General features: G+C 33.2%; 6 protein-coding genes across 7 annotated transcripts; 5 read left to right on the plus strand and 1 right to left on the minus strand.

Annotated features, from left to right (window-relative positions):
- Positions 1-4,632: 4,632 nt before the first annotated feature.
- On the plus strand, positions 4,633-10,944 carry LOC145311665 (uncharacterized). Its single transcript, XM_080150625.1, has 6 exons — positions 4,633-4,804; positions 7,248-7,355; positions 7,873-7,933; positions 8,987-9,034; positions 9,909-10,028; positions 10,450-10,944. Exons 1-6 carry the CDS (start codon positions 4,737-4,739, stop codon positions 10,528-10,530), a joined length of 486 nt encoding a protein of 161 aa, XP_080006751.1. The 5' UTR covers positions 4,633-4,736; the 3' UTR covers positions 10,531-10,944.
- Positions 10,945-11,467: 523 nt separating this feature from the next.
- On the plus strand, positions 11,468-18,220 carry LOC145312519 (uncharacterized). The gene is made up of 4 exons (XM_080151773.1): positions 11,468-11,613; positions 16,626-16,692; positions 17,600-17,702; positions 18,042-18,220. The coding sequence occupies exons 1-4, from the start codon at positions 11,549-11,551 to the stop codon at positions 18,218-18,220; spliced, it is 414 nt and encodes a 137-aa protein (XP_080007899.1). The 5' UTR covers positions 11,468-11,548.
- A 331-nt stretch (positions 18,221-18,551) lies between these two features.
- LOC145312453 (dopamine receptor 4-like) lies at positions 18,552-38,195 on the plus strand. Its single transcript, XM_080151710.1, has 14 exons — positions 18,552-18,656; positions 20,998-21,075; positions 30,333-30,440; positions 31,954-32,008; positions 32,731-32,828; positions 33,419-33,498; positions 33,655-33,731; positions 33,936-34,046; positions 34,288-34,673; positions 35,193-35,261; positions 35,774-35,814; positions 36,713-36,821; positions 37,235-37,339; positions 37,701-38,195. Exons 2-14 carry the CDS (start codon positions 21,013-21,015, stop codon positions 37,764-37,766), a joined length of 1,368 nt encoding a protein of 455 aa, XP_080007836.1. The 5' UTR covers positions 18,552-18,656; positions 20,998-21,012; the 3' UTR covers positions 37,767-38,195.
- Positions 38,196-40,430: 2,235 nt separating this feature from the next.
- On the minus strand, positions 40,431-63,205 carry LOC145312454 (uncharacterized). Its single transcript, XM_080151711.1, has 11 exons — positions 62,701-63,205; positions 50,464-50,556; positions 50,121-50,213; positions 49,715-49,825; positions 48,902-49,419; positions 48,081-48,174; positions 43,534-43,635; positions 43,248-43,312; positions 42,701-42,786; positions 42,308-42,357; positions 40,431-40,620 (listed from the first exon to the last, which is right to left on the minus strand). Exons 1-11 carry the CDS (start codon positions 62,902-62,904, stop codon positions 40,531-40,533), a joined length of 1,506 nt encoding a protein of 501 aa, XP_080007837.1. The 5' UTR covers positions 62,905-63,205; the 3' UTR covers positions 40,431-40,530.
- Positions 63,206-67,076: 3,871 nt separating this feature from the next.
- On the plus strand, positions 67,077-93,083 carry LOC145312457 (uncharacterized). Of its 2 annotated transcripts, none has more exons than XM_080151715.1 (22): positions 67,077-67,267; positions 67,965-68,086; positions 68,254-68,340; positions 68,886-69,050; positions 69,295-69,363; positions 69,636-69,878; positions 70,035-70,316; positions 70,709-70,810; positions 71,028-71,137; positions 71,689-71,771; positions 79,324-79,404; positions 79,622-79,726; positions 79,960-80,132; positions 80,354-80,435; positions 80,927-81,037; positions 81,503-81,637; positions 82,167-82,280; positions 82,594-82,707; positions 91,258-91,434; positions 91,743-91,832; positions 92,229-92,272; positions 92,389-93,083. In XM_080151715.1, the coding sequence occupies exons 1-22, from the start codon at positions 67,208-67,210 to the stop codon at positions 92,603-92,605; spliced, it is 2,766 nt and encodes a 921-aa protein (XP_080007841.1). In that variant the 5' UTR covers positions 67,077-67,207; the 3' UTR covers positions 92,606-93,083. The 2 variants fall into 2 exon arrangements, with proteins under 2 accessions (XP_080007841.1, XP_080007840.1); XM_080151714.1 differs by having other exon boundaries at positions 67,082-67,267; positions 81,500-81,637.
- Positions 93,084-98,849: 5,766 nt separating this feature from the next.
- LOC145312456 (uncharacterized) lies at positions 98,850-113,056 on the plus strand. Its single transcript, XM_080151713.1, has 17 exons — positions 98,850-99,371; positions 99,627-99,681; positions 100,537-100,590; positions 101,359-101,460; positions 102,065-102,148; positions 102,586-102,668; positions 102,914-103,026; positions 105,727-105,784; positions 105,986-106,892; positions 107,357-108,373; positions 109,154-109,321; positions 109,896-110,066; positions 110,428-110,514; positions 111,157-111,239; positions 111,502-111,614; positions 112,329-112,435; positions 112,846-113,056. Exons 1-17 carry the CDS (start codon positions 99,247-99,249, stop codon positions 112,903-112,905), a joined length of 3,387 nt encoding a protein of 1,128 aa, XP_080007839.1. The 5' UTR covers positions 98,850-99,246; the 3' UTR covers positions 112,906-113,056.
- The last annotated feature ends 4,114 nt before the right edge of the window (positions 113,057-117,170 follow it).

Here is a 117,170-nt window from a genome sequence, read left to right on the forward strand (position 1 = left end):
TCCTGTGCTACAAATAATCTAGGAGCTAGGTGGTAAAATGTCCCAAATTTTACTCGAAAGTCAAGTTTTAAGTCAGTTGGGACATTTTAACACGTAGCTCCCCAACAATAAGTAGCAGAGGAATCGTTCATATATTTCCAAAAAAATAGACTTCATAGCGGTTCTAACGTTATGCGTAACATTTTTTAATACAAGCCGCGCAATTTGAATTTAAACAATAAACAGGGATGACAACATCCATAAGTAGCGAAGCACAAAATCTATAATAAAATAGACAAACAGACAAAGTAATTTATAGAGCTGATTAACTGTTATCATAACAAAGAAAAGAAAGAGATAAATATGCAAATAAATATGCAAAAACTCAAAATCATGAAACTTTTAAAAATTAAGGTTTATATCTGAAAGTTTTAAAAAGAAAAGCAGCTTAAAAGCAATCAGACTACCAAAGATAGGAGCCGAGAAAATTTGTTGCAAAAAGTAAAAGCGGTTAAAGAGCTGTTTAGAAGCAGTCTGGCCGCTATTGATGATGAATACTTAATTATGCTTCATATTGTTGGGAATGTTGACAAGAAGTTTCAGCCTTCTATCTTTTACAGGAGCCGAGAAAATCAGTTTTAAAAAATAAAAGCGGCCAAAAAGCTGCTTAAAAGCAGTCCGACCGCTATTGATGTTTCATTCTTAGTTATGCTTCATATCAATAAAATTGTTGACAAGAAGTTTCAGCCTTTCCTCTTTTACAGGTGCCGACCAAATCAGTTTTGAAAAATAAAAGCGGCCAAAAAGCTGCTTAAAAGCAGTCCAACCGCTATTGATGTTTTATACATAATTATGCTCCATATTGATGGAAATGTTGTCAAGAAGTTTCAGCCTTCTCTCATTTACAGGAGCCGAGAAAATCAGTTTTAAAAAATAAAAGCGACCAAAAAGCTGCTTAAAAGCAGTCCGACCGCTATTGATGTTTCATTCTTAATTATGCTTCATATCAATAAAATTGTTGACAAGAAGTTTCAGCCTTTCCTCTTTTACAGGTGCCGACCAAATCAGTTTTGAAAAAATAAAAGCGGCCAAAAAGCTGCTTAAAAGCAGTCCAACCGCTATTGATGTTTTATACTCAATTATGCTCCTTATTGATGGGAATGTTGACAAAAAATTTCAGCCTTTTATCTTTTGTAGGAGCTGAGAAAATCACGTTTCCCCCAAAACGTTTCAGACAGACATACATACATACATTCATACATACATACATACAGACGGACATTTCAAATTATAGAGTAGCTTCGCTACTAAAAATGTACGCACTTTTTTGCTCACCCTTTAATAGCATTACTCTAAAAAAAGCTGAATTACCCCAAAGAACCCCACCTATTTGTTTTATCCTGATTTTACCAATTACTTCTAGAATAGGATATATTTTTATAATTCCAAAATAATTATTGTTTACTGTAGCGAAGCTACTCTAAAAGTAAATTTGTTGGTCCGTCTTTACTCTGTAAAAAGCGGAACAGGAGATATGTATGTTGATTTTGTAGGGAGTTGAAAACAAATCTTGCTGTCGATATTAACTTTCCTACACCTGTGTTAAAATCCTGTGCACGCCACAGTTGGTTCATAATTAATAATCATGTTTCGAATTTGTGTAAAGATTTACATAAAAATTAGCATTTACTGTTTAACTAAGATTTAATCCTTCTAGATATGATTATTTGAGATTTTTGCTACTGATGTATGTTGTCATCCTTGTTTGTCTGTTGATGACTTTTAAATAATTGATTTTTGATAAATTACAAGATTCACTGTAATTACAGCATTTTCGGAATTTTTTTTAGATTTCTTTTTTAAAATAACGCATTTTTAAGGTGAAGCTGCTTTTCTATAATTATGGTTTAATAATGATAAAATTAAGCATTTTTGAAATTGAAGTAAGGACTTTCTGGTAACGAATTTAAAGTTGCTACCTTTTCTTAATCTTGCCTAACTGTTACAGGATTCATCATGCAAAGTTTGAGATTCATAGGACATTTCCAACAAGCGTAAATTAATCAGGGCTTGACAGCCGCTTGTAAGACTAAATTGATATTGATATCGTACTAACTTATTTTTTTAAATTTAACTTTTCCTAAACAGACAATCCATCTTTTCAGAGTTTTTTTCTCACACAAGCGGTTTAAATTTGAGGCTTATGTGCGGTTGCCAGGCGCTAAAGTTATAGATAAGCGCTATTTGTTTGTTACAGACGTACGGACGGAAAGAAGAAAGTTCGACCCTAATTATAGAAAATCTTCTCTTTTTTTGCAAATTTCTACATTACTTTGATCCCATCTTGGCATTTTTCACGAATTTATTAGTTTACAATGAACTTATTGCCTCCAAAATTCTAATAAAATTTTAATAAGATTTATATATGTCACTTGATCCATGTTTTGTATATAGTATTGAAATCACAAACCAATGATGAAATTCATTTAAGTCTGGTTGAATCTAGTTTTTTTCTTTAATCGCAGGAATCCAGTCACATACACAAATACACATAAATTTGTACATATATAGTAAGATATATAAGTTTTCCGGAATTTTAAAGTTAGGGGGAGTTTTTGAATCTGCGTCAAATTTTAAGGATTTTTTACAAAATTCGTTTTTTCTATAATTCTTTATCTAAGAGCGGAAATGCATTTTAAGTTAATTAATTTTGACCAATAGGATATGTGGATTTTAAACTACCTGCGCTCTAATTGGTTGAATGATGTACGACATCCAATCAGAGCGCAGATTTTTTAAATCCACCAATCACAGATGCCAAAATTAATTAACTTAAAATGCATTTCCGCTTTTAGATAAAGAATTATAGAAAAAACGAATTTTATAAAAAAAATCCTTAAAATTTGATGCAGATTTCAAATCTCCCCCTAACTTTAAAATTCCGGAAAACTTATATATCTTAATATATAGTGCAGAAGAAAAAAACAAAAAAATCAGTGTGTGTTAGTCGGTGGTTGCCTATTCCTAGCTGTATTGCTTACTAGGTTCTAATCTTAAAACTAATGCCGTAATAAATGATCCAGGTTGCATTTCTAGGTTTTTTTAACATGAGCACGCAGTCCCTTGAGGTTGCTGGGGTGCAACTTACAGTAAGTAAGTTGCACAGGAAACCACTAATATGACAGATTCATGATTCATACTCACACTTTCTATGTAACTCTGATATTTAAATCAGATAAAGATATCAGATTAACCCATAATAGAGAGACTACATTTCTAAGAAAGGTTGGTTTTCCATTTCAAGTGCGTTCATAGATCAAATTCCTAAGTATGTAATATTCCAGAGATGAAAACAATGACAATAAATGGATGTACACTCATTACGTTGTACGTTTAACAAAGTTACTTCTTCAATGATTGAAATGTTTTGCCACTAAAGTTTGATCAACCCAATCAAGATATAATTTAAGTCCTCGAAGTTTCTAAGTCAACGAATAAGAGATCGGGTTTATGAAATCTAATGACCTCTTTCTCCATGGAAATATTCCCCAATAATCTTAAAATAATAACTTTTATATCAATAAAGTTTAGATGAAAATAAAAAAAATATATGCCTATTTAGAGCTGACCTATTTTATTTTGATCTTAAGAGTTTCACTTATTGCTGTTTTGTAAGAATGGTAATTTAATTAAGGAAAAATGCCCCAGCCAACGAAAAGACTCAATTTATATGGAATGTACACAGCTAACAAAAACAGTAATTACTATTTGTTTTGAATAATATTGCCTGAATATGCAAGGTTAGATACCTTTATAATCATAGTCTTTTGGCAATAATAAATACAAAGCAGTTTTAAACAATAATCTATTCTGGTACATTTGGCACATAATTGACTCATGAAAACAGATCTGATTACAGACACCAGGTAGACTGAGAAAGTACGAAGGTTTAAAAGTACAAAAGGTTACAAAGCAACTAAACAATACCTTTTAAAAGTTGGTTTTAAGAACATCTTTGTTCTGTGCATTTAATAAGTAAGTTATTTAGAAAAGAAATTTAAGACTCAAGAAAAACCCAATTATCCATTTATGTACTGTATAAAACCAAATTTTACATTTTGTCGTCATAATTCCTAAATGTTTAGGCAATTGTAAAAAGTAATAGCAGACTGCAGATTTTTTTATTTTCCCAAACCAAAATTGGAAAGCATTATTTTTAATTGTAGAATGAACAAAATATTGCACACAATAAAATATAAATAAGCATGAAGCAAATGGAACGAGCATCAAGCTGGTGTCTAAGATTATTAAAATCAAAATGTTACAATAAAATAATAGATCAGAATACTGGTTAGTTTCTGTGATTATACTGTAGACATGCGTTTTTAGGATTACCATTTTTGTTCATGGAAGTACTTTGTGGATCATACAAAACCATTAAAAATTTTAAATAACAATAAATGGACTGCAACAAAATATATAAAAAAATTATTCTGTTTGCTGTTTTTTTAATTGTTTTCCAATAAAGAATTATAAAAAGATTTTAGGAATGTTGAAGATTATTATTACTGCATTAGTCGCTAAATATTAATTGGTATATTTTGATTCCTTTTGTAAGAACACCTCGCCTCCTGATTACAATCTCCGAGGTAAAATTTGTGACAGACCAACCATGTCATACATAGCTCTCAGTTCAATTTAATCTTTCCAACTGTGAACACGCACACACAAATTCAAGTTGAAAACAAAGCATCACAATGAACAAGTTTCTGGTTTTATTGATGGTTGGTGCCACTAGTTTTTCTGTTGCCAATGCTGGATTTAGGTACCTTCTTATTTCTAAATTACGATCCATAATATTCTATATTATTCTAATTGTAGAATGTCAGTATTGTTTTGTAAGGTTTTTTTTAACAAATTATGTACTCAGAATTAGATTTAAGGAATTAATCAGAGATCCCTTGAAAAAATTGTGGACCACTAGACACAAGCTACTTAACTACTTATGGATGTTAACATTAGGGTTGGGCCGGATATTTTTTTGGCCGGATACCGGATATCCGGCTAATTTCAAATGCCGGATATCCGGTATCCGGCCGGATATCCGGCCAACGCCGGATATCCGGCAAATATCCGGTTATCCGGCCAAATTACTACATATTAATGTATCAAAGAAGGATATAGTCCCTTTCGTGGCAACGCACCTTAAGGGGCGATTCGTTTTATTTTTTAAATTGCTTTTAATAGGTTATTTTAGGTTAGGTTAGGTTATATTTGGTAAGGTGATTTCCCCGCATGGTAAGGCAATTGGCCCCGCAAGGTTAGAGTCCCCCGCGAGGGGCTAGAAATAGGAGATACGCTACTGTGAAAATACGAATAATTGCTCCTTAAGGGGCGTTGCCACGAAAGGGACTATTCCCGCAAAAAAATTTCTTTATAAACTGGTGTTTTATATTATACTAGCGTCTGCGTCCCTAGTATCTAGGGATATATATTAGAAGGGACATGAAAGTGTAGAAAAATACCTAACTTAAAACCTTACAACGAATTTTTTATGAAAATTAAACAGTCTAAAACCACCCTGGGACTTATAAGAAGCTTCACTCTAAAGGAGAACCATATCAGTTCAGCAGTTAGCAAGATCCTTTGCTACAGACAAAAAAAGCTTAGTAAATAAATCTAATTAACTCTTACTACTTTCAATCTGTAATATCAATCTCTAACGGTTATAGGATTGGCGGGGAGGTGGCGTTGAATGCCTCCCCCCCCCCCCTCTGATTTTTTTCTATCCCATTTTCTTTGTATAAAAGGAAGAGGGCTATAACTGAGTGACTTTCGAAATATGGGTATGACACATAACTGAGAGTTGAAATCTTTCCAATACCTCCTTCCTGGCGGGCAAAGGATACCAGCAAATCTGGTAAGGTCATTTAGGTAAAAAGTAAAAATATTTTTTTACTTGAACAAAGCAATTCATGTTATCTAATACTAAAATATCCTATAGTCATAGAGAAAAAAATAAAAGAGAGGAATCGAAGCAACTAGAATACGAAAATAGGCAGTGGGCCTAGAGGCCTACTCAGCGCTGTTGCCGCGCTAAAATTAATTGCTATTCCACTACTTTTCAAATGGGAGGATTAAAAATTATTTAAAAAAAATATTTTTTTTACTTTTTACTATTTCCATATTTAGGGCAAGAATATTAGATTAGATATTTTCGTTTTAATGTTTTAATTAAAAATTACATAGAATTTTATTTTTATTTAAAAAAATTTGTTCATGAAAGATGAATCCTTCTATTTCTAAAAAGGAGGAATTTTTTTTCATAATGAACATTCAGCTGATTCTGACCGCCCACGGCTGTTTGCTAAATATCGCTTTTCTTTTTATTCACATTTTTATTTATGATTGACTTACAAAAAGCCCTGGGCGGTTTTTGATTTTCGTCTGCTTCTAAATTTAGGGATGGGGAAGTAGTATTTTACCATGAAAAAGGGGTGAGTATTCATCCTCTTATCCTTTTTCCTTATGCCTATAGTCGTACATCCTCATATGTAATATAGGTGTTCAAGTCGATTTCAGGTTCCAGGTATAATCCTGCAAGTCCTGAACCTCCAGGTCTCCAGATATCTTTAAACGGTTCCTGTGACCGCAAATTTTTACTTGAAGATTTCAAATTTTAAACTTAGGCTTTTTTATATATCTTCATGACATATTACAATTTCATAAAATCTGTTGCCGTTTACCTGCCAACCGTCGGTATGCGGCTGGCAGCTGCCAAGTACTGCTGCCACCGCCAAAATTTATGTTTTGAGATTTCTAATATAAAATCTTTCTAATTTTCAGAAAAAATTCTAGCTTCAATAATAAGAAAATTAAAGCCATTGAAGATTAAAAAAAAAACAGAGATTTTTGTTGTAAAATATAAAAGATTATATTGCCGGATATCCGGCCGGATAGTTTCAATATCCGGTATCCGGCCGGATATTGAAAATGGCCGGATATCCGGCCGGATAGTTTCAATATCCGGTATCCGGCCGGATATTGAAAATGGCCGGATATCCGGCCGGATATCCGGCCACACCGGATATCCGGCCCAATCCTAGTTAACATACCTGTCTAAATAGAATTTTCAGATTTAAGAAATTATTTGAATGATTTGTCGACAAGTTTTTAATTTGGATCTTGAAAAAAAAGTTTAAATTATAAAAGAGTACTTAATATTTTTTAACTAATTTTAGCTTGAAATTCTGATTTAAACATTGTAGGTGTACCTTTGGTAACCCCGTTTGTACAGCTGGGTGTGTTCTTCTTGGTCAGACCTCGGGAGTCTGTGATGAAGAGGGAACTTGCCATTGCAGTGAAAAATCTATCAGGTACATTTATCAACACTTGTTAGCCTTAGTAGAAATTAGTAATGCCTTCTTGAGTTTACTATAATTTAGTTTATTATTATCATTAAGGATGACAATATCCATAAAAGCGAAACTCTGAAAGGAAACTTAAACACTTGAAGAGTTTCAGATCATATCAGATTATATCATATTATATTAAAAAGTTTTTTCAAAAAAGTTAAATATTAACATGTTATGAATGGACTTACAGTCATTCTGGTTTCGATCATAGAGTTGCTACGTATTCTAAATCTTACTAACTACTACAGTAATCGCTTTGCCAAGTTTAAAATTGTTAGGACAATTCTAACATGCCTAAATTAACGATAAGAGCTATCCGCTACCGGCGTACGGACCAACCCGAGTAATAAAATGTCTTTGCTTTTAAAAATATAGGGTCTGGTACTTATTTAGATGGCAGAAGCAACATAAATGGAAAATAAATATTTTGAATAGTTTACTTAAAATTTTGATATTACTATCTGCGTTTAATTTTCAGTTTGAGTAATTTGAAGGCTCTCCTTCCTTCAAGATGCGATCTTGGAGATTCATTCTGTGAGGTATTTTTATAGTATTAATATAAAAGTAGGTTAGTTATCTGTTAAGTTAGGCTGCACGTAGTTCTATTACTAGAAAGATTGTTCAATCCTTCAAAGAGAAAGAATAATTCTATTCTTCAACTCTAAAAAAATAGTATTTTTTAATTTTTTAAACGTGTATGGGGACAATATAGACAATATTGAAGAAAGATATGATATTATACTAGCTCGTTGATGACGTAAATTTGGATTGTAGATAAGTGAAATAATAGGATGTCTGTCAAGAAATCCTTCAAAAACATAAATAGACAAAATTTGTCTTTAACTGTTTTCTATACCTAGTGGAAAATTTGATATTAGAATAGACTTTTTAATTACTGTAACTTCGTCTCATATTACCTGCTTACCTCATAGTCAATCTAGTGAAAGGTTTATTTATCAACAAATTGCATTATTTATTCTATTTAGTTTCTAAAAATTGCAATCAAACAGCAAAATTAAAATGTACCCAGTTCTAAATAATTTCGTGACTCATGGAAAAAATTAAATATAAAAAAACGAGGAAATTAATGTACATAAGTAGTGCAGCAATAAGTACAAATTAGATAGTTATAGAATTTGAAATTAAGCATTAATAAAAAATTACAGATCAATTATAAAAAAATTAATCTTTAATTTGTTGCAGGTATTGTAAATAAATCATAGAATATAATACATGCTCAAGTTTATTAAATCTTATGAAATCTATTTTGAACTTTGATATTTTTACAATACAGACAGCCATACTAACTGACCCTAGTTAATGAGTAGCGCTGTGCGTTTAAAAAAATTCTTACACTTCAATAAATAAGCTGAATCATTTCTTTTTTTGGTATAAAATTAGGAGAATACATTGAATAAGTTCCAAAATTAAACAAAATAGGAAGGATTTATACAATCGGAAGAAAAACTGACAAAAACAGTATTGTGCAATAAATTTAGAGATGAAATATTTTATTGGAATCAAAAAGGTCAAAAGAAACAAATTTTTGCCACTTTTTCTATCCTTCATATATTTATATATTTATTGTTTAGGGAACTTGCAATGCTATTGGTAGAAAGACTGGAATCTGTACTACAAAGGTAAATTTTAGAGTAGCTATGCTAGATCCATATTTTGGATGCCAATATTCTATTATTGTCAACAAAACCTATTAAGTAGGTATACCTAATTTTTTGTTTGATTCAGCAATATGCAACCTCTAATTTTTGTATAAATTCTACATTTACATACATTTTAACATATTTCTTCACAGTGCGTATGAAGGTGCTGTGACTTTAGTGTCAGAACCTAAATTGGGACATAGTGCTTTTAATTACCCTAGGTTAGGTAACTTCATTTCACTTTTCAATAAAATCTAAAATGCAGCCGTTTTTGAGAAAATTAGATTTGAAAATTTCAAGTTCAATTTTCACCCACTAGGAGTTATCGCATAACCATGACAAGAATAGAAAAGCAAAGATTTTTTATTTAAAATTTAAACAAGTTTGCTTTTATAAAGTTCTTCATAAAACCACTCCTGAAGTGAGTTGATTCATGGCCATTTTTATCAGTTGCTTGGCTAAGGTCATGGATATTCAGCCTTAAATAAATCATATATAGAGAGGTTTTATGACAGACTTTATAAAAGCAAAGTTGTTCAAAATTTTAAATAAATAATCTTTGCTTTTCTTGTCATGATTATGCGGTAATTCCTAGTGGATGAAAATTGAACTTAAAATTTTCAAATCTAGTTTTCTCAAAAACAGTTGCATTTTAGATTTTATTGAAAAGTGAAATGAAGTTACCTAACCTAGTGTAATGAAATGCACTATGTCCCAATTTAGGTTCTGACACTAAAGTCAAAGCACCTTAATGCGCACTGTGTCTTTTTTGTGTTCTATTAAACTAATCTGTCCTTATCAACCACTGTAAAGGGAAAAATTTTCTTTTAATTGATATCTTGTAATCTTTTAGGATGGTTTGAAAGATTGCGAGTGCGACACAAAATTTTTGTCAGCCACAGAGTTTGCTCTGTGCGCTGCTGAATCAACTTGCAGGCTTGACTGCCAGGCAAATGGCAAGGCCACTGGAAAGGTATTATCAATATTATTTTTTTTTATCAGCAAATCTTTCTTCTTGTTGAAGGCATTTAAAAATAAGATAATTCTGTGTGTCATTAGAAAAAATGTAAAATATTTTTTTAAACGTGAAGGAAAAACTGTCATACAAATTGTTCTGTTTCAATTATATTTTTGTTTTTATATATATCAGCACAACAACAAAAACCGTCATGCACAACAAAAAAGCAGTAAAGCAATATTGTTACATCGGCCAATGCCGCACACTTGAGTAAAGAGAAATTTATCTGAAGGCTGCAGAAGATTTTTAAAGAAATTACAGGCCAATAAGTCAACAAGCCGCTTCCAACATATTTTTCAAAAATCAATAGCTGCAACAGAGTTTCTCTTTAAATATTCGGTTGCCGATATCTGCTCATGATAATTGTTTATTTTAGTGTATTGGATGGAGCTGCAAGTGTATCAGCAATGAAAACGAAGATGTTGACCCCACATCTCCCGTTGAATTCCCGAACTAATTATTACCAACTTCTCTTGTGGAGTTCACCAAAAGATTTTATTTATATAAAAGAATAGCAATTGTAATCAGTAATTTACTTTACCAATAATTGAAAACTACTCTAAACCGATATAAATGTTACATAAATTTTTTACGGTACCAATTCAACGTATTTTTGATTTATAAAAAAAATCCATTAATAATCTCTAGTAAACTTATATGTTATAAAATTAAAAAACTTTAAGGCAGCTAAAAGTATCATAATATAAGCAAAAAATGTTTCAAATGTATTTTTCTTTTAACTCTATTATTAAATACTCGATTTTTCATAAAAATTTATTACTGTAATATTTTTTCCTCGTGATATATTTATTTGATGTGATTTTGACGTTTGTAAAGTGTTTGAATAATTAAATAAAGATTAATAAAGGAATATATTGTTTTTTGAAAATATTTATAAAAATGGGCGCCACAAATGATTATTTAGCTATTAAGTTCTTGCTGGGGGCTCGATCTTTTAGATTTATTAAACATATGAATTATTATGAGAGAGAAATTGTTAGATTTGGGGGGAATTATGTGATACAGAGAAGAGAGGGAGAGTAACTTATACGGTATGTTTAAATGCAGAGAGAAGAATGAAATATTTTCGGTGTGCTACCAGTACCGTTTGAGTTTCATCTGAGCAAATTGATACCTCCACTAAAAAAATAAGAAAAACTGGACCAAAATAGTAGATTGATGTCTCAATTCTTCGCTATTTAGAGTTTGGCGCTAATAACAGTCTTTAACATGTTAATGTCTGATTATGCTAAATTTATCGTTTTTTCTAAACTAACTTTTGTGTGTCATTGAGAGTACACTACTGTTCTCATATTATTAACCTTTTTTTCTCTTTCCGCCGATCCATTTAATTCACTTGTTGATGTAGTTACCCTTTTGTACTACGGCGGCAACTTTATACTTTATAAGCTTAAAAGCAAAACTTTAAAATGGTATTTATATATTAGAATTTTTAAAACTATCTCAGTGATAAAATGGGTGATTTAAAAGGCTTGGATGCGCTCGGACAGTTGGAAATACTTGAAAAAAAATTAAACAGGTAAAGAAGGGACATGCAGTTTGTACCAACAACGAAACATATTCAAGAAAAAAAATCACGAAGAAAAAAATTAGCTTAAATTGTTAATTTTTCATCGGATTTTATTTTTTTGAGATAAAAGAATTTCTATGCAGTAAATGGATGTCTATATGAAAAAAAATATTTGGATTTTTGTGTGTCTTTCAAAAAAAAATTTTGCGTATCTTTACATTTTTTCGATTTTCAGAAAATAATTACTATACGTTTTATTGGGTTTGTATGTCTGGCGACAGATAAAATATTCCGTCATAATCATTTGAAATTTTGTCTAGCGAAAAGTTGGCTTAAATTTTTGGGGCTTTCTTTCATATGTTTTTGTTGTTAAGGTGTTATTAAAGAAAAATGTAGGATAAACAAGGACGAGAACATCCATCAAAGCGATGAAATGGAATGACAGACGTACATTAACACTTGTAAAGTGTCAGAACTGAATATCAATGCATAAGTTCATTGTCTATATATACAAAATTGTAAGTAAATTTGTTGCAAAACTGATTAAATACATGTCACTGTTTAAGGACACACTGACGTTTTAGGACTTGATTATAGAGATGCTCCGTTTATAACACTACATACCTTGTTGTAATAGGAATCAGTATTCAAAAAATCAGATGAATAGGATAATTTTAACATTCAAAATTTGTTGTCAAAAAGTAAAACAATAAGCTTGTTTTATTAGACGTACGGACATTCTGGTAACGGTTATAGAGTTGCTTCGCTTTCTAAGTCTGACCTAACTGTTATGGGAATCAGCATGCAACGTATGAAATCGATAAGATAATTATAACCTGTTTAAATTAATGAAAAGAGCTAACTGCAACGGACGGACGTACGGACGGACCGACCCAAATTATAGAAAAACTTCGCTTTTAATAATTATAGAAAGACTTTTCTTTTAAACAAGGATGACAACATCCATAAGTAGCGAAGCACAAAAAATCATTGATAGGAATACGTAAAGTAGATTTAAATTGTATTTATCAAAATTAAGAATAGATTTATTGGAAAAAATAAACACAATTTTGTTTCAATATTGACGGTCAAAGTAAATTACATAAAAGATGCTCATAGAGTCATAACAATGGGAAAAATTATTTTGATACTGATATCCCAAGTTTCAAAATTGGACCAAATACACCAAAGATATGGGAAAATATGTAAAACATATAAAAAAAGCCAAAAACCTGCTAAAAGGAAGTCTGACCGCCATGGTTCTTTTCTTAAAACGACAGAAAGTTTAATTTTTATATCCCTAATTTAAAAATTTGGAAAATCGGACTATATACATTAGATATATGGAAAAATAAGGGGAAAAATTTAAAATAGTCAAAAACCTGCAAAAAGGCAGTCTGACCGTCATGGTTGTTTTCTTTGAATGGCAAGAAATTTTTTTTATATCTAAAACTGAAAATAATTTGGAAATCGGACAATAAAAACCAAAGATATGGAGAAAAATGTGAAATATACAAAATAGAATAAAACCTGCTTAAAGGCAGTCTGACCGTCATAGTTGTTTCCTTTAAACGGCAGGAAATTTAATTTTGATATTTATAACTGAAAAAATTTTGGAAATCGGACCATAAACACCAAAAATATGGAGAAAAGTGTTAAAAATACAAAAATAGCATAAAACCTGCTAAAAAGTGGTCCGACCGCTATTGATGTTTCATATTGTGCTCCTTAATAATGGGAATGTTGTCAAAAAATTTCAGCCTTTTATCCCTAATAGGAGCCGAGAAAATCACTTTTCCCCAAACTAAGACAGACGGACATACAGACGGACATTTCAAATAAAAGAGTAGCTTTGCTACTAAAAAGGACTAAGGAAGGGATAAGAAGGGGAATTGAAGAGGAGAGGAAGGCATAGGGAAATTATGAGAAGTAAAATTATGTGGAGTTGAAGAAAAATGCACTTCTAATAATAGTCGGGACAGACTTTCATTTATAGAGTAGATTCGCAGCAAAAAAATCTGTGCAAACTGATTTATTTGGATATTTTGCTCTTCGTTTGATTATTGAGATAAGTATATAAAAGTTTTGTATTTTATCTTCTTGTATAAGTGAAGATGTGACAAACACACACACGTCACACATGCAAAAAAGGTACAAAACCACGACAGGGATAATCTTTGTTAAACTTTGGCATTGTTAGTAGCGAAGCTACTCTATAATTCACTTTGTCCGTCAGTCAGTCAGTCCGTAACGCTATGGGGGAAATGGGATTTACTCAGCTCCTATAAAAGATAGAATGCTGAAATTTTTTGACAACATTCCTATTAATAAGGAGCACAATCAATGGCGGTCGGACCGCTTTTTTAGCAGGTTTTAGGCTATTTTTGTATTTTTCACATTTTTCTCCATATCTTTGGTGTTTATGGTCCGATTTCCAAAACTTTTTCAGTTATAGAAATCAAAATTAAGTTTCCTGTCTTTTAAAGAAAACAACTATGACGGTCAGACTACCTTTAAACAGGTTTTAGGCTTTTTTTGTATTTTCACATTTTCCTCCATATCTTTGGTGTTTATGGTCCGATTTCCAAAAAATTTTCAGTTATAGATATCAAAATTAAATTTCCTATCATTTAAAGAAAACAACCATGACAGTCAGACTGCCTTTTCGCAGGTTTTTGACTATTTTTAATTTTTTCCTTATTTTTCCATTTCTCTTATGTATATAGTCCGATTTTCCAATTTTTTTAAGTTAAGGATATAAAAATTAAAGTTTCTGTCGTTTTAAGAAAACAACCGTATTCCCATCCATGAATTTTTGGGCTTCGCTACTTATGGATGTTGTCATCCTTGTTATAATATAAAGCACAAGATAATTTGTAAGTTTGCAAACTAGTGCTATCTTGTCAATATTGTTTTCTATTACATATGCCCTTGATTTTAACGTAAATATTTGGTTAATTAGTTGTTGCAACATTTTTTAAAACATTAATAGATAAAACAAAGATGACAACATCCATAAGTAGCGAAGCCCAAAAATTCATGGATGGGAATACGGTTGTTTTCTTAAAACGACAGGAAATTCAATTTTTATACTCTTTATCCTTTATAATCGGACTATATACATAAGAGAAATGGAAAAATAAGGAAAAAATTAAAAATAGCCAAAACCCTGCAAAAAGGCAGTTTGACTGTCATGTTTGTTTTCTTTAAACGACAGGAAATTTAATTTTGATATCTATAACTGAAAAAAATTTGGAAATCGGACAATAAACACCAAAGATATGGAGAAAAATGTGAAAAATACAAAAATAGCCTAAAACCTGTTTAAAGGTAGTCTGACCGTCATAGTTGTTTTCTTTAAACGATAGGAAATTTAATTTTGATTTCTATAACTGAAAAAAAATTGGAAATCGGACCATAAACACCAAAGATATGCAGAAAAATGTGAAAAATACAAAAATAGCCTAAAACCTGCTAAAAAGCGCTCCGACCGCCATTAATGTTTTATAGTTAATTATGCTCCTTATTAATAGAAATGTTGTCAAAAAATTTCAACATTCTATCTTTTATAGGAGCTGAGTAAATCACATTTCCCCCATAGCGTTACGGACTTACTGACGGACTGACTGACGGACTGACGGACAGACAAAGTGAATTATAGAGTAGCTTCGCTACTAAAAAGAAAAATTGTAAACAGTGGCATGCACTGGCATCCTTCGGGGGGAGGGTAGAAAAGGGAAGGTAGATCATCCCAATTTCAATCATAATGGGGATTTGACACTATCTTACACCCTCCTTCTGCAAAATTATGTTTGTAATTCTGTCTCAAGATGTGTTGGCTTCATTAATTTTTATTGATTATAAAATTAGCTACTTGATGACATTCCTGTATTACAAGAATCTACTCTATATCTAACATTGTCCAGTATGCTAAGTAGAAATTTGATTTTTAGAGGGCAAATAAAATTTATTTGACGAGTCTGTGTTAAAGGATTCTCACCAAAGACCCTTTATATAAAAACTTGTCCTTTTTGATTCCTTAGTAATTCTATTTTCATTTCTGTTCCTCACAAATAATAGATTTTGAACTTTTGTTTCGCCAATAATGGATTTTGTACTTTTTGTTGAAAAAGGGGTTAGATTATTAGAAATTAGAATTATAAATAAACAAGTTTACTTAAATTGATACATATGATACAAGAAGAATGATAGCTTCCAAAAGCAGTGACGAATAGAAGCAAAAGAGAGGAGAAAATCACCAAATAAACTAAGATCAAAATATATCAACTGAGGAAAAAACTTTCTTTCAGACAGACAGACAAATATTTAGAATTATATATGACCTCGCTGTTGATAAAATAGTTTTAATTTTAAATTCACGGAATGGAATTAGGAGATTTAAGTTTTCTTAAAAAGTTTGTATTCAATTAAAATTAACTAACTTCAATAAAAAACAACATGGACATAATATTTCTGTCCCTTTTCTAACTTTCATAGAAACATTTCCATGTCTTGAAGATACAAATATTTAAGACTTGTAGTGTATTACTCTTACCAATTATCTTATATCTTATGGGTTTAAGCAGTTTGTAGCCGCTTTTTAATTTTACTGCTAGCTTCAATATATCTTTGATGTTTTAGTCCAATTTTCAAAAAAAAAGATGTGATTTAAAATTAAATTTCATGTCCCTCTAAGGAATTTTTGTATCTACAGAAGTAAGAACAAGTAGATTTATTCATCATTTTATCATCTATCTTTGGTATTTTCACAAAAATTTTGGGGGTAATAGCATTAAATTAATCTTCCAGTTATTTTAAGGTTTTTTGTGTCTATAGACAAAAGGACAAGCAGCTTTATTCTTTAATGCATCTTTGGTATATTTCATCTGATTTTTCCATTTTTAAAATAAAAATTAAATCAGATTAGAACGCATCTACTCTTTATACGTCTTTCAAAATATCTTATTATAAATATTTTTATGCTTTGCTACTTATGGATGATGTCATCCTTGTTGTTATAGGTCTATTGACGAGTATGGTCATGGAAAAGAAATTGAAGCTGTTGATAAACTCTTGAAAAATGTTAAGGTAATCAATAATGCAAAGCTGAACGATGACTGTCAGAGGAATCTTAAGATTTCAATAACCGCTGGACTAAATGGGCTATGCCTTTGAGGGAATACGAAGGTTTTGAGCTAATTTCTTGGTTTTTGTAACAAATATTAAGTGTTCACGTTCTTTATGCAATGCACCTAAAACCTAAAAAATGCTTTAAGTATTTATATAAAACAAATAATGCCGATGATATTTTTGAAAGTGGAACTTTTCAAAGAAATTGGCTTAAGATAGGTCAAGACTTTTGCTATTTGCCCTAAGGAATATTCGCTTCGATTGCCGTATTGGCGTTAGGGAGAAAAATGTTTTTTAAATTTTAAAGCTGGCAGCCGCGTGAAAATCAAAACAGACATTTTAACTGTTTAAATATTTACTTGTATGGCTCGAAACCGATTAATATCCGAAGGATTAGAACCGGTTCCAAGCTAAACTGAAAAATCAAGTATCGTATTAAAGACAAATTTCTACGAATTGCACAAAAGTCATACCTAGTATTAATACAAGGTTTACTATCCATGAAAAGCTGTCTATAATACTATGCGATGAATAACTATTTCTTCACGGATAGGTTCATGATTTTAAAATTCATTAACGCCCTCCTGCATTCACTAGTGGCTTGCGCATGATGTATATTGTATATAAGATCAAGCATATAACATAATAATGCCAGCGGATACACCCCTAGAAGCCTCTGGGAGCACGTAAGGGAAATGGGTATTTTTCCATGGCCGATTATCTTTGGAGGTTGGAGTTACCATCCCCCTAAAACCTTTCCCTCTGACAAGCTTTAATGAAAAGGAGAACCATATCGGTCGATCGGTTAGCGAGATCCTAATACATGATGTTACTATATACATAGGATGATTGTAGTTTTTATTAGACAGCAGAAGATCTTGACAGCTTGTATAAATTTCTGTTCAACCTCTCTAACACAAGCAAGATACCTGACAGTTATAATCAACAAGGAGATACTATAATCAAAGGTACAATTTATAAGCTACCCTAATCAATTCTACAACTAATTTAACTAGCATAAACAGCTTGTTTTGTTTTAACTTCCTCTATAAAAGAGGGGGGAGTCAAACCCGTACTTTCAACTGTAGTTTTTTTTTAAATGGACGGGATGCATTTTATTTTAGAGGGACTTCTCTTGGGATGATGGTAAACTCCCCCAAAATAGTTATAAACCTAGGACAAATGATAACCTAAATTGTAAAGGAGAACCAAATCGGTTCAGCAGTTAGCAAGATCTTTGATTAAATGATTAAAAAATAAAAGGTAAACATAGTTCAATAAAGATTAATTTTCGTTTGCTATTTAAGGATTGATTTTTGGAATAATAATTCTTGTATCTTTGGTTGGAAATTTGCTGGTAGTTCATGCTATTTACTCAAGGAATTTATCAATTTCATCTAGAACATCTAAGTGTAGCCGTCATTACTTCTGGGCGGCTTCACTAAGTCTCTATACCTACAGCAAAAAAAAGCGTTTAAGTGTCTAACTAAGTCAAGCTAACGAACATACCCCGATTATAGAGAAGCTGTACTAATAACTAATAAGGAATTGTAAGATTTATTACAATAATTAAAAGATACTATTATTTTACCGGGTCCGGTAGAAAAGTATATTACAGAATAAAATTATAAATACTATCGGTTTTTTTAAATCGTCTATATTTATCCTATTATAATTCAGCACCAAATAATAAAAACAAAAACTGGTAAATTCCAGTTAACATACATGAATTTATTAATCCGATAAAATGTCATGGTTTATGACTTCTATATGAAGAAATACTCAATAATTTTTGTATGTTCTATCAAATGTTAACATTTACCTCCCTGTTTAGTTCCAATGATTAATAAATTGATTAAAGACGAGAATTGAGACAACCAAGTAACTTTTTCCTCGCTTCTTTGGCCACTGCTGATCTTGGGGTAACTTTTTATTAACACCTTAATTATGTTTTTCATATTGTATATTGTTTTTTTATATTGCTTTTCTATAATTAGAATCGGTTCGTACGTCCGTCTGTACGTAACGGATAGCTCTTATTATTTATCTGAGCATGTAAGAATTGTGTTATCGATTTTAAACTTTGCATAGTGATTGTAACAACTCGATCAACGTTTTTCAAATAAAATCTAATTCTATACAATTTTGTTTATACTTAAAATATAAATCAGTTTTTATTATGTAAAGATAGTGATCGTTTGTCTTAAATTCTGATTTTAGACCTTCGCTTTTGTGGAAGTAGTCGTCTTTGTTTGACATATGTATAAATATTTCGTTGGTATAATCGTAAGCAATATTTCTCCTTCTGTGTAAGGAAATTATTGCTGTGCTGCTGATAATGTACTTGTAAAATTTCACAAACAAAAAAAATTAACAATTACAATTGATTCGAAGAGCAAGTTTATTGTTTTATTTTAAAACTTTTTTTGTAAGATGAATCTAAAAACTTGAAGAATGTCAAATAAATTTCCAATTAATCATCACATAATAATATAAGAGATATTTTTTGCAAATCAAAATAAGATATGATTCAGCGGCTGTAATCAACAATGGGATATTTGTTAAGGGTTTCGTGATTTTGGGGGGCAACGCTTCGTAGTAATGACGACCATTTCATCTGCCCCCCCAAATTTTATTTTATATCTATTCCGTTTGTTGGCTATACCTTATTCCTGTGGTCAATGTAGGCTCATAGAATAAAAGAATAAAACTAACAGAAGCTAGTTTAAAGAGTTAAGAAGTACAGACAATTTTAATTTGAAATAAGCTGTACAATAAAAATCTAATTGCAATTAAAATATATATAAATATCGGCTATACATATGGTCCTCTAAGGGCACTTGAAGGGGGGGTACGCTCCACCAAAATAGTTAAAAATCTTCCCAGGGCCTATGAGAAGCTAAATTGTGAAGGAGAACCTCTACAGCGATTGATACAGACACACACAGACAGACATAGATCATGTTACTTTTATATAAGTATAAACATTGGAGGATGAAAAAAATATTCTAATATTTAATGATATTTATTAGATATAACTCAGATCAAATGCACTGTAAAGTTAAAACTGATTATATGAACGTATATCATTATTTCATTTTAATGTTTAATTTTAAATTTAAATGCAGCTAAAGTTCTGTATTTATTTATTAATCTATCCTGAAGACCGTGTACTAAGTTATAGAAGTCTTTATTGTCCAAATATGAAGAAGTATAAAGAGTTGTAATCAGTTGGTCACATTGCAGTAAACGTAATGAACTAGCATTGATGCCTCCTGTAAACTCTCGGACAGATAAAATTCTGATGATAGAGTAGCTGCGCATATAAAAATAAAAATAGATGATGTGTAGAAAGAGGTTGTGTTTATAGAATCTACAATTAAGTAACTTATTTCCAAACCAATTAGATTCTAATTAAGAAAAACAAAAGAATCTAATAGAAAAAAGAATATTACTGCTATGCTCTTATTAGTAGCACAGATACTATATATTCATAATTCATCAATTTTTGGTCGTCTAATTGTTGGAACTTCGGCGGGTTTAAAGTAAGTTTGGATGACAAAAGAATATCTGCAATTAAAAGTGGTTTGTCCGTCATTTTCAGTAGCAGTGGTTCACGTTGAAATTGAATATTATTTTCTAGGCTTTTAACTCTAGATGTTTATATTTTCTTGTTTAATGATAAGGCGCATATAGTTTATAACTCTTTTTTCTATTTTGCTGTTTATGTTATTTAAGTAAATTATCATATTTTTATGACCTTTTGTATGTAGTTATCCTTGTTTAATAACTCTTACAAAAGATGTGAGGAGTGTTTTAACAACATACTCACAGTTTTGGGATTCTTTTTTGTAAAAATTATTAACCATATGTTCTAGTGATGTAAACACAACTATTCAAATATAATTATTATAAAAATAGTATGATGTTTGTTGTAACAGTCAGGCACAATTTATAAAGCAAAGCAACTCTATAATTGTTACCAAAAATTCCATTTTTGACAACAATTTTGAACATCATGTAATTATCCTATTTTGGAACAATGATACCTAGGAAAACAAGGTATACAATGTTAAAAGCGAACCATGCCAGGTCATAAAAATGTCAGTATGATCTGTATTTAAGGAATTTGCTATTGTACATCATTTTCTGTTTAAACTTATAGTTCTGTCAGTTTACTAGTGTTAATATTCGTTTGTTCTAACGTCTAATTTTAGAGCTTTGCTTTTATAGAAGTTGTCAACTTTGTAAATATATGTTTAGGTGAGTGTTCTAGTGATGATACCTAGCGCTGTCGCTGCAACACTTCACAACTGGCCATTTGGACCATTTATGTGTCAGGTTGGATATTTTTATAGGTTTCTCAGTGCTATCGGCTTCACTTTTAGCTACTTCTAGAGGCAACATATAAAAGAAGGAGATGTGTTTTTAAAAAAGTAAATTTGTCTCAACCATGACACTTTGGTTGAGTGTGACTTCCGAATTAGCGGGAAGTTCTAGAGATCTTGTTTGACGTACACACAAACCCCCAATACCAGGAACCATCAAGTTTCAACAGCAGGTTTGATTATAGATTTATTGAGGCAAACTATTTCAAAGTCCTGAAATTACAAGATCAATTAATAAACAGAATAAAATATTATACGTTAACTTAAAACTTTGAGCACTAAAAAAATCTTTTTTTTCTTTTGGTTAAAGAATCTTTGGGTACTTTGGCTTCAAAGGAAAATTATTTGGTTTAATAAATCATTGTTAAATGCAAAAATAAAGGCACATAAAATATTACTAAAACGTTATAATTGAATCACAATAAAGTTTCATGTTTAGCTGGCTAAAGCCTTTTAAACTTAATATAATCGTCCTATACGCCATTCAATTTAAATAAAATAAACAAATTCTACCTGAAGTTCTTATGGTTTAAAGCCCCTGGTATACTAGGGTCGTTCACGCACTATGAGACCAATGATAGGCCCAACTTTGTTCTCCGAAATCTTCACACACTCACATATCATTCAAAAGTAACGAACATGGACGCATCAAAACATAAACAATCCATGCCGCGTCTCTTAGAAAGGGAAAGTCAAACAAAGACGACATTTGCGCTTAATTTGGGATAATGAATAAGGAATTAATTTCAATCTTGATAAACACAAAGCTTCCTCGAAAAGAGGTTAAGACACACCCCCCGTTTGAAAGTCAAATTAACTTCCTTAACGAGATTCAAGGTTTTTTGCGCTGAGCACTAGCAACATTTCTCACTAAACTCAACTCACCATAATCACATGAGAATGGCCACATCCCGAAAAACATGACAATTTTTGCTCCTAACTAAATGAAACCCCGTGAAATGCATACACAATATTATACTCCTCACTAGGACTCATAATACCTCACATTTTAGGATAGAAGGATGGGGATTGGTTTGTACCATACAATATTCCAGGCATATGACACTCACAAGATCACATACACAAATCCTAAAATGGATAATCCTATTAATCATGATGTTGTAAATATAACAACTTATACTAATTAATAATCATTTCATAATCAATAGGTAATAAATCATTATTAATAAATCAATAAGTACCTACGAAATCTGGTTGAAATGTAAACAATAATGGTAAAATATAAAACGAAATAAATCTTAGACAAGAAAATTAAGGTTTATAGGTACTTAAAACTAAATTTGTTAAGCATCAAAAAGAGTAGTAAGAAAAAATATTTCAAAATCCTTGGGCAGAAAGTTTTTCAAACTTAAAGGACGCCTGCAAGAAATAACACGCTTTAACTGCTAAAAGACTGCCACAAGAAGACCCAATACCCCAAATTATAAGACTTCAGCTTCAATAACAAAAAAGTTCTAGGCATTTCAAAATAGCATTTTATGTACAATGGAATTTTTGAAAGATTTCCAATGCTCATAAAAGAAAAAACAATATTAAATTACGTTGCCTAGACATAAAATTATAACCTTATCTTTGTCAGAAACTTAGATTGCCTGTAACTGATTACATTTTTACAATAAAAACACCACATTTCATAGTCAAAATCTATGAAAAAAATTCGATTTAAATTGCATTTTTAAACGAAAATCATAGCGGAAACAAAGGGGTAAACTAATACAAGCTTAGCTGTGATTGGTTGTTAATCTGATTCAGCCTTCTGATTGGCTACAGTACATTCGGTACAACGCAAGTAAAACTTAATTTTTTTTAATGATTTTGACTATAAAAATGGGTATTTTTATTGTAAAAATATAATTAGTTACTGGAAACCTAAATTTATGACAAAAATAAGCTTACAATTTTGTTTCTAGGCCACGTAGTTTAATTTTAAAGTTTTCAACATGAGCATTGCAATTCTTTCAAAATTTCCATTGTACATAAAATGTCATTTTAAAATGCCTAGAACTTTTTTGTTATAGAAGCTGAAGGCTTCAAATTTGGGGTATTTTGTCTACTTGTGGCAGTCTTTCAGCAGTTAAAGCGTGGTATTTCTTGCAGGCTTCCTTTAATGAATAAGAACTGTAACTATCTTAATCAACAATAAAACTTTTCAATACTTAGATAATAGCAAAATAATAATAATATCTTTGTTAGAATTTTCATCGAAATTATGAAAAAAATACCAATTTTTCTTTGTAAAAAAAAATGAGAATTTAAATATGAATTTTCAATCATTCCTTGATCTGAATAAAAATGTTTTACTTGATTGAAATTCATATGTAATTTTAAAAAAAATCTGCTAAAAAAATACTTGATTTTTTCTTAGAATAAATATCGAATCACGCAACCTCGACACATTTATTCTTTTTTGGTAAACTTTTTAGGTAAGTTTTATAATGAATTGTACTTTTGAAAAGAAATTAAACTCAATAAAATTAAATTTGAGCATAAGAAATAGAATAAAAATTAATCGCATTTCGCCTGATTCTTATTTTAGGCATAAAAATAGGCATATGAAAATGTGGCTTTTTTACTAAAAAAAATCTCAATTTCCATAAAATAAGAATCAATTATTAATCATAATTTTTAATAACTGCCTGACTGATACAGCATGTTCTTCCAGGGGAGATTTATCTGTCAGCCTGAACAAGACTCTTGCAGTCTTTCTCCCATCCTCAATCCTCGTCACACGGCCCATCCGCAGACACCTCATCAGCGGATTTGTACTCGTAACCAGCACTATATCTCCGTCAGCTAGCGGCTCCGCCATTTCATCTTTCCACTTGGACATCCTTAATATCTTCGGCAAAATCTCCTGGCGGTAGGAAGTCCAAAACTGGGCAGACAAATCTTCTAACAACTTCAACCTGGAGGAAATTTGGTCCTCTGGTTTCATCGCCACATTGCACAACGGCTGGCTGTCTACATTTCCCAGCAGCTGGCCAGGGGTAATCAGCCGCCAATTCTCCACGTCATTCGCAGCTTCTATCGTCAATGGTCTGCTATTCATTAACTTGCTCACCTCCGCCAACAGCACCAGGAGCTCATTAAAATTAACAGAACTATTCACCAACTTCTTGGACAGCAATCTCTTGATTAATCCCACCATTTTCTCAGCTTGCCCAATAAAATGGTGGGCTCGGGCCGGAATCTGGGACCAAGAGAACTCTACCTGGCTGCCCAACTTCTGCTCTAAAACCTTGCGAGCAGCAGATAATTGTGTGCCCATGTCGCTTACTATAACCTTCGGCAGACAATGAACAGCCTCCAACTTGCGCAGGGACAACAGGATACTGCTGGTATCATACTTCTCCAAGGCATCCAGCCACAACGCCCCCGAGAACCTGCAGACTACCACGAACACCCACACCTTCTTCGTTGCTGTCTGACTCCTCATTTTAGCGGTAGCTCTCCTTGTAACCAGCGGACCCATAAGGTCAACTTGCACAGCTTCAAATGGCCTGCTCGGAACCAACTTGTCAGGTAAAACATCCTTCATGGTAGTACGACATTCCTTGGCCCTCTCAACACTGCAGGGCCAACACTTCTTCACCTCCATGATGGACAACCTCCTTGCCTTCACAATCCAGCACCAACGGCGGCTCTCAGCTAAAAATCCACGGACACCAGAATGAAGCTCAACATGCGCCTCTCTCATAATGATAGAAGCTAACCAATTACCAGGCTCCAAAATTACTAAACCTGGCATGTCTTCAAATAACATTTTACGGCCACCAGTAATGGCGTCAATGACGGGCTCGCCACGACCAACCATTTTCAGAATACGCATCTCCCTGGTCACATATTTACCTCCGGGACCAACGACAGGCCAGGTCAAGGATACTTCATGCACCAATGGATTCAATGACGAATAATTGCCTTTAGCGTCATTTGTCCACTCATCCTGTTGGCTACATGACACAATGAAAGATTCCGCCGCCGCCATAAAATTGTACAAAGACGGCTTGTACACAGAATCTGCGGCTGCTACATGACTACCAGCAGCTGTAGTCTTGCCTTCTTGTCTGCTCTTTAGCTTCTTCAACCAGGTGTTCGACACTTGCAGGACAGCTGCCATAATACGTTTGGCCTGTCCGAATGATCTCCTGTGCTTAAACCTAAAGACATCTTCAGCGGCTTCTCCGGTAACTTTCATTGAACACAACTTAACCATCTTGGTATTTAACTCCTCCGGTGGTAAATCCTGCTTGACTTGCTCGGCAGTTTTCACCGGCCACGCACTTTCATCCTGGCGCAACCATTCTGGGCCCAATCTGTACCTGGAACCTGGACCCAAATCTGATACCTTGCAGGTGCTTCTGGTGCCCAAATCTGCAACATTGTGTGTCCCAGGGACCCACCTCCAGTCATCCTTGTTGGTTGCAGATTGGATTTCTCCAATGCGATGAGAATTAAATGTGTTCAACATGGCACTGTTGGAAACAATTTGCGATAGAACGCACGATGAATCTGTAAAGTACATCACTCTGATAACATCAAAGGGCAGGGCATCTCTGATGGACTTTGACAACCTGGTGGACATCTGGCAACCCATCAACTCAAGGCGTGGAATTGATTCAGTCTTGACCGGCGCAACTCTTGACTTTGTGGCTAGCAGGAACGTTTCATACCCTTGCCTCGTAGGCCACCTCAAATATGCCATACATGCATAGGCCTCTGATGACCCATCCGAAAACATCATCAAGGATGGAAGGCCAGTTGGTTCCTCCGGGACCACACAACGGTCAAACTCCAATTTAGCGACCTCAGCTCTGTCCTCCAGCGACTTAACAAGTTCATCCCGTAGACTTTTTGGAATGAAATCTTGCCAGCCCAAATTCAGCAAACATGTTTGCCGCAGGACAAGTTTAATTCTCAACAGGATAGGGCTGCAAAGCCCGAGCGGGTCAAAGGTCTGGGCGGCGAACCTGTGGACCATCTTCTTTTTATCAGATTCTCGTCCAAGGCGTCCTGGAGGTTGTACAAATCAGCATCCTCTTTCACCTTGTTTCCCTTGACTTTACCATCTTGGTTGACTCTCGTGGCGATGGATAACACATCAGTGGCTGGCTTCCATATCAGCCCAAGAACCTTGGTTGGCTGGCAATCATCACCAGAATAAATGACTTGTTTGAAGGAAAAACTACCTTTGCTGATAATTCTGTCGGCTTCTTTCATCATCTCCTTGGCTTCTGGCACAGATCCTGCTCCCGAAATAACATCATCTATGAAGCTGTGCTTCTCAAGCTTGACTGCAACTGGAATCTGAGGTAACTTGAAATTTTCCTCGGGGTAGGTAGGTATTTCTGGCTCCTTCCATAATTCAGGTTTTGCAACAATATCACTACCATTTATCCGTCCTTCTCCATACATCTCCTTGACCTCTGCTTCACTCTTTCCGCCGAACAGGCGGGACGTCAACTTCAGGGCTGTAACTGCCAGATTCCCAGCGGCCAACTCGCCAAAATTCACCACTTTAGTCAGGTAAATTTCAAGTGGACCGTCTGGCGTCGGGGAAAATAAGACTCTCTTCATCTGGCTGTCGAACTCTGTGGCCAGGATGGAGTTATAAAACTTGGAAATGTCCGCGGTTAAACCAACCTTATAACCGCGGAAAAGCAACAAATGATAAAAAATCTTCTGCATTGGCGGCGGACCTCCCAGCATTATGTGATTAAAACTGGTACCCTTGAACGTCAGAGAACTATTTGCACACAATCTCATGGGTGTGGAACTTGAATCCTCCTTGAAAGCAACCACTATTGATGACTTAGGCCCTTCATACTTCAATTCTTCAGGCGTTGCTTTTTGAAAAACGCCTCTGGCGATGGCGTCATTGAATACCTGCACATACATATCATAGGTACCTTCCTTGACCATCCTGGCACGATCCTTTTCAGCAATTTTGCGGGCTAAACTCTCATTGTAGGGCAAAGTGTGAGGATCTTCAATGTAAGCATATTGACCTGTCCACTTGTTGGATTGCAAGTCTAGTGTTAAACCTGCCTCAATTATTCTCTGCCTCTCACGCTGGTCCCAGGTAGTGCCGTCGGCCATAGCCTTGCACTCTTGACAGGCAGTACATCCTGGACAAAGTGCCTGCGGCTGTACGCCAAACGATTCAGACGTCAAAAAGTCTGGCAAGGTGCCTCCACTAACACTGACAGCTTTATATGCCAACTTTTGGTCTCCAGCTCCACCGTCAGCACTTGTACAGATAAAACCACTACCAAAAATGGTTCGCCACAACATAGACTGGCCCACTTTCTGGTAGGTTGACGGAAACACGTCAGGATGTGTATTTCCAATGATGATATCCTAGCCTCCACTAACATATGTAAATCTTTCTGGCGGCATCTTAAATATTTCGGCGGCGGTTTCAGGGTGGACCGAGCGCATCTCGTTGGCCCCGCCGAGGGTAGGCATGACAGCTGCCTCAAACTCCCTCAAATTACCGTCCCTATCCTTCAGATAAAACACAACATTGCGGCAGGAAGTCTCACTGCCGTCAGCCACGGAAATAGTTGTATATCTTCCGGTAGATTTCAGCTTCAACTTGTTGGATAACTTCTCAGACACAAGTGGCAAATTTGCACCGGAGTCAAACATGACGGTGGCGTGGCAGGCGCCGCGGCCAGGTGCTACAACAGGAACTAACTGAAGTAAGAAGGTACAGGGGCTGGGTGCAGAACTTGACTTGTAGACTGTATTCACACCAGCACTAGCCTCATGGATCAACCGGCTATGATATCTGTCGCAATTATTGGTGCCACAAACACCAAGCTTATCCGATTTATTACACTTGTCAGCAGCATGGCCATCACACAGGCAGAGTTCACACAACTTCTTCTGCTGGACAACTTTTTTTCGGTCAACCACATCCATCTTCTTAAACGTGAGGCAACGGAAAATCAGATGTTTCTCCTTGCAGCTTTCAACAGGACATGTACTGTTCCACTTGAAAGTCTTGTCTTTTCCAGCCTTTCCATTTTTATTGTCGCTGCGGCCAGATACTTGCGCGGCGGCAGCTCTGTCACGATTTCTCTTGCCGGCGCTAGTGTCATAGGACATATCACCAGCCAACATTGCTCCCCTTGTCCTCTCCAGCAGTTCTACAATCTTCTTGATGTCTGGTAGGTTCATGCTACCTAGCTCCATCATAATTTTCTCTCTCAGGGCATCTGGACATTTGTCTTTGAAAATATGAATAAGAGTTAGGTGGTGGTAATCCTTAGCTTCAGAACCAACGATGGCTTCTACTTCCTGCATGGTGCTTTTGAAGGTAGCAATTGCTCTAACCACGTCCACAGGTTTATCCACAGGTTTCATCTTGTTCAGCTTAGTTAAAATCTTCATGAACCGGCGGGTGTTTAAAAACATCTGATCCAAAAACAACCATTGTTCATTATGATCTCTAATCGCTGACACTTGCTTGCGTAGTTCAGGATTGGTTATCACCTTTTCCATACACAACATCAGACTTAACCTCTGGTCAGAAAATCCGTAACCAGCGCACAGATCTTTAAAGACCTGTTTAAAGTTGGAGTAATCCGTGTCAGTACCGTCAAAGGACGGCAACAAACTGTTGTCCCAGCGCCCATACTGCGGGTTGGAACTCCGAATATCCACGGCAGACATACTTCTGGAGAGTATGGCAGGTGTCCCACTCTCATCCAAGTTAGATGAACGACGTTCCATCTCTCTAAGCCTTCGGTACATATCACGTACTTCTTGGCGCAACTCCATGGAAATCTTGAGCCATATCCATCCTCACCTTCTCAATGACGTCGAGGTTCCTGGCGACAGTGCTCGACCTCGCGTCGTCTGAATCATTGTCAAGCCAGTGCAGAATTTTCGTACACTGCTCCAACGACGCATAAACTTTATCTGCAACAGTTTTCTGTTCACTAGCTTCATCCAAATCACGCTTGAACTCGCGCAACTCACTAGTCTCCACGGCAGGTTTTAGACTTTTTATTAGGTCAGATTGGTCCTTGACCTCACTAAAAATGTCACGAATTGATTTTAAATTCACATTTTCACATGAACTAAAACTTTGGCAGGCTTTTAGATTGTCATAAAACACTTTTAACTGTTCATCAAACACTTCTAGCCTTTCACTGCCAATAGCGATAGCTCGCTCAATTTTCTGCTTTTTGGTTAGTGGCATATTGATTCACTAGGTACTTATTTCACAGAAAAATTGTCACAGTTTTTTGCATCAATAATCACTGGATGCTATTGATCTCTTGAAGAATGCTAACGCCTATTCTTCAGATACTTTGAAATTGTCTCAACCATGACACTTTGGTTGAGTGTGACTTCCGAATTAGCGGGAAGTTCTAGAGATCTTGTTTGACGTACACACAAACCCCCAATACCAGGAACCATCAAGTTTCAACAGCAGGTTTGATTATAGATTTATTGAGGCAAACTATTTCAAAGTCCTGAAATTACAAGATCAATTAATAAACAGAATAAAATATTATACGTTAACTTAAAACTTTGAGCACTAAAAAAAATCTTTTTTTTCTTTTGGTTAAAGAATCTTTGGGTACTTTGGCTTCAAAGGAAAATTATTTGGTTTAATAAATCATTGTTAAATGCAAAAATAAAGGCACATAAAATATTACTAAAACGTTATAATTGAATCACAATAAAGTTTCATGTTTAGCTGGCTAAAGCCTTTTAAACTTAATATAATCGTCCTATACGCCATTCAATTTAAATAAAATAAACAAATTCTACCTGAAGTTCTTATGGTTTAAAGCCCCTGGTATACTAGGGTCGTTCACGCACTATGAGACCAATGATAGGCCCAACTTTGTTCTCCGAAATCTTCACACACTCACATATCATTCAAAAGTAACCAACGTGGACGCATCAAAACATAAACAATCCATGCCGCGTCTCTTAGAAAGGGAAAGTCAAACAAAGACGACATTTGCGCTTAATTTGGGATAATGAATAAGGAATTAATTTCGATCTTGATAAACACAAAGCTTCCTCGAAAAGAGGTTAAGACAAAATTATTTTTGTGGGTTGGTGTAAATTATTCTCTTCTATGAAGATTTCTCTTTACAGGAGGAATAATATTAACATTATATAATAATTTTTTCACTTAATAATATTTTTTATATTTGTGTCTAGGTATACAATGCTATGGATGTAACATGGTGTACAGTTTCTATTCTACACTTGTGTTCTATAAGCATAGATAGATACTATGCAATTGTGAAAGAACCTCTCACTTATCAGGTGCTTAAAAATCAAACTTTCTTTAAATATGAGTAAAACAAGGATGACAACATCCATAAAAGCGAAGTACTGAAACGGTAGGACAAACGGGCATTAACACTTGTATAGTGTCTGAACTGAATAATCAGAATATAAAAGTATAAGAATCGACGCAAAATTGTAAGTAAATTTGTTGAAAAAGTGCTTGATACAGGATAATGTTTATGGACATACTTACATTTTTAAGACTTGATTATAGAGTTGCTTCTCTTATAATATTGTTCTTTGTTGTCCCAGGAATCAATATACAAAAAATCAGATCAAACGGATAATTAGATCACATAAAAATTTGTTGTTAAAAAAGTAGAAAATCAACATGTTTAAAATGGACGTACGGAAATTCTGGTAATGATTATAGAGTTGCTACGCTTTCTAAATCGTACCTAACTACTACAGGAATCATCATGCAAAGTTTGAAATCGATAGGACAATTCTAACATGCCTAGATTAACGAATAAAAGCTATCTATCTCGGATGGACGTACGGACCGACCCTAATTATAGAAAAGCTTCGCTTTTAATAAAAATATTTTTCCTCGGTAAAAGTTTTCTCTCCTTTATTCATATTTTTGTAGCGAAGAAAAATATAATTATGAAAATTTGTTAAATCTCCGTCATTCACAACTGCTCGCTTTTTTCTCACTAGTTGCGGCTAATCCCATAGAGGCCATTAACCCTTAATAGTCGGACCCTTAGTCAAAGTTTGGTTCCTTCACCCTTTTATTTAACAACCTATGTTTTTAGGAATTTTAAAATAAAAAATTTCAAACGGCTGTTAAGGGGGGGGGGGTCTACTCACACTTACCCTCCCCCAAAATATATATAAGCCTTCTCAGGACCTAGAGAAGCTGCTCTGTCCTTATGGGTTTAGCATTTTATTTTATTCAAGAATTATCTCTAAAACTTTCTAATAATGAACTTTCCTTCTATAAAAACTTTGTTCAAATATCTACATATTTGGTTTTATTTTAAAACATAAATGTTTTCATAAAAAATGTATTAAAAACAGTTGTATTTAGTTCTGGCCTCGCTACTCAAGAAAAAAGTTCGTTAAAATAGTGTGCTTATCTAGTATTACAAAGCGGTAAAAGTGTAATACGAACTAAAAGAGGTTATTAGATTTATTCATTTATTATTGAAAGCATAGTATCACATCTCCATGGTTGTCCTATCCCCCTCACTCTGAATTATGACTGACTTACATAGTGTCATCTAAAATGTCAGGGGTTAGTTAATATCCTCAGCCCCCCCCCCCCCCAATAAAAAAAATAAACATCCGGGTAGGGATTTACAAACCTCTCCTCAACCTCTGAATGCCAGAAAACATGCATATGTCAGTTTGCGGTTTTGTCTTTTCGTCAAACTTGAAAGTTTTCCTTCATATATATTTTTTTATGATTTTAATCCAATTTAATAGTAAAAAAGTTTTTAAGGTTACTTTTGTTCATTGAGCATGAATTTATATTTTTTTTCAGAACAGGATAACAGTTTGGAGAACTCTTGTGTTAATCACAATATGTTGGATTTTAGGTGATATTATCTAATTGAAATAATTCGTATAAAAAATAAGGATGACAAGATCATAAGTAGCAAGCAAAAAAAGAATCATTGATGTGGAAATGCCAAAATGGATAAAGTTAAATATCGAAAAAATGTTCAGTTAGAATAAAAAAGGTAATCACGAAACCTTTATGAAAATATTAGTAAAATATATTTTGTTTCATGACAGATAGACCGAAAAGGTCAAGAAAAATATATTCTGCATCCTCATTGTTTCAGAGAATCTTCACTTTCAAATTTCAAATAAAAAACTGAGAATATCTTATACAGACTGACATAAATTTATGCGGCTGTTTTACTTCTTCATGTATTTTTATTTTTTTTTGTTTTAACACTTAATATCATTCTTAAGAATCCATTTATTACAAAAGAAAATTTTTTATATATACATAAAATACTGGTACGTCAATAATTCGGTAAAATCAAATATTTCGTCAGTTTACCACATTTCTGCGTTTATTATTGAAGAAATCAAAAATTATTTTGAACAAAAATGGATATTATTTTGTCGTGAAATCAGTCAAGTATATAGTTTCTACATTCAAAAATTGTACCTGATTGCCACAGAAATCTTTATGCAAGGTTTGAAATCAATAAACTATTCTAGCATGTCTCAATATGTTTTTAAATCATATCACTGAGATGTGATATAAGCGTTGGTACTAGAGAAAAATGGTTATGTTTTTGTTCAGGATTTTTGATTGGTTTAGTGTCAGTATTTTCTGGAATTTATACAACTTCATCACATCTCAAACAAGCATATGAAAATCCACATCAGTGCAAATTTAGGGTAAGCATTTAGGGTTAAAATTTGAATTTGCAGGTTTTTTAAACTTAAAATTCTAAAAAAAAAAATATTTTTAGGTTATTTGCTTATATTTTTTAATTTTAGTTGAAGATCATTTTCAAACATGGTCATGTCCGTACATCACACTCTTTATCAAAATTTGCATATTAAACCCACATTTATAAGTTTAAATTCTAGGAAATTTGAATATTGTTAAAATTTACAGTTAAAATAAAAATAACTTGATTATCAATAAAAAATTTTTATCATTAAAAGTCACGATCTTCTCATATAAGAAGTTTGAACCAGTACTTCACATCTGAGAGGGTTATGTAAAACTTTATTTAGAAAAGGAGATCTGGCATTTTCCCTCAAAGTGCTTGATGAGCACACAGAATCCCCCCTTATCTTTTTAATAAATCAATAATAAGTGGGGGATGGGGAACACTTAATTCGTCTATTTGTTATGCCTTTTTTGTTCGGACTATAATTAGTGAATTTATAAGGAAATATCTTTTTATGAAAATAATAATTTAAAGATAAAAAAAATATTTTTTATATCAATATTACTCAAAAAATATAATCTATTTTAGGTAAATAAGACGTACTCAGTTCTGGCAGCTATAGTTTCATTTTGGATTCCAGCCACTATTATGGTTTTTGTCTATACAAGGTAAATTTCTAAAAATTTCTTGAAACAAGGAAAACACATTAGGTTAATTATATGGCACATGAAACAAACCATTTTATTTTAAATATTTTTAAAATATATTGTTTACTGCACCTTATTATTAAACTGCAATTAGGAAATAATATTTTTTGTCTATAGAGTGTATATGGAAGCTGTGAGATTGGATGTCTGTCATAGGTATCAACAGTATCCTGGCTCTCTCAATACCCATCAAGGTGAGCAATTTAAAAGTTGTTAAATTATTACTCTGCGTCGATTACTAGCGACAGATGGAGAATTTACTGCAGCATAACCAAAAATAATGATATTCATTTTCTGCAGTGACACCAATTTGTCGTTAAATAGTGCGTTTCGCCTGTCTGGAGATACAAATGAGGGATACACCTTTATTAAATTTTTAAAAAACATTTGTTATTTAGGTGGAGGAGTCGAGCCTGTAACCCACAGGAACCATATTTCTCTAAGTTTCAAATCAGCCAAGTTACCAGATTCTCTGACATATCAACATTCTAAAAATTTAGATTCTGTAGGTGTGTCAACATTTTTAGAATTATTTTAGAAGAAAAAATCTAAATAGTGCTTGGGACATAATTAATTGGAAAAGTGGGCCTTCTGAAGACCATGAAAAAGCTGTTCTGAAAACCACAACTTAATCATACCTTAGTGTAGGAGACTTTTGCTTATGACAAATAAAACCTTCCTCCTACATAATTATGAAGATAATAATATATTTATTGAATATTTTTATAACATAAATTAAAATAATCTTAGGTTATGAAAGATCCCGGACCCCAGAATCCTTGGTGTACCAATCTGCCAAAACTCCTGACTCCATGAACTCACAGTTTGTGCGGACGTCCGATTCCTCAGTTTCCCTGGCCGCAAGAACACCCTATGCCAATATCTCCCCGCAGCGGGTATTGTCCGGTGCTGACAACACATCAAATCGGTCATCCGCTGATTATGACCGGGATCACCAGTTTCTACACCTGCAACCGTCGCGGACACCGGATATTCTAGCGTCCGACAATGGCAGACATAGGTCTAATAATTTGGTGGCTGAAGGATCTTTGCGTCCTGATATCCTTGTTGTACAAAGATCGCGAACACCAGAGTCAATTATTGAACAAGAGCCTAGCAGAGATCAAATTCAACAGGTTGATTTCGAGTAGTTTTATTACGGCGAAAGACAATTTAATCAAAAGGTAGCGCAGCAAAGGCGAGCTTATATGTATTTATTGTAAAATGTAGATGGTGGCATCTTAGGGCATCCATAAAGCAAAGTGCATTATAGTTCTAGTTAGAAAAAAAGATAAGGATTAAAGTGTATGCGACTAAGTTATCATGACAATTATATATGATCTGACAGATATTAGGGTCCGAAAGCAGCGTCTTTAGCCGCGCAACTGCGGATGGGGGTGGCTAATTCTTCCTCCAAGTCGCCTAGCATTATTGAATCCGCTCGCTTATTTGCTGCAACTTCTGTTTTAATGAGTATAAGAGTGGCTACAGTAGCTAGATGCCTCTTGGTGGCTGAGGGTTAAAGTGGCTGACGATGGCGATGGCTGAGGGTAAATTAGGCTTAGTGTGGCTAATTTGAATTTTTATTTTTAAAGTACGCCATGCCGAGCGCAGCCTTACCTGATACACTGTAAAATACATTTATATTTTTTTAGAGGACATATTCACTTAATACAAGAAACAATATACGTCAGTTCTTTATGGTTGGAAGTAATACCACTCAGGTTAGGGCTATATATATTTACTAGCAGATACGCTACTGGATGCATATACAGGTGCATTAAGGGAGAGGAGGGGACCCTCAAATTTTAATTTTAAATTGTTATTATTTTATATATTGCTTAGTGATTTTTTTTTAAATTCCTCCCTATTTAAAAAAAATATTGCAGAGGGGGGCGGTATTTCGTTAGGCTTAGTTTGAGTTTAGTAGACAGCTGAGCCGAGGGGTTTGGGCACTGCATGGATAAGCTCCGCAGCGGTAGGTCATGTATGGATAGGCTTCGCAGAGATAGGCCCCGCAGTTGTTAAAAGGACGCATTAGTAAAGCCCTTCACGTTCCTTTTCGTTAATTTTCCTTTCCCTTTATTCTTAGTTACAAAAGTGTGAAGTGTTAATATTTGATCAAATTCCTAGAATTATATATTCCATTCCAGAATTATTGTAAAGTCATGGGGGTAACTATTTTATAACCACATTTTTCAGATTGGTCAAAGAATTTCAAAATATTTTTTTCTAGGATGGATCTGACTTATGTGAAGTAGAACAAAGAATATCTAGGTATTTATTTCTATCCATTTAAAATCTTATACGCGATAGGATGCAAAATGTATTTAAATTAATAGCTTTTTTATTTCATTTTAAATTTAAATTTCCCATTAGATTTTTTATTACAATTGCTAATAAAAGAGATGAATTTTATTTATGAAGATTATTTCTTTACACATACAATTATGATGTTCATTGTCTAACTTTTGTGTATAATACTATACTTGTTTTAAATTTAAATATACTTTATGCTTATACTAAAGTAACATGATGTTTGACTGTGTGTCTGTGTATCTGTGTGTCTGTGTGTTTGTACCGAAGGAAATTTTTTTTTAAAATTCTTTTAACTAAAATTAAAAATGATAGGGGGAGCACCCCCTCCCAAAAATAAATTTTTTACACGCCCCAAAAATATTTTTATAAAATTTTTCTTTTAAAATATAAAAAAAGAAATTGGGTTATTAAATTCGACTCCCCCATCCTCAAGTGCCCCTAGAGGCCTCTAGGGGCGTAGCCGCTAGTTACTTATACACCAATTAACATCAAATATATTTTATGTCCTAAAATAGACTGATCTATGTATATAAATTTAAAACTCAATATACCACCTATAGGTAAAATATTCAGATTTAATAATTGATTTCATAACTCTCCTTATTTTTCCTTATATTTGAAACTTTGACATTTACATTTATTATTTTTTACTGAAAGTATTTAAAAATATGTTGAGTAAAAAAATTTTTCTCTTGCGTTATTGATCTTTCAATACAGAACAAATAAAGTTTTTTGGTAGGTGTAAACTTTTTTTCAAAAATATCCTTCGATAACCCCCTGCCCTCTCACCTCAACAAGATTATTTAAATCTGCAGAAAAAGAAAATAATGTAGTAATAATTTGTTTGTATATTTAGAACTCCCTTGGTAGACATAAAACCTGCGTTAAAGTTGAGTTTTATAATGGCGACGTTCTTACTTTGTTGGCTTCCTTTCTTCATATGGATGCCTTTGGTTCATCTTCTGGTAAGATTCATGTTATATACACATATTTTGATCATATTGACAATAGGTAGGATAATGAAAATTGAAAGTAATGTTAGATTCACATGCAGGTAACAAAAAAGTTGCATAATATGGTAAAGTTGGGTGATTTTATGAAAATCTGCTGTGACGTAGTCCATTCAATGTTTCAGTTTCAATAGGAATACATAACATACTACATAGGCCAGTTGGGGTTGCAAAGCTACTCTGTAAGTCTTAAGAAAGTTTAAATGTTCTATAAAAGTTGCTTTATAGATAAATGTTCCAACAGTGATATTTTTTACTTCAATGGGAATTGTATGAAATTCAGGCTTACCTTTTTTAATGATATAGGTCTTCAGACCTGTACTTAGTAATATTATATACTGATTATCATAATATCATCTATAATTTAGGATTTGGATACTCCCTCAGACCTGTACCTAGTAATATTATGGACTGGATACGCCAATTCTGCAGTTAATCCAATCCTCTACAGCTTTTTACACCAAGAATTAAAGGTATTGAATGTTATCAAGATAGAATTGTTGCAAAATGCAGTTACTCTCTACTAGTAAAATGCGCAAAAAAGTTTGCCATACATTTTGTTATCCTAGATTTTTAAGAGTGTTATGTACCATAATTGTGGGTGTCATTTTAGAGCAAGTACTTTTTTGGGATATTGTAACCTTCATTCAGAAAACATTCACTTCAGATATCAATTTAAGAACATAAAATATTAATTGCAAAATTATTAATATCCGTTTTAGTACATTTTTATTTGCACAGCAACTCTTTTACTACAGGATGTGACTATCTACCACAAAGCCTTCTCTGTGTTTGTAGATTTGAAGTGGTAACTTTTTCTGTTTTTTTTTTCAGATTGTGTTTGAGAGTTATGCTCGACGGATTTCATGTAAGCATAGAGATGAAGAAAGAATTTTGTGAAATTAGACTTTATAAGAGTTGTAATTAGATGCAAAGCATCTCTATAGTAATCCTCCCTTTCCTTCTGGTATTACATTTTTTTCTGGATCAGAGAAATAGCACAATATACATAATTACTATCTAAATCTTCTCATAAACTATCATTAGAAAGACAAAGTTTAATTTTTTTTATTTACTGTCAATATTTCAGCATTCTTTGCTAAGAAATAATTGTATTATTTAATTCTTGTCCTAAAAGAAGAATAAAAGTCATAAAATACATAAACAAAAACTAAATAAATCTAGCGGAGAAATAAAAAATAGAAAACTCTTGGAAAATAACATCGTTATTTTTTTGTGGAAAATCTGATATATTTTTTAAGAGATTCAAAATAAAAACAATCATAGCATTGATTTTCATTTCGTTGAAAATACCTAGCCCATAAAATGAATAAATTCTAAGTTATATAATCCGAATATAAATAATTTGGGTATGTTCGTTTGTCTGTGTACAAAAAACTGAACTTCTTAATGTTGAAATTTACACTATTTTTGAAATACAAGCTGTCGAAATATTTTGTTTAAATAAATTGGGAAAAAAATTCAATTTATTGATTTGTAAGAAACTTTTCATAATGAAAATGATAAGAAAGGAAAATTTAAAATAATTTGTAAATATTAACATAAAAAGCTCTGTATCAAAGCAAAATATTGGATATTTTATGAATTACAAAATCAGAAGTTAATAAAATATCTACATCTCATGGGTATTCTCTAAAAGAATATTCATAAATAAACAAATATTCCGAAGGGTGGAGAATTAACCAAAAGCTAGATAACAATATTTTAGATTTCAAAAAATGATAAAATATTATCATTCAGAAGGATCAGAAGAGGGTTGTATCCACCCACCTGACAAAATTCAGGAGGCAGACAAGCTCTCCCCTGAAACAACTAAAGGAAGTGTCAAGTTTAAAATTTTACACCTTACTTCTGTTTGAGAGAAGTGTGGAAAAGGCCCTTCAGTTTTATAGCCCCCCCCCGCAGGAGGTAAGTTTAGGGGGAAAAAAGTCCCGCCCCATTAAATGAAGTTTTTAAAAATAAGGAAAGGGGGGCGGGATTATTAGAGCTCAAGCGATATTTGTGGGAAAGCACCACTAATATGATACATGCTGATTAGCTCTATTTACTAAAACTACCGGTTCGCCCAAGGACCAAGCAAAAAAATGGGGGGGGGGTTATTTTTGGGTGGGTTGGGGGTGTCCCCCCCCCCCAAGAAAATAGCCTAAAACAACCACAGGAACAGTAGGTATATTCCCTGATAAGTAGAATCTGATCGGTTCAGTGGTTACCGAGATCTTAAGGGACGGACAGACAGACAAACAGAGACATCAAGCTACTTTGTATTATAGATATGTTTATTGGCGAAAATACTGAGTTCATGTTCAGATTTTCAAAATTTACCATCGTTCTACCTTGTCTTTCTTCTTCTAACTGAACAGTTGATTGATAATTAACTTTTCAATTGATTATCGTGTCAATCCATGTTTTTTTGTGCTTCGCTACTCATGGATGTTATAATCCTTGTTATTTAATTTAAATTATCATGTAATTTAAAAATACTATTCATGTAGTCTTCATTCCTGTATACTAGTTGTGATAAAATTATATCTATAATACAAAGTACCTTGATGTCTGTCTGTCCGTCCGTCCCTTAAGACCTCGATAACCACTGAACCGATCGGATTCTACTCTTCAGGGTGTATACCTATTGGTCCTGTGGTGGTTTTAAGCTATTTTCTAAGTGGATGGGACAGTGACACCCCCAACCCCCCAATTTTTTTAATTACCTCTTGTGGCAAAGCCTTTAGAGGCGAAGCCGCTAGTATATTATAATTGATTAACTGTTCAATAGTTTTTATTGTAAAAATAATTAATATTGTAATCCAGGTCAATTTATACATCATTTAGCATAATAAAATTAATAGATTATTGAGAATTAATAACGGTTTTGCTATTTAGCACCATTAGGAAATAAAACAAGGATGACAAAATTCGTTAAAAAATGTCAGAAATTTATCATTGATAACAGTTAAGAAAAATGTACTTTAAAACATCACTGATAGGCTGACAAACGAATTATCATTAAAAAAAAAGACGTGACTTGGACAGCAAAATCATTTCTCCTGTAAAAATTTTAATGTTCTCTAGAGCAAAAATCAGTTGCTATCTAAAGTAGCAGCCAGTACATGATTTTTTTAATATGAACAAAATGACCGTCTGAGCATTTCCAACTGACTGACGGACCAATTATAGGGTAGATGCTCATCAGTTTGGAAAGGCTATCTAGAGTAGTAAATAAAGCCCTTCCAATATTATTAAAAGACATTATCAGAGCATTATCGACAGTCTAAAAAAACAAATATGATACAGAGCAGATGTGTATCGATCAGAAAAAAATCTTCACGATAAAAAATTATCCAACTCTCGAGAATACAAGACGATGAAATAATTTTTTTTCAATATAATTTAAATGTACGTCAGAGTATTACCAATAGACTGACGGACCACTTGAATTATACAATGAATGCTCAGCCGTCTATCTTGAATAGTTTTTTGATCGGACATGCATACATACTAAGTTGTAGAGAAAGTGCTCTACTAAGAATAAGATACAAAAGAAAACTGACTTTAATATATAATATTCTATAAATTCATTTTCATAACAAAATATATTTATGTATAAACTATAACCACTTGATATTTTGATTATTATTTGATATAGTTAAGATCCTCTATAGGTAGAATAAGCATAAGGACTGAGGAGAAGGGGAACATGATAGTGGGAGGTAGGGTCGCTGATCTGGAACACAATCTAAAATATATAGATAATTACTATTTGAAAGCAATGTTCATGGATATATATACGTTTGAGATAGTTTAATTACACAGTGGAATGTGAGAAAGTAGGATAACTTATTTTCGCTTGCCCTGGTGGACAAAACGCCCGGGTTAATGAAATAGTGGTCAAGGTTTTTGTTTTTATGTTTAAAGGGAGTGTGAACGTAAAAATTTCTCATCTGATTATCAAATCTTAACATTTACTAAGCACATTTCACTACACTGATCAACCAAAAATGTCCTATTCACAAAAATATCCAGAAATAATGCCTTGATTTTATGGTATTTTGAGAGGGAAAAAGGAAAAAACAGGGAAAATCTGAACGTTTTGGTTTCTTATAATGTTTGTAGGGATATTTAACTTGTCATATATAGTTGAAACAATTTACTTACTGTTAAGGATTTATTTTATGCTATAAAATTGCCAATTCGTTTTTTTATAACGTAGTAATTAGGTAATAAAGACATATTTTAAATTCGTATTATTGACAAAAAAAATACCTCACTGTCTACAAAGGGTTGAATCTCATAGGTTATATAAAATAATAATATCCTTTTTTATTGTGTTGAACAATAAATAACCCACTTTGGAGAATTAGTTTACACTTTTATCAGACTGTTTATAAAGAAATATTGCGTCTTTATTATTTACAAATTTGTAATTAAAGGTGGGCGAGAGATGGGCCATTTAAAGTTAATTGGATACTAATAAAAAACCTGTTTCTGGCTTTGTTATTGTATTTGGTTTTCAATAAAAAAATATTGCTTATTTTATCAATTTCTAAGTAACTATACATTGGATTAAAGCAAGGATTATGTTAAAAGCCAGCTTAACTGTTAGGAAAAATCTAGAACTATGTGAAAAAGTTTAATTTTAGCTATAATGGGAGAAAAAAGCAATATAATGCACATTTTATATAATACGGAAAATTTCTTCCTTTCCCCGTACCTTATAAAAATCGTCGGAAAAAGCCGTTTTTTAAGCAAACAAAAGCGCGTTTTGCTCTATCTGTGAGATATTATGAATGAGATAATGTTAAGATTTGATATTAAGATGAGAAAAATTTACGTTCACAGTCCCTTTAAGTCAATAAAAGTTATTTCTCGCATCGTATTATTAACAGCTTTCCGCGGATATAAAATGTACAATTATAAGATTTTTATATTTATAGAAAGCTGGATATAATACGATGCTAGACATAGTTTTTTCGTATAGATGATAACCGGTTCCTATCCACCGGATTCGAATGAATACGAGAATAGTTATTTCTCGCATCGTATTATAAACGGCTTTCCGCGGATATAGAAAGTACAATTATGAGATTAAAACTAGTTTTTTTAGCCCCGAGGTGCCGAAGGCGCCGGCTAAAAAAACTGGTTTTAATCTTATGATTGTACATTTCTATATTCGTAGAAAGCTGGATAAAATACGATGCTAGACATAGTTTTTTCGTATGGATGAGAACCGGTTCCTATCCACCGGATTAGAATGAATACGAGAAAAGATTTTAATTCCGCTGAAATTTAATCATATTAAAATTATCTGTATTATTTCATGTAAGTTCTATAAAGAAACAGACATACTAATAGAACATAAAATTTAAAAAATCAAATCAAGTTTTAAAAAATTATTATATTATAATATTTTAAAATTCTTTTACCTCTGCATAAGGATAGAAGGTGGAAGTGTTGGTTTTTGCAAAGTATTCTCCTAGAACATTGATTGCATATAAAAAGGAATTTTTAAAACTTCTGGCATGGCTCCCAATCTAAGGCATTTCCGCTGGATTAAAACTGATTTTGAGCAATGAAAAAAATCTAAGAAGTAGTCCTTTATTTTTCATTTTTACATCTGCGGTCAGCTGTACATTTAAGAAAGATTTATATCACAAAATAGACACAAAAGGGAAAGTGTAAAAGTCGTCATATTGTTATATTCCATGAAAAATATAGAAGTTTATATTATTAATAAGCCACTAAAAATCTGCCTAATAACAGCCGAAAGTTGCAATGTCGCACTCGCAATGCAAAAAATGCCGAAACCTTGAACATACCTGTACTGAAATGAAGTTTATAAGTTCCCGGATAAAAAGATTCCCAGGTAAGGAAACCAGAAGCTCGACCATCTTCGTTTGTTCTTCTAAGAAAAATATTAAAAATTTAAATTAAGGCAATTTAAAGATTAGTTGCTTAGCAATAACTAGCTATTAAAGCTAAATAATAACATTAAAATGTCGTAAAAATCTAATATGAAAATATTACTTTTAAATCAATAATGGTTTTATAAGAGAGAGAAAAAAAGTTGTATTCTTATTATATAATAACAGATCTATAGTATAGATGTGTGTATATAATTATACAGATAACTACCCACCCCTCCTTTCCAAGGACATTTTCGTCTGCTAGCAAATTGTTTTCTGCTACTTGGCTGTATTAATATTCCAGACACTATTTGTTGATTTTCAAAGACCCAATTGAGAGTCGACACAAGGTCCTTGGGATGGGGACATACAGTTATTTAACCCCTTCCCCCTCTAGTATTTTACTCTAACATTAGAATAAAATTTCATTTTAACTTCAATAATCTAGGACAAAACTTACTTTGAATTAACTTTCATCCAGTTTGGGTTGTCATTTGAACCACCACCCATTCGATAGATATGGACCTAAAAAGAAAAGTAAAAATGTTACTGATCTTTTTTCCAGTTGTGGCATATTTCATATTTTACATACAATAGGTATTGTGGATAGAAAAATAATATGTAAGGGTAATAGGATAAATAGAAGATAGGAAGAATTATAGATAAAAATACGCATTGATTGCAAATTTGCTGATGCCAGTATCTGCGATATTGGAATACAGATAGAAAACAGACTGCAAGTATACCTGTACATCTGCTGCTGGCTTGCCAGTCCCAGTATCCAGGATGTGGGTGGATAATGGATCAGGATGACTACGTGCCATTGTACTCTTCTGATCTGTTACAGTCTAACAAATATTTATTTAATACCATGTGATTCCATATAAAAATTGTTTTTTTTTGCAAATGAAACATTTTAACATAAGTTTTTGTTATCAACATTTAGGCTAATTCTAAATATATAACTGACATATATAACTGACATGAATATTAATATACTAGTGAATCGGTGGTGCAGGCACCACCTAAAAAATTATATTCTACGTTATCTCACTTCTGAATATTAACCCTATTCTTCCATTGACCTATCCCCGACTATTAACCTTTTATATTTCATTGACCTATCCCCGACTATTAACCTTTTTTTCTTCCATTGAGCTATCCCCGACTATTATCCTTTTTTTCTTCCATTGAGCTATCCCTGAATATTAACCTTTTTTTCTTCCATTGACCTATCCCCAACTATTAAAGTTTTTTCTTCCATTGACCTATCCCCGACTATTAATTTTCTTTTCTTCCATTGACATATCCCCGACTATTAATCATTTTTCTTCCATTGACCTATCCCTGACTAATAACTTTTTTTCTTCCATTGACCTATCCCCGAATATTAACTTTTTTCTTCCATTGACCTATCCCCGACTATTAACTTTTTTCTTTCCATTGACCTATCCCCGACTATTAACTTTCTTTTCTTCCATTGACCTATCCCCGACTATTAACTTTTTTTCTTCCATTGACCTATCCCCGACTTTTAATTTTTTTTCTTCCATTGACCTATCCCCGACTGTTAATCTTATTTCTTCCATTGACCTACCCCGACTATTAATCATTTTTCTTCCATTGACCTATCCCCAACTATTAATCTTATTTCTTCCATTGACCTTTCCCCGACTATTCATCTTATTTCTTCCATTGACCTATCCCCGACTATTAATCTTATTTCTTCCATTGACCTATCCCCAACTATTAATCTTTTTTCTTCCATTGACCTATTCCCAACTATTAATCTTTTTTCTTCCATTGACCTAACCCCGACTATTAATCATTTTTCTTTCATTGACCTATCCCCGACTATTAATCTTATTTCTTCCATTGACCTATCCCCGACTATTAATCTTATTTCTTCCATTGACCTATCCCCAACTATTAATCTTATTTCTTCCATTGACCTATCCCTCAATCTCTCTCTCTCCGAACCGTACTACAAATCAAGTTACTCATAAAGATTACTACGACTTTTATAGTTTCGTTTATTCATCATTTTTTAAAGATTTATGTCCCTCTCTCTCACTTCCCTTTTCTTCCGTCTTTATTTTAATTTCATTATTTTTATTTAAAACCGTATTTATAATTTTGTCTCTCTTTCTTTAAAATATTTTAGGATCCCAATGTTTTTTGTTTAAAATAATCGTCCTGAAAGGGTTAAACTATTTAGCTAAATGTTAAATTTTAGTTTAATATCTGAACACATTCGGGCGCGTCGCTAGTATCATATTACATTAAAACTTAGTATTCCTTGATTTACTATATTATAAACTTAAATTTTCTATTTTATGAATAGAAATTTAATACTTCAATATAATTTAAATAGCAACATGAAATAAAAAATTTAATTTATTCTTCATAGAGTAAAATAATGGGTCCTATCATTGTGGTCATTGAGATTTTATTATTGATTTTTGAACCAGTATGAGTTTTTAACATCTGACCTTTGGAAAACTTGAGCTCGTTTATAGACATTTATTTCCTATATAGATCTGTCATGGATCTTGATGCAATACAGCAGGCCGTTTTATAAATGTTAAAAATTGGAAGATTTCATTAAATAAAAGTAATCGTAAATATAAGTATTAAATAATAGTACTTAACAACGCAATAGAATACATTAAAAATATGTAATAAGACAAAACAAAATTTACTTCATCCTGATAAGAATTTTGAACAATATTGAAAAGCAGAAGCACAACCAATGTTTTCATTGTGATGGTTTTATTAATACTAAATTGATTTAAAGCTTTAACACCCAAATAACAATAGTTGTGTAATCATTAGAAAGTTTTATTTATTATTTTAATCTTGATATGGCTTGGGTGTTGCTGTCTATATAAGTATTGTTCCTCCCCTAATTGTTATTCATATAGTGTAACTTTTATTTTTTATGTTATTGTACAATAATAAAATAATTTTGATTGAAAAAGTTAAAATATTTAATATTTAGGTTAACATAAATGATAAAGTCAATCCAATACACCGCATATATTAATATTGTTTTAAAGGAGAAAAAATCTTCCATATATGGTTGAACATAAAATGATTTCTATCTTCTTAACTAAGGTCAGATTTAAGAAAAACAAAAATACATTTCTCGTTTTCATTCCAATCCGTTGGATAGAACCGGTTCTCATCCATACGAAAAAGCTATGTCTAGCATCGTATTATATCCAGCTTTCTACGAATATAAAAATGTACAATCATAAGATTAAAACTAGTTTTTTTTAGCCTGCGCCTCCGGCACCTCGGGGCTAAAAAAACTGGTTTAAATCTTATAATTGTACATTCCATATCCGCGGAAAGCTGTTTATAAAACGGTGCGAGAAATAACTATTATGTTATTACAAATTGGAAATTTTTACAAAGCTAAACCCACAACATAAAAATTAAGAGTGCACACAAAATAAGTAAGGAACTATGTTGATGTTGAATCAAGGACACTTTACTCATAACTGGGGCCTGTGCCCAATTGTACGTATAAAAACTACCCGCAAACTTTTTCATATCAGAATTTTAAAAAGGATCATCAATAATGAAAGCTTGCAATAATGAACCTAATATCAAAACATGAGGCATAAAGATTAATTATTATGGATGTAATATTTTCGTATCCACTGCAGTTCACGGTAAAATATTCCTGGTAACGAATATTTCCAAAAATCTATGAATTTTAAAGGCTGCTAGCTGCCAAACGGCTGAACGTACAGATCATACCCGCACACCGTTTTAAGCGGCATAAAAGGCCTAAAAATAATCTGGAATAGCCATAAATCAATAATGCACAATTATCTCGCAGTGCAGAGAAATGCGCGAAAAAGGCATATTTTACGCGTTTTTCTTAAGTGAATCTTTCCCTGTGCATCATTGGATATAGGCTATTCCAGATTATTTGTAGGGCTTCTTGTGCCGCTTAAAACGGTGTGCGGGCATGATCTGTACGTTCAGCCGTTTAGCAGCTAGCAGCCTTTAAAATTTATAGATTTTTGGAAATATTCGTTACCAGGAAAATTTTACCGTCAACTGCAGTTGATCCATATTTTCTGTTTCATCAAGCTTTCAAATACATAACAACCTTTATATTTTATGGTCCGTTTTAAAAAGGAAAAATGATCTAATCCCTGCGTACTCCAATATAAATACTTATATACTGGTTTACACAGTGGTATTACAAAATTATTTGGTAATTGTATAATTTCAAATATGTTATAGTTCAGATCAAATTTGAAAAGATCAGATCAAATTTAAGTAAATAATTAGAGAACATATTTCATATTATTAAACAAAAAACCTTCTCAGTAACTTAAATACTTTTTATCTTGATTGAAACATTATGTTACTAAGTTGTGCTGTGTTCTCTCAGTTGTTATTTTATAGGACCAACCCTAAAACTGGAAATCTTAAATCTACATTTAAGTCATATGTGAATTGAGTTTGCTTGGTATTACATTGTAAATACAATGTTGCAGCATAAAACCTTGGTTTGGTATAGATTAGGAAAAATTGTGAATTTAGTAGCCCTAAGAAGCAAAAATCCCACAAAAAGGATTTATTGGGTATAGTCCCTTTCATGGCAACGCACATTAAGGGGCGATTCTTCGTATTTTTACAGTAGCTTTTTTCTATTTCTAGCCCCTGCGGGGGGCTCTAACCCTGCGGGGCCAATTGCCTAACCCTGTGGGGCATATATAATCAACCTAACCTAAAATAACCTATAAAAAGCCATTTAAAAATATGACGAATCGCTCCTCAAGGGGCGTTGCCACGAAAGGGACTATTCCCGATTTATTTTGTGGTCATTATTTTTTGTGGGCAACTATCTATAGTATATGTATAGGATATACATATGTTTAGTTTACAGTATTGTTAATATTTTAATCAAGTGAAAATTAATCTGGATTCTGAGCCATAGTTTGAATATAACAGATGAGAGTTTCTTATCAGATCATAAAACTAGATTTCACTTCCAAATCCTTATACAACATAAATACCCTGCACTGAGATAAAATCATTCACATAAATTGTCATCTAAAAATATAAAACTTAGGATACTATTTACTGATTTAAAGTTTAATAGTACCAGACGCTTGACAATTAGCAATAAAAAGACAAAAGGAAATGTCACAAACAGACACAACGTATACCAAAAATTTTAATAACGTAATTAAATAAATATGATTAAATACTATGCACTCGCTCAGCTAAAATTTGATCTCCCTGGCCTGGAATGAAAAGTACTAACCTTACTATGATGATTATCCCTAGAAAGATTAATAGGTTCCTCAGTACCAGACAAAACAGTATTATCAACTCCAGCCTCAACTTTTATTTCAACTCTAAAGTAAAACAAATCTCTGAAAGCGTTCAACAAATCTCTGAAAGCGTTCAACTTCAAAAGGATTTTGTTGTTGTTGATGTTGAAAAGGATTTTCAAAACATGTAATAAAATGAGGAAAGCTACTGTGAAAATACGACGAAACCCGCTACTTTGTTTTCTTTCCATGATCCCGTATTTTGTTACCTTCATGTTTCATTTGATTGATTGATTGATTAGCCATAGTTTCTTAGGGTTTGGACCTAAGTAGTCATGGAGTAGGCTGAGACACTTTTGTATGGCCACTAGGGCTATCAAGCTCCACGTTCAAGCACATTATGACTTGACCCGCTATCTCATGAGAGCTACTCATTATTACCTCACCCTCGCCGAGTATGGCAGGTGTCCCAAATTAAGTCACCGTAATGAATGACGCTCACCGCAGAGGAGCTTGGGATAAGGGTAGTACTGATATTATGTACGTGATTATTGAGTATCCAAACTTACTCAATAATCCCCTTCTTACACAACCAGGGGAAGTTGTGTGAATGTATTCAACTGAGAAATTCGAGTTGCCACATGGGGACTAGAACTCGAACTCTCATCACCGTAACTCAGTGCGTTACCACTGAGCTACGACGCCCCTTTACATGTTTCATTTTGATAGTGTGTAATGATAGTTATCAATAAAGAACGTGTAGTATGTTATTAGAAGAGAACTAATGTTTTAAAATTTGTGGCGTTTTTACCTTTGATATAATTCTGAAGTGGGCGAGGAAAATGTTCTTGGCAAAATTCTCATTTCAGCTGCCGACGTTTTGATATCACTCACGGACCTCGCAATAGTTGTGGGAGACATCATTCTTGTCGATGCTACTGTACAAGCAGTCAAAGTGGCAGGTCGGGATGGTGGCAGTTCTGCCATTATATGCTTTCCTTCCTGGCTTTTACGTTTGTACGGATTTTCAGGAGTTTTAAGGGTTATTGTGGCAGGTGAAATAGGATTTTGTGATTGAGAATTTGAAAAATAATGGCCGTTAATTCTTGAAGAATTTTTTGTATCATAGGAAGTTACTTGGTTGGTTGGATGGAAGTTTTCAGGGTTTATTTTAATAAGCTCGGAATTAGTAAATTTATGTGGTGAGGGGAGCGGAGTGATTGTAACAGGAGGGGAGGTTTGACATGGTTTATTTTGTCCAGATACAAACTTGCCATTTTCACAAAGATTTTTCTCACAGCTATCCCTTTGCTCTCGCAACTGGGATTCCTAAAATATAATATTTGCATTATTGAAGTATTTTTAGGCAGAATATGCAAATATGTAAAAGAAGTAAGACGTATAATTATGTCATATATAGTACCTAATGTTATTTTGACAAATTGATTCCGTCAATTGGATTTATTATTTATTACCCTAAGTATAGTAGACTTGATTTTTCTAATACTGTAAAATATTTTTCTGATATAAAACTTTCTAGGCTAATGAAGAAAATGACATAACTTTTGTTTTTATGAATAATCCTGTTGAAGTAAAGAATGGTAAATTAAAAATGTGGTCGTACCTGGGCCAACCATTTTTGTATTTGTCTCCTATTGACTCCATATTTGATAGCAGTCTTCCTTTGGTTTCCTCGTGTCTCTGGATCTGTATAATAACCCTCCAATACAGATACCTACATAATACACAACATGTAGTTTAGAAAAATTTAGCAATGTATTTCGCAAAACTTTAACAATAACTCTAAATATAAATGTTTTTGTCTGTCGTTCTGTTCGTTTATAGGTTAAAATAGGACTTTATATTATTATGACACCATTGATTTAAATTTTAAAAAAATTACTTAATATAATCTAACAATGACCATCAGCTCGATGAATGTTTGGTTAAACTCGATATGACGAGCAAAATATAAAATATACTAGACAAGAGGGTAAATTTTTCGCATTATTTCTGCTAAAAATGTATACCTTAAACTCAACACTATATTTCCTTCTATTTCTTCTTGCAGGAGTTGATGAATTTGCATCAGTACTTGCCACTATATCATGTTCCTCTCCATCCTAGTACAGGTTTCTTTTAATGTTAAAAATATCAACAACAATACCCTAAACTGTAGAATAACACACATATAATGCATTCTTTTTTAACTTACAAATGTTATATCATCATCTAAAAATCCCTCTTATGACATTTAAACATTAATTTGCTTACTCTACACTCTATTATCAGATATTGTCTTCTTCTTAAATTGTTGCAATGAGGGAAAGAAACATTTCCCACAAAAAAAAACTATATAGGTACAAAACTTACCGATTTAAAAGAATCTTGTGAAAAATGTATATTATTTGATTCTTGCTTTTGTTGAGGTAAAGTAGAATTACACACATATGACTGGACTGGCACCTGGAAAAAAGGAGGATGTGCATAAGGACCATTTGGGCAGGGGGGGGGGGTTTACTCGAGAACTCTTAGAGCTAGAGGGAGCTAATTTTGGATTTAAGCTTCTATGGGGCCAAAGTTACTTTTAAAATTATCGTCGACCCCCCAACCCCCCCCCCAAAAAAAAAAAAATTTTTTTTTTTTTGGGGGGGGGGGGAGGGAAAAAATTTTTTTTATTGCATTTCTCGCCGAATTAGGCAATTTGGAATCATTTGAGACCATGTTATTTTTTTCAAAAATTTTTCGCCTTACAAGCAATTTTTTTCAAATTCTCGTTTATGAAGGTATATCTTAAATACAGTATGCTACTCTCTTAGTTTTAAAGATAATTGGATGAAATCTTTTTGATTGTGTCACTAATTACCCCAAGTTTTGGTATCTTTAAAAAAAAACGGCAGCGGGACCGCCGCTCCCGCCGTCCGCCGCCACCAAAAAAGAAATTTTTTATTGCATTTCTCGCCGAATTGGGCAATTTGGAATCATTTGAGACCATGTTATTTTTTTCAAAACGGAAAACGGCGGCGGACGGCGGAAGCGGCGGTCCCGCCGCCGTTTTTTTTAAAGATACCAAAACTTGGGGTAATTTGAGACCATGTTATTTTTTCAAAAATTTTTCCCCTAACAAGCAACCCTGCGGGGGAGACTTAGTCATTTTTTTCAAATTCTCGTTTATGAAGGTATATCTTAAATACAGTATGCTACTCTCTTAGTTTTAGAGATAATTGGATGAAATCTTTTTGATTGTGTCACTAATTACTTCAAGTTTTGGTATATTTAAAAAAAAACGGCGGCGGGACCGCCGCTCCCGCCGTCCGCCACCAAAAAAATTTTTTTTATTGCATTTCTTGCCGAATTGGGCAATTTGGAATCATTTGAGACCATGTTATTTTTTTCAAAACGGAAAACGGCGGCGGACGGCGGAAGCGGCGGTCCCGCCGCCGTTTTTTTTAAAGATACCAAAACTTGGGGTAATTTGTGACACAATCAAAAAGATTTCATCCAATTATCTTTAAAACTAAGAGAGTAGCATACTATATTTAAGATATACCTTCATAAACGAGAATTTGAAAAAAAATGACTAAGTCCCCGCAGGGTTGCTTGTAAGGCGAAAAATTTTTGAAAAAAATAACATGGTCTTAAATGATTCCAAATTGCCTAATTCGGCGAGAAATGCAATAAAAAAATTTTTACCCCCCCCCCCAAAAAAAAAAAAATTGGGGGGGGGGGTGGGGGGTCGACGATAATTTTAAAAGTAACTTTGGCCCCATAGAAGCTTAAATCCAAAATTAGCTCCCTCTAGCTCTAAGGGTTCTCGAGTAACCCCCCACCCCCTGCCCAAATGGTCCTTATGCACATCCTCCTTAATTTAATAATTTTGAATACTTAAATATAATAATCATTCTAAAGTAGCTTGAGTATGTGTTTCAGTCTGATTTAAATAGACCACAATTTTCCTAAAAATGCTGTATTTAAAATGTATTTAAAAATGCTGCAAGAGTGCAGACCATCAAAGCCAAAAAATATAAATTTAACTATATCTACATTCCCAAGATTTCGTGATTATTTTAGAACACTAAATATTTTTTTATTATTGAAAGCAAATTATCTGGAATTCAAATTTTGAATTATAATATTTGTAAACAAATAATAAGACTTTGTACCAAATGAAACATGTGTGTACTGAATTTAACAACTTGCATTAAAAAATTATTCATTATCAAGGATGACAACATCAATAAAAGCGAAGCTTAGAAACGGTAGGACAAACTACTATTTACACTTGTAGAGTGTTTGAACTGAAAAAGCAGAATATTAATGTATAAATATACAAATCTTAAGTAAAGGGGGAGGCGGATGTGCCAATTTTTGAAACCAAAACACTATTTACAAGAAACAGAAAAATAAAAAAAATATTAGTTATTTTAATAGTCAATACAAATTAGAAAATATTTATTAAGAAAATATTATCTTGTGATGTTGTGCCTACATTAAAAATATTTTGAATAAAAAATTGCTTTAACACTTGAACACCTTAAATAATCCAGGGGTAGCTATTGTAACAATTAATTCTACAAAAAAAATCACGAAACCTTTTATAGTATGTGGAAGTATATTTTGTTTTCTCATGTAATTGAAGAGGGGTGAGTAGGAAGGGGAGGAAAAGGGAAATGTGGTTGTGGGGAAATTTTCCTTTAGAATTGTTTGTCAGAATATTATTCCTTTGTCCCTGAAAGTATGGTATAATAAAAAAGGATGACAGCACCAATAAGTAACAAAGAACAAAATATTTTTGATGGAGCAAAACGGATAAAGTAAAATATAGAGCAGATATTTAGCATCATAGACAGAAATATATTGAGATGGACGAACATTTTCAGTTATAAAGTAGCTTCGCAACTAAAAACATAAAAGTTGGTGCTAGCTGCTAAAAGTAGCATAATTCATTATATTAAGTCTTTCTATATAACATCAATTATCAATAGAAGTTTTGTTTTATGAAATAAGTTTAGCTTTAAAGATTGAGAGGGGACCACATCTAAGAAAGTGTGCTAATAATTCAATGCATAAATTGTGGAAAAGTGGGTAATACCCGACCCACATGTAATTTTTTTTGGGGGGTGGGGGATTTTAAGGGTATGAATTTGAAAATCTATAGTTACAAAGCATATTTTAAAATTTCTAGCCGCCAGAAGGTGAACAATCTGCAGGATAGCGACAAAATTGGTGCATTTGTGAGCACTGTATTATAATTTAAGTAAAAATAACCCTCAATTTAATCAAATCAAATGTATTACGTAACTGTCTTTTTCAACATTAAAATTGTGTGCGATTGTGTTTGTTTATTTATGTATGCTTACATAAACAAAACATCTGAATAAAATTAAAAGGCAATTTTCCTCCTTGCCAGTTTTCTTTAACATTTTCCATCCTATTATCAAAGTAGTAAAGTTTTTTATATGAAGCTTAGAATATAATAACTACTTAACCGATTTAGATCTCTATATTAGGGAAGGTTAACATAGGTCATGGGATGGTTTAAGGTTATTTTATTAAATAGATTTAAGTTGAGTTGGCTTTTTATTTATTATTCTATTTTCTTTCCATCGCTTTCCCTTGAAATACAGATCCCATAGGGGAAATTCTTTAGTGTATAATAAAGCTACAAACCCAGTGTCAATTGACTTTGGCCAAGAGGGGATGGGGCTTATACAATCACCTACAGTTCTGTTTTCAAATAAATTTTGGTATATTTCTCAGCAAAAACCCGTAAAAATTGTTGATCCAGTTACAAGATTCTATAGGCGAACCAAAGAGTTTAAGATAAATATTTAGGTAAGAATATTTTAGTTTTAGTTTTTTTCTGTAAAAAATACAATTGTCGCCTAATGAAATAAAATAACCTTATGTGAATGAGGAAAAAAATATTTAGACTTTTAAACTATACTTTGTCTTTGATAAAACGTGACATATACAACTAAACAATGTCTTTGAAATAAAAAATGCTTTGTAGACATCTGAAACACATTAGCATTTTTAAAATTTTCAATAATAGTTCAAATACTTTGCGTTGTCTTTTATTGGCAAATAATCCTTTAAGTTTTGCTTGTAGTGCAAAAAGAGAAAAAATTTTAACATGTATTACAATTGCAGCTTAACAAATCAGAGAATAAGGGAAATTACAAATGATTTCTTGGGCTAGCCTTAAATCTATTAATGTCAAGCTTAAGTATAGATTTTGAAATGCATACTTTAGCCTTACATAAACCTATCATATTAATATAAGGCAAGCCTCAACTTATCTTTGTCAAGAAGCATACATATAAAGCCTACAGTTACACCAAATCAATTTATTATTTCATCAACCTAATATAAAAAAGTAAATCTTTTTTAGCTAAACCCAGCGGACAAATTTGCGATTTCGCCAGGCAAAATCGCGAACTTTAGCAAGGGATTAAAGCCGAATTAGCAGTTTTTAGCAAAATTTTTGTATTTTTTGCGAAAAATTTCGAATTCGCGAAAATTTTGCGAAATGTAAAGGCTAAAAATTGCGAATTAGCAAGCTAAAAGTTGCTAAAAATTGTGAATTAGCAAGCTAAAAGTTGCTAATAATTGCGACTGTGTTAATTAGATTTTTGAGAGAACGAAAATATGCAAATTCGCTAATTTTTAGCGAAAAAAAATAGAGAAAATTCGCGAATTAGCATTTTTCGCAAAATATTTGCGATTCTTTGTCATCACCTTTAATAAATTCGCCTTTTATAAATCGCAAAAAATTCGCAGATAAAACTAGCGAATTCGCGGCTTTTTTTCAAGAAATCCTTGCAAATTCGGGGATATTCTCTATATTTTTCCTCAAAATTCTTGCAAATTCGCGACTTTTATCTTTTTATTTTTGCGGCTATTCTCTTTTTTCCTCAAAATCATTGCGAATTTGCGGCTTTTCTCTATTTTATTCCCTCCAAATTCTTGCTAATTCGCGAATTTTGTCTATTTATTTTCGTGGCTATTATTATAGCTCTAGCTTACTTATCATGGCAAATTAGCAGTCATTCTCCTAATCTACCCAGCGGATCCGTATGTTTATTTGCAGATTTTTCACAAAATTTTATGTCATATTTCAACTAAACATTGTAAGCTCTGGCTCAAGAAGTATTGCAAATTCGCCAATGTTTTTCTAATCTTCCTTGCAAATATTGGCGGATTCATATTACTTTACTTGAGATATGCTTAACTTTAACCTCTGGTTCTAAAGTTAAGTATTGAGAAACTCGTATACTTATTCTTAGGTGATAAAGGCTATAATCCTTTCCATCGTATGCTGAAAATTTTCAAATTTTGTATTCTGTTGTCTGTTGTTCAGATTTTGTTATTCTTTCTTACAAAAAATTTCAAAATACCGGAAAAAAATGAAAAAGAAAATTATTATAAATATGATATACTTATTTAATTTTTAAACAACCATACTTATATCAAAAATACCAAAAAAAATTATGATTTTCTAAAATGTTAGAGACATCTAGCGGCAAAAATTAAAACTATATGAAGTATAAATTTGTTGAAATCCAATGTAAATGGCAAATTGAAAAAATATAAAAACAACTCGCCACAATTTTATACACAGGGAGGGAGCGGACATTGTTTTTTACACTAGTCCCCAAAGTCTTAGTATTTTTCGTTGGATTTACAACTTTGGTGACTTTTATTGAACTTTTATTGGTTGCCTTAATAAGTTAAGTGTTCAGACATTTCAATCACTAATTCTAATCTACAGAAGGGGTAATTTTGTGTGTCATCATTGAGGATGTACATGAATTCATTTGCCATTGTCCTATCCCTTTAGATCCCTGTTTTCTACACCTTATATTAAGTGAATTTCAAATTCAATGTCAATTTTAATTATCCGTAAATTTCCATATACAAGAACAGACAAATATTTAACCGGTATGGTATTGAATCTGATAAATTTATGCTGGATTAGAACCGGTTCTTGGGTCATGTATCACAATAAACACTTTTCCGCATATGGTAAAATAAAATCAATAACACTGGAGTTAATCTTACAAGTTTTCATTTTACTATCCGCGGACAACCATCTAACGATGAAATAATCTATTCCTTTTAGGATTTGATGAAAATAAAGATTTCAACCTATTTTCTTTTTTTTTGGGAGGAGGGAAGTGAAGACACCCTCTCCAAAAATAGTTTAAAACCTTACCAGGACCTATAAGAAGCTTCACTGTAAAGGGGAACAATATCAGTTTAGCGGTTAGCGAGATCCTTCGGGACAGACAAAAAACGCTTACTACTTTATATAGGACTAGCGGCTTCGCCCCTAACCTCTAGGGGCTGTGCCCCAAGAGGTTTGATCAACCTAATTTTTCGTATTTTAGATTTAAAAAGAAAAAGTAAAAAAAAATTTTTTTTGGGGGGGGTGTTTTTCATTTTTGGGGGGGGTTAGGGGTGTCCCACCCCCCAAGAAAATAGCTTAAAACCATCACAGGACCAGTAGGTATATTCCCTGAAGAGTAGAGCCCAATCGGTTCAGTGGTTACTGAGATCTTAAGCTTCAGACGGACAGACAGACGGACAGACAGACAGACAGACAGACATCATTCTACTTTGTATTATAGATATATAAAGCCTCTAGGGGCTTTGCACCAAGATGTTTGATTAACCTGATTTTTCATTCGGTGGGGGTGTCCCACCCCCCAAGAAAATAGCTTAAAACCATCTCAGGACCAGTTGGTATATTCTCTGAAGAGTAGAGCCCAAACGGTTCAGTGGTTACTGAGATCTTAAGCTTCAGACGGACAGACAGACATCGTTCTACTTTGTATTATAGATTTAAGTAGTTAGAATTGTCATATTTTTCGTCAATTTAGGCAGGTTAGAATTGTCCCATCGATTTAAAACTTTGCAAGGTCATTCCTGTAGTTCGTAGGTACAACTTAGAAAATTTTTAACTATATAAGTTACTTTTATTGAATTTTCATTGAATGGTTCACTAACTTGAATATCATTTATTTGTTAGTTTGTTCTTCCAGTAGGAGGGGAGGGGTTGGGTAAAGTGGGTGGATAAGAGCGTTTGTTCTTTTAGCCAGCTAATAGTTTCAATTTATTAAAGAACATGATAATCTTGTGTAAAATCCATGTAATAATAATCCATTATATAATACTAGCGGTTACGCCCCTAGCTTCTAGTGGCTCTGTATTCAAAGGGGAGAGTTAAAAAGCCTAAAACCTTCCCAAGACTTAAAATAGAATAGCCTAAAACCAATCCACGACTTAAAATAAAATAGCCTAAAACTATCACAAGACAAATATTAAGCTTACCTAAAATAGAAAGCCCAATCGGTTCAGTAGTTATTGAGATCTTGAGCTTCAGAACATAGAACCGGTTCTAATCAAGGGGATAATAGTCAGTTTTTAAGCCAAACTGGAAAAATTTTAATGAACAATTGAATAAATGCAACTATTCTATGATTAAGTGTATGTTATACAGGGATAGGAAAATGGCCGATAAATTGATATACAAAATTACCCCTTCTGTAGATTAAAAATTTGTGGTTTAAAAGTTTGAACACTCAACTTAATAAACCAACTTATCAAAATTCACTAAAGTCCCCAAAGTTTTTAAGTCAACCAATAAGAAAACGTTATTGTAAAACTTTGGGGACCAGTGTAATATAACCATTGTCCCCTTTCTCTCTCTCTGATATTTATTGTTTTTTTTTATCAGTAGCGAAGCTACTCTATAATTTGAAATGTCCGTCTGTCTTAGTTTGGGGGAAACGTGATTTTCTCGGCTCTTATAAAAGATAAAAGATTGATTTTTTTTGACAATTACCCCTTATGAACAATTAGATTATTTGTTGGAAAAGTTTGAAGAGAAAGAGGGGACAATGGGCTGTTTAATGTACTAGTCCCCAAAGTTTTATAATATTTATAGTAATATTTTTTTTCTTTGGAGAATTTTGATTGGTTGGTTAATTAAGTTAAGTGTTCAAACGTTTCAGCCACTAATTTTGATAATATAAGGGGTAATTTTGTCATTCAATGTCTTATCACTTTAGATCCCTGAGTTTGCATTAAATTTTCAATTGCTCTTTAACAAGGATGACAACATCCATAAAAGCGAAGCACTGAAACGGTAGGACAAACGGACATTAACACTTGTATAGTGTCTGAACTGAATAATCAGAATATAAAAGAATCGAAACAGTCGAAGCAAAATTGTAAGTAAATTTGTTCAAAAACTGCTTGATACGGGATAATGTTTCTGGACATACTTACATTTTTAGGACTTGATTATAGAGTTGCTTCGCTTATACTATTGTTCTTTGTTGTCCCATGAATCAATATACAAAAAATCAGATCAAACGGATAACTAGATCACATAAAAATTTGTTGTTAAAAAAGTAGAAAAATCAACATGTATAAAATGGACGTACGGACATTCTGGTAATGATTATAGAGTTGCTACGCTTTCTAAATCGTACCTAACTACTACAGGAATCAGCATGCAAAATTTGAAATCGATAGGACAATTCTAACCTGCCTAAATTAACGAATAAAAGCTATCTATCTCGGACGGACGTACGGACGGACGTACGGACGGACGGACGGACCTACCCTAATTATAGAAAAGCTTCGCTTTTAAAAATATATAAATATACATACACAACTATCTCTCTCTATACACAACTTATGTTACATACGTAAAATCATTCTTATATGATGAATTTCCCGAGTTTTAAGATTTTTTGGATAGTCCTCCAGTTTCCGGAGCTCCAGGCCTCCAGGTGGTCTCTGTACAGGTAAAAGTTAAAAATCAACTTTTTTTGATGAGTTAGAGGTCAACTTATAAAACAAAATATGCATCTTTTTGAATATTATTCACATATTGGAAGAAAAAACATAAAGATTTTATTTCATAAGCTAACATCGTATTATAAACAGCTTTTCGCGGATATTATAATGTACAATTATAAGATAAATTAATTAGCCCTGAGAGGCCGAGGATCATAAATTGATATACATACATTCCCAATGTTGATAAACAAGATAAGATGATAAACTAAAATTGCTTAAAAACGGACCTATGGAAGCTTCCCTAAAATGAATTACTTAATCAGTTTAATGATTACCGAGATCTTAACGAACAAACACAAAGTTATCAGCGAAGCACCACTGTTTTTTTAATTTTCAAATGTTAGGCATCCTGTATTTGATTTAGTTTGAGATAAATATTTATATAAATTTTAGAAAAGTATCCAACTTTTAAAAGCCAACCAAAATGAGCAAACGTTTTATAAAATTTGGGTAGCAGCATATTTTAAATTCCAATCCCCAATCCCTCCCTGTTTATTACGTTTCCAGTTTGACCGTTCATATGCTCTCACATGCACCTCATGTAACTGCTATTGGTCTAGTGCGCATATTTGACCGACAATGCTCGTGCGTTTTCATCTTTGAACTAAATAATGGGTATATAAGAAAGACAATTCACATCATCCCTATTAATACCCAAAAAACATCAATTGTCTATCTAACGGGAAATGTTCTCAATAAAATCTAAATGGATTTGCATATCCTCAATGGTGACACACAAAATTACCTCTTCTGTAGATTAGTTTTCGTGATTGAAATGTTTAAATACTCAACTTAATAACACAACCAATGAAAATTCAATAAAGTCCCTAAAGTTGTTAAGCCAAGGAACAATACTAAGACTTTGGGGACTAGTGTAAAAAACAGCCCAATGTCCCCTCCCTCCATTTGTATAAAATTGTGGAGAGCTGTCTTTTCCATTGCACATTTAAAATAGAGTTAAACAAATTTTTACTTTATATAGTTCAAATATTTGCCGCTAGGTGTCTCTTACTTTTTAGAAAAACTTTTTTTTTAGGCGTTTTTAATATATGTATATGTATGCTAATTAGCTAGATTGAAAATTTTAAAAAATTGGCGAAAATATGCAAAATTGCACTAAATCTTATATGCTAAACTTGCTAATTAGGGAAATTGGGAACTTAAAAAAATTTGGCTAAAATATGCAAAATTGCACTAAATCTCATATGCTAAACTTGCTAATTAGCAAAATTGGGAATTTAAAAAAATTGGTGTAAATATGCAAAATCGCACTAAATCTCATATGCTAATCTTGCTAATTAGCAAGATTGAAATTTTTGAAAAATTGATGAAAATATGCAAAATTGCACTAAATCTCATTTGCTAAACTTGCTAATTAGCAAGATTGAAAATTTTAAAAAATTGGCGAAAATATGCAAAATTGCACTAAATCTCATATGCTAAACTTGCTAATTAACAAGATTGAAAATTTTAAAAAAATTTTAAAAATTGGCGAAAATATGCAAAATTGCACTAAATCTCATATGCTAAACTTGCTAATTAGCAAGATTGAAAATTTTAAAAAAATTTTAAAAATTGGCGAAAATATGCAAAATTGCACTAAATCTCATTTGCTAAACTTGCTAATTAGCAAGATTAAAAATTTTAAAAAATTGGCGAAAATATGCAAAATTGCACAAAATCTCATATGCTAAACTTGCTAATTAGCAAGATTAAAAATTTTAAAAAATTGGCGAAAATATGCAAAATCGCACAAAATCTCATATGCTAAACTTGCTAATTAGCTTAAGATTGAAAATTTTCAAAAATTGGCAAAAATATGCAAAATCGCACAAAATCTCATATGCTAAACTTGCTAATTAGCAAGATTGAAAATTTAAAAAATTGGCAAAAATATGCAAAATCGCACTAAATCTCATATGCTTAACTTGCTAATTAGCTATTTTAAAAATTTTCAAAAATTTGCAAAAATATGCAAAATCGCACTTAATCTCATATGCTAAACTTGCTAATTAGCTTAAGATTGAAAATTTTCAAAAATTGGCGAAAATATGCAAAATCGCACTTAATCTCATATGCTAAACTTGCTAATTAAGATTGGGAATTTTGAAAAATTTGGCAAAAATATACAAAATCGCACTAAATCTCAAAATGTGATAAACTAGCTAATTAGCAAGATTATAAATTATAAAAATTAGGGAGAAAATAAGCGAAAAAGTTTTTTTTTTGGCAAATTTTTAGGGTTGATAAAGTATGCAAAATCGCAAATATAAAGCTAAGATAAAAGTTGCAAAATCGCACTATATCTCAAAATTTTCTAAAACTTGCTAATTAGCAAGATTGGGAATAAATCTAATTAGTGCTAAATTGCAATCATTAGCAATTATTAGCAAGATAGGTAATTTGGAAGTTTTCATTTTAAGTGAATTAGCAAGTTTTAGCACATTTTAAGATTTATTGCGAATTTGCAACTTTTATCTAATTTTTTTTTTTGCGATTTTGTATATTTTAGCAACCCAAAAAAATTCGCCAAAAAAAAGCATTTTCGCACATTTTCGCAAATTTTTTTTTGCATGTTTTGTCGTGATTTCGCAAGGTTTCGCAAAATATGCGATTTTGCAAACTTTCGCTAATTTTCGCAACATATAATCGCAAATATTTCGCGAATTCGCCATTTTTTCGCAATTTATTTGCGAAAGTTGGCGAAAATTTCGCAAATTTGTCGGCTGGGAATGAATTAACTATGATAACTAAATTCTTTAATAATCCAGGTAAGCTGTTTTGAAGCATACGGCGTTTCTCGTGACGTGAATTTCTGAGCAAAAGAAGAAAAAACTCAAGGAATTTTTGTTTAACGGATATAAAACCTTCTGACCATATACAAAAAAACACACCTTGATTATTAAAATTTGTTTAGATAGAAGTAGGTCTAATATGCATTTACTTTTTATTTAAATAAAAAGCATGCAATATATTTCTTAAATCTTGTACAGTTTTGTAAAATTGAGAACCATAAAGCAACTGGCAAACTGGCTGGCAACATTATAGCGATCACAGAGTAAAATTATATTATTTTATACAGCTAGTGGCGCAAACACAAAGTGACAAGTCAGTCCAATATACATCTAAATAAATGGAATAGTTTGGCTCAAAAAACTATTTAATTTTTTAACGAATCAAATATTATTATTAGGAGTTAAATGTTTCTTATGTTAAGTAGAAATTACGGTATTATCCTCTTAGAATTTTTTTTTCAATTTTGAAAATTTAAGTACCCCCCCCTCCCCCCGTCCCTCCGACAGCGAACTGTGAACTCTGGCCGCAGCGCTCGGCTCCCTAGCCTGCCTAGCCGCAGCGCTCGGCCCCCTTGCCTGCCTAGCCGCAGCACTCGGCTCCCTAGCCTAAAACCTAACCTAAAATAGTTGTTCGTCGTTGTCGGAGGGAAGGGGGGGGGGGGGGTGGTACTCAAATTTTCAAAATTGAAAAAAAAAATTTCTAAGAGGATAACGCCTGTTTAAAACTCAAGAAGCGATTTCTTATACATCCTTTGACATGGAATAATAAAACAAAGCTTTGCTTACAACGTTAAAAGGTGTTTTTGGATATGAATACACAATTGTAAATTTCTCTTTGTTAATTTTCTCTGATCAAACACAATACGCGCACAAACACCCACAGACACAAGAACGCGCACGCACACACACAGAATGTTGTAACTTTAAGAAGATGGCTCACCTTAGAAGTGCCAATATTGTTGCTTGATATAATAGTAGATGTAGTAATATTATTATCAGTCATAGTCCACCTTGCGCCGCCTCTAACGGTTGCTGCTGATTCCAGGCCAACACCGGCATAAGCACCGCCATTCCTCACAACGGCGTTTGAAGAAGAATAAACGTCTTCGTCGCCCAGGAATTTGCGCTTTTTCGGTGGCTCCATGGAAATATTTTTGTTTCACTTTGATAGCATTTATAACTACAGAGGTGTGAGTAGCTAGCTAGCGTGGCGCAGGCGTCTACAAAACTAAACAATTGATAATTTTCTTTGGGAAAGGGAGTGCGGGGAGAAGTAAATAATAGGAAAGTAGAAGGGAGAGGGAAGTAAAAGCACTATGATCCAAAAAATTACGCAAATAAAACATCAAAATTTTAAAATTTTATTTTCATTTTCATGAACATAAAATGATGAAATAATAGAGAAAAAAAATGTATAAAAATATATATATACGCCAAAAATAAAATTGACCGGTTTTATGCCATGAAATCACTTCATGAAAACAGCAAACTCTGCAGTAGAGAAACTTAAATTCTATACAAAACAACCAATTTTTTTGATTTAAGAAAAAATAGAATTATTTGTCTTTATTGACACTAGTTTAAAACTAATCCAATAAAACTATAATTTAAAAAAAGAGTTATGCATTTTGTTATCAGATCTCTTCATTTCAACTCCTTCGTTTTTATACATATAAGAAGGTCCCACAGGGCTTTAGCCTAACAAAGCAAAAGCCCATGAGGATAAGATTTTTACGTTCAGTATAAAATTCTTATTAACTATAATAGTTGGCGTGTGTGGTTAGCTGTAAATTTTTAGACACCAGCTTAATTTTCGTAAAAATGTTTTTTTCCTTGTTTTATCCAAAAACCTTTAAACTTTTATTTCATGGGGCCTGAGAGGGGTGTACGCAGGTAGAAGGGTAATCTCTGAAGGGGGAGGGTTGGGGGTAAAACGTTGCAGCAATGTGAAAGCAGCAGTACTATGAAAAGTGGGGGAGAGGGGGGGGGGGGGGAATTGGAAGTAAAGTTGGGGCGCCAATACAAGCGCCACTAGATACAACTGGTCCTAAAGGGCTATAAGAAGGGCCATTCTATAATTTATTTTTTTACCAATTGACGACACAAAGATATTTCCTTTTTAGAAAAATAAATTCCTATAAATTTTGTTCTCATTTCTTTCAACTTAAAAATGTACCTGCATGCTGCAAAATGAGCTCCGCTATATTGAAAATCAGAAGTCCCCAGCTTCCCGATTCATTAAAAATTAATTACATATAGGTATATTGAATGTAATTTATGTCTAAAAATAAAATTCTCAACATAATTAAGAGTATAACATATATATTTTTAAAAAATGTTGTTTTTAAAAGTACAAAAGTTAAGGATAATTGTTAATAAACAATCCTGTATTTATGTATGATATATGTATGTATGGCAACAGAGAAAAGAGTACATATATAAAATGCTAGACAGCGAGGCGACTCTCTGGCTGCCTAGGCCTATAGGCAGGCCACAGCTAGCCCAGTTGGATACACCAATGGATTCCTCTTGTAGGGAACTCTAATTTAATAAAATATGTATTATTCTTTTTAAAAATTTAAAATGGCGTTTTTTTTCTCTAAGGTGTTTGACCGAAATACTGCATTGGCCTCAGAGCAATCTTGCTAGATAATTATAACTGATCTGTTCAACCATTTACGATATCTTACTTGACATACAGCTACTCATTGAATTATATTATCAAAACTCATAAAATGTAAGCAAAGGTTAGAAATGGGGAAGGGAAAATTTCCTTATGTTCACAATTTTTTCCAAGATTCTTTTTACAATTACTAAAAAACTGTGATCCATTCGTGCACTTGACTGTATACAGAGCCAGCCTGGATCCATTTATATGTATATAATGTATATTGTATAATTTTTAAAAGATGTATTATGAATAAAAGATTTTTTTCTCTTTCCATGAAAAGCCATCTTTGTACAAAATAAGTTTTAAGATTTCCATTCTTTTTATCATATCATATCAGTAAGATCAAATTATTTATCATACATAATTTAAAACAAATTCCCTGTTACTCTATTGGCGAAGACCATAGAGGCTAGAGGTGAAACCACTTCATATGATTTAATTTGTAAGTAGTGTCAGTGTATGTCTGCTAAGATCTCGTAAATTGCTGGAACGACCTTTGTGATTCAGGTGAGTTTAGTTTGACTGTGAGCCCATAGCAGGCTCTGACTACTTTGTATGTATATTGTATACAAATGTCTATATATATGAATGAAGTACTTAAAACTTAACTGATCTTCTTACTAATGCACCTGAATATATTTGTCCAATTTGATGAAACGATATGATTCTCATTTACAGTGTAGCTTCTCAGTCCTGAGAAGGTTTATAACTATTGTGGAAAAGAGTACCACCACCTTACCACGAGAAATTGCCCGTAGAAAAAAATTAACGCCATAAAATTTTCTCTTTTCTTTTTGAAACTATAATTGGAAGTGGTAGGCTTTTGACTCCCCCCCCCCCCCCCGCCGAGGCCTCTATGGGGCCTAGCCTATTGTTATACTTACTTATATTGACAGGCTCTTATTTTTGAATATGTTGTCTCATCTAAAATTTAAATTATGACTTTGTTTTGATTGAAAAAATGTATCTTGCACTCTGTTACTGACTGCCGAGCAGTTCCTGTTAAAGAAAGCATTAACTCAGCTAATCAAAAACAAGGATGAAAATATCTATAAAATAATATCTTAGGATATCTATTCAAAAACGCTGTCCGTCCGTATAGTTAATGATTTTTTGTTTCTTTTAAATAGAGAAGCTACTATACATCTTATAGCTTATTTTTCCGCAATGTTAAGAAAAAAAAGTGATTTACTCAGCTTTTAAAAAAAAATTAAATGCTAATCATTTTACAAATAAGTATCAAGTATATTACTCAATAGCTGTTATCAGTAATGCTTTGAAATGCATTGCAGTCATCATGTGGCTGTTTTTAAAGAGCATGACTCACATGCCCCAACTATAGATAAGAACTTCATGCTGAAAAAGCACACACGCACAAAGCCCTGTTTTTTTTTATCTAGTCGATGTGATGATGTAATTAGAGCAGAACTTGAGCATTTACAATTTTTTAGCAACATTTGTAACCCTTATTCACCTGGTGGGGGTTTTATTAGAAAAAAATTGCAAATAATATTAGCAGCTGCGCCACTAACATATATGGGCTCTGAACATAAGGGTAGAAAAAGGGGAGATCCTTCGCTACAGACAAAAAAGTTAACTTCTTTATGTAATAGAATAAGATTTATGGAGTCCATTTGTCATGAGTAATTTATACGTCTAAACGTACTTCCTCATGGGTAAAAATTTTTTATCATTGTTCAATTTTATTAATTGAACATAAAATAAGTTAAAAAGGGTTAAATTAATAATTTTCATGTTAAAATATTCCCGTTCAATTTGATTCATTGTAACACAGTTTACTGTTCTTTTTAGAAATGAAGAATCTCTACATTTTAATTCACATATCTCCGGGGAAGAGAAAATGAGAATTACTCGTCCTGTAATATATCTGTGAAGATTTCGCAGGCCATATTTTGTAACGCAAATACGAAGTCCAAGTGGTTATTGTCAAATTCTATTAGAAAAATCAATATATTTTTACTTGGATGCTGTACCAGATTTTCATACTTTGATAAAGTAATGCTCGCAGCTGGCTAAAATAACGATACCCCCACACCCCTTCCTTTACTCCGTACCCTTCCCTCGAATGAACTAACCAATAAAAGAGGTTCGTTTCAGCAAGATAAATTGACTACAAATTTTCCCCCTATTTATCTATCAACGTATATCCTATATCCATTATCAGAAAACATATTTTTGCAAAATTTATTTTAGATTACTTACATATTTACTGTTGTACTTTTATTTACACAGCTACATAATAAAATCTATTCCCATAAATTATTTTACACTCAACGACGGAAAATCTAATTTTGAAATTTTTACCCACAATATTTTTGTAAATCGGAGCAAAAATGCCTGAGATTTGTGGAAATCAGTAAAAAAATTAAAAAGCTGCTTTAAAAAAATCGGACTCCTATCATAAGGTAGTCCTAGACTTTTTTGTCTGAAGCTAAAGATTTCTAAATTACCATATATGGAAGCCTGGGGGAGGGGGGGGGGATGTTCTAATTTAGCTCTCAGAGATCCCCTTCCCCCTTCCAACGTTCAATGAAAACACATTATAAATGTAATATAATATTGCTAATAATGAAAACTTGAAATAAAAACTTGTATACTCTGTAAGCGCATAATGCCGCGCATAAAATAATCCAATCAATAAACAAATGGAAAGGGCTGGGTTCGGGTTAAGCAAATTTTACACAATAATAAGAAAATGTTAAACTTTATACTGATTAAATGACAAAAGTAAAAAAGTTCTACAACTATATAGAAAATGCCCTCTATAAAGAAGCGGGTAACTGGCTTCATTCGCCAAATTTCTGGTCCATCTCAGGTTTATTTTTTATATCAAAAGTTTCTCATTAATTGTTATATTATATTAATTAAGTGTAACTTTATATTTTTTGCATGATTAATCCGGCCGTCTTGATGAAAAAATCTAAATTATTTTGATTTTCAGCTAGCTATTTCTTATGAAACGAGATTAAAATACACAAAGAGTATTAAATTAGCAGTGGCTAAGTAATGGATTAATATTATATATAGATAGTATTTAGGAATCATTTATTGTTAGTGTTATCTAACATATCTTAATTGTATATTCTGAAAATGCGGACTTTTTATTATCCTCTTATAAAAGTAATTAACAAATTGTCGGTATACGTCCAGTCCATAGCAAAGAATTAATACCTTTAACTGAACCAACTTAATGTTCATGCGCGCGCATCTAGCTTCTTAAAGACGATGGTTTTAAAAAAATTTATTTTGTTGATGATACCTCTCCACCTTCATAAGAAGAGTCATATCGTGTGCGTATCCGTATTTGTAGATATTGATCGACTTATAGTTCCAATATAGATAAATCTTCTCTTGTTTTATTTTTATGAGGTATGTATATCAAGCTTTTGTCTTCATATGTATACAGGGATGTTTATTCTTCTCTATTTCTCCTCGCAATAAAAAATACGTTATGTTTTATTTGAATTTCTTTCGCTAAAATATACATACCTAATTTTTTGCTTTTTGTTTAGTCTAGTAGGCCAGCTCCCGTATCCCCACCCCCTCAATATGAGAAATGTTTCATTCAACGATATCTCAGCGGAGAAACAAGGCCAAAACAAGTAGAAATCAATCATGCTAAGACTGGTCATGGGTAAGTTGCATTTGTTTCTATACCTATTTAATACCTAAGCAATTAGAAAATTATATCAGTATTTGTTTCCATTAGGTATATCTGTACTCTTTTAATATGTAAGTAGACAATAAGTCCTAAAAATTAAATGTGAGATATACCATATTTTTTTTTATATAAATATTTAGACTGCCTATACATGAGCTTGGGGAGCTTCAGCCAGAAGTGTTTGCTGCATACACAGGGCCCGACGGTGGCATTACTTGTATTACAAGGTACTTGCTTTAGTTGCGGTGCGTCATATCACAAGGAAAAGAGTAGAGTCCAGATATTATATTAATTTTATATGTTAAGAGTTAAGACTCTAGGGGGCTAGGTATCGCTTCGGGTACTATATAGACCTCTCTCCACGCACCTTGAAACATACTCCGCTTATGATTGGTGTGTAAGGCGTCCATTCGCCTTCAGACAACCAACTCTCCGAGATGCACGACCTTTGTCTGAGAAGTCCCAGCTGTGCATGGTAACGAGTTGCGCCTGTTTTGGGCCAAGGCATTCTCCCACTCTAACTATTTACGTCGCACATCTGACATAGTAGCAGTGGGAAATATTTTTAATGTCTTTAGTTATGACGCGGTGTCGGACCGAGATTCGAACCTATAACCTTCCCGACGACGAGCGGATGCGCTACGTGTTAAGCCACAGTCGTTGGTTATTAAGTTTATATGACCTATGAATATTAATTTGTCAAAATATGTTTTCTTATAAATATTACATATATCTGGTAAAATAGTTCCTTTTTTAGTTAGTTTGCTTTTAGGGACACTCCTGTGGATGATAATAGAGATAGTGCCGGAGAGGTTGATTACATAGATGTCGATGGAATTCGAAGTCGTCCTGTTTCAAGGAGGGCAAGCGTTGCCGTTGACGCTTTTGAGAAAGAATCTGCTCGCCCAAATTATAGATCTGATCCAAACAAGATTAGGTATTTAAAGATTTGAAATAACTTTTTCAATAACATTAATCTTGAAAAAATTCCGTTAAAAAACTGTTACATACATGGCTAGAATGATGTTATGTGTTTATCTAGATCAAAATGGCATTACTAAAACACGAAACTAACAATCAAATTAAATGCACCAACAAATTAAACTTGTTATGATTTTGATGATTTTTCTAAAAGCATTTTATATTTTGACAGGATATTATCTAATTATGTTATTTTTAAGGGTACCAAAATCTCCCGTGTATATTGATAATTCTGTAATGACTATCAGAGTTATGGATCGTGTTTATAGGTAAATGTTGTCTTTTTTTAATCAAGGGAAGCACTTTTGTTTTTATGAACAAATTACCTACCTATAATATTTTAAGTCTGTAGTAGACTATAAACGTTATATAAAGTATTTAAGTAATACTTAAGAAAAAACAGACTATTTCTGTTTTTATGCACATATGATATAAGATCCTCTGTTTGGAAATATAAAGATAAAATAATTTATGATTTAATTTGCAACTGCATGTCTTATTTTATATATTTTACTCAATTTTTTTCTTGTATGTGCTGTAGGGTTGATGATTCTATACCTCGCTGTGCTACCCGAAGCTCTGTCTCTAGTCAAGATAGCGGAGCATCCTCGTCACGAGGCTCCTGGAGATCCTCTCCAGCTCATTCACCCTCCCACATTCACCCACACTCCTTACCTAACAACACTGCAGGGTATTTGCATCAGCCAAACTCACTTCCAGCTAATATTAACAATAATAACAATAGACAGCAAACCGTTTCGCCAATGAAAAGTCACAAACAGAGGTGAATATATAAAATAATTAAGATATTTTGAAAATAAAATCTTTTTATCAATTTTAGATTTGTAATTTTCGTGACTAGCTAAGTACATATATTTTTCCTTTCCTGCTTTTATTAAAATGATAATTTAAGTTGTAATAAGCATAACTTGACTTTAAGGTCCCCTGGATACAATGCTTGGTCTGGAAACTTTGCAACCAAAAACACAATAACTCCACCTACACTTAGCCCACAGCTAAGTCTTGGTAGCAGCCAGCAGCTAAATGCTCCATCACAAACGTTATCAGTTATAGGAAAACCAGTCGTAGATCCCTTAGAAACAGCGCTCAGCTATAAAACTAGTGATATCATTGATATTGATGATCATTTGGATCTCGTAGAAACTGAGGATGGATACTTGCCAATGAGTTGTGTATCTGCCTCAGAGTTGTCTTCTGGCAGGTATGATTAAAGGTTTCTGGATTGCTTAATCGAACGCCTAGCAAGTCAAAAATAAAAAACATAGCCTCCTACAAATTAAATATGAATTAGAATAACGTATAGGTAACAGTAAACTCCAATCATTGTTTTTTATTTAAATGCATTCGTGAAACTACCATTAAGCTGTTTTAATTTAATATTGCAGTTTTCTATTTTTAATATTAGATAAGCGTTACATATGTATATTACTAGCGACTCCTCCCCTTGATTATTCTAGGAACACTTGAGGGAAGGTGTGGGAGGGTATCTCGATTCTGCACCGGAAATTCATACCCATTCCATCGGTTAGCAAGATCTGAAGCTACAGAATACAGACATCCTGTCACTCTTATATAAAGATTATTTTTGTTCAGGAAAGTGATTTCATTATCGTCTCCAGCTAAACCTGTAACCCGCCCCTCATTCCTAGATATCAATAATCAATCTCAATCATACTCAAGCCTACCAAATCACAAGTAACATTTCTTTGTTTATATCATATTCTGCAATTTTATTTTCTGAACTGTTGGAATAGATAAATTCTGGCTATAAGATTAACTTTAAATTTTTTAAAAATACTCCTAAATTTTGGTGATGTTACTGCTTTTTTTATTGGTGATGCATAATATTAAACTTAAAATTACTGTATTAATATGATTTCTTAAATATGATAAATATAAGTAACCATTTTAGGTTAACTTCCGACGCAGTTGCTTCTAATCTAAAGAAGCCATTTGATAAAAGCTGTAGAATAAGCTTTGCTGCTGATAGTACTCCTAATGGTGTAGAAAACAACACCAAAGGTATGATTGTAATTTAAGTAAGCTTAGGGTTCAAGTTTAGATAGATTAGGGACTTTTTTTCAGTTTTTGAATGCTGCATACGACCTGACTACTGTTTGCACATGATAAGATTCAGCTAGCTAAGGCCTACAAATAATCTGGAATAACTAAGACACAATATTAGGCGCACTCTATCGTGTTAAAAAGACTAATTTTATTAGAGTTTATGAAGTAGTAGGATTTGTATCTGTCATTTAAATGTACCTATATTTAAGCTTGTCTTGTCTGCTTGAAATTAACCCAATTTCAAATGAGATTTAATTTTTTTAGGGGGGTGGGGGAATTAAAGCAATACAAAATAATTTCTAATCAATTCTTTTTAATGGAATTGAAAATAGGGATAAGGGAGGGGGTAGGGTTTTGCTTTTTTGAAGAAAAAAAATCCTCTTGTTTCTTATTCCGCTAATGAAAAAAAATTTCAATTCTTTCTCGTCATTTGTAAATTTTTTAGGTAGAATTAATAAAATAATTAAGTCGATAAACCTTAATAAGTTAATACCTATATCATTCAGATATATCAAACAAAGAGAACATAAAAGAAACTAAGAATGGGAACTCTGCAAATTCAAGTTATCCAGAATTAAAGGGGAAACAGGTATGAATTATATAAAAATATTTATCTTTTTAAATTATGGGGTGGGGAAGATCTTGTGTTAAATTTTGTCGAAATCAAATTATTTTTTTCCTTCAAGGCACTTAGTATTTAATTGATACAATGTCTTCTATGATAATATTGTGCTACACACATTAAAAAGTATTTTAGCCGTTTAAAACGTTGCCTTCTTTATAAATTTTTGGAATTCTGAAAACAGAGATGTAATTACTGTTTATTTGTATGGGTAGTAAGGGGGGGGGGGGGAAGTTTGTACACTTATAGGAAATGAAATTCAGTACCAAAGTTTGGGAGGGTCGTATGGGCTTGTTTTTAAAGTTATCAACCTAATTCTTTTTGTAGGCTCTCTTATATGACTTGATATACACGTATTTCTTTGAAAGTTGAATTTCGGTACTTTCCTTCTAGGGGCTTGTGGAGCAAAAGACCCCCCAAAACACTAAAAATATAAGTTCTGACCTTATTTTTAAAGATATCGACCTGATTTTTTCTTTATAATACTTTTTTAACATACCCGAATCAACGAACCATTACAGATTTCATTTTGGGACTTTCCTTCTAGGGGCTTGTGGAGCAAGAGACCCCCAAAACACAAAAATATGAGTACTGGGCTTATTTTTGAAGATATCGACCTGATTTTTTTTTATAATACTTTTTTAACCTAACCGAATTAACGAACCATTACAGATTTCATTTTGGGACTTTCCTCTTAGGGGCTTTTGAAGCAAGAGACCCCCAAAACACAAAAATATGAGTACTGGGCTTATTTTTGAAGATATCAACCTGCTTTTTTTTATATAAAAATAATATTTAAACATAACCGAATCTACGAACCATTACAGATTTCATTTTAAGACTTTCCTTCTAGGGGCTTGTGGAGCAAGAGACCCCCAAAAATCATAAAAATATGAGTTGTGGGCTTCTTTTTTAAGATATCAACCTGATTTTTTATATAAAAATACTATTTTAACATAACCGAATCTACGAACCATTACAGATTTCATTTTGGGACTTTCCTTCTACGGGCTTGTAGAGCAAAAGACTCCAAAAACACTAAAAATATGAGTTCTGAGCTTATTTTTTAAGATATCAACCTGATTTTTAAAAAATAATACCTTTTTAACATAACCAAATTAAGAAAACATTACAGATTTCACTTTGGGACTTTCCTTCTAGGGGCTAGTGGAGCAAAGATTCCAAAACCACAAAAAATATGAGTTCTGAGCTTATTTTTTAAGATATCAACCTGATCTTTTTAAAATAATACTTTTTAACATAACCGAACTAAGAAACCATTAAGGATTTTATTTTGGGACTTTCCTTCTAGGGGCTTGTGGAGCAAAAGACCCCCAAAACACTAAAAATATGAGTTCTGAGCTTATTTTTAAAGATAACCTGAGAACTCAATTTATTTTATTTTGGAGGTGTTTTACCCTACTTTCCCCTAAAATGAAAGTGCCAAAATAAAATTATTAGTGGTTACCTAGTTCAAACATGTGAAAAAAGTTTTCATGAAAAAAATCAGCTCAATATCTCTAAAAATATTTTTTGGAGGTCTTTTGCCCCACTAGCTTCTAGAAGGAAAGTCCCAAAATGAAATCTGTAATGGTTTTTTAGTTCGGTTATGTTAAAAAAAGTGTTCCTAAAAAAATCAGGTTGATATATTTTAAAATAAGGTCAGAACTCATATTTTTAGTGTTTTTGGGGTCTTTTGCTCCACAAGCCCCTAGAAGGAAAGTCCCAAAATGAAATCTATAATGGTTTGTAGATTCGGTTATGTTAAAATAGTAATTTTATATAAAAAATCAGGTTGATATCTTTAAAAATAAGCTCAGAACTCATATTTTTAGTGTTTTTGGGGTCTTTTGCTCCACAAGCCCGTAGAAGGAAAGTCCCAAAATGAAATCTGTAATGGTTCGTAGATTCGGTTATGTTAAAATAGTATTTTTTTATTATATAAAAAATAAGGTTGATATCTTAAAAGAGAAGCCCACAACTCATATTTTTATGATTTTTGGGGGTCTCTTGCTCCACAAGCCCCTAGAAGGAAAGTCCCAAAATGAAATCTGTAATGGTTCGTAGATTCGGTTATGTTTAAATATTATTTTTATATAAAAAAAAGCAGGTTAATATCTTCAAAAATAAGCCCAGTACTCATATTTTTGTGTTTTGGGGGTCTCTTGCTCCAAAAGCCCCTAAGAGGAAAGTCCCAAAATGAAATCTGTAATGGTTCGTTAATTCGGTTAGGTTAAAAAAGTATTATAAAAAAAATCAGGTCGATATCTTCAAAAATAAGCCCAGTACTCATATTTTTGTGTTTTGGGGGTCTCTTGCTCCACAAGCCCCTAGAAGGAAAGTCCCAAAATGAAATCTGTAATGGTTCGTTGACTCGGGTATGTTAAAAAAGTATTATAAAGAAAAAATCAGGTCGATATCTTTAAAAATAAGGTCAGAACTCATATTTTTAGTGTTTTGGGGGGTCTTTTGCTCCACAAGCCCCTAGAAGGAAAGTACCGAAATTCAACTTTCAAAGAAATACGTGTATATCAAGTCATATAAGAGAGCCTACAAAAAGAATTAGGTTGATAACTTTAAAAACAAGCCCATACGACCCTCCCAAACATTGGTACTGAATTTCATTTCCTATAAGTGTACAAACTTCCCCCCCCCCCCCCTTGTTTAAAACTTTTATAGCTATTGTCAAAATATACGTTTCTTTTATATTCAGCAAGTAACACAAACTAAATATATTTTTCAATTTTTGTACACCAGAATAGACAGATATTATAATACTAGAGGCGGCGTTCTAAAATTATCTCGGTATTGGCTAGATTGAATATTAATCTTTTTCTTCCATTGGCCTATCCCTGAATATTAATCTTTTTCTTCCATTGTCCTATCCCTGAATATTAATCTTTTTCTTCCATTACACAGCGGTCTAAGGCCGGACATTTCGCCAAAAATCAACATTGGAATTCCTCAAAATTAATAATTTATTTTGAAAATATATACCCTATCTCATATGAAACCGAAGAGTTTTTGTCTTTTCAACTACTGGTTGATGAATTATGAACTTTGAAACATGAAGGTTCAGGATTATTTTTACGTCATGAATTTTGCCTTTTGAATTTTCACCATCTTTGGAAAAAATATTTTTTTTCAGTGTTACATTGATACAATGAAGTTTCTTAACCTATTTATATTAATAATATTACATGATATATTAGGAAACTGGGGTTTTAGATTTTTAAAAAACTTTTTTTATCCATTTTATAGTTGTTTTAAAAAAAAATTATGTCATTTCCTAAATATTTTTGCAAAAAATGTTGGCAATAATTTTCAGTTTTTTAAGTTTTTCACCAAAAACCGGGCCCCGCAACATACCAAACCATATATTATTCTTAATATACAGGTATAATGCCATAGTTTCATGTTTAGTTTAGGTTGTTGCAGGGCCCGGTTTCTTTCAAAATTTTAACTTTAATTTTAGGGGCCAGACTCTAAAATTCCAATAAAAGAAAAACATTTTTTTACAATTTTTTTATTTCCTCTGTTAATTTTAATTTCTGATGAATTTTTTGGGGGTCTCTTGCTCCACAAGCCCCTAGAAGGAAAGTCCCAAAATGAAATCTGTAATGGTTCGTAGATTCGGTTATGTTTAAATATTATTTTTATATAAAAAAAAGCAGGTTAATATCTTCAAAAATAAGCCCAGTACTCATATTTTTGTGTTTTGGGGGTCTCTTGCTCCAAAAGCCCCTAAGAGGAAAGTCCCAAAATGAAATCTGTAATGGTTCGTTAATTCGGTTAGGTTAAAAAAGTATTATAAAAAAAATCAGGTCGATATCTTCAAAAATAAGCCCAGTACTCATATTTTTGTGTTTTGGGGGTCTCTTGCTCCACAAGCCCCTAGAAGGAAAGTCCCAAAATGAAATCTGTAATGGTTCGTTGACTCGGGTATGTTAAAAAAGTATTATAAAGAAAAAATCAGGTCGATATCTTTAAAAATAAGGTCAGAACTCATATTTTTAGTGTTTTGGGGGGTCTTTTGCTCCACAAGCCCCTAGAAGGAAAGTACCGAAATTCAACTTTCAAAGAAATACGTGTATATCAAGTCATATAAGAGAGCCTACAAAAAGAATTAGGTTGATAACTTTAAAAACAAGCCCATACGACCCTCCCAAACATTGGTACTGAATTTCATTTCCTATAAGTGTACAAACTTCCCCCCCCCCCCCTTGTTTAAAACTTTTATAGCTATTGTCAAAATATACGTTTCTTTTATATTCAGCAAGTAACACAAACTAAATATATTTTTCAATTTTTGTACACCAGAATAGACAGATATTATAATACTAGAGGCGGCGTTCTAAAATTATCTCGGTATTGGCTAGATTGAATATTAATCTTTTTCTTCCATTGGCCTATCCCTGAATATTAATCTTTTTCTTCCATTGTCCTATCCCTGAATATTAATCTTTTTCTTCCATTACACAGCGGTCTAAGGCCGGACATTTCGCCAAAAATCAACATTGGAATTCCTCAAAATTAATAATTTATTTTGAAAATATATACCCTATCTCATATGAAACCGAAGAGTTTTTGTCTTTTCAACTACTGGTTGATGAATTATGAACTTTGAAACATGAAGGTTCAGGATTATTTTTACGTCATGAATTTTGCCTTTTGAATTTTCACCATCTTTGGAAAAAATATTTTTTTTCAGTGTTACATTGATACAATGAAGTTTCTTAACCTATTTATATTAATAATATTACATGATATATTAGGAAACTGGGGTTTTAGATTTTTAAAAAACTTTTTTTATCCATTTTATAGTTGTTTTTAAAAAAAATTATGTCATTTCCTAAATATTTTTGCAAAAAATGTTGGCAATAATTTTCAGTTTTTTAAGTTTTTCACCAAAAACCGGGCCCCGCAACATACCAAACCATATATTATTCTTAATATACAGGTATAATGCCATAGTTTCATGTTTAGTTTAGGTTGTTGCAGGGCCCGGTTTCTTTCAAAATTTTAACTTTAATTTTAGGGGCCAGACTCTAAAATTCCAATAAAAGAAAAACATTTTTTTACAATTTTTTTATTTCCTCTGTTAATTTTAATTTCTGATGAATTTAAACTGCCCACAAAGAGCCTATTCTAGATTAAGAGACTTTTAGAGATTTAAAATGAATGTTTCAATTTTTTTTAAGGGGGGGGGGGGAGGTTTAATGCAACCTTTTCGTAATCCATGCGCAAATGGCACTTAAAATCGGAATTTCGTTATTAAACTTGGCATGAGTATTCCTTGGTAGGCTTATTTTCCATAAATCAAATAAAAAGGTGAAAAAGTAATGGCTAACGGCTGGTGGCTCAGCCGTATCGCCTTTTTTTGGCCAATTTCAGGGCAAATCCATTAGTTATTACGTAGGAAACAACTTCTTGAAACATAATTTTGTTTTTATTCATGTTAAATGTTACCAATAACCATTTTAAAAATTTCTTGTACCAGCTGCTTAACGGCTAGAGAACCAGTTGAAAACGGCTGAGAGTGGCCAAGAGTATGATGTGTAGATAGGGCTTGTGTCGTGTCTAGGGGTAGGTTTTCGTGGGTGCTGAGCGTAAAAATACTCTCAAAAATAGTGGGGGCTAATTCATATGGCAGCTGGGTAACGGCTGCTGCTCAGCTGTTAGCCATTTTTACATGACTATTTAATGATATTTTAACATCAAATGTTTAGGTATAGTCCCTATCCTAACCTAAAATAACTTAACAAAAGCCATCTTAAAAATACGACGAATAGCCCCTTAAGGTGCGTTGCCACGAAATGGACTATTCCCAAATATTTCAGTAAAATTAAACTTCTTCAATTAATTTTCGTATTCTAATTAATTTTAATGGATATATTAATAACAAAATTTAACAATTTCTAGATATAGCTATTAAACAGCTGAAAACATTAGGTACTAGATTAAGTATTATTACTTATCTAAGAGAAAATAACTTCGTAAAAAAGGTGATGAAACTTCAATTAGTTGTATCAAATGTATGTTGCACAAAGTTGGGTGATTGGGCATTTACCTTTATATAATCATTTCTACAGTAATGTTTATTAATGCTGCAAGGTTTTTAAACGTTTTATTACTTAGAAACATCGAATTTAGGCTCTCTGCCACTTAAGAAAATAGTATGAAAATATGAAATTTTAGCTAAGTTTCAAAGTATTTTCTAGACCAGTTGGCTTTTGTTTTTCTTTTCTAAATGAATATACAAGTTGTATTTAGTAATAATAAGGCGTATGCTTTTTATTTTAACCGATTCTATCAACTACAAGCTGAGAAAATTGACTTTGAGTAGAGGTAGGTGAAATGTCCACCGAAATGTCAAAATAGACCACTGTGCATTATCCAATCCCTGAATATAAACCCAACTACAAAAAAAGTTACTACACATAAAGATTACTACAACTTTAGTTTCGTTTTTTCATCATTTTTTAAAGATTGAATGTCCCTCTCTCTCACTTCTCTTTCCTTCCGTCTTTTAAATTTCATTATTTTTATTTAAAACCGTATTTATAATTTTGTTTTAAATTATCGTCCTGAAAAGGTTAAAATGTTTAGTTAAATGTTAAATTTTAGTTTAATATCTGAACACATTATGGAAGCGTCGCTAATATCAAATTATTTTAAAACTAAGTTTTCTTTGATATACTATTTTATAAATTTAAATTTTCTATTTTATGAATAGAAATTTAATACTTTAATATTTTCAAATAGCAACATAAAATTTAAAAAAAAATTATTCTTTATAGAGTAAAATAATGAGTCTTATCGTTCTGGTCAATGAGAATTTATTATAGATTAATGGAGCACTGAGTATTAAACATTCAATTGTTGGAAGACTCGAGCTCATTTATAGACGTTTATTTCCTATATTGATCTGTCATGGCGTCGTAGCTCAGTGGTAACGCACTGAGTTACGGTGATGAGAGTTCGAGTTCTAGTCCCCATGTGGCAACTCGAATTTCTCAGTTGAATACATTCACGCAACTTCCCCTGGTTGTGTAAGAAGGGGATTATTGAGTAAGTTTGGATACTTAATAGTCACGTACATAATATCGGTACTACCCTTATCCCAAGCTCCTCTGCGGAGAGCGTCATTCATTACGGTGACTTAATTTGGGACACCTGCTATACTCGGCGAGGGTGAGGAATAATGAGTAGCTCTCATGAGATAGCGGGTCAAGTCATAATGTGCTTGAACGTGGAGCTTGATAGCCCTAGTGGCTATACAAAAGTGTCTCAGCCTACTCCATGACTACTTAGGTCCAAACCCTAAGAGACTATGGCTAATCAATCAATCAATCTGTCATGGATCTTGATGCTAAAAGCAAGCTGTTTTATAAAAAATCTGTCAAAAATAATTCATAAGGGAAAAAACAGATAAAGTAGTCGCTCATATAGGTATATATACAATAAAAATATTTGTACGTAAATAATGAAAATAAATAATTTATATCTAATTAATTAGAATGAATCTAGTCCAGACAAATGTTCCAAATCTTTATCATCAGATGAAGTTGTTTCTACTAAACTTGCAAGAAATTTTAAGGTACTAAAATACCTATTATTTTGTTTTGAATTAAAACTTTGAATTTTGAAATTAAAAAGTTTCCATCGATAACAGATACTTTTCCATAGTAAGTTCACTGTAAAAATTAGATTTAAAAAGTCAAATTATTTGATTAATTAGAAATGAATGAGATATTGTTAAAGTAGAGAAACGATTATAATTCCTGCAAAAGTTTTGAAGATTAATATTTTTCCAGGATGACATATCTCGAAGTATTGCCGGAGTACGTCACTGGAACCGTCCCAATGCCGTTGCATACGGCGTGTCTGCCAGCCTATATGAACGTAATCCGGTAACCCAGGTAAATAATATGACATAAAACTTTTGTGTCAAAAGTAATGCTAATTATTACTCGCAGAACAGGAGGCGTGAGTAAGTCACTCGCTTGTTGTCGGGATCGAGTCTGGAAAACACGAGGCGTTAAAAATAAAATCTACTGACGCTATATCAAGAAAATTACGTCAATGATATTATTGTCCAAATTTCACGTGTTGTATTGATAAATATTTCTCTTAAGCATGGACAACATTTTAGGTTCAAGCCGGAAGCCCGGTTGCAGATACCTTTGCAGTGGTGGCTAGAAAGAATTCTGCCATCCTTGTTTTGGGTGATGGTGTAAATTGGGGTGGCCGTGCTGCCCTAGCCTCCAGAGCCGCGGTTCATGGTGCCATGGATTATCTTAACACGGCCCTGTTTGGTGTTAATAGGTTAGTCGTATTATAATTTACTTTATTAGCTGCATCCTTTCTTTCTTTACTTTTTTCTTCACATATTGCCTTCAATTGATACTTACTTTCATTGCTATTTTTGTTAGGGTTGTCGAAATTTTCTGAAAACATACAAACTAATGGTACATCAAAATAATAAAAATTAAACTTACCAAACATTTAGGTACAAAATTTATTTTCTCCAGCGATTTTTTTTTCAGGACAAGAAAACTGACAACTCAAGATGTATTCCAAATACTCCTTCGTAGTTTTCATGCAGCTCATTGTCTTATTATTGAACAGGTTTCATTTTGTTATTTCATTTATTTATATAATAATAAATCGCCTCTAACCCTAGGAAAGTAATAAAGGGTTATACATCTTTGGTTTTTAACAAAATGACTCATTAAATAAGTACCTAGGTAATTTTTTTCTTTGTAATAAAATTCAGAAATTCCCCCGCAAACCGTATTATCCCTTTTGTCTTAGACTAAATAAATTAACACTAGAATTTCAAGAAGTTTTATACGACAGTGTTCTTTTTTCATTGAAAGATACGTTGGAAAACTGTTACAGTAACTAGTTGTTCTTTTTGGACAAAATATTGAGAGAAAAAAGGATATTAATGATTAATTTCTAACAGTGCAGTTGTAAGTAATAAATAGGTTAAATTAGCCAATACTTTTATTTCATCTAAAAGCACGCTGTAGTAGCGGCTTATATATTATTTATGTTACCTACCTACTCTATTTGTTGCAAATCTGTCATTTTTTATAAATTAATGTACTAATCAGGATGCTATGTTAACAACGCTTACAGCAGCCGTAGTCTTGCCAACAGCTGATAATAAATTTCACTTTTGTGTGTGCAATGTTGGTGACAGCTTGGCCTATGTTTACTCCAAGGTAAGAATATTTTCTTTATAGTATTTCTTCCTTCAGTAGGTACCTACACAAACTACACTTGAATTATAATCAAAGAAAAAAAGAGTTTAGGTATTTTAATCTAATATTAGATAAAATCATTCAAACAAAATGTAAAATGATAAATTTAACTTTTAAAAGAAATGTAAAGATTTTTCTTATCATATAACATACAACTAGGAACTTAAGCCATGTCATTGTCATGCCTATGAGTATGTAGGTTTACTCCTCACATAATATGCCATTTTGGAGGGGCATCATCTCCCGTCTAACAGCTTAAAATTCCAGAACAACAGGAACTTTTGTTTTGCACGGAGATTCGGATACTCAGTGTTGAATTATCTACTGTTAAATATCTTTCGGCGAGTTATAGTCATGAAATAAATTGCCAATTTTTAGTTATCTTCTTTTTTTTAAGACTGAAAATGATTTTGTATTTTTGAGCAGGGACATGTTCGAGAGGTAACGGAGGGTAGCCATGATATCACTGCGAACCGTGACATGCGTGACGCTCTTGGTGCCCTTGGTCCTGTGGATGGCCTTAATCCTGAGCTGTCAAATCTTACTTGCAGTATCACAGAGGTTTCATATGATATTATTATTTCTATCTAAATACCTAAATAAATTACAAATATTGTACAAAATTAACACAAATACTAGCAGATAGGTTTTAAAGTTCATTATGAACAAAATCCGAAACAAGTTTATTTCGGTTGGTTTAATAGTTATTTCTCGTATCGTATTATAAACGGCTTTCCGCGGATATAGAATGTACATTTATAAGATTAAAACTAGTTTTTTTTAGCCCCGTGGTGCCGAAGGCACCGGCTAAAAAAACTAGTTTTAATCTTATGATTGTATATTTCTATATTCGTAGAAAACTGGATATAATACGATGCTAGACATAGTTTTTTCGTATTCATGAGAACCGGTTCCTATCCACCGGATTCAAATGAATACGAGAAAACAAATTCTTTTAATTATTACCTATCCATTTTTTAAAAAAATTTTAAATTTTTTTCTGGAAGATTTTAAAATATATTTCCGGAAGAATTTTTAAAGTTAATATCTACTATTGTCGATTTTCTGAAGATGACATAAATATTTTTAGGTGTTTCCCGGTGATCTAGTCTTCCTAACCAGTGATGGAATATCTGATAATTTTGATCCAGTTGTGGGCAAATTTTGTGTCCCAAAGAAACCAGAGAGATTGGCCACGCAAAAGGTAATTTAATAAGACCTCACAACTCTTCCTTTGTGAAAATGATTAATTGTCAAATTAAGATTTTATGTCTTAGTTTATTAGGGCTGAATTATTGTTTATCGTGTTGCAAACTTAGACGTCCACATAAATCTTGGACAAATAGCCGCCAAACAAAAAAAAAATAATCCACTGCTGCCGCAAAAAAAACCAGCTGTTTATATGTTAGCAATCTATTCTGCAGCCGAGGTTAGCTGTAGTCTCATTGACTTCGCAGGGCAGCTGTCTTCGAGTCCTGCTTTTGCTCTCGTGTTATTAATGATCAAATCTTTTTCAGTTGGCTGGAACAAACTTTCGTAATCGAAGCAAAAGTGCTGCCACTGAATATGTAGATACTCTTCCATTAGTAGAGGGATATCAAAGACATGAACTTACTCTACTGAGAATTGAGGTAAGTCTAAACAACTTCTGTTTTGTTTCTTTCTTTTATTTTAATTTTATACTCCTTCCTTTATAATTTACTAGCGGCTACGCCCCTAGAGGCCTCTAGTGGCACTTTAAATGTTTTTGTTTGTTAAATTTAATTTTTTATGTACGATACCACCTTATTTGACGTTGAAGTCTCCTCTAAGGGGGGGATTTTTTTGTTTTTGGGGGGGTTAGGGGTGTCCCACCCCTCAAGAAAATATCTTAAAACCACCACAGGATCAGTAGGTATAATCCCTGAAGAGTAGAGCCCAATCGGTTCAGCGTTTACCGAGATCTTAAGCTTCAGACGGACAGACAGACGGACAGACGGACAGACAGACGGACAGACAGACGGACAGACAGACGGACAGACAGACGGACGACAGACATCGTTCTACTTTGTATTATAGATATATCCTCAATTTTTAACAATTGTCTATGGTTAGAGTTGTTCCTGTTCAAATCCGTATATGAAAGTAATAGGATCCCTATCTGTCTGTACAAAAGGATCTCGCTAACCGCTGAACCAACATGGTTCTCTTTTACAGTGTAGCTTCTCATAGGTCCTAGGATAGTTTGATTCTTTTTGGGGGAGAATACCACCGCCCTCCCCCCCCCAAAAAAAAACTCACTTTTGAGTATTTGTGCAGTATCCTGTATTTACTGATATAGAGCTTTCCTTTTTATGGATTTTTTCCCTTGTTCTTATTTAGTTCCTTTTTTATGTACTAGCGGCTTCGCCCCTAGCCTCTAGGGGCTTTGCCCCAAGAGGTTTGATCAACCTAATTTTTCGTATTTTAGATTTAAAAATAAAAGTAAAAAATTTTTTTTTTTTTTTGGGGGGGGTATTTTTCATTTTTTGGGGGGGTTGGGGGTGTCCCACCCCCCAAGAAAACAGCTTAAAACCATCACAGGACCAGTAGGTATATTCCCTGAAGAGTAGAGCCCAATCGGTTCAGTGGTTACTGAGATCTTAAGCTTCAGACGGACAGACAGACGGACAGACGGACAGACGGACAGACAGACGGACAGACATCGTTCTACTTTGTATTATAGATTTATAAGGAGGATGTGCTTAAGGACCATTTGGGCAGGGGGGGGGGGGGTTTACTCGAGAACCCTTAGAGCTAGAGGGAGCTAATTTTGGATTTAAGCTTCTATGGGGCCAAAGTTACTTTTAAAATTATCGTCGACTCCCCACCCCCCCCCAAAATTTTTTTTTTTTGGGGGGGGGGTAAAAATTTTTTTTATTGCATTTCTCGCCGAATTAGGCAATTTGGAATCATTTGAGACCATGTTATTTTTTTCAAAAATTTTTCGCCTTACAAGCAACCCTGCGGGGGGACTTTGTCATTTTTTTCAAATTCTCGTTTATGAAGGTATATCTTAAATACAGTATGCTACTCTCTTAGTTTTAAAGATAATTGGATGAAATCTTTTTGATTGTGTCACTAATTACCCCAAGTTTTGGTATCTTTAAAAAAAAAGGCGGCGGGACCGCCGCTCCCGCCGTCCACCGCCGTTTTCCGCCGCCACCAAAAAAGAAATTTTTTATTGCATTTCTCGCCGAATTAGGCAATTTGGAATCATTTGAGACCATGTTATTTTTTCAAAAAAATTTTCCCCTAACAAGCAACCCTTCGGGGGGGAAAATTTTTGAAAAAAATAACATGAACTCAAATGATTCCAAATTGCCTAATTCGGCGAGAAATGCAATAAAAAAAAAATTTTTGGTGGCGGCGAAAAAAGGCGGCGGGAGCGGCGGTCCCGCCGCCGTTTTTTTTAAAGATACCAATAGTTGGGTTAATTAGTGACCCAGCCCAAAAGATTTCATCCAATTATCTCTAAAACTAAGAGAGTAGCATACTGTATTTAAGACTAGCGGCTTCGCCCCTAGCCTCTAGGGGCTTTGCCCCAAGAGGTTTGATCAACCTAATTTTTCGTATTTTAGATTTAAAAAGAAAAAGTGAAAAAATTTTTTTTTTTTTTAGGGGGGGGGGGTTTCATTTTTTGGGGGGGTTGGGGGTGTCCCACCCCCCAAGAAAATAGCTTAAAACCATCACAGGACCAGTAGGTATATTCCCTGAAGAGTAGAGCCCAATCGGTTCAGTGGTTACTGAGATCTTAAGCTTCAGACGGACAGACAGACGGACAGACGGACAGACGGACAGACAGACGGACAGACATCGTTCTACTTTGTATTATAGATATACCTTCATAAACGCCGCGGTTTTTTTTAAAGATACCAATAGTTGGGGTAAGGGGGGGGGGAAGTTTGTACAGTTATAGGAAATGAAATTCAGTACTAAAGTTTGGGAGGGCCGTGTGGGTTTGTTTTTAGAGTTATCAACCTAATTCTTTTTGTTAGCTCTCTTATATGACTGGATCTACACATAAAACTTTGAAAATTGAATTTTGGGACTTTCCCTCTAGGGGCTAGTGGAGCAAAAGACCCCCCCAAACACTAAAAATTTAAGTTCTGAGCTTATTTTTAGAGATATTGAGATGATTTTTTCTCAGAAACCTTTTTTAACAAAACCAAACTAAGTAATCATTGGAGATTTCATTTTGGGACTTTCCTTCTAGGGGCTTGAGGAGCAACAGACCCCCAAAAACACTAAAAATATGCGATCTGAGCTTTTTTTTAAAGATATCAACCTGATTTTTTTTAAATAAAACTTTTTTAACATAACTAGATCAACGAACCAATACAGATTTCATTTTGGGACTTTCCTTCTAGGGGCTAGTGGAGCAAAAGACCCCCCCCAAACACTAAAAATTTAAGTTCTGAGCTTATTTTTAGAGATATTGAGATGATTTTTTTTCAGAAACCTTTTTTAACATAACCAAACTAAGAAATCATTGCAGATTTCATTTTGGAACTTTCCTTCTAGGGGCTTGTGGAGCAACAGACCCCCAAAAACACTAAAAATATCGTTCTGAGCTTATTTTTAAAGATATCAACCTGATTTTTTTTAAATAATAGGTACTTTTTAACATAATTGAATCAACGAACCATTACAGATTTCATTTTGGGACTTTCCTTCTATTGGCTTGTGGAGCAACAGACCCCCAAAAACACTAAAAATATGCATTCTGATCTTATTTTTAAAGACATCAACCTGATTTTTTATTGGGACTTCATTTTGGGACTTTCCTTCTAGGAGCTAGTGGAGCAAAATACTACAAAAACACTAAAAATATGAGTTCTGAGCTTATTTTTAAAAATGTCAATCTGATTTTTTAAAGAAAACTTTTTTAACATAACCGAATTAAGGAACCATTACAAAGGGGGGGCCGGGGGGCGAAAGTGACACTTTTTGAAACCAAAACTAAGAGTCAACAAAGGAACTCAACTAAAAAAAGGGTTACAGGTCTGAGATTTTGCATGGCAGTTGCTTTATAGGGGTACAATATGGAACTGTGAAGAAACGGCGGCGCAACCGCCGAAAACCGCCGTTTCCCGCCGTAACTTTTCTCGGCGGTTTTCGGCGGTTGTGCCGCCGTTTCTTCACAGTTCCATATTGTACCCCTATAAAGCAACTGCCATGCAAAATGTCAGACCTGTAACTCTTGTTTTTAGTTGAGTTCCTTTAACTTTTAATTTTGGTTTCAAAAAGTGTCACTTTCGCCCCCCCCCCTTTCATTTTGGGAGTTTCCTTCTAGGGGCTAGTGGAGCAAAAGACCCCCAAAACACTAAAAATATGAGTTCTGAGCTTATTTTTAAAGATATCAACTTCCTTTTTTTAGAACACTTTTTTAACATAACCAAACTTGGTAACTTTTACAGATTTCATTTTGGGACTTTCCTTCTATAAGCTAGTGGAGCAAAAGACCCTAAAAACAATAAAAATCTGTAAAAGTTACCAAGTTTGGTCATGTTAAAAAAGTGTTCTTAAAAAAAATCAGGTTGATATTTTAAAAATAAGGTCAGAACTCATATTTTTAGTGTTTTGAGGCTTTTGCTCAACTAGACCCTAGAAAGAAAGTCCAAAAATGAAATCTGTAATGCTTTCTTAGTTCGGTTATGTTAAAAAAGTATTATTTAAAAAAATCAGGTTGATATCTTTAAAAATAAGCTCAGAACTCATATTTTTAGTGTTTTTGGGGGTCTGTTGCTCCACAAGCCCCTAGAAGGAAAGTCCCAAAATGAAATCTGCAATGATTACTTAGTTTGGTTGTGTTAAAAAAGTTTTCTGAAAAAAAACATCTCAATATCTCTAAAAATAAGCTCAGAACCTAAATGTTTAGTGTTTGTGGGTCTTTTGCTCCACTTGCCCCAAGAAGGGAAGTCCAAAAATGAAATCTGCAATGATTACTTAGTTTGGTTATGTAATAAAAGGTTTCTAAAAAAAATCATCTCAATATCTCTAAAAATAAGCTCAGAACTTAAATTTTTAGTGTTTGGGGGGGTCTTTTGCTCCACTAGCCCCTAGAAGGAAAGTTCCAAAATGAAATCTGTAATGGTTCGTTGATTCAGTTATGTTACAAAAGTATTATTTAAAAAGAATCAGGTTGATATCTTTAAAATTAAGCTCAGAACGCATATTTTTAGTGTTTTTGAGGTCTGTTGCTCCACAAGCCCCTAGAAGGAAAGTCCCAAAATGAAATCTCCAATGATTACTTAGTTTGGTTTTGTTAAAAAAGGTTTCTGAAAAAAAAATAATCTCAATATCTCTAAAAATAAGCTCAGAACTTAAATTTTTAGTGTTTGGGGGGGTCTTTTGCTCCACTAGCCCCTAGAGGGAAAGTCCCAAAATTCAATTTTTAAAGTTTTATGTGTAGATCCAGTCATATAAGAGAGCTCACAAAAAGAATTAGGTTGATAACTCTAAAAACAAACCCACACGGCCCTCCCAAACTTTAGTACTGAATTTCATTTCCTATAACTGTACAAACTTCCCCCCCCCCCTTACCCCAAGGGCCGTGTGGGCTTGTTTTTATAGTTATCAACCTAATTCTTTTTGTAGGCTCTCTTATATGATTGGATGTACACATAAAACTTTGAAAATTGAATTTCGGCACTTTCCTTCTTAGGGCTTGTGGAGCACAAAAACCCCCCAAACGCTAAAAATATGAGTTCTGAGCTTATTTTTAAAGATATCAACCTGATTTTTTTTAAATAATACTTTTATAACATAACTGAATCAACGAACCATTAAAGATTCATTTTGGGACTTTCCTTCTTAGGGCTTGTGGAGCACAAAAACCCCCCAAACGCTAAAAATATGAGTTCTGAGCTTATTTTTAAAGATATCAACCTGATTTTTTTAAATAATACTTTTTTAACATAACTGAATCAATGAACCATTACAGATTTCATTTTGGGACTTTCCTTCTTGGGGCTTGTGGAGCACAAAACCCCCCAAACACTAAAAATATGAGTTCTGAGCTTATTTTTAAAGATATCAACCTGATTTTTTTTAAATTATACTTTTTTAACATAATCGAATCAACAAACCATTACAGATTTCATATTGGGACTTTCCTTCTAGGGGCTTGTGGAGCAAAAGATCCCCCCAAAAAACTAAAAATATGAGTTCTAAGCTTATTTTAAAAGATATCTACCTGATTTTTTTAAATAATACTTTTTTAACATAACTGAATCAACGAACCATTACAGATTTCATTTGGGACTTTCCTTTTAGGAGCTTGTGGAGCAAAAGACCCCCAATACACTAAAAATAAGAGTTATAAGCTTATTTTTAAAGATATCAACCTGATTTTTTTTAATAATACTTTTTTAACATAACCGAATCAACAAACCATTACAAATTTCATTTTGGGACTATCCTTCTAGGGGCTTGTGGAGCAAACGACCCTTAAACCACTAAAAATATGAGTTCTGAGCTTATTTTAAAGATGTCAACCTGATTTTTAAAAAAAATTTCTTAACATACCTGAATTAAGGAACCATTACAGATTTCATTTTGTACTTTCCTTTTAGGGTCTAGTGGAGCAAAAGACCCCCAAAAACGCTAAAAATATGAGTTCTGAGCTTATTTTTAAAGATATCAACCTGATTTTTTAAAAATAATACTTTTTTAACATAACCGAACCAACGAACTATTACAGATTTCATTTTGGGACTTTTATTCTTGTGATTTGTGGAGCAAAAGACCCCCAAAAACACTAAAAGTATGAGTTCTGAGCTTATTTTTAAAGATATCAACCTGATTTTATTTAAATAATACTTTTTTAACATAATCGAATGAAATCTGTAAAAGTTACTAAGTTCTGTTATGTTAAAAAAGTGTTCTTAAAAAAATCAGGTTGATATCTTTAAAAATAAGGTCAGAACTAATATTTTTAGTGTTTTGTTGTTCTTTGCTCCACAAGCCCCTAGAAGGAAAGTCCCAATATTTTTAGTGTTTTGGGAGTCTTTTGCTCCAGTAGACCCTAGAAGGAAAGTCCGAAAATGAAATCTGTAATGGTTTATTAGTTTGGTTATGTTAAAGAAGTATTATTTTTTAAAAATCAGGTTGATGTCTCTAAAAAAAAGCTCAGAACTAATATTTGTAGTGTTTTGTGGTTCTTTTGCTCCAAAATCCCCTAGAAGGAAAGTCCTAAAATAAAATATGTAATTGTTCCCTAGTTTGGTTATGTTCAAAAAGTTTCCTTAAAAAAATCATGTTGATATCTTTAAAAATAAGATCAGAACTCATATTTTTAGTGTTTTTGGGGTCTTTTGCCCCACAAGCCCCTAGAAGAAAAGTCCCAAAATGAAATCTGCAATGGTTCGTTGATTCAGTTATGTTAAAAAATGTATTATATAAAAAAAATCAGGTTGGTATCTTTAAAAATAAACTCAGAACGCATATTTTTAGTGTTTTTGGGGTCTTTTGCTCCACAAGGCCCTAGAAGGAAAGTCCCAAAATGAAATCTGTAAAGGTTCGTTGATTCAGTTATGTTAAAAAGTATTATTTAAAAAAAATCAGGTTGATATCTTTAAAAATAAGCTCAGAACGCATATTTTTAGTTTTTGGGGGTCTTTTGCTCCACAAGCCCCTAGAAGGAAAGTCCCAAAATGAAATCTGTAATGATTCGTTGATTCAGTTATGTTAAAAAAGTATTATTTAAAAAAAATCAGGTTGATATCTTAAAAATAAGCTCAGAACTCATATTTTTAGCGTTTGGGGGGTTTTTGTGCTCCACAAGCCCCAAGAAGGAAAGTGCCGAAATTCAATTTTCAAAGTTTTATGTGTACATCCAATCATATAAGAGAGCCTACAAAAAGAATTAGGTTGATAACTATAAAAACAAGCCCACACGGCCCTCCCAAACTTTTATACTGAATTTCATTTGTTATTAGTGACGGCGGCGGACGGCGGGAGCGGCGGTCCCGCCGCCGTTTTTTTTTTAAAGATACCAAAACTTGGGGTAATTAGTGACACAATCAAAAAGATTTCATCCAATTATCTTTAAAACTAAGAGAGTAGCATACTGTATTTAAGATATACCTTCATAAACGAGAATTTGAAAAAAATGACTAAGTCCCCCCGCAGGGTTGCTTGTAAGGCGAAAAATTTTTGAAAAAAATAACATGGTTTCAAATGATTCCAAATTCTGAAAAAAAAATAATCTCAATATCTCTAAAAATAAGCTCAGAACTTAAATTTTTAGTGTTTGGGGGGGTCTTTTGCTCCACTAGCAATTCATTTTGGGACTTTCCTTCTTAGGGCTTGTGGAGCACAAAAACCCCCCAAACGCTAAAAATATGAGTTCTGAGCTTATTTTTAAAGATATCAACCTGATTTTTTTAAATAATACTTTTTTAACATAACTGAATCAAAACTTGGGGTAAATAGTGACACAATCAAAAAGATTTCATCCAATTATCTTTAAAACTAAGAGAGTAGCATACAGTATTGAAGATATACCTTCATATGCTTGTTAGGGGAAAGTAAATTTGAAAAAATAACATGGTCTCAAATGATTCCAAATTGCCTAATTCGGCGAGAAATGCAATAAAAAATTTCTTTTTTGGTGGCGGCGGAAAACGGCGGTGGACGGCGGGAGCGGCGGTCCCGCCGCCTTTTTTTTTTAAAGATACCAAAACTTGGGGTAATTAGTGACACAATCAAAAAGATTTCATCCAATTATCTTTAAAACTAAGAGAGTAGCATACTGTATTTAAGATATACCTTCATAAACGAGAATTTGAAAAAAATGACTAGGTCCCCCCCGCAGGGTTGCTTGTTAGGGGAAAATTTTTTGAAAAAATAACGTGGTCTCAAATGATTCCAAATTGCCTAATTCGGCGAGAAATGCAATAAAAATTTTTTTATCCCCCCCCAAAAAAAAAAATTTTGGGGGGGGGTGGGGGGTCGACGATAATTTTAAAAGTAACTTTGGCCCCATAGAAGCTTAAATCCAAAATTAGCTCCCTCTAGCTCTAAGGGTTCTCGAGTAAACCCCCCCCCCCCCTGCCCAAATGGTCCTTAAGCACATCCTCCTTTATTTTTAACAGGGAAAGACTAATATGACATGAATAAAATTAACTTTCTAAAGACAAAAAATATTTGTAATCAAGGACATATTGAATCATGACTGGGGCTCCAATATAACACTAAACTCGACCGGAGGACGTGTGGAGGATGCCTCCGAGCTGTGCCACCGGATGCTTGACTTCTGTCAGAGGCTGACCACGGCCAAGAGGAAAATCCTGGAAGATCCGGAGCTATATCCAGAGACTGAAAGCGACGTACAGGTTAGATTTTTAAATTTATCCATTAATTGAGCTTTTTCTTTCAGTTTTAAAATCGTCTAAGCGAGTCTAATTACTTTAGCACACTACGAACGTTTGCATTCTGATATTCGTATGTCCGTTTCTTGTTAAAAACTAATATACATATGATTATGCAAAGAATTAAATAAAAGTAAATATTTTTACTATGTATTTTTAATGTGTTTTATAAAAAATTAAAATCAATTTGTTCACAAATTCAATAACTGCAAAAGAAACATTCACCTACCCAATGTTTATATTTCTTGTAATCTATTTCAAATTTTGTTTAGTCTGATCAAAAGATGAGGAGACGTAAAGTTTGTGAGAAGCTTGCCTTGGTCCCGGGAAAATTAGATCATGCTACAATTGCTGCATATCAGGTTTCTTAAATATTTATATAATCTTGTTTTTACCCCACAAATGATAGGCAGAAGTCTCAGGATACATTTTTGATGCATGAAAAATCTTTTCTTTAAATAAATTTATAAACTATCAAAACGTTAAAGAAACTTTAGTTCGTTTATAACAACACACAATAGAATATTTTCGCCAGAATGGTTTCAAATCTGATTAATATCCGCTGGATTAGAACCGATCCTGAGCTATACTGAAAAATCACAAAAAGTAGTATTGTTCACGAATTAGTAAAATAAAAATATGATAAACCCAGGTTTTTTTTTGGCCCGAACGACCTTTAACCCCAATTTAATTTTTCTATTCGCAGAAAACTGTCTCTAATACTATGCGATGAATAACTACTAAAATTATTATTTTAGGTTGGAGATAGGACTGAAGAATTGCAACATTATACGGGAGACAGGTAAGAATTTTTATTTTCCTAGTAATCTATACAGTATACATGTATCATTTTAATAATAAAGTGTAAAAACTTGTTTTTTTAACCTTCATTTTAAAATTTGTTTTTCTTTTTTTAAGAACTGAAGTTATTGGACGTCACACGCCGGGGTTAACCCACGCAGCCCCGCATGCTTCCACAGAGGACTTAACCATGCGGGAGTCACCTACAGATTCTAGTGATGAAATCACTCCCACAGCCAGCATATCTCTCGACTCCACCCCTTTAGCAAGTGGGGCTAGTAGTCTTGCAGCCACGCCAACTCATACTCCACTCAATTCAGGCATGAGCAATTAAACTAATAGATCTTGCATGTTACTTTTAAAGGGAATGTATTTTAATTCTAAATGTAAAAATGTTCAACTTTTATTATCCTCTATCAATAGTGTTCACCACCTTTCTTGATATGCAGTAAAGGGGCCGTGCAGTAGAGGGATGTCAAAACCATGTTTTCACCTAATGGTTCCACACCCCCTGGTGAATCGCTGTGCACGCCATTGTTTAAAACCAAACATTTATCATCTTAGGTACTTTTACAGTTTAGATAAAGTAATCTAAAAAGTCATTCCTTTTATTGGTTCATTCCTTAAATATTAGATTTTAAAATCATATTAGGTGTGCCCTTCTTACAGTCAAACTTTTATAAAAATATCAATAAAGCACCATGAATTCAATAAAAATAACAAAAATTAATATTGAATATTGATTAGATAATTTGCACCTTGTTAATACTCTAAAAAGCTAAATATAAGGATTAACAATATTTAATATAAAAGCCTTAAAAGTTACATAAATGAAATATAACTTAGGTACTCTTTCTATGCAGCACCCATGTTTTTTGATTTTGTGTTTGTTGTGATTTTCAGATGATGGCTCAAAGTTTAAAGGTGTGAAAGTTCATTTTTAGATGTTTCACAAAAATATTTGTTTGTTCTCGTTTAATCATTTTTAGTAGCGAAGCTACTCTATAATTCACTTTGTCCGTCCGTCCGTCAGTCCGTCCGTCCGTCAGTCCGTCCGTCCGTCAGTCCGTAACGCTATGGGGGAAATGGGATTTACTCAGCTCCTATAAAAGATAGAATGCTGAAATTTTTTGACAACATTCCCATGATCAAGGAGCACAATTAAGTATAAAACATCGATGGCGGTAGGACCGCTTTTTTTGCAGGTTTTTGGCTATTTTTGTATTTTTCACATTTTTCTCCATATCTTCAGTGTTTATGGTGCGATTTTCAAAATTTTTTCAGTTATAGATATATAAATTAAATTTCCAGTCGTTTTAAGAAAACAACTGTGACGGTTAGACTGCATTTAAGCAGGTTTTAGGCTATTTTTGTATTTTTCACATTTTTCTCCATATCTTTGCTGTTTATGGTCCGATTTTCAAAAAAATTTTAGTTATAGATATCAAAATTAAATTTCCTGTCCTTTAATTAAAACAACTATGAACGTCAGACTGCCTTTCAGCAGGTTTTAGGCTATTTTTGTATTTTTCACATTTTTCTCCATATCTTTGGTGTTTATGGTACGATTTCCAAAATTTTTTCAGTTATACATATCAAAATAAAATTTCCTGTTGTTTAAAGAAAACAACCATGACGGTCAGACTTCCTTTTTGCAGGTTTTTGGCTCTTTTTATATTTTTTACATTTTCCCCCATATCTTTGGTGTTTTTGGTCCAATTTTAAAACTTTTTTGGGATATACTTTGACCGTCATCATTTACAAAATAAAACAGGGTTTCGTGTTTATTTTCTCCAATAAATCAATTAATAAATACACTTCAAATCTACTTGTACATATTACCATCCATGATTTTATTTTTTGTGCTTCGCTACTTATGGATGTTGTCATCCTTGTTGTTATGTGTTTTGTTTATAATTTATCAGGGTATAGTTTTTTATATTTTTTTTTGTAAATTATAGGTAATTCAAACAATCTAAGTTAACTAAATAAAAAACTACTTAATAAAAAGAATCTAATGGAATTAAAGTATTTTTCGTACAAATATATGACAGGTATTTCATACAAACAAAGATCTTTAAAAATCATATAGCATAAATCATTGCTTTTTTCTTGAAAGGCATACAATAAATCCTAAAACAATAATTTACATTGTTATTTAATATGTGTCTTATTTATATTCAATTATTACTCAAACCTTGTTTTTTTAGAATGAATATCAGTATGTATCTAAGGATATAAAATTTATTGGGTAGCCTTTAAGGCATTTTGATATACATACATTTTATTAAAAGGGGGGAGGCGGAAGTGACACTTTTTGAAACCAAAACTAAAAGTCAAAGGTACTCAACTTAACTAAATACAGAGTTACAGCTCTGAGATTTGACATGGCAGTTGCTTTGAAGAGGTATAATATGGAACTGTGAAGAAACGGCTGCTCCCGCCGAAAACCGTTGTTTCCCGCCGATTTTTTTTCGCTTTTTCTCTCCAAATGCAAATATAGATTAGATTTATTATTCTTGGGTGTACATACATAGAAAAAAAAAAAAAAAAAAATAATAAATGAATATTATATACATTTATATATACAGTCAAATTTTATTTATATGGTTAATTTATAAAAAAAAATTCTTCCCTAATGGCAGTTTCCTAAAAACTAGGAAGTATGCAGTAATGTGTATTCACACATTGTTTTCATACAGGAACGATAGGAAAGTGGAAGGCTGCTATTGCAGTAGAAGACAAGTGTGGTTTACTTGAAGTATGATGCCGTTCAATATATTTGCACTTGACACTTTTAATATTTAACATTGAAATGTTTAATAAAAAGTGTCAAGTGAAAATATAAGGGAAATTTTTATGAAAAAAATTATCTAATATAGCGAGAAAAGGCCGTTTCTTAACAGTTTCATGTTGTACCTATATATAGCAACTACCATGTGAAATCTCAGAGCTGTAGGTAACTCTTTATTTATTAGAGTTCCTTTGACTTTCAGTTTTGGTTTCAAAAAGTGTCACTTCCGCCCCTTCCCTTTTAAAGTTCTCAATATAATCACTTTTTGTTAGATAGATTTCCATGCCTTATGTTTTTTAAGTGAATAAGATGTTTGTAAATCTACAAGATAATTATATAACGGGATTTACAAATTATTTCTGTATCCCTTTGAAAAAAGTTCTCATTCAGAAATAATATCTAGAGTAATACAATTAGATTATATACCATAATACTTAAATGACATATATTATTTAAAATTTTATCTTAACACAATTTTCATTTTTGTTAAGTGATATTTATGGTATTTTATGCCATCTATTTTCATATTTACATCTAAAAATTTATGAGGTATTTAAATAAGTGATGGCAATCCGTCGAATTTTTGGGCCAGATTTGGATTCCGGATTCTTAAAAGAATCTGTCAAAAAAAAGTGGCGGATTCAGGATTCTTATTTTTGGCAGATTCCTGATTGTAGCAGTATTTTAAAAGGCTTTTTTTTTAAAAATAAATGAAGCATGAAAAGCTGTGAAATGAAAATAAATATATTTTGATGTCATGTGACCACTGTACAGCCAATTAGAGGGCTTAGTTGACGGTGAGTGGATTATAAGCTCATCACGTGATCGTTGGCTGTCCAATCTGAGCTCTTGGATTCAACAGCTCATCACGTGATCATTGGCTGGACAATGAGAGCTCTGCGTTACCAGCTGATCTCTCAACTTCGTGGTTCATGTGGGAAGAGATGGGGGGTAGGGGGGGGGGGGGGGGATCTTTGCCTTCAAAAAGAGGGAGTTGAAAGAAAAAACTCAAGACGCTAATTTTAGCCTACCAATTAAGAATCCGGAATCCGCTATTATAAAACGGATTCCGGAATCGGATTCCAAAATTGGCCCAAAAATTTTCCGGATTCGGATTGCCAACCCTAATTTAAATTAATCTTTGTACATATATAGAGCATTAGAACTTGAAATAATATTAGTATAATTATGAAATATCATTTTTTGCATTTAGTGTGTTAAATTTTTATTAGTAGCGAAGCTACTCTATAATTCACTTTGTCCGTCCGTCCGTCAGTCCGTCAGTCCGTCAGTCAGTCCGTCAGTCCGTCAGTCCGTAACGCTATGGGGGAAATGGGATTTACTCAGCTCCTATAAAAGATAGAATGCTGAAATTTTTTGACAACATTCCCATTATTCAGGAGCACAATTGACTATAAAACATCATTTGCGGTCGGACCGATTTTTAGCAGGTTTTAGGCTATTTTTATATTTTTCACATTTTTCTCCATATCTTCAGTGTTTATGGTCCGATTTTCAAAATTTTTTCAGTTACAGATATCAAAATTAAATTTCCTGTCGTTTAAAGAAACAATCATGAAGGCCAGACTGCCTTTTTAGCAGGTTTTAGGCTATTTTTATATTTTTCACATTTTTCTCCATATCTTCAGTGTATGGTCCGATTTTCAAAATTTTTTCAGTTATAGATATCAAAATTAAATTTCCCATCTTTTAAAGAAGGCAACCATGACGGCCAGACTGCCTTTTCAGCAGGTTTTAGGCTGTTTTTTTTATATTTTTAACATTTTTCTCCATATCTTCAGTGTTTATAGTTTGATTTTCAAAATTTTTTCAGTTGTAGATATCAAAATTAAATTTCCCGTCTGTAAAGGAAATAACCATGACGGCCAGACTGCCTTTTTGGCAGGTTTTAGGCTATTTATAAATATATTTAACACTTTTTTCCATATCTTCAGTGTATATGGTCCGATTTTCCAAATTTTTAAAGTTTTTAAGGATTTAAAAATTAAATTTTTTGTCGTTTCAAGAAAACAACCATGGCGGCCAGACTGCCTTTTATCAGGTTTTTGGCTATTTTTATATGTTTTACATATTTCCCAAGATCTTTGTTTATTTTGATCCAATTTTCAAACTTTTATGGGATATCAGTATCAAAATAATTTTCCCCATTGTTATGAGCATCTTTTATATAATTTACTTTGACCATCGTCATCATACAAAATAAAACAAGGTTTCATATTTATCTTATCCAATAAATCTATTCTTGATTTTAGTAAAAACCTTTTAAATCTACCTGTACGTATTCCCATCTACGATTTTTTGTGCTTTGCTACTTATGGATGTTGTCATCCTTGTTCATTTTAAAAAGTGGGAAAGTATATGAGACATTTTTGAAATTATACCTAAAATCAAAGGAACTTAACCACAAAAAAGTTACATCACTAAAATTTGGCACGGAAGTTCCTTTAATGAGATACAATGTGGAAGAATGAAGAAATGGCGGTGGAACCGCCGCTTTCGCCGAAAACAGCTGTTTCCTTTCGATTTATTTGTCATTTCTTGCCAAATTAGAAATTTTTAATCATCTCGAAACAAACTTTTTATTTAATAGTGTCTCATCCGCATCCCCCCTTTCAATCTTTTTCTTGGTTTTTACTAGTTCAATTTATTAGTAGCGAAGCTACTCTATAATTCACTTTGTCCGTCCGTCCGTCAGTCCGTCAGTCAGTCCGTCAGTCCGTCAGTCCGTAACGCTATGGGGGAAATGGGATTTACTCAGCTCCTATAAAAGATAGAATTCTGAAATTTTTTGACAACATTCCCATCATTAAGGAGCACAATTGACTATAAAACATCATTGGCGGTCGGACCGATTTTTAGCAGGTTTTAGGCTATTTTTATATTTTTCACATTTTTCTCCATATCTTCAGTGTTTATGGTCCGATTTTCAAAATTTTTTCAGTTACAGACATCAAAATTAAATTTCCCGTCTTTTAAAGAAAACAACCATGACGACCAGACTGCCTTTTAGCGGGTTTTAGGCTGTTTTTTTATATTCTTAACATTTTTCTCCATATCTTCAGTGTTTATAGTCCGATTTTCAAAATTTTTTCAGTTATAGATATAAAAATTTAATTCCCGTCTTTTAAAGAAAACAACCATGACGACCAGACTGCCTTTTAGCAGGTTTTAGGCTGTTTTTTTATATTCTTAACATTTTTCTCCATATCTTCAGTGTTTATAGTCCGATTTTCAATTTTTTTTCAGTTATAGATATCAAAATTAAATTTCCCGTCTTTTAAAGAAAATAACCATGATGGCCAGACTGCCTTTTTGGCAGGTTTTAGGCTATTTTTATATATTTAACACTTTTCTCCATATCTTCAGTGTATATGGTCTGATTTTCTAAATTTTTTAAGTTAAGGATTTAAAAATTAATTTTTTGTCGTTTTAAGAAAACAACCATGGCGGCCAGACTGCCTTTTATCAGGTTTTTGGCTATTTTATATGTTTTACATATTTCCCCATATCTTTGTTTATTTTGATCCAATTTTCAAACTTTTTTGGGATATCAGTATCAAAATGATTTTTCTCATTGTTATGAACATCTTTAACATAATTTACTTTGACCATCGTCATCATACAAAATAAAACAAGGTTTCATGTTTATTTTATCCAATAAATCTATTCTTGATTTTAGTAAAAACCTTTTAAATCTACTTGTACGTATTCCCATCTACGATTTTTTGTGCTTCGCTACTTATGGATGTTGTCATCCTTGTTTATATATTTTGCTGTATTTTAGTTGAAATTATTTATATGTTACTCGCTTTCATGTGTTCAGTTTTTTTATTAGTCAAAGTTTATTTATAAAAATGTAAAATATTGTATTTAATTTTTACCAGTACAATTAAACTAACCAGTTATGACAATACATCTCATTTTTACAAGACAAACAATCAGTTTATATTTACCATTACTGCTTAACTATTTTACCCAATTCTCTCGTAAACTTACAGTGTAATATTATATTATATGAAAAAGCACTGTAATATTGTTTCAATGAAATGGCATTATTTAAATATAATAGAATATTATCAGAGAATTTATATATAAATGTTCAAAAATCATACATTATCATACACATATATATAATAATTATAAAATAAGTTTCAGACAAAATGCCGTCTTTGAAATCAAAGACAGAAAATAAAAAGTTTCTGAAAGAGTTAAAGAAAAAAGATAAAAAGAGGAAGAAAATCCGGGAAAAGGAGAAGGAAAAAGAGAAAAAACGTGCAAAGTACAGGTAATATATATCAGAGGGGAGTAGTAGGAGTGCAATTTTTTAAACCAACATAGACAATACAGGCAAAAAAATCATGTTCTGGTAAAATTGTCAAAAATCTGGACATAAAGATTCTCGCGTAAATGTTGAATAGCAGTCTATAAATCATACGGATTTTTTTAATTTGTTTAGAAGCTTTGCTTTTCATTCTTAAATGAGCCCCTAACAAAATGAATGTAATATAGGAAACAAATTTTTTTAAATTTATTTTTTCAGATCTGACACTTCTTCTGAATCAGAGACCGATGAAAGTGACATTGACCTTGACGAGGTAAAGAAAGATATTTTAAGGCACAAGTTTATTTGTTGTATTATGCTCTAGGATATATTGAACAAGGATTCGTGGTATTGCAGCCACACGGGGATTTCAACCACCTCACAAAATAGAAATTAGGGTATAATCCTCTTAGAAATTTTTTTTTCAATATTGAAAATTTGAGTAACCCCCCCCCCCCACCCCCCCCCCCCCCCCCCGACAGCGAACTATGAACTCTGGCCGCAGCGCTCGGCTCCCTAGCCTGCCTAGCCGCAGCGCTCGGCCCCCTTGCCTGCTTACCGCAGCGCTCGGCTCCCTAGCCTTAAACCTAACCTAACCTATAATAACGCCGAAATAAGGTATAGGTGTAAGTGAGATTCAATCAAAGCTGCTCTTAACACCAGCTTGCTACTTTGTAATTTTAGAGACTAGGTTAATTTACATTGAGATATTTTGTTAATTTGTATTTTTACTGTTATCATAGCAGAATACCGTTACCTGTTGTTGAATATTATTATTCAAGCATACTGAGCTGGATCTTTAAATCATTTCAATGGTTCGCCATATCGGGGTGCTCCGAATTTCAGCCAATCACAGTGCGGCATCTTAAAATGCTGTGCTCTCATTGGTGGAAAGTTGGCTCACTTCGATTTGGCGCACCATTGAAATGATTTAAAGATCCAGCTCTGTACTAAATAAAACAAACTAAGAAAGCAGACAACAGACAATAAAGCTCCCTGATATTTTAATTAAAACCAAAAAAAATAGAAGGGAGGTTAAGAGGGTAGGTATTATTTCTGATTGAATAGGTAGCTTTTTTTATTTTTTTAAAATTTTCATTGGGTAAATATTTAAAATTCTTTTTTTCAGGAAGTGTATCCAATCTCACACTACCTCAATGACAGGGAAGAAATGATAAATCAGGTAATTACTCAATTTAAAGTCATGGTCTCAAATGATCCCAAATCGCCTAACTCGGCGAGAAATGCAAAAAAATATTTTTTGGCGGCGGCAACTGAAAACTGCGGCGAACGGCGGGAGCTGCGATCCTGCAGCCGTTTTTTTTTAACTACCTAAACTTGGGGTAATTAGTGACACCCTATAAAGATTTGGATCCAATATCTTCAAAAGCACAGGAGAAGCACTGAATTTAAGATAAACCTTGATAAACGAGAATTTGAAAAAAAAATGAGGGTTGGTTATAAGGGAAAAATATTTTGAAAAAAATAACATGGTCTAAAACGATTCCAAATTGCCATATTCGGCGAGAAATGCAATAAAAAAAAATTTTTTTGGTGGCGGCGAAAAATTGCGGTGAACGGCGGTCCCTCCGCCGTTTTTTTAAGATTTCAAAACTTGGGCCGGGGTAATTAGTGACACAATCCAAAAGATTTTACCCAATTATCTCTAAAACTAAGGGAGTAGCGCCCAAAATAAACTTGCTGATATGTTGTGGCACGAGTCACCACATTTGACCCCGCCCCCCCCCCCCCCTTTTTTTAATTATCAAAGGAATAGGTCAAGGAAAAGGAAAATTTATTTCTCTTTTCGTAAATTCAAAAGCTCTGAATACCTTTTATATTTACCAAATTATCTTGCTAAATTTGATACCTTCTGCTCTTGCAATGTAAGGAAAGTGAAAAACAACTAGGTATTAAAAACAAAGTACCTGTACACTTATTTGCATTTTAGGTGTTTTCAACTATAACTGGGAAGAAGTTAAAATCTATGTTGCCCCCATCTCTGGTTGATTTAGAACTCGAAGATTTAAAAGCAATCTGCCTAGAACAACTGGTAAGGATATTTTACTAGATTGAAAGGAATAACCTTTTTACTGCAATTAAACATTAGGTAGCTACTAAGATTTCTAGCCTGTTTTATTAGATTGAAACATAAAAATATGTCAATTTAAATCATTGCTGCTTAAATACCTACTTTTTCAGCCTATTGATATAATAATTAGCTCTGCCCTTTTTGTAAAGTAATTTGTAAGTGAATTGTATGGGTACGTAGTTCTGATAAAGTTCAAGCATTCTTAGTTAATTACCTCGATGGGGCGGGACTCTCATCGGTTTCAAGTGATCATCTAGAGAACTCAGAGCATCAATGCGATACTCATACGCCTATTGGGATATTAGATTAAGTAACATCTAAACAGACAAGCAACGTTTGATTGCACGACATTTGTCTGGAAGTCCTAACTGTGCATGGTTATGTGTTGTGCCTGTTTATAGGCCAATCCATTCCCCTATTCTCCCTATTAGTGTCCCGTGCTTTTTGAACGTCACTAGTATGACGCGATGTGGACCAGCCTTGAACCAGACAGCAAGCAGGCAGGTTATCACTTATAATGCCGCTGGTTGAAAAAAGTTTAGACATAAAACTGCAATTATTTTAGATGGGAATGAGTAAGAAAAGACTGAAACATGTTTTAGCTGGACAAGAAATGTTAGAAAGCTCTGGAATAGAAACAGAAACTGAGGTTAGCTTTATTTACTAAATCAGTGAAAGGTTTACACAATATTATAAAAAAATTTCTTTTGATAGGTATGAGCTAACCAACAAAAATATTTATCAAACCGTGATTTATAATTGGAGTAAGATTTGATTTTTATTTCATTTCAACAAAACATTTGTGAATAGTTCAACTTTTATCAAAAAAGTTGTTTGCTTATTATTACTGATATAGGTACTTGTTGACAATAATAATATTCCTTCCTATCCTGATTTCATCAAGCTTTGCTTCCATAAGAAGGACCATAGGCATGCGGAAGAGTTGAATACAGGAATATCAACCCATCCCTTAATATTTATATTGGTCAGGCCTGTCTTCCCTTTAAACTCTTTATACACCCGCCCACTCCACCTCCCCTCTAGTGAATTCATGCCACTGATTGGGACATAATCTTTGTTGTTTAGGACGAAGGAAAGAAAGGATCTGATTCAGAGGATGATGCTTTCCAGAATATTCTCAAGAAAGATATCAACAAGAGGACTCATAAGTATGTAGATTGGATATCAAAACGTTAATATGGCACTTGGAGAAAAACTATTACCTATGCCTCTAAGTTTTCCGGGAGCTAAAATTGACTGGTTTCTTAGTGCAATATTTTTAATCATTTCAGACTGCCAGAAAAGTAAAGGCAAGCTAAATTAAACAACCCTCTCATACTTAGTACCAATGGATTGGATCGTAATACATCTCTTTTATCATAGATTTTCCATCAATTATTTATTCCTATTTTAGGATTGCCTTTGGTAAGAAAGAGAGTGAGGCTCCAGTGAAAAAGAAAGTTATTTTGTCGACAGGCAAAACTGTTGAACATGAACGCAGCAAGAAGGACAAAAATGAAGAAAAGGGTAAGCTGAAGCTCTATGTATTATTTTTATGGTTGGCAATACGAATTCGCAATCCGCACAATTTTTGGACCCTACGTAAATAATGATGGATTTGCCCTGTAAAGCAGCCAAAAACCGACTTGACGGCTGAGCCGCCAGTCGTTACTTTTTCCAACTTTTTAATCGATTTTGGGGAAACAAACCTACTAAGGATTACTTATGCAAAATTTCAGATAGAAATTCAAATTTTAAGTACCATTTATACATTGATTACGAGATGGTTGCATTAACCCCCCCCCCCCCCCCCCCCACCTTAAGTATTTTCTATCTAAATGATCTTACAATGCTTGATATTTCTAAACAAATGAACATGAAATCGTCAATTTTAAAGAAGCAAATTAGGTATATGACTTTTAGATTATTTAATAAAATCGCCGCCAGCCCCAATTCCCGCCTCTACCTGCCTATCATCTTGTCCCTGTCCGAGCTAGCGAAGTTCTCCTTTATATTAATGGCAATGATGGAGGTTTTTTTGTATGGGCACGTATTGGTTCGTGCTTCAATGGAGACCCAGGCCCAATAGTCGATTGGATTAAGATCGGGGCTGCTGGGCGGCCACATCTCCTTAGGGACGTGAATAACCGCAGGATTTAAAATCACTCATCTGTCAAGCTACCCCTCGATACGATAGCTCTCATATTGGCCGCAGTTGAGCTAGAACGGTGTTCTATACTTTTTTGGAAATAGCATAAAGATTTAGCTAGGGATGTCGGCGCAACCTAAAGTCGAAAACGAGTTTTAAGGTTCCATTTGGGACCCTAAAGTCGAGAACCGAGAAATTTTCAAGATATTTTAAAGTTTTTTTCATCTCAAAACCGCCATGTTTCACTTTGCCGGGGTACTACGGCCAAGCCATTTGGGAAATATAGCTCTAGTCTTTTCTAGTGTCTTACTTATGCATCCAACAATATCTCCAGCTAGTTTGATAAGTATCTCACCTAGAAATGGGCTGAGGTCAGATTCTGGGTCTAAGTTGAGAATCCAGGGTACACTACGGGCGCATTTCTAAACTGCCTTGTTGAACATATGCACGGCCAGTTCGGAGCACACGTCCTCCATCCAGGGTTGGCATTAAAAAAACCACTTGATTTAATTTAAGTGTTTTAAACCAAAAAAAAAAAGCTTTAAAAAACCAAGGTGGGGATGGTTTTTAAAACAAGGATGACAACATCCATAAGTAGCGAAGCACAAAAATTATGTATAAGAATTTAAATATTAGTTGTCAAAAACATGTATATTGGGGAAAAATCACGAAACCTTTTCAACATTTGTTTTAAATTTTTTAATACTTATATATCAGTACTATGACTAATAGACTGACGGTCAAAGTAAATTACATACTGGATGCTCAAAACAACGGGAAATTTAATTTTGATATTTTTAACTAAAAAAAAATTTGAAATTGGACGATAAACACCAAAGATATGAGGAAAAATGAAAAAAATATAAAAATAGCCAAAAACCTGCAAAAAGACAGGAAATTTAATTTTGATATCTATAACTGAAAAAATTTTGGAAATCGGACCATAAACACTAAATGTATGGATAAAAATGTGAAAAATACAAAAATAGCCTAAAACCTGCTTAAAGGCAGTCTGACCGCCATAGTTGTTTTCTTGAAATGACAGGAAATTTTATTTTTTATCTAAAACTGAAAAAAAAATTTGAAATTGGACCATAACACCAAAGATATGGAGAAAATTGTGAAAAATACAAAAATAGCCTAAAACCTGCTAAAAAGCGGTCCGACCGCCATTGATGTTTTATAGTTAATTGGGCTCCTTGATAATGGGAATGTTGTCAAAAAATTGCAACCTTTTATCTTTCATAGGAGCCGAGAAAATCACGTTTCCCCCAAACTAAGACAGACGGACATTTCAAATTATAGAGTAGCTTCGCTACTAAAAAATATTTATACAAAGGCCTATCTTTCCAGTTTTATCTTTTTATAATGTGAATAATACAGTACATAAGTGTCAAAAACCTAAATACCTGATAAAAAATTCTTTTATTAGTTTAAATCTTGTTCTTTGGTGATTATATCATGAATATATCGGCCATTGTCTTATCCCTTTACATCCCTGCTTTCAGCTTTCAAAAAGATTTCTTTAGTTAAAAAAACAAGGGCGAAAACTCAGGGATCTAAAGGGATAAGACAATGGCCGATAAATTGATATACATCCCCAAGGATGATAAACAAAATTAACCAATCTGTAGTCTTAAATTAGTGGTTAAAATGTTTGAACACCTAACTTAATGAGCCAAATAATCAAAATTCACTGATGTCCCCAAACAAACAATTAAGAAAACGTTACGTTATAATTAAACTTTGGGGACTAGTGTAATACTATTATTTGGATATTATTTTTAAAAAAAAAACCGGTTTAAACCAAAAAAACAAACTGTTTTGTTCTTTTTTAAAAACCTGGTTTTTTACCAACCCTGCCTCCACCATCTTAAAATTTCTGTGGGCAAAAAAGTCATTACCTAAGCTTTTTATAGTGGGGTCAAACGTTCAAATTGGTCAATTAATTTTGGCGCTATTGCCCTTTAGAAATTCCGGTTTTATTTGCCCCACCCTGTAAATTAGGTACATATCTACAATACATATTATTATATAACTTGTTAGGTAGTGTATCGATTAAAAATATTCTCTTTCAGACGGCGAAGATCAGGGTAAGACAATGATGGAACTTCTGGAGCTTGAAATGAGAGCCAGGTATTATACCTATTTTAATTTTTAAGTGAATCTTCAAAATTAAAACATTATTTTTATTACATACCTCTATTGGATTTTTAAATTTTTTTGACCCATTGTTTCTGAGTCCAACATACAAGTGTTAAAACATTGACATGAAAAAAAAGGATGTAATGGGAAGTTTAAAAAAAGAATCTATACAACTTTGATTTTGATTTTTAGGGCAATCAAGGCACTTTTGATGAAAGCTGGCAAGGATGAAGGAGAAGCTGAAACTCTTGCTATTGAAGAAGCTCTTGATGAAGCTAAAAAGAAAGAACAGGGTAAAGAAAAAGAAAAGAAGGACGAAGAGACAACAGATGGCGCAGCAGTCAACAAAAAGAAAAATATTCGTAAGCGAGAGGATAGCATAGAGGAGGAGGAGACAAAAGATGACGAGAAAATGGAAACAGCTGAAGAAAACAAGACAGAGGAGAAAGAAGCTCAGGATGACAGAGTTTTTAACAGTGAAAACAAGGCTATGAGCAAGGCAAGACAAATGTTGATGATGTCAGAAAATAAGAAAATGATTGAAGATGAAATTAAGGCTAGAAAAGAACAAGAAGCCTTGTTCTTGTATGAAGAACAGATCAGAAAAGAGAAAATGGAACAAGAAAGAATTGAAAGGGAGAAACTAGCCGAGGAAGCTAAGGAAAAGAAGAAACAACTAATTGAAAAGGAACAAGAGGAAAGAAGAAAGATACTTGAAAAGGAAAGAAATAAAATGATTGCTGATCACAAGAAGAAAGAAGAAATGAAGAAAAATAAAGATAAGGAGAAATTACTAAATAGAATTAGAGAAATGAAACAGCAAGAGGAAAAAGAAAAGGAAGCATTACAAGAACACCACAAAACTAAAATAAACAAAAAGAAAGATTTAGAAGAGGGAGAAAGATTAGATTCTGACAGAGCTTACAGAACTAAAGATGATAAAATTGAAGTTGAGAATGATATCCATGAAAATATATCAAGTGGTTCTTCAGATGATCAGAGAAGACCTTATGACAGGGACGAGCCACTCCTAAATGAACGGCGAGCATTCAACAGAGCTGAAAATAAAGGCCAAGGCAAAACAAGGCCTAAAAGAAAGGTAATATTTTTTTTCTTATTTTAAACACAACTAGGTTTTTCACAGAAAATTTTTTATGATAATTCAAATTGGTAGAAAATAACTTTTAAAACTTTTCCCCATCCTTAAAAGGTAAATTTCACCTTGTAATCCATTTCAATTCTTAAAATTGTTATTTATATTAGGGGGTTCCCACCAGTTTATAATCCTCAAGGCTTACCAACTATAAGTAAACATTAGTAACAGAACACCATATCAAATTTAGCATTAATAAAGAGAGATTTAAAAATACCTACACCTTTTCTAAAACAAGAATTGCGCGGCAAGTTTTGACAATTAAATTTGTAGGCTTACATTTATCATAAAGGTATATTACATCTCGACAAATCACAGAGTAGGCGAAAGTGGCAAAACTCCCCCCCCCCCCCCCACCTTTCATAGCTGCCTTCCAATATATATATATTTTTCCAACTTCTGTTCTTTAGATTGAAGGTGGCAGTGACGTTGAGGCTGGTGAAGTTGAGGATGCAGTTGACAGCGACGCTGAGGATGAAATTGACAGAGAAGAAGATCATGCCGAGCTCCTACAGAAAATGCGCAATCTCAGAAGCAAGCTGGTCAGCAAGGCTGAAGCTGCTGCTGCTGAAACAGCTGCTGCAAATAATCCCGAAAAAGTTGCTGGTGATGAGGGTGAAGAAAAAGGCACAGATGGTGATGAAAATGATAATACTAATCAAGGTGAGGAAGCAGGAACAAGCACAAACATCTCCAGAGCAAGAGCAGGTAGGGGTAGAAGGCGTAGGGGACGTAGGGGAGAAGAGGACAGTGAGTGGTCACTCAAGAAATATGACTTTGACGCGCCTGACATTGCTGAAAAGATCAAGGATCACAAGCCAAAGTTTGTCAAAGCACCCAAACGAGTTTTTGAGAAACATGATGGTTACTATTCAAATTCAAGTGATGATTCTGAACAAGGATCAGAAAATGGAAAAGGAAAATCAAAAGGCGAAAAAGAGAAGAAGAAAGTTTCCAAAAATAAACCTGACGATGGGTTTAGAAAGGTGACAAAAGAGGAATGGAAAAAGATGAGTAGAGAAGAAAAGAAGAATTATCTGAAAGAACGGAAGAAATGGAAAGAAGCCAACACAAAATATATCAAAGATGACAGTGACAAAGAACAGCTGACCTCCAGTGAAGGAGAAGAGACTGAACTCGAGCTCACAGCCTCAGAGGATGAAAAAGAAAAAGAGGAGAGATTAGCCAAGGAGGCACTAAAATCGTATGCACAGAGCTTCACTGCTAAAGATACGCCAGAAGATTACCAACTTGTCATGCGCAAGGATGTTTGGGATAAAGAATTAGATGAGGAGGTAGCGCAGCCAGGGTTCGAGACTCTAGAGGATATTGAGATCAGGGATAAACATGAGAAGATTGAGCAAAAAAATAGAACTAAACAGGAGAAGATTAGAGCAGATAGATTGCGAAGAATGCAGGCTTTTCAGGTACAGTTTTTATGTGATTATTTATGCCATTAAAAAAATATATATTTGATTTGATTATTTCACTTTTACCAATTTAAAAAAAATTTGATTTGTCGTTATTTGTTTGGAGACACCTCCGTTCGCATGACCGTAATCTTTTTTCGGCGTTATCCTCTAAAATTTTTTTTCAATTTTTTTCAATTTTGTACCCTCCCCCCCCCCCCCCCCCCCCCGACTACCGACGAACAACTATTTTAGGTTAGGTTAGGTTAGGTTTTAGGCTAGGGAGCCGAGCGCTGCGGCTAGGCAGGCAAGGGGGCCGAGCGCTGCGGCTAGGCAGGCTAGGGAGCCGAGCGCTGCGGCCAGAGTTCATAGTTCGCTGTCGGGGGGGGGGGGAGGGGGGGTTCGCTGTCGGGGGGGGGGGTTCGCTCTCGGGGGGGGGGGGGGGAGGGGGGTACTAAAATTTTCAATATTGAAAAAAAGATTTCTAAGAGGATAATACCAGGTGCTCTGTATTTGAAGGGGTATGGAAGGACATAAAATTTGCCAAAGGCAATCCTAGGACATATGTGAGACTTTTTTAAAACAGAGAACTTCTTTGTTTCAGTAGTTAATAAAAACTTAACATACATAAAAAAAACTATCTGCTAGGGGGGGTTAAACCGTAAGGTTCTAAAAAGCCTGTTAAAGAAACATTTCTCTTTTTAGGAAGGTTCTAGATTAATTAAATTAAACATTTTTCATTAAAGCAAATGCCTACAATTTTAGGAAAAACTAATTCTTGTTAAACTGTATTTTTAGGCTTCATCTGCAGTTAGAATTGAGGAGGAAGAACCAGAAGAAGAAGAAGATGAACCAGAGGAGGAAGTTGATCAGTTGGAAGAAAATGATGAAAAAGAAAAGGAAAATCCGGAAGAGTCAAATTCATTTTATTCGTCCTACAATGAGGCCATGCAGGGCGATGGAAAGGTACTTTTTAGCGTATTTGTATTGGCGGATCAAGTACTCTGCCAGTTTGGACAGGGAGGTGTGATTTTTTAGCTATTAATATAGACTTCGGGTGAGGGTTTAAAAATTCAATGCGGAGGGATATTACATTGGACGATAAATTGATGTACATGCATTCTATTCCGAATAATTTTTAAAAAGAAAGGTACGTATTCTGTAGATAAAAATTATTTGTAGAAAAGTTAGGACACTGCTAGTTTTGAACTAACCAATTAATGGGTATGTATTGAAAGTTAAAGTGAAAGAGGGGTAGTATACCGTATTTTGGTTTCGTGTACTTATAGAAAATATTTTTTTCATCGCGGTTTACATCTAAACATTGTTACATACAATGATACATCCCGCCGATTTTTTGCATTTTATCGCTAAATTAGACAATCTTTTCTCACTTAAGACAAACTTATAAAGACAATCAATCAATCACCATGAAATTTTTCTGTTTGTGTGTTAGTGAAAATATATAATTATAACTTTGTATCAATCACACACCTTTACGGAAAATAAGCAGAAAAAATGACGCCCTTTATTGAAATAGGATAACATAGAGGATCCACTAAAAGCAGAAAGATTGCGCCGCCAGAAAGAACTCGAGGAGGATGAGGCGGAACTTGCAGCTATGGGCAGTACTGGGGACGCCGGTAAACGGCGGAAGATGGCGGAGTTCCAATTATGGAAAAGCCAACGTCGCCAAGCAGATCCTAATAGGGTTAGTACTCTTTAAATTCGATTTTGTTATGCATTTTATATTAGTTTAAGATTTTTTTGTATAAATAAGCTTAAATATCATTTTTCATAATTAGTTTTTTTTTATAAATTAATAAGTCCATTTTGTAATACCTATAAAGTATGGTTATAATGATAAATCAAAATTTACTTATACTTACCATTCGGATAGTGAAAAAAAACTCCATAGAAAGAAACTCCTCTATATAATGCAGTGTTGTTACGAATGTCCTGTGTGTACGATAACCAATAACTTTTAAAGCAAGGGATTATAATATGGTTATAATTTTACAAACTATTCTTTCCTGCCAGCACTTATGGAATATAATATATATTATCAAAAGGCAAGCAAAGATTTGGTAGATGCCCAGCAAGAATTGGACAAAGCTAATTGGGAGGAAAGATGGAAAAATGACGAGAAAATGAAAGAGGTAACTTTTATAAAATTACGTATTTTTGCAAATTTAATAATTTAATTCTACAAAATGCCTTTAACAAAAGTAACAGGTTGTCTGTCTGTACTATGTAGCGAATGATCATGCTAACTGCTGAATCTGATCGATATTTTTCTCCTTTACAATGAAGATGCCTTATATGTACTTTGTACAGATTTTTATTTCACGGGAGTATAACTCTACCCTCCTAATAGAAATCGTTCCTAAAAAAAAATAACCCCCGCCCACAAAAAGAGAGTTGAATTTTATTAAAGTATCCTTTCTCTCAGGGTTTCGGATCCGGATCTGGATCCGGATCCGGATCCGCAAGGATCCGCATATTTTTGAGTCCAAGGATCCGGATCCTTAGACTCCAAAAAATGCGGAAAAAATGGAAAAATCTACCTAAATTTATATAAAATCTCAGACATTCTCTTGATGAGAGCCAATCTTTAAGGTTTAGGTTCAGACTTCAAAATTAAAAGTATTTTTGACTTCGAATTAAAGAATAACATTTTTTTGAAAAATTTGGTGATTTTATTTTTATTGTCAAAGATCCGGATCCGGATCCGCATAAAATCAATGCGGATCCGAAACCCTGCTTTCTCTATAAAGAAATTGTATTTTTGATGATTTTAGGTGTTTACATCAAGTAAGCTTGTAAGTAAGGCAAAGATGAAAATGAAACTTGCTGCTGGTGGATCTAATCAAGAACAACCAAAGTAAGTCATGTAACTGGTGCTGTTTAGTATACTAGTCCTTCTTACCAAGGGAAAGTTGCGCGAATGAATTACGAATGAGCAATTCGAGTTGTCACATGGGGACTTGAACTCTAACTCTCATCACCATAACTTAGTATGTTACCACTGAACTACGAGCCCCTTTTTTTAGTAATTATCATCTGCTTATCATCGTTAGAGTTATCTTTTGATTTGTTGTACGTTGTTTTGTCCCTTTAGATCCATAAAAAATGTGTTGTTGTAGGAAAGAAGAGTATAAAGCTAGTACATCTAACCCTGGCGCAGCTAGCTCAGCAGCTACAGTAACTTCACCAGATACTGAAAAGACAACAGATGATACTGTCACAGATCTTCCAGGTAAAACGGTTGATAATCAGTTTTAGTTAAGTCGCTACCATGGTCATGTTAGCACCTAAGCAAAGCATTGTTTATAATACAAAGAAGAACGATGTCTATCAGAATGAATAAAGCTCTTTAGCTGAAAAACAAAGCCTGTGTTAAAGGGTGTGCAAAAAAGGGTGGACCTTTTAAATATTCAAATTGGCTATAGCGGTTCTAGCGGAATGCTTAGCATTTTTCTAATATAAGCACAAGCTGCTTAATATGAATTTTTTTGCACAGCCTTCATATTGCAAAGTATTTAGACGATAGAGCTCTGCTTATTGGGCTTATGGGGGTAGCCCCTCTCCCTCCCAAATATAAAAAATTATAAAGTTCTGAGCTTACTAGCCCCTAGAAGGAAAGTGCCGAAATGAAATCTGTGGTGGCTGATAAACTCGTCCATGTAAAAAAAGGTTTTAAATAAATCAGCCCGATATCTATAAGAGTAAGCTCAGAACTTATAATGATCCAATCATATAAGAGATATTAAAACAATAATTGGATTGGAACTATAAAAAAAAGTCATAACATCCTGGGCAATATTTTATGTGTACAAACTTCCCCTCCCCCCTCTTTTTCCTATTCGATATCAGACTCAAGTGTTTTATAAAGTTGCAAAGCTTCGATTTTATGTATTAATAATAAAGAACTTGTATTTTATATTTTACATTAAATTTTCTAAAATTTTAGACATGATTGGAAGCGTGGACCAATATGCCAAGATTCTGGGTAAATCAGTGACGGAGCTGGCAGATCAGAAGTATCAACCTCCACCTGCTGAAAACAGTGAATCTGAGGTAATTCTTTTCGAGTATGGCTTCGAAACCGATTTATATCCGCTGGATTAGAACCGGTTCTAAGCCAGACTGAACAATCATGTATCGTATTATATTCGGTATTCTATGCATCTTGGGGCTAAACTGGTTTAATCTTTAATTGTAAATTTTTATATCCGCGAAAAGCTGTTTATAATACAATTAGACAAAGAACTATTAAAGGTTTTATTTACCTCACCTTTTTAACTGATTGGGGAAAAAAGTAATGCTTTATCGTCATTTTACCACAAAAAGTAAACCATATATGATTATAAACTATAGGTAAGCAAAAGCATTGGCTAGTATGTGTCAGATTTAACCATTTAAAAAGGAAGTAATCAAAATCTTAAGAATGATTTTTGGAGAAGTTTGACTGTTATATATTATCTAAGGAGGAAGGTGGTTCTGACCAAGAAGGTGATCTGTGGGGAGCAATCATGGGAGCTCCATAGAGATTTTAAGTATTTTCAACACAGCAGAATATAATTCTGAACTCACCGAGTCAAGATATATATTTTTTAGATTGTTCATATCATTTGTTTGTTTTGATACCTTCTGTAATGAAATGTGATATTATGGAAATATATTTGTTTTGTTTTATAATTGTTATTTAATTTCTGAAAACTGTTTCTGATTTTACTAAAGCTTCTCTTATAATTAAGGCTTTATTTATAATTCCTTTCTCGCCAAATCAGATAATTTGGAATAATCGATACAAACTTTATTTTTTTTCCATAGAATTTCCCTTAAATTTTCACGCTACTCTTTAATATTTTTTTAATATTGAAACTTAAAGTGTTAAGTTTAGTAAAGGGGGGGGGGGGGTAAAATGTGGTGACTCGTGCCACGACATACTAGCAATTTTATTTTGGGTGCTACTCCCTTAGTTTTAGAGATAATTGGATGAAATCTTTTGGGCTGGGTCACTAATTACCCCAACTATTGATATCTTTAAAAAAAAACGGCGGCGGGACAACCGCTCCCGCCGCCCGTCGCCGTTTTCCGCCGCCACCAAAAAAAATTTTTTTATTGCATTTCTCGCCGAATTAGGCAATTTGGAATCATTTGAGACCATGTTATTTTTTTCAAAAATTTTTCCGCTTACAAGCACCCCTGCGGGGGGACTTCTCGCTTTTTTCAAATTCTCGCTTATCAAGGTATATCTTAAATTCAGTGCTACTCCTGTGCTTTTAAAGATATTGAAAAAAAATATTTTTAGGTAGGTCAGTAAAAAAATATTTGAAAATATTTGAATAAAAAATGGCGGCGGGACCGCCGCTCCCGCCGTCCGCCGCCGTTTTCCGCCGCCAACAAAAAAATTTTTTTTATTGCATTTCTCGCCGAATTAGGCAATTTTGAATCATATGAGACCAAGTTATTTTTTCAAATTTTTTGGGGGCGGTGGCGGAAAACGGCGGCGGCGGATGGCGGGAGCAAGGTTGCTTGTAAGGGGAGAAATAAAAAAAAAAATTTTGTGGCGGCAGAAAACAGCGGCGGACGGCGGAAGCGGCGGCTCCGCCGCTGTTTTCTTAATTCAAATATTTTTTACTTACCAACCTAAAGAGATTTTGTTTGAATATCTTTAAAAGCACAGGAGTAGCTCAGAATATACATTGATAAACGAGAATTTGAAAAAAATGACGGCAGGAGCGGCGGTCCCGCCGCCATTTTTTATTCAAATATTTTTTTACTGACCTAGGTGCTTGTAAGGGGAAAAATTTTTGAAAAAAATAACATGGTCTCAAATGATTCCAAATTGCCTAATTCGGCGAGAAATGCAATAAAAAATTTTTTTTTGGTGGCGGCGGAAAACGGCGGCGGACGGCGGGAGCGGCGGTCCCGCCGCCATTTTTTATTCAGATATTTTCAAATATTTTTTTACAGACCTACCTAAAAGATTTTTTTTCAATATCTTTAAAATCACAGGAGTAGCACTGAATTTAAGATATACCTTGATAAGCGAGAATTTGAAAAAAAATGACGAAGTCCCCCCGCAGGGGTGCTTGTAAGGGGAAAAAATTTTGAAAAAAATAACATGGTCTCAAATGATTCCAAATGGCCTAATTCGGCGAGAAATGCAATAAATTTTGTTTTTTTTAAAGATAACAATAGTTGGGGTAATTAGTGACCCAGCCCAAAAGATTTCATCCAATTATCTCTAAAACTAAGGGAGTAGCACCCAAAATAAAATTGCTGGTATGTCGTGGCACGAGTCACCACATTTTACCCCCCCCCCTTTCTTGGGTGAAAAAAAAAGTTTGTCTCAAATGATTTAAAATTAATTTAGCGAGAAAACGCAAACTAATTCGGCGAAAACGGCTGTTTTCTGCGAGAGTGGCAATTCCGTGACTGTTTCTTCATAGTTCCACATTGTTCCTCTTAAAAGCTACCGCCATACCAAAGGGGACTATCTACGAACTAGAGCACATGATTCTAAGTACCTTTCAGCATTGATCCTAAGTATTTTCTTTCAGAATATAATAGGTCACCATATATCATTATTGTATTGACGAAAAAATTTATGTTTCACCATGTTTTTTTTACTTTTTTCAACTTGAAGTGATGAAACATAAATTTTCTCGTCAATATATTAATTATTCATAGTCACCTATTATATTTTGAAAGAAAATACTCAGGGTCAATGCTGGAAGGTACTTAGAATCACGTGCTCATGTTCGTGGATAGTCCCCTTTCAGTGCTGTAACTTTTTTTAGTAGAGTTCCTTTGACTTAGTTTTGGAATCAGAAAGTGTCACCCCTGCACCCCCCCCCCGCTCCTTATGTGTTCTCTTGTTTTTGTCTTTGAATATTTGAAATCTTCAGATTAGTCGCATTTACAGACATTTAACAGAGAGATGCAATTATCAAGCCAGAAATGAACATTAACGAACATAGAGTAAAGACCAGAGCACGTACTAAAAATGACAAAGATATCAGTAATAATAGAAAAGCGACAAGTAACCTGTTATAAAGCAGTCGGACTGTTGTATAATTAGATGTGCTATCATAGATGTCATTATCATATTTACTTCTAGATGTAAACAAATGTTTTCGCACCTGTTATTTCTAACTAATGATATTGCGGTAAAGAAATAATGCTTTCTAAAAGCACGCATTGATTTTCATAAATCTCAGGTTTATGTTTTTCTAATAACCAGACAAAATAAATCTTATCAAGGATAAGTTCTTAAACAAAAAAAGGAAAGGGAAATAGTTGAAAATATAATCAGCATGATATAAGATTTTTATAATTAAAAGTGAGAGAAAAATCACTAATAACATTTTTGTACCTTACATAAAGGTTCTATATCATGCATACTATAAGGAACTATTAAAACATGATTTTATGAGTTAAAGTCTTCAATTACCCCCTACCTCCAGTGTGAATGGTTAAATTTCTTAAGATACTGCTAGCTTTCAGGAAATTATATTGCAAAATTCGTTGCTCGTATTATCGGAATGAATAAAAAATATACATATTTATAAAGCAAGGTGTCTGCTAGAATTTCCTTTTTTAAAGTTTGCGAATTATGGGGACAATTTGACCATCTAGATATTTTATCTATTTTACTTAGCATTATTTTTTTCTATGATTTAAATAAAATCTTTAGTAGTAGGGACAGGAGTACTCTTCATGGGCACAATAACTTATAATTTTCTAAAAATGCAGGCTGTGCTACCTGTAGAAATCACTGTAACGTACTTGTTTTATATTATCTTTAGTACACTTCTCCTTACTGGTTAATTATGTATTGGTAAATCATTTTTATCTGGATGAGATCATATCCAATTATCGGGGACTCTATGACACTTATTTTCCCAAAAGTATTCATGACAGTAATATTAATTCTATTGGTGGATATGCAGATTTTTTGTTTGGTTGGCTGTCAGGAATAAATATTCAAAAAAGAAAGGAAAAAGGAAAACTGATTTGGAAAATATATTACAGCTAGGATGACAAAATCCACCAAAGCGAAGCTTATCAATTCATGTGAATGTGAAAGAGCGATGGGTTGAATTCCCACTCCCCCCCCCCCCCCCAAACTCAAGTTCCATTAGATACCCCTAAAGGCGTAGCCGCTAGTATTTTCATATTTATAATTGCTCCTTAGAAATTCCTCGAAGTATCTTAAATTTTTGAAACCATTTAAAATTTCAGGAATAATCTAAAGTTTGTGATATTTTAAAATATTTTGTTAAAATTCAAAATATGATTAGAATATGTGCCGGTATCGCACAATATATTTTCTTGTGGACTGTTACAACTACTCCCCCAAATCCCTATCTTAGATAAATTGAAAATAAGGGGTGAGATATATTTGGGTTGTTTGTTATAACTTTAGGTCAGATTAAGTTTGGTCATGTTGGGTTCAGGTTAAACCCGCAGGGTTAGGGAACCGAAGGTACAGGAAAAAACTACCCCTCTTTCTATTTTAAATATAATTCTAAACAAGGGGTGGGGGGGGGGGGGGGGGCAGTACTCAATATTTTTATACTTGCTTACGTCATTATGTAACTTATATGGTTATCAACACAAATATAAATATTTATACGTTGGAAAGTAAAAAACTTAATCTGTCTGAAAAAATGCTAAATATTGTAAGTTTGAATTTGTAGGGGACTCTAGAATTCAAATGTTTCTTCACAATACAACAAAAATTGATGTTGTACTAAATGTAAAAAGTTTAAGGATATAAAGTTAAGTATATTATCCAATT

This window comes from Acartia tonsa, chromosome 2, assembly GCF_053477335.1.
Source record: "Acartia tonsa isolate MP-2025a chromosome 2, ASM5347733v1, whole genome shotgun sequence".
NCBI lineage: Eukaryota > Metazoa > Arthropoda > Copepoda > Calanoida > Acartiidae > Acartia > Acartia tonsa.

Bases quoted from the DNA above. Each gene is read 5' to 3' on its own strand.
- LOC145312453 (XM_080151710.1), top strand. From the start codon at position 21,013: ATGATACCTAGCGCTGTCGCTGCAACACTTCACAACTGGCCATTTGGA. The intron at 33,499-33,654 runs GTAAATTTCTAA...TTTTGTCTATAG, and splicing joins ATGGTTTTTGTCTATACAAG to AGTGTATATGGAAGCTGTGA. The intron at 35,815-36,712 runs GTATTTATTTCT...TTGTATATTTAG, and splicing joins GTAGAACAAAGAATATCTAG to AACTCCCTTGGTAGACATAA.
- LOC145311665 (XM_080150625.1), top strand. From the start codon at position 4,737: ATGAACAAGTTTCTGGTTTTATTGATGGTTGGTGCCACTAGTTTTTCT. The intron at 4,805-7,247 runs GTACCTTCTTAT...TAAACATTGTAG, and splicing joins GTTGCCAATGCTGGATTTAG to GTGTACCTTTGGTAACCCCG. The intron at 9,035-9,908 runs GTAAATTTTAGA...GTAATCTTTTAG, and splicing joins CTGGAATCTGTACTACAAAG to GATGGTTTGAAAGATTGCGA.
- LOC145312454 (XM_080151711.1), bottom strand. From the start codon at position 62,904: ATGGAGCCACCGAAAAAGCGCAAATTCCTGGGCGACGAAGACGTTTAT. The intron at 50,214-50,463 runs GTAAGTTTTGTA...AACCTGTACTAG, and splicing joins CACAAGATTCTTTTAAATCG to GATGGAGAGGAACATGATAT. The intron at 43,636-48,080 runs GTTAGTACTTTT...AATATTTGTTAG, and splicing joins GGGATAATCATCATAGTAAG to ACTGTAACAGATCAGAAGAG.
- LOC145312456 (XM_080151713.1), top strand. From the start codon at position 99,247: ATGCCGTCTTTGAAATCAAAGACAGAAAATAAAAAGTTTCTGAAAGAG. The intron at 99,682-100,536 runs GTAAAGAAAGAT...TCTTTTTTTCAG, and splicing joins GTGACATTGACCTTGACGAG to GAAGTGTATCCAATCTCACA. The intron at 108,374-109,153 runs GTACAGTTTTTA...CTGTATTTTTAG, and splicing joins GAAGAATGCAGGCTTTTCAG to GCTTCATCTGCAGTTAGAAT.
- LOC145312457 (XM_080151714.1), top strand. From the start codon at position 67,208: ATGCCCTCTATAAAGAAGCGGGTAACTGGCTTCATTCGCCAAATTTCT. The intron at 69,364-69,635 runs GTAAATGTTGTC...TATGTGCTGTAG, and splicing joins GTTATGGATCGTGTTTATAG to GGTTGATGATTCTATACCTC. The intron at 92,273-92,388 runs GTAAGAATTTTT...TCTTTTTTTAAG, and splicing joins CAACATTATACGGGAGACAG to AACTGAAGTTATTGGACGTC.
- LOC145312519 (XM_080151773.1), top strand. From the start codon at position 11,549: ATGGGTGATTTAAAAGGCTTGGATGCGCTCGGACAGTTGGAAATACTT. The intron at 11,614-16,625 runs GTAAAGAAGGGA...TTGTTGTTATAG, and splicing joins CTTGAAAAAAAATTAAACAG to GTCTATTGACGAGTATGGTC. The intron at 16,693-17,599 runs GTAATCAATAAT...AGTTTTTATTAG, and splicing joins AACTCTTGAAAAATGTTAAG to ACAGCAGAAGATCTTGACAG.